The sequence below is a fragment of the Varanus komodoensis genome, unplaced genomic scaffold, assembly GCF_004798865.1.
Source record: "Varanus komodoensis strain SLA01 unplaced genomic scaffold, ASM479886v1 scaffold1, whole genome shotgun sequence".
In the NCBI taxonomy this organism is placed as follows: Eukaryota; Metazoa; Chordata; class Lepidosauria; order Squamata; family Varanidae; genus Varanus; species Varanus komodoensis.
The window spans coordinates 97076608-97220786 of NW_025335268.1; the positions used below are offsets into that span (position 1 = coordinate 97076608).

Below are 144179 nucleotides of genomic sequence, written 5' to 3' on the forward strand. Positions count from 1 at the left end.
AGGAGAGACTTCTCATCCAATGCCATCACATTATAGAGGAGGTACAAACAACAAGAGTATTCCAGTAGATAAAGGCCTGATATATCAGTTACAGGAGAGACAGCAAATCATATCCCTTTGTAACATAAAACACAGGCTTGCTGCTTCTGCCTGGTACTGCACCCCAACCCCCTGGCCCAGCCACATTCACTTTCACAAGCCCTTTGGGAAACAGTGAGCAAGCCACTATGTAAAGCATGAAGCAATTATCTGTTCTTTGGGCTGTTTTACTTTGCTGCTGCTCCTTCCTTGCACTCTCTCTCTTCCACAGCACCAAACACGTATTGCCTCATCATGAATCTTTTTAAGGGGGAAATGCTGATCTCACAAGTCACACAATTAGTCATTTATCATATCTTGCCTTTTTTCATGGGACTCGATCTGGCATGTGTTTTCAGCAAGCTTGCTGTGTCATGTGCCTTATTTATCATCCACTGAAATATCTATGAGAAAGAGCCAGTGTGGGGTGGTGGTCAGAATGTGGGACTGGGGGTCCAGGTCTGGGCCCCATGATGCTCACTGGGTGATTTTGGGCCAGTTGCTCACTTTCAGCCCAACCTACCTCACAGGTAGTTGTTGTGGGGATAGAATCGTGCTATGTAAGCCACCTTGGGTTCTTTACCAAAGGAGAAAAAGGTGGGAAATAGAGGCAATATAATAGTAACAATAATGGATAGAGGGGAAAATAAGTGCAATTTAACAGACTTCCTAGCTTGCATCACTACAAAGTTCCAGAGTACATGTACACCATTAACACATAACATACATATGAAAAGGAACTATATTTTCCATAGTTTCAAAGGAGCTTTAATATATTTTAAAATTTGCAAATGAAAGGCATAATCTTATAATAACTTTTTTATTTGCCCATTATTTTAAGGTTGATTAGGTTTTAATGTGGGTTTTATTTTTTTGGACTGATTGGATGCTATGCTTCATTTTATTGTAGACCATCTCAATGTAATTGGATGGTATATAAAAGCTTTAAATAAATAAATAATGTGGCCACCCACTGCAAAGAAGCCTGTTATCTTAGAGTCATCCAAGTATTCTTTGCCTTGCCCTGCCTCCATGGCAGCAGTCTAGCAACAGAGATGATTTTTCACTTTCCATCATCCTTTAAAAAAAATCACCATGTAATATGATCAAAGAAATCAGAAAACAATCTTGCTGGAGCATTTTGCAGCAGCCACAGTTCTTTTGCAAAAACTGCCCTACAAAGATTACAATAATTTGAAAGGGCATGATTGAGGCACAGATTTATGTGGGTAGATTCACCTTCTCCAAGAAGGGGCACAACTGGAATACCAAGGCTGGCAAAGGTGTTCTTCTTGTCTAGTGACCGACAGTACTTCTGTCTGGTTTGGACTGAGCATCAGTTTAACCCTCACCCAATTCACTGCACCAGACATTGGTTCAGGACTTCCACAGCCTCATTTGCAACAGTTGAAAAAGAGTGATTGAGCTGGCTTTACTTAACACAATTAGGAGACCCAGCCCCAACTTGTCACATGACCTCCCCCCAGGATTTCATACACATAGTATATGGGACACAGTATATGGGACAAAACAGAGCCCTAAATGTATGGAACATTTACTTCAAAACTATTCACATGAAAATGATCACATCTGGGCTGGGGCCTATTGGGAGGCAGGAATGGGAGGTGGAGGAGAAACTGAATTCAGATGGCATGTTCTTAAGGCTTTTTGCCCCCACCCCAATGAATTCTCATTTTTGGTTAGTTAAGGACTAGGACACTTGCGTTGTTCTCTGCTGCTCAAAATACTCTAGCAGATTGGGATTTGTAACTAGGACTCAGATCCTATGACAGTAGATATATTTAAGTATACCTGACTTTTTTCTTAAGTGACTGCATACCCACCAAGTGGAAATGCTCTCGGGAGAGCAGAAGCATCTATTGTTAGTCACACACTATTTTGCTGAAGTTTAATGACGTGCAGGCAGAATTGCCTGACTGTAGCAGAATGTGCAATTCATTCTGAAACCTTCTTTAACCACTCCAAGACTTGAAAGGGGTATTGTGTATTGCATGAGGGCATGGCCTGTTTGCTATCCTTTCCAGATCTACCTACGGGCTCATTATGTTTTTCAGCCTTCTCAAACCTGGTGTCCTCCATGTTTTAGACTTCAGCCCTCATCAGCCACAGTCAGCATAGTCAATGGTCAGGATTGCTGGGAACTGTAGTCCAAAATTCTGGAAGACACCGGGTTGGGGAAGACTGATTTAAATAAACACCCACAGGAAAGCTGCTTGAAGAGAACCTTCAAACCTCTAAACACAGGGCAGTGCATGCTGAGGGAGCACATGCAATATCGAACACTGGTTTCCAACAGCAGAAAAGCGCCTTGGACGATGGACACTTTGGTTTCCAGAAGGCAGTGCCCGCACAAGCCATCACTGCTATGCACCGCGCCTTCTTTCACCTTTCCGTAGCTAACCAATCCTATCGAATTAGGGTCGGGTCTAAAAGACCAAACAGCACAGACAAGGACCCAATAACAACATATGAACTCCAGAAAGGCGGGACAAATTAGGTCCCGAAAGGCGACTGGGCAACGCTAAATGAGTGGCAGCAGCAGGAGTTAATAAGAGAAGGAGGGTCTTCGACGGGTTAGCGTTGCCTCTCAATTAGATTCTGTTGTTCTTCGGACTGCGCAGTTCCGCGACTGAGTGGCAACGGAATTAGCCAATGAGAGCGCGCACTGGGTGATCGAGAGGAAGAAAAGAGAGCCGCTTCGCCTTGCAGGTGGCGGGGGAAGGAAGACTGAATGAGGCGGGAGGGGGCAGAGCTTTCTAGCTCCGCCGATGGGATTAGATTAGGCGCTACGAGCCACCGTGTTCACGGTAGCACTGCCCTTCCCCCACCTCCTCACACTGCCAGTTTTGAGGGGCCCAGTCAAGGCCGGACTCACGTTATCAATCACCACCGGCTGGTTCGCGATCACATCGTAGGACTCCATGGCGAGCGCCGGCTCGCCGCCGCCTCCTCCTCCTCCTCAGTCTCAGTCACAGCTAAACAAGCGACAGCTCAGGCAGCAGAGCGCATGCTCCCGACTCGAGCCGGGGCACGCCGGGAAAACGAGTCTCAGAGAAAACGCGAAAGGCCACCCCTCTGCTGGCCTTCCTTTTCTGCCCACACAGAGATAAAAATATAGAGGGATCCGTAGAATTGGGGTTGTAGTGATAATGTTAGCTCAGTGTGCAGCTGCTGTACAAAAGCAAACGCCACGTTGGGCGGAATTGGGAAGGGCACGGGAGTAAAGACTCTCTCTGTTATGCTGCCCTTATACAAATCTGAGGCGCGGCTGCACGGCCACACGTGCACAGATCGAATCACTGCAATTTCAAAAAGGTATTATAGAGTTGGGAAAAGTTTTGAGAACGAGAAAAGGGCTATTATGAATGTATATATTGTATTTGCATGCTGCCCCATAGCCAGACAGCTCTCTCGGCGGATACAGCATTTCCCCTATAAGGAATGGTGACAACAACTCAACCATGGAACTTACTGGGTGATTTTGGGCCAGTCACACTCTCAGCTCAAACTACCTCAGTGGGTTGTGAGGATAAGATGAGGGGGAGGAGAATTTTGGAAGTTGCCTTGAGTTCCTTGGAAGGAAAAAAGCAGGATATAAATTAAATAATAATCTGATATTATTTAGTTTAGGAAAAAAGGGGAATAAGGAGAGATGTGGCAGATGTAGCAAATTATACATGGTGTGAAGGAAGTGGAGAGGGAGAAAGATGATTCCCTCTCCCATAAACACTAGAACCTGGGGTCATCCCATGAAATGAGTGGGTAATCCAGACACATATAAGGAAGTACTTCACACAGTGCACAGTAAACTATGGAATACACTTCTGTGAGATACAGTTATGCCCACCAATGTGGATGGCTTTAAAAGTAGATTGGATAAATTAATGGAGGAGAAGGCTATCAATGGCTACTAATCCTGATGGCTATAGGCACCCTTCAGTATTATTGACAGTGTGCCTATAGAGACCGGTTTCTAGAGAACATGGTGGGTAGGTGCTGTTGAACTCTATTTGTGGATTTTCGACAGATAACTGTTTGGTCACTGTGTGAACAGAATATTGGACTGCTTTCTAAGCAATGTATGTTAACATTGCTAATTGGAGATGGGCTTAAATTTCCAGTTGAAAAAGTTTTAGATTTCCTGTCCAAACATCCCCAAAAACAATATTTAGGTTGCAATTCAGGTCTAATCTATTTAAATTGTCCGCTTAGCCTTAGACCTTTTCCAAAGCCACACCCAGGACTCAGTTGCATTCAGAAGTCTGCTCCATGAACTTGCATGTAGATGTGTTGCACTTTTAAATGCTCAAAACCCTTTCTGAAAGACGGACAGACCTAAACAGGTTTTATTTACGGGAAGCAAGACCCCCAAAAAAATAAAAATACAATTTTAGGCTTTGTGGGAAGGGGCTTGCTGACCAGTAATACAATAGCATCTTGAATCTCTCCATTGATTTTTCTATTCCAGTCTCACTTCTGCTGTAGCAAACAGAAAAAAATGTAAAAGGTCTATTCAAACTGGAAAGTCAAGGGATTGCTCTTCTATTTTTTTTTTAATATCTCTGTGGTGTGATGTTTCTTCCGCTCTTCTAAGTCTCTGCTGGAGGGATATTTTTACAGTTCATTGTGGGACTTGTAGTTCCATTGTGTGAAGGCTCTAAGAATGGGTTCTTTGTGCAAGCATGCTAAGGTTTTATGAAAAGGCAAGTTGAAATTCCATTTTAGAAATATACTGATAAACACTTTAATATATGGAATGTCAAGCCTGTCTGTATGCTATGCTGTATGCAGCCCTTTGTGTGCACACACTCTCTCTAGTGTGCATTCACATGCACTCTTTCACACCATCAGCAGCAGCTCCTTAATCCCAAATGGAGATGTAAATAGAGATCCCGAAATAAATAAATAAATAAGCAGGGGGGAGTCACAGTAAGTGCAAAAAGAGCTCAAGATCTTAGTGGGTGGGGGAACAGCCAAGTTGCTCCTGCATTGGAGTCCTCTGGAGTAATTGTGAGAGGTTTTAGCAGGATGGTGGGAACAAATAGCTTGCAGTGAGCCTGACTGTCAAGTCCATAATGGGTTGTTTGGGCAACAATCAACCCACAGCTTATTGCCAGGGTGGTTTAATGTGGTATACAAATACACCCTGGTTCTACAGTAGCCCCTTCACAAAGCAGACACTTCTATAACAATGCTTGATTAAAGAGCAGGAAGCAGAGATTAGGAATAGATTGGTAATTCTTACACTGGAAGGATCTAATAGGCAGAGTCTCCAATGATTCTTTTAACTTGTTCATAAATGATCTTCAGAGGTGAGCAATGAGATGGCCAAGTATTTTCATAATACCAAAGTAGAGAAGAGGGTAAAAAGAAAAAGGGATTATGAGGAACTCCAAAAGGATCTCTCCTAAGTGGATGAATGTGCAATAAAATGACAAGTGTGCTTTAGAGCTAATAAATGTAAAGTGATTCACATTAGGACAAAAAAATCCTAACTTCATTTATACGCTGATAAGATCTGAACTGGCAGTAAATGGCCAGGAAGGGGATCTTGAGGCTGTGATGAATAGTTCAATGAAAATGCCTGAATCCAGCTATAAACATTATACAATAAGCATGGAAAAAGGGAGAAAACAAAATAGAGCTCCACAGATAATGTCTAGAAGGTTACTGATCCATTTTTCATCATGGAGTTGATGCCCGAATAAATAGGATATAATTATAGGCTGTCTTGCAGGAAAAATACAGGATATAATTATAATAAATCAAATCAATAAGCAATGGAACTCTTGAAGGCATGCCTGTCAAAATGAGTTAAAAACAAACATGCAACTAATATGACATGCTTTAGGTACATTTTTTGCTTTTTCAGTGCCATGGCTAAGTTGGCCTTTGAAAAACTGCAGGTAGATTATATTAGAAGAGCAGTGTATGAGTAACACTACCAAAAGCCTGCTGTGACAAAGCACCCTGTGTGTCAGCCATGCTCCCATTTATCCTGCCTGTCCAGGCACATAGTCTAAATATCAGCTGCTTCAGAATAGAGGCTTTGCTCTTTCATGCACTCCCATAGAGTGAAGGTAAGCAACAGGCTCCCTTCAACCCTATGCCTTCCAGTTATGAGGCTTTGGGACAGCCACCTTCTCTCGTCTGGATACTTAAAAAAAATACAGCATTTTAAACTGCTCCATTTTTATGTAGCTTCCAGAACCATGAACCTTACCTGACTGAGGTGTTGTGAGGCCAAGATGGAGGGGGAGTGGGGAGAAAGGAATCACGTGGATGAGCCTCAGCTTCTAGGAGGAAATGTGGGATAATAAATAATTGACTCTGAGAAGTCAGTCTCATGGTCCCCCTTCTTATTTATTCTTATGCTTAGTCCCATATAGCAATTGAGAGACCAACAGGGCCCTCGGAGGGAGTGAATATATTTGTTCTGCTTGCTTATTTTTTGTTACATTTATATAGCAGTCTATAGCCAAAATTCTCTACGACAGAAGAGGCGCTTCAGACCAATAAAAGTATATCCTGCGATACATATTTGTTTTCTTATTCAGCCTGATACTGGCCGGGGGATAGTGACTCGCCCAAAGACACATAGTTGGCTTTCTGGCTGGGAATATGAATTCAAGTTTTCACAATTCGAGTCTGACACGCCAACCACTACACAGCATTCTGGTTCTCTCTGAAACAAAAGTATTTACATGATTTGATCGCTCAAAGAAGTGGAAAAAGAAATCTATCAGAAACTGAGCATGGCGAGGAGGAGAGCGAAATAGAGATGCCTTTTCCCCCGACTCCGCCCTCTCTGTCCGGGCTGGAAGGAGACTGCAATAGTAGGCACCCGTCGCTAGGTGTCAGACGTGAGCCTCCGCGAAAACAGGGCAAAGGCCGTGTGGAACCCAAGGCGGGCTCGTGTCAGTCCCGATCGTCGCCGTTTTGTGATTGGCGAAGACGTCTGCCTATCGCGAGGGTGGGAGGGGGCTGCTGGTACCGCTGCTCCTGCCTGGGCCGGGCCAGGCCGGGCTGGGGTCGTGAGAGGAGTTTCTGGAGCGACCGTGTGGGCTGTGGGTGCGGGGCTGGGGCGGCCTCTCCCCGCAACCCCTCACACTCTCTAGTGTACGCAGCCCAGTTCTCCCTTCTGCCCGGCCGGCCCCCTCTCCCTGCAGGCTTCCCTCATGGAGACCGCTGCCGCCCCGGCCGCCCCTGTTCCCTCTGGCCTGGCGACGGGCCCCTTTCCCCCGCTTTTCCCCCCAGGACTGCACGGTATCTATGGAGAGTGCCGGCGACTGTACCCGGAGCAGCCCAACCCCTTGCAGGTCACCGCCATCCTCAAATACTGGTAAGTGGAGCGCGGGGGAGAAGGAGATTGCGAGGAAATCGAAGCTTCTGACTGGGGGGGAGGGGGCCGGGAAGCGCCTTTGGCTTTCTGAAGCCGTTTAGGGCCTAGATCAGTTTCTGTATGGGGTGATTGGGGATACATTGGTTGTGTTTATGAGGGGCAGGACAAGGAGTTTGGCGAGAGAAGCTTGAGATTTCTAGAGCCTTGAATGGGGGGTATTTACGGTCAGTCAAGTCTTGGTAGGGTAGCTAAGGCTCTGCGTCTGCTGTGCAGAGAGTCTGCTGCAAGGCTGGGACTGGCACGTGGTGGAAGGGCTTGGGGTTCATGGGTGTTTGTGATATTTGAATTGGTTGCTTTTTGGTAGAGGGGGAGTGTCGATGGGTCCGAGGACTGTGGAAGATAGCGTGGTAATACTGGGAAGTGGGGGTGGCATCGTTTCAAACATAATGGTGTAGCACTTTGGCAGAGAACTGTTGATAACGTATGTGGATTTACCACTGGGTTGGAATCTAGGCTGGCTCTGAGCTTGTAGAGGTTGCTGAACTGATAACGTTTGTGCAGAAGTGAAGGCTAATCTGGTATGTGTGATGACTGGCAGGACAGGCAGTGGCACAGCTGTATGAGGACTAGTTGTTATGGTGAGGCTTGGCAGGTGAAGTGCATTGAAAATTTATTTACTTATTTTTATATTGCCCAATAGCCAAACCTCTCTGGGCTGTTTCTAGCAGTTATTTGTAAACTTCGACATAAGAAGTATCCCTGCGAATGTAAGAGACTATTGAAAGCCTGTATTGTGCAACTATTAAAAAAGCAGAGTGCTTTTTTCATTATTTATTACATTTATATCCTGCCTTCCCTTCAAGGAGCCCAAGGTGGTGTACATGATATTCCTTCTCCATTTTATCTCCCTAGCAACATGGTGAGGTAGGTTGTGCTGGAAGTCAGTGACCAGATTTGCATGATCAAAGGGGTTCGGGCAGGAAGAAGCTGTCTGGCTGAAAAAAACAAGCAACAACAGCTTTCCCCCACCAATGACTGTCCCAGTTAGTTAGTGAATTTTGTGTCTTAGTGGGAATTAGATCCCAGGTCTCCCAAGACCCCGTACGACACTCTGATACACTGTAATACTCATTGAGGATCTTTATTCTAAAAGCAGTCTCTACCTTTAGTAAGGCTAGACTAAATACAGGACTGTAAATGCTGATCCCTTGAAGATTGCAAGATTTTTGTAAGTGGCTTTGAGGTGGCATTCTACAGTGGGCTCAACTTATTGTCATGGCTTTGTGACATGCCTCTTAACATACTCTTGCAGAAGTTTTGTGTTCTTGTTCCTCTGTGTCCTTCTTCCCATGATGTTCCTGTACATACCTAGGATATACAAGTCAAAAATATAATGGTCAAGTATACTACAAACTTTCAGCACAAGAAAATTCCTCTATAAAACTTTTGTATATTTATAGACAATTTAAAATATGTAATGCATATAAAGCAAAACAAGCTAAACACAACTCCCTACTGTTACTTACTTATGCTAAGCAAAACCTCCTTGACCCTGTACGTTCACATGACATTAAGCCACCACATGTATATATAAGTTTGATTTTAACAACATAGATGCAGAGCTTTGTTCTAGGATTCATCCCAAAAAGCCAAAACACAGAATGCTTTTCTTAAGGACAATCACTAATCTTTTTATTTTAGAGCAAAGGGAAAAATCCAAATTTAATCATACTAGGAAAGAATTCTGGCTTGTAAAATCCCTGTCTTTAGGCATATTACAGAGCTTATTCCAAGATTGTTAATGCTGCTTGTGGCAAGTTCCTAATCTGATACAGAAAAGGAAAGTGGTCTGAACTACAGTGGTAAGTTATAGTTGGAGTAAGAACTTTCACTCAAGTACTACATTTTCTGGGTTGAAGTTTTGGGAGAGCTGTGAAGCCACAAGTTGTGATACTTTAGTTTTGTGTAGAATTTGAGACAAACTAAAGTGGGTAAATATGGAAAACTTTGTTTACTGAAAATAACCAACTGTGGGGGATGATGGAAGTCATACAGCAACATATCTGAAGGCCACAAATTGCCCACCCTTGCTGTAGGGCATGCAAATACTTTATAAGTATTTATTTTATTTCTCTTTATTTCTGGGTAGTTTACAACAAAATTTTCCATAAATTTTTCCAGTTTGAATTTTTTTGGAAATTTGACATCACTGAGAAGATTTTGAAGTGAAGCACGCTTTTTACTTTGTTTTGTGAAGACTTGTAAGTTCTGCTGTTGTTTTATGCTGTTCGCGAGGCATTTGGAACCTAGGCAAGTAGTAATTGCAAAGGCTTCTGTCCTGTAGTCTGGGATCTCCTTCTGTGACTATTTAACCAGGAAGAGGGAAGGAAGAAGCTCAGAGAGCTTTATATTAACCAGTGGTATTAGATTGACTTTATGGTTCTGCTGACTTCCCAGACCAGTGGGATTATGGCATGTAATGTGAATGTCCCAGCTGGAACTGCCTGTTCTTTTCTTTGACTAATACCCCAGTGACAAAGAGAGCCAGTGTCTTGATTCACAGAGCTCCCAATATGATCCTGGCACTTGCGCTATAGTGTGATTCTAAGTGCTGTTAATTTTAAAAGATGATCATGCGGGAATGTTGTGCAGTTGTGATTCCTTTATAACAAGTAGGACCTAGTGGTTTTCATACAGATGTGCAGGCTAGTCCTCAAGTCCATAAGGATAAGAAACCCAATTAGACAGTAGTTGTGTGTTTCACTAACTTTTCACTATGATTTTCTAGCAACTTTTGTTTAGAAGTATCAGAATAATGAGAATTTGGGCTGCTGTTTCTTTATCTACCTTCTTTACTACTGACTGATTCAAGAATTTCAACTTGAAATTGATACCATGCGGTCTGGAAAGTGGCATAGAAATGAACATATAAATAAATACATAAATAAATAAAATAAGGAAAGCATTATTTCAGCTTAGTTGTGGATTAATTTTAAGCTGTGACCTGGTTCACACTTAAGAGCAGTATTTGTCAGCAATCTATGCAATTCATGGGTTATTTACCTCAAGATTTGTGGAAGTGTGGGCTGTGCACCAGCTGCATCCATTTTGCAGCAATGACTTATAACGACTCCATTATCTTAACCTGAACACTTTAGGTTATTCATTGGTTAAACAATCCATGGTTAACCCATGGTATGTTCTTAGGATGTGTAATCCAAAGTATACAGGTCCAGATGTCACACTAATAACCTATGAATGGGGGCATTCTTGAGTTGTTGCCACTAAGTGGAAGCAGCTTGTACACATGTCCATATTTGATTTATTGTTGAATGCTTACATTTGGTGTGAACAGTTCCTGTCACTTTCATCCCTTTTTATGGTTCTTTCTGTATTTCAACATACATGAGAAATTGATAACCCAAAATTGTTGAGGAAGCCTAAATATTCACTAAAATATAGGTGATTTACTTAGTTTACATTATTCTGTAAGGAACACTTTATTTCTATACTTCTCACAAATTCTCTAGAAATTAAAATAGGCAGGACTGTGTTTTCCCTCTGGATGTCATGTGAGGGAAAAAAAAGAGTTCTTGGTTCTGCTGTTTACAATATGAATCTCTGGACATAGTTATGCTAGAAAGGGAAAGAATGGTTGCTATTTTTGTAACAGTCACATAAACAGTATAGGAGTTAAGGTAATATTTGTGTGTGTGTTTTAAGGACATTCTTTCTGTACTTCTATGCCTTCCACAGTTTTGATTCTTTCTTTGCTGGATAAAGCCAGAGTTAAGGACATGAGTTTGACCTCAGCCAATTTTGGGGAAATTGGTACAGATGTTGACCTTCCTACAAAATTAAATGTAAACTAGAGAACGCAATTACTTTTTCTCAGTGAAAGTCTGGAAAAGTCTGCCTGCAGTTGAGTCATGAATAGATCAAAAACATTCTGTTTCAGTGGAATGAAATAGTGTTGCCTTAGGTACTTCTGCACGGAGTGGTACTTTCCCCCTCTTTGGGTTTTGTAAGCAGCTTCTGCATTAATGAGAAACACCACTGGGGTAGATTGCAGCTACCACTTAGCTAGCCAGCAAGAGTTGTGAGACTGACATCTGGTGGTCCAAATATTATTGTTCAGAACATACTTGGAGGCATCAGCCTGCTAAGATGTATCTTTTTTGATATTTTCATAGAGTTCTTTTGGTTTGCCTCTGAGAAGTTCTTGGTGCTTTCTACAAAGTTGTTTCTTCTTCCTTATAACAACTGTTTTCTTTTTGCCCTAACCTCTTCTTGGAACATAACCTGTACTTGGCCTTGGTGTGGGAAACTGTAGGTTTTTGTAACTGTAAGTACTTGCCTTACAGTTGCTTTGTATGCTCCCTCTTATCTTATGCTTTAAAAAAGTTCAGGAAAGGAAAATTGCCAGATATATGCATCTTACTTGAGCCACTTTATATGCTAAAAGATTCTACACTTAAAGCAGATTTGCTATATGAAGGATTGCTGGGGAGCAATGATTAATTCTGTGTCACATCTTGTCCACAGTGAACAAAAAACCTGCATGTACAGTCTAGTACTATTTAGCTTGTGGGCAGTAAATCTGTGGCTTTCTGGGTTGACTTGCTGCATTCTAACCACTGGCCATATTGGCTGGAGTTTAATAGCTGGAGGATCAGATCACAGGTTCCCCAGCCCTGATCAAGCTGAAGATAGAAGTTACATCAAGCTGTGAAACTTGCATCAGAAATTAAAACTTGCATCAATCCAGTATGAAATATCAGTTAAAATTAGTTTGGAATAAATAAGGTTTCAAAGCCCATTGAAAAGACATCACTGTAAGACCTGTCCAGGGAGGTAATTCAGAATGGATGGGACTACTACTGAAAATGCCCTAGTTCCTAGTACTACTTTAATGCCCATGAGTGGGACACATCTAGGCGAGGGGTCAGCAACCTGCGGCTCCAGAGCCGCACATGGTTCTTGAATCCCTCTGCTGTGGCTCCATCACCCAAAATACGCGTCACTGCCGCCGATCTATGACCGAGACTCCGAGTTACAAAATACCAGTAGGTGATGATGAGGCATCCACTCAGAAACGCTGCCTTAGCAGGTCAAGTAAATTGGGACATTGCAGGGAACAAGCCAGGAACAAGCTTTGGCTCTCATGTTACACGAAAGGAAACTGAAAAGAAAAGATTCTCTTTGGCCAAATGTTATCTCCTTCCCCTGAATGATAAAAGCTGCAGTTGGGACCTGTCACAATTCACAGCACTTGACTGTTTATCTGCTAATCAGTCACTAAACACACCTATATCTGGGACCCCCCCCCCCCATAGGCCAACCATGGATAGATGGATAAAGAAAAGTTCTGAAGAAAACAAACTTTAATGATACGTAGGTAGATTCATTTGCTTTTACTGCTGACGAACTTATGGGGTTTGCTGTTTAATGCATGCAGCCCTTTAGCACTGACTTTGACTCTTATTTTATTATTTTATTTATTTATTTATTTATTTAAAACATTTCTATGCCGCCCCATTCGCCGAAGCCTTGGGGCGGCTCACAACATAAATTAAAATATAATACATTAAAATATAAAACAAATTAACAATATAAAATAAGTCACCCTGGCCAGATAAAATGAGCAAATAATATTAACAATTAAAATGACATTTAAATAAAAAGGTCTTCGCCTGGCGCCGAAAAACAAATAACGACGGTGCCAGGCGGACCTCTCTGGGGAGCACATTCCATAGATTGGGCGCCACCGCAGAGAAAGCCCTCTTCCGAGTACCTACCCTCCTAATTTCTTTCACGGAGGATTCCCGGAGAAGGGCCTCTCCCGCAGATCTCAAGAGGCGGGTGGGTGTATATGGATGTAAGCGCTCCTTCAGGTAACCAGGACCCAAGGCGTTTAGGGCTTTATAGGTCATCACCAACACCTTGAATTGGGCCCAGACTTCAATGGGAAGCCAGTGAAGCTGACGGAGGACTGGAGTCATGTGAACATAACTCCCAGTCCCCGTCAGCAGCCTGGCAGCTCTATTTTGAACCAATTGAAGTATCCGGACCGTCTTCAAGGGTAGCCCCACATAGAGCGCGTTACAGAAGTCAAGGCAGGAAGTCACCAGCGCGTGTGTCACTGTTGCCAGGCAGTCGTACTCCAGGTAGAGGCGCAGCTGCTTAATCAGCCGAAGCTGAAGGAAAGCGCTCATCGCCACTGCTGTCACCTGAGCTTCCAGTGAAAGCTCTGGGTCGAGGAGCACTCCCAGGCTGCGGACCTTGTCCCTAAGAGGGAGTGCAACCCCATTCAGGACTAAGTTCAATTCACCCTCCCCGAAGCCCGATCCGCCAACCAACAGGACCTCCGTCTTGTCTGGATTGAGCTTCAGTTTATTGGCCCTCATCTAGCCCATTAGCTCGGCCAGGCATCGGTTCAGTACAGCCACTGCCTCACCTGGATTGGTGGAAAATGAGAGGTAGAGCTGGGTATCATCTTCAGGAAGCTGTTCTCCTATTCAAAATATATGAAAGGAGTCCTACTAGTTTATAATGTAAGATTAAAAATAACAGTTTTTAGTGACTGAACAAGAGCTGCAGCTAAATCATAATAAAGATATACATAGTATTAAGGTAAAAATGATATATGCAGTGTTATCTTCATTTTAGATGTCAAAAGGGTAACTTCCATCATCCTTCACTATTGGCCAGACTGGGTATGACCAATGGGGAGCTGCAGTCCAATTGCATCTGGTGGGCCAGTGTCCCCCTTTCTTGCTATATACGAAGCTTTAATGGTAGTTACAAGTACTTTAAATTGGATCAAGAAAAAAAGTCCAACGTTTTGGTTTAAACAAATGATTGTAGGAAGTTGGGTGTGTGAGGAAAAAAAGCTTTAGTCAGGCTTTCTGATCTTTTAGTATTTGAAGGTGTTTGGCAGTCATATGTAAATATTCATTTCTATTGTGAACAGGAGGTCTTTGTCTTGTGAGCATCTTTGCAGGCTTGTCTTTTATTTCATGTTTAAACAATAAAACAAAGTATGTGAAATGTCCTGAAGGTCAAACAGTGCAGCACTGCAAGATCTATTGATAAACAACTGTTGTTATTTTGACGCAAGGCAAAGCTCTTACTTGCTTGCCCTAACTATTTAATAAAGGAATTAGATGTAATGATGTTGAATGCAGTGGTGGTAATGCATTGGCTTAAAACCATTTGTTTTCCAACACTGAGTGGCAACTTACTCTTGTTTCTTTTCAATTTTTTCTTATATAGGTTAGGTGGACCTGATCCTCTGGACTATGTCAGTATGTACAGGAACTTGGGAAGCCCAACCCAAAATGTTCCTGAGCACTGGCACTATGTAAGCTTTGGATTAAGCGACTTGTATGGTGATAACAGAGTGCATGAGTAAGTCTTTAATTTCTATTTATTGTGGATTGTAGCTTTCTGAAGCAGTTGGAAATGTAGTAGAAGTATGCATGCACACAAGTAAAAGTAGTTCTACGTGACAAAATTCAGGAAGGGTAGTTCTCTCTAAGGGTAAATTGCATTGCTGCTTACCTGAAAGTACTGCAATTACTAAAAAAAAACTATGCAGGGAGTCTTCAATAAAAAAAATTGGAGTAGAATTTAACAGCAAGCTTGGTTTTGTTTTGGATTCAGAAGACCTGGAAATCCTCTACCTCCTAGGTGTTAAACTAACACAACAAGCACAGAAAGAATGTATTTTCACCAATCAATGTTGTGAATTGTCATTGTTATCACCTTATTTATTTATCATACTTTTAACCCACCTAATAACCTAAGGTTTCTGAGTACCTTTCCATAGAAATGTCACGTAATGTATCCCTTCATCTTTATGGCCTTTGACGCTACTGCTTAAAAGTTTTGTCATAATGCTTCATATTAGTTCACAAAGTGGGCTTTAGTCAATGAAAGCTATAAAATCAGTTTGTTAAAGTGTTACAAAAGGCTGTTTCTCTGGCATTCATAACCTGTGTAAATGTTAAACATGGCAGAATAATTTAAGTATCTGGGATGGATGCTGCTACTCATCAGTTTTATTATTATGTTCTCCCCATTAGCAGAATGATCATAATATGTATTTCATTTTTGGGCTATCATAGGGTGATTCTGACCATGTAAAAGTATCTCAAGGCTTATATATTAAATCACAACGTGTGTTTCTGTTGTAGAAGACATTTAAACATAAACTTCAGCCATTTGCACTTTTAAGTTTATAATTTCTCAGAGTACACATAAATAGCATTTGTTTACAATCAGTGCCCTGTTCTTCACTGCTATGTTACTAGAGAATACCAGCCCTGAAGTCTTCATTCTGCATTCTCTCTAGTATAGATGATAACTCATTTCAGATCAGTTGAACTCCTGAACTGGTGTCTGGAGGCAGTTTTGGGATGGATGAGGGCAGGCAAGCTGAGACATAATCCAGACAAGGCAGAAGTACAGTGGATAGGGAAACTGATTAATCTGAGGAAAGGATTACATCTAGTCCTAGATGTGGTTAAGCTTTCCCTGAAGGGTCAGGTGCACTGTGTGGGTATTTTCAGTTTCTTTGCTCACTGGGGATGTTAGGTGGTGGCAGCAGGTAGGAGTACTTGTTACGAACTTAAGCTTGGATGGCGGTTATAACAGTATCTTAAAGAGAAATGCTGTTGCCTTGCCTATTCATGCTCTGTAAAAGGACTGCTGTAATATACTGTACTTTGGCATGCCTTTGAACATGGTTCAGAAACTCTAGCTGGTACAGAATGTGATACTGAGCCAGCTACACTGATTGCCAGTGCATGTCTGAGCTCAATTTAAAGTGCTGGTTTTAAATATTTTAAAGCTTTAAATTAGTTGTGCCTAAGTTACCTGATACATAACCTTATCCTATACCAACTACTCACATTTGACTCAGAGGCCCTTCTCACTTGCCTGCTTACTGGTGAATATAAGGGGGAGAGAGTTTCATCAGTGGGTTGGCCAGACCTCCTCTTTTCAAGTGTTCAGGAAAGTATTGGACCCACTTGTTTTTCTAATCTTTCTAGTTTTATGATAATTTATGTTTTCATATGTCATGTTTCATTTTGACCCTATAACTTAATAGGTAGTTGAGATGAATGAGTGCTCAGTTCAGCTCCATCTTTTTCTTCAACTCTAAATCCAAGATAGAATGTCCTCTGCATTGAAAGAAAAGTGCAACATAGGCTAGCCACAAAGTGATGATTTTGTCATAGCAACTAGTCATAGCACAAGTTCTTTGAACTGGACGCACCTCTACTTTGCAGTCTATCTAGAATTCAGGCCAGAACATATTTGTACTACTATACAGTGGTACCTCGGCTCACGAATGCCTCAGTTCACGATCAAATCGGGTCACGAACAGAAATTTCAGAAAAATTTTGTCTCAGGTTGCGAACTCTGCATTGGGTGATGGTCGCGATTGCACCCAACTTCTCTGCATGGTTGCGATCGTGGTCGCACTGGGGGGAGGAGATGGCCATGATCATGCTTGGGGGGGGGGAGGGGAGATGGCTACGATTGTGCTCTGGGGGTGGGGGAGATGGCACGATCGTGCGGGGGGGGGGATGTCCGTGATCTTCGTTGTTCTTTGTCACTTTGCTGCAAATGTTTGTGATTAAAAAAATATAGTTACAGAATGGTTTAACCTTATTTACCTTGAACCTTATGGGAAAATTTGACTTGGCTCATGACCAATTTGGGTCATGACCAGAGTCATGGAATGGATTAAGTTTGTGAGGCAAGGTACCACTGTATTGGTGCAGTCCTAGTGTAATAAGCATAAGCTCTCAAATTTAGGAGGTTAAGCTCATCCCATACTCTTTCTGCCTTCCTGTCCTGCATTTTCACTAGATGGGCTTTTTTACCAGTCCAGCAACAGCATTTCAGAGGAGGAGGGAAGAAGGCTGGGAAGGTCTCAAGATAACTTGTATCCTGGCCTCATCAGTCCCTTCCCTCCCCACCTACCAAAGCAACCCCCCCCCCCCGTTGCATTTCAAGCCTAGGAAAGGAAGCAAGTGCAGTTCTTTCAATGCCTAGTTGCCTAGAGCACCATTTCTGAGGTCAGAGTGCTGTCTAGGAGCCATAGAATTGCTTCCTAAAGGTTACAGATTTGTTCCCTAGAAATTTATGTCGCTAGTTGCATGCTGTCATCAGGTGCCATTCCTTGATGCCCACTAAGCAGTGCAACACTGCGCACAGTGTTTTGAAATGGGAATATCTGGCTTGAATTATGGACTCTGTATATATCAATAAAGGAATAGGAGATATATGTAGCATGTAGATATGAAGGTTAAGTAAATTTTCTTATTCTAATAAAACGCCGCCAAGAAAAATACCCTTTGTTTCGTTGCATGAAAATGTATTTCCACTTACCAGGGTGTGGCTTTCATATTCTGCTTAAATGTTGGTGATTGTCTGCTAACAAAATAGCTATTTAATAACGTGGAAGAATTCCTAGTAATGGAATTCCTAGGATCAAAAATAATGGCAAAGAGCACTTATGCTGTAGGTTCAAATTTCAAAATCCTCAGACAAGACAAGAAGGAATTTGCAAGTATGAAATTAATCTTGTTGAAAATAGATTATTTGGTTGAGTATATCTGGATTTTGTTACTGTGTTTTGAATCTTTGCACTGCTGCTAGGTTTTATTTGATTTTTATTTTATATTTTACTTTTAAGGATTTATGTTACCTTTTATCTGGATGTATTTTATGGTTTTAATTCTTTGGAACTGCCCAGAGCACTTTGTGTATTGGTTTGTATAGAAATGTAGTAGATAAATAATGTTTGCTCTTTTTGACAAATTAATCCTGAATGCTTCTTTTTTTGACAATTCAAAATATAGTATCCACAGAATTCTACTCAAACTATAAATATGTCATTTTCCCTCAAGATTAGAGAAAGTAGATATTATCTGATAATGTAGATAAAAATACGTGTAATTCTGTGCCTTTTAAATGTTTGGTCACTTATTTCTGATATACATATCTTGCCTTATACTTTGCGTCAGGACACTTCTCCAACTTCCTATTCTCTGTTGGTGGTAGACCTCCCTTGAAGCTGTGGCCACCTTGTGGATTTCTTTTCTTTTCTTTTTCCTTTTTTTCTGGTCTGGTGTGTGTTTGGCTTTAAAATGTCATTTGTTTAAGGTAGTTAATGTAAGAGATGGGCCACCTACAGAGAGGCTGCCTTGCACTGCTTAAACCTCACACACAATCACTGAAACTAAAGCACGTCCTTATTGTTAAAGATTTTGGAATTAAAGTCTTGCTTTTGAAGTATGGAAGGAGACTTGTTCTATGTTTACAGCACAGTAGTTGAACTTACAAGGAGGACTGTTTTTAATAAAAGGTAACAGAGTCTGACTCAACGTAAATCTAGTATGCAGTCTATCTGTTTATGCTTCCTTGGAGAATAAGCTGCTCTGCTTTCCAAAGTAAAATATTTTCCCAATGCACAGTAAGAGAAGTTGAAGTGGGGGAAGGGGCTGGCTTATAGGAATGGTAAATCTGGCAAATGTCTGATGGATTCTAATTTCTTTTCCTTGGATATTAGATGGAAGCATGTTAACACTTTTGCTGCTACATGATCTTCTTGCTTTTTAATTAGTCCTTCCTTGCTCTCTAGCAGAGCTAACAAATTCTAAACTAGAAATAGGAAATCTAGTTCCCCTTTGGTGAAGCTTTTCAAGGTCTTTGGAAGATTTGGCTACCTGCTAATGTCTGTTCCATCATACTTCTTAATTACTCTACTTCTGCATTATCGTTGCCATGTTCATTAGGTTGCCACAACGCATTGTGGTGCCCATGGGTGCCATCCAGAAATTTTAAGCTGCAATTGAGACTTGTCATGCTATACCAAGTAGAGTGGGTTCTGCGAGTGTTATTTATCTTTCTTTTGCTGTGTTCTGATTATACAATAAGTAGTGCTTGCAACTCGAATATTCAAAATGATTGCTTGCATGTACTGCAGGACATCATGACTTAAAACAAGGTATGAAGGTAAATGTGCTCCCTTATTTTTAATTTTTTTTGGCTCCAGCAGCTGTTATTCAGAGATAAGCTACTGAGAGATGGTAAAGGCAGTGTGCACATGTAGCTCAAAGCATTTCTGGCAGATTCTACTCATACCTGCAGATAAAAAAGATTCAGACCCTAAGCAGTGAGAAAATAGCATTTTGATACTATGGATCTGGTTGGATCTACATGTTCAAAAGCCTTCCCTTCTTAGTAAGGTGAGGGGTCACTCTTCCTTATCGAAGTAGAGACGGAGGAGCACCTTGAAAACAAATCTGGTAGGACCTGCATTTTCAGAAGGCATATGTGTGCTTTTTCTTTGCTGTTTTTTAATGGACTGCAAGCTTGACTGCGGGAGTTGCATTGGGAGAAAGAGAATGAACTCTAATATGTAGCTTCTGTTATTAAAATCTCCCAAGAGAGTCCGTATTTCCCCCCATGGCTAGGGAAATAATTACCATTCTATCTCTATAGTGCTGCTAAGCCAGTTTTACCCCCTTTCCTTAAAAAACCCAGCATGCCAGAAGAGTAGGCTCATATACTGCACTGCAGGGTTGTCATATATACTGTTCACTCCCCCTCAACAATATGGGAATAACAGCACTTAGCTATTTTGCTGATGCAATCAATGTTTTTTCAGCCACAGCCCCTGTCCCCTGGCAAAAGGGTATCATAACAATGAACTTTATTAATGTTGGAGGGTATTTTTTAAAATGTTTTTAAACAGACAGACTTCGGAGTTTTTCTTGAGTTAGAAAGATCATGAACTCATGTCTTTGATTCTACAATTTTCAATGGAGGGGTGGGAGGAAATACACTAACACCCAATTACAACTACAACAAAATCTTAGATTTCTCAAAGATTTTCTTTGGGCAACAATTTCTTTACCAAGGAAGACCAAAAAAAAAGTCATTCAAAATGAATCAGTCAGTGGGTATATTACTCTGTTTTTTGTCTATGCAGCTAGCACTGTTTCCAATTATTTTACTCATTGGCTAAATAACTGAATACCAGGAGCTGGGTCGTTTCTTGGAGAACAGTGGAAGAAAAATGTGAAAACACATTTAAATGCATTTCTAGTTCTACAAGGCCACTAAGGACTTGTTTTTCATAATGAAAGCTGGTAAACTGGACCAGGTAACTGCAAATGAATATTTGACAGCATTGTTAGAGTCAAATTAAAATCTGTCCAAACAAGCAATATGGTAACCCTGTGCTTAATTCTGTCTGTTCCCTTTCCACCTCAAAATTATCCTCTGCAAACTGTTTTTCTGTAAGGATAACTGTTTTTAAGGTAAGGATTGACAACCTCTGTCCCATGGACCAATTTGGCCCACCAGGCTAGTCCATCCAGTGTGCAGAATGTTGGGTGAAGCCCCTTCCCAAACCCTACCTGCTGGAAGCTTGGAAAGGAAATGGGGAGAGGGATCCCTGCTGTTATAACCAATCACATTTCAGAGATAATGTTAGGAGTTCCCCTTATATAGGGAGTCCATTGACATGGAGCAAGCAAAGCAGAGAAAGACAAGAGCAATTTCTCCTTAGGCGTTTTAAAGGAGGCTGAGCCAGAATGCAATCATGTTCTGGGCACTAAAAAAAATCCCACTCATGATCTGTGGGGAAGGGAGATACATAGAAAGCTGCCCTATACTGAATCAGACCATTGGTGCATCTAGCCCAGTATTTTGGACACTGACTGGCATCACCTCTCCAAAGTTTCAGGTAGGATTATTGTTTAGCCCTACCTAGATTGAACCTGGGGCCTTCTGAATGTGCTGTACCACCAAGGTACGGTTTAGCTGCCCCCCCCCACCCCCAACCATGCATTTTGTTGAAAGGGTGATTATAAGCTAAAAAGGGAGCAGAGAGGCCTTTTTCCCCTCAGGACAGTGTGAAGCATGCTACTTTGAATCAAAATAAACATAACAATGAGGAGGAAAGAATCCTCTAACACCATGTATGCTCTGCTTTGCACTTAAGGGACCAAAAATTGTACAAAGTCATTGATTTCATGCAATTTGGCATATGACGAGTATAGCTTCATTCTCAGGTCCCATATACCAGAAGCATATTGTTGCTAGTTGTCAATACTGTAGAAGGGAAGTGTTTTTGTTAGAAGTGTTTCTGAATATTCCTGAAATGTTCTTTGGATCTTTAAATATCGACACTTTCCTATTAGCATGTTAAAGCAATTATGACTCAGCCCTCCTTTCTATGGATTAATATGTAGACACCGCCTTCTCACAAACAGCCATCAAGTTGGATGATCCACATTTTTTAATTTTGGGGATGAAGATGATACTGCTCCAAACATGGAAAGTACCTTTGTATGTTATTGTTGGAAAAGGCCCTATAGCTTTTTTTGTTGTTGTATGCCATCAAGTCATCTCCAAGTTAGGGTGACTCTCCAAAATGACCTATTGCCGACAGCCCTGCTCAGCTTTTGTAAACTTAAGGCTTAATACAGCCTCTCCATCTCTTTTTTCCGACTATATATTCTGTTTGATTTCTACATTGGTCATTAGCGATACCCACATTTACAGTCATTAGATCAGTTGCCTGAAGTATGTATTAGCAATAAACAGATTGTTTGCTTCACAGATTTCTATGAGTTGTTCTCTTTGCCACTGATCCCTAGGCTAAATTCTCCCACATTAGATTCCTACTTTTGTGTTCTCATCATTCATGACTATCAGAATGTCTTGTTTTGGTGTGTTATCAATTCTTCATGAAAGCCTGCATAAAAGTTTTCAGTTTCTCCTTATGTGACTTCTGTTGCTGGAACATACAGTATATCACAGAAGTAAGTACACCCCTCACATTTTGTAAATATACTATATCTTTTCATGTGACAGCCCTGAAGAAATGACACTGCTACAATGTAAAGTAGTGAGTATACAGCCTGTTTAACAGTGTAAATTTGCTGTCCCCTCAAAATAACTCAGCACACAGCCATCAATGTCTAAACTGCTGGCAACAAAAGGTAGTACACCCTTAAGTGAAACTGTCCAAATTGGGCATTATTGGCCATTTCCTCTCCCCAGTGTCATGTGACTCATTAGTGTTCCAAGGTCTCAGGTGTGAATGGGGAGCAGGTGTGTTAAATTTGGTGTTATCACTCTCACTCTCTCATACTGGTCACTAAAAGTTCAACATGGCACCTCATGGCAAAGAACTCTGAGGATCTGAAAAAAAGAATTGTTGCTCTACATAAAGATGGCCTTGGCTATAAGAAGATTGCCAAGACCCTGAAACTGAGCTGTAGCACGGTGGCCAAGACCATACAGTGGTTTAACAGGACAGGTTCCACTCGGAACAGGCCTTGCCATGGTCTACCAAAGAAGTTGAGTGCACATGCTCAGCGTCATATCCAGAGGTTGGCTTTGGGAAATAGACGTATGAGTGCTGCCAGCATTGCTGCAGAGGTTGAAGGGGTGGTGGGTCAGCCTGTCAGTGCTCAGACCATACACCGCACACTGCATCAAATTGGTCTGCAGGGCTGTTGTCCCAGAAGGAAGCCTCTTCTAAAGATGATGCACAAGAAAGCCCACAAACAGTTTGCTGAAGACAAGCAGACTAAGGACATGGATTACTGGAACCATGTCCTGTGGTCTAATGAGACCAAGATAAACTTATTTGGTTCAGATGGTGTCAAGCATGTGTGGTGACAACCAGGTGAGGAGTACAAAGGCAAGTGTGTCTTGCCTTCAGTCAAGCATGGTGGTGGGAGTGTCATGGTCTGGGGCTGCATGATTGCTGCCGGCACTGGGGAGCTACAGTTCATTGAGGCCATGAATGCCAACATGTACTGTGACATACTGAAGCAGAGCATGATCCCCTCCCTTCGGAAACTGGGCCGCAGGGCAGTATTCTAACATGATAACGACCCCAAACACACCTCCAAGACGACCACTGCCTTGCTAAAGAAGCTGAGGGTAAAGGTGATGGACTGGCCAAGCATGTCTCCAGGCCTAAACCCTATTGACCATCTGTGATGCATCCTGGAACGGAAGGTGGAGGAGCACAAGGTCTCTAACATCCACCAGCTCTGTGATGTTGTCATGGAGGAGTGGAAGAGGACTCCAGTGGCAACCTGTGAAGCTCTGGTGAACTACATGCCCAAGAGGGTTAAGGCAGTGCTGGAAAATAATGGTGGCCACACAAAATATTGATACTTTGGGCCCAATTTGGACAGTTTCACTTAGGGGTGTACTCGCTTTTGTTGCCAGCGGTTTAGACATTAATGGCTGTGTGTTGAGTTATTTTGAGGGGACAGCAAATTTACACTGTTATACAAGCTGTATACTCACTACTTTACATTGTAGCAGTGTCATTTCTTCAGGGTTGTCTCATGAAAAGATATATTTACAAAATGTGAGGGGTGTACTCACTTCTGTGATATACTATAGGCTTAAATGAAGGTTATATTGATAGATTTTTCAAAAATTCTAATAAATATGATTTGGTTGGACTTTGTATTATAGTCCTTTACTGCCTGTGCTATGTCTTGCCTCAATATTAGAGCCAGTTCATATCTTCTGAGTTTGTTTCACTGAAATGCCCCATTTCAGTCCACTTTAGTTTAATCACGCTAAGTACTGCAGTGTTAAGCCATTCCATTTCTTGCTGTAAGGTTTCCAGTTTGCCTTGATTCGTACTTCTCAGGTTCCAGTTGAATATGTTATGCAGCATCAGACTTTTGTTTCATCTCTGTGCATGTCAGGTACCAGCCTTCCTTTGTGGTTCAATAAGCTGCATCATTAGTGACAGTGCTATTTTTATTTTTTGTTTGCTGTTTCTCAGTAGCAGATTGAGTGCCTTCATACCTGCAAGCCTCATCTTCTGGCACTGTCTCTTGTTTCATTTTGGTTTGCTTCAACTTAAGGTTTTCCAGATAATTCACAGATGGTTTACCATTGCCGCCTTTTGCTTTGTACTAACTGTTAGTCTGAGCTTCCCTGCCATTGTCCAATGTCATTGTTGCCTTCAGGTACTACTGCTGCCCAATAGGTGTCCTTCAGAAGTTTCTCCACCCCGTATTCATTTGTGATAGCCATTCTCTTTTGCCAGTGTGACCTTTACTTGTTCAGACAGTGGATCCATCTTAGTCTGGTGTCTTGGTTTTGACAATTCGGGCTTGGATGTTCCTGCTGGGCAGCCTGCCTAGTGGAGAGCCTGGCCTCTGGGTGGCATTGTTTTCAATTTCTCTTACACTCTCAAACCCCCTCACCACATTAAGGTGTACATCCAAGTGGGGGTTCAAAGCCATTAACAGTATGTATGTTGGCAGTGTATTAGTCTCTGAAAACAAAGTTCAGATTAACTGAGAACTGGCCTGAAATGCTCTTATTCACTGTAATGGCAATAGAGTTAACAGTCATAAACACTTTTTTCAGGTGATCATGTATAGAAAATATATTTACTTTTTAAGCAAGGAGTGCCATTGTGTGTATGTGCAGTACACCATTCTCCCAGTCCATTAAGGAATCATTTTGTCCTTTCTTTTAAACTTCCAGACGTCTTGCTCTGGAATGTGAAGGAAATTACCTACTAAAGTGAGAATGTATATGCTTTGCTTAAAGAGCTTTGATTCTGAACTGGAAAGCTCAGAAACCTACAGGTTTGCTATGAAAATGCTAGCTTGCGAATTCCATAACATTATTTGTATTGTGAGAGTCAAGTGAGGAGGAATACCCCAGTTGCTCCTGTAGGAATAGAATAGATTTTTTACACCTGAAATCTAGGGAGATTGGGTCCCCCCCCCCCTTAAGAAGCTAAAGAGCAACAGTTCTGTCTGTAAACAGGATTAGATAACTTCTGGGGCTTGGAAAACATCATTGCTTGCTCCCAAACCCAGCAGAGGGCTGCACTGCTCCCCTACTGCCAACAGAAGTGGCTGCATTGCGATGCATACTTACAACCAGAGTGCAAGAGAAAGTTATATGCTATATAACTAACAGAATGTAGTTTGACTTTGTGTATATGTATTTGGGGGAGAATATGTTGAATGTTTAAGAGTTAAAATAGTTAAAAAGCTAACATGTTTGCTATATTTGGGGAAAACAATTAAATCTGTACAATTAGTTTTGTATAGTGTTCCCGAGTGCATGTATCAGTATGCAAATATATGCAGAATTCTGGAACTTGACGAGATATGAATATTTTTCCCATGTTAAAATGTCATCTTTTTATAGTACATACTTCAGCAGTAATTTAGATTTATTGTTGCAGGAGATACATGGTATTCCATTTTAATACCTGCTTCCTACAACCTGCACTTAAATACAAAATGTGAATCTTTAATACTGTACTCAAAAGAGAATAAACATTAATATTTGCCACACATGGTTTATGGTTTCTACTGAATAGCTTATTTTCAGGTCTTTCAGCCGACTGAGATCCCTAGGCAGTTCATATTCAAATAAATAGATAAATACAGAATTGTACCCCTAAGCAGTAATAAAGGTCTTAAGTCATACTTTCCTATGAATATATTGTCTCTAAATTACCACCAGCATAATTGCATGCATAAATTGCTTGCTGTCAAATACAATTGCTTCCATTTTGATATCTTCATTATCTTTAAATCTAATGCATTTTCTAGCATCTTTGTATTCAGTCTTTATTAGGAAATATCAGAAACCAGTTTGAAATAAGAATCAGTGCAGCATTTTTTCCCAGGGCAGACCATATCCTATCTTTAAAAGAATGTAATTATGCACAAAACAAAAACAAATTGGAAAAAAATGTGTCTCCTATCCATGTTCTCATAGTGACAGTTGTACTGTTCTCTTGAATCTTTATTTTCAAACATGCATATCCTACTTTTCCTTCCAGATATCATCATGAGTGGTTAATAAAATCAGAATATCAATGAATGTAATATAAATTAGATAAAAAGTGGTTGTGTTCGCCAAAAGAAAATTTCCAAAATTACTTTGAGTGATAATAAATTCAGTATGTTCCTAGGGGGCCAGTAAATGAGGAACTAGGTGAACTGGGAGGGTGTACCAAGGACTCCATATTACAAGAAAGAAGGTAATGCCACTCAATTTCAATGAGTTTTCACACATGGTTGGCTAAAGTACAAGACAGAGGTTGGTTCACATGATTGCAAGGAAGGAAGGAAGGAAGGAAGGAAGGAAGGAAGGCACAATTTACTTTCCTCATCTCAGGTGCTAGATTGATCTACAAAACTACTTCTGCTGGAATTGCTTGCCATATCAACATTTTGTGAGTTGTGGGGTGGAAGCAGCCTTCAGATAATCCAGCAACAGCCCACGGATTCTTTAAGAATTGCTGCAACTTAAGTCCAGGTTTCAGCACTACAGCAAGCCATGCCAATGACAGTAATTAGGCTGGGGTCCTCAAACTTTTTCAATAGGGGGCCAGTTGAAAGGCGGCAGGGGGTGCAGGCTGGTGAGGTGGGGGTGCCCATGGGCGCAGGCCAGTGAGGCGGCAGTAAGTGTGTGTGCATGTTGAGGCGGCGGCTGGCTTGCTTGCTTGGAGACCGTTTTATCTGGGCGAGTCCAAAATGATCTCCAAGCAAGCAAATAAGCTGTTGCCTCACACACATGCGGTCAGGCAGGTGGTGACAGGAACACGCACAGGGAGTCCAAAACCTCCGATGTGAGCCGGATAAATGGGCATGGCGGGCTGTATGTGGCCCACGGGCCGTAGTTTGAGGACCCATGAATTAGGCAAATCTGACCAACAAGCAGTAAACGTACATGGCGGAGTTAACCTGCTGTGATTGTGCAAATCAGGTCAGAAAGAATTCCTGGTTTTGGCTTGGTTTGGAAGGGTTTCAAGGAACTGGACATGAATAATTATGAATGGCTTTGAAGTGCTAGGAAGCTTTTCAGGATATAGAAGCTTTAGTTTTAATCACACAGAGTTTGATAACCCTAATGGATTCCAAGTCAGAAGATGTGTTGCCTAAATGTTTGCTCAGACTGGAAAATACATAGGTAGTTTGTTGACAAGATTCTTCTAGTAATTATTGAAATGGAAAGACTTGGCATTTGCTTCAATGACAAGACTTCTAAGATGCAGCTTTCTGAGGTGGTCCCTTGATACCGTATGAAGATTGGAAAAATCGTGAAAGCAGTGGTACAGTCCGTAAAAGACACACAAATGATTGTACCATTTATTCTGGATTAATACCAAATTAGCTACTGAGTTGTAGTTTAGTTCTTATCACTAATACTAAAAATAAACAAATGAACCCTAGTTTTTTCCACTCCATTTACAGGCATGCACTAAAAATGGAATTTTATGTATGCTTACTTGAAAGTAAAGCCGTGTCCAATAAGGCTTACTGCCTAGAAAGCATGTGAATTGAATTGGGCTGTTGCAAGTGTTCTGAGCCCTGCCTCCTGCACTGCTTACAGTGAGGAAGTCATACCTTCCAACTGCTTTCCTTGCTATATCTGCATTTTTATGAATATCATGGTAGTTGCCAAAACCTAGAATGTAAAGCAGATCTGTTCTGTAAACATCAATGGGATAGGAGATCCTGGCCTCAGTCCATCTGTTTCCTGCACCTAAGTTGATTTTAGTTTTAGTAAGTAAATAGAATGCTTTTTCATAAGCTGGGGAAGGCAGGGTATGGTGGCTTTTTCCTTCAGACCATTCAGATTCAGACCAGAAATGTCATGGTGAGTGTAGTGAAACATCTCTATAGAGATTTTCCCAAGTCTGCTTCCTTGTACAGAAAAAACAGGCTGGGGTCCTATACACATTTACTTGGAAGTAAGGGCCATTGGTTTTAATGTGTTTTACTTTTGAGTAGACATGTAGAATGTTTAGAACAGCTGACACCATGGGGGCATTCTGGGGACTTTGCAGTAAAAAAAAAGATTCTTTGAGGAAAATTGAAGAAAATACAATACTTTTAAGTGGTGTTTATAGATTTAAAGTCACTTTACTATGTTAGGAACATAAAATTTATTATGTATAACTTGGTTTGCTCATAAATGTATCACTAAAATTAAAAGCAGGAACAGCTGGAGGCAGAGGGAGGGAAGCTGGCACACAGCATCTGTTGCTGTTTATGAGGAATAGTTTAGGATGGAGTTAGGGAACTATGGTCTGAAGGAAAAGCTGTTGGGCCAGTTGGCATGTAATGGTACCAGGCTGCTTCAATTTCTATAAACAACTTTAGATCAGCTCAGTCAGAGTTTGCAAGTGTGATGTGTGAACCCAGATTGATGGGTTCTTTACAGGCTAAAAAAAATCAGTGGTTAACCCACCAACAATTCCTGGGATAACTACTGAGTTATGTGGGGGCCCATCAGTCTCAGTTTGCATGTAAGCTTGTTACAGAAGCTGGAAGTAGCTTGCAAGTGGTGTGTGCCTGTGTGAATTATAGGTGAATTAATCCATGATTTGCTACTGTGGCATGCACAGTGGGTCAATGAGAGTCTATTTAGCTAGGAGTTTCTTATTTATTAGGAATGATGACCACACATATTTAATTTAGATAAAAATGAGGAGCAATGTTTGAGGAGCAATGTTTTATTCATGTTTTAAATTCCCTCAATGAACATCTTCCATTTTGGTTATTTTGATCATGCCAATCCCATACCTATATCATAGGAACTGGGCTGCTGATACGTTGTACCATCACATAATGGTAGGATAATCTACACAGCTTCTCTTGTGGTTTTAGGATTGCGTTAATTGAATGGGTTTGAATTATATGACATGACATGCTGCATCATGCATTATTGTGTTCAGTTTTGGGCCACTCATTACAGGAAGGATATAGCCAGGGTAGAGTCAGTGCAGCATAGAGCCACAAGGTTGGTGTCCTGTTTGCAGGGGATGCTGTATGGGGCAAGACTGAGGGAACTGGGTCTCTTTAGCCTGGAGAAGAGGAGACTCAGAGGGGATCTGTTGGTGACATACAGGTATGTGAGGGGATGTCACATGGAGGTGGGTAGAGACCTGTTCTCCCCTGCAGAGGAAAGCAGAACGTGGTCCAACGGAGCAAAGCTCAGGGAACCAAGGTTCAATTTAGATGCCAGGAAGTACCGTATTTTTCGGTCTATAAGACACACCTGACCATAAGACGCACCTAGTTTTTAGAGGAGGAAAACAAGAAAAAAATATTCTGTATCAAATGGTTTACTAAACTATTTAATAAACTATAACAGAATACAGTAATACCGTATTTCAACCTTGTAAAGTGAACAGCAGTCAACAGTGGCATTAAGAACCATCATCACTGTCATTAACAAAAGAGAGACTTTAAAGTTCGAGTACTCTTCTAGTTTTCGTTGAACCCATAGAACTCATCATCACTTGAGTCAGAATTTATGAAGATCTGTTGCTCACAATCACTGACATCACTTTCTCAGTCAGTAGTGGAATTATTGAAGGAATCTACAGTCTACACCAGTTATACAAGAGCTGCTGCAGACAATTCAATAACAAATCTAAAAAAGCCAGTAATGTCCACGCTGCCCTACTAGTAAATAATAGAAAAAAACTTCTGATAAAAAATGAGATATTGTACGGTAAATCAAACACACAGCGGACTAAGTAGCCTTTGAAGAATAAACTTCATACACGAAGGTAATGCTGTTCAAATATCCACTGATCCTAAAAAAAATGTGTCTGATCAACTAACAGATAACTGATCCATGGAAAGCTTCCTGATAATCACAGGCACATTCCCCATCACTTCCCCATGGGCTTCATTAAAAGACGGGTTGCCATTTGAAAACACACCCCGACCTGTGATTAACAGCTCTCACCTGTGCCAGAGGAGGGGGGCGGAGCAGGGTGCACCAAGCACGTGCTGGCCAGGTGGTGCCACGTGGGGCCGGCAGCGTGCCAGCAGTGGTCTTCTGAGCAGCGCGGCGATGGCGGTGAGCAGTCCCTGGGCGGTGGGGGTGAGCAGTCCGTCTCTCCGTGCGGCCGGTGGGTTAAAGCTCATGGCTCCTCCTCCTCCGCACCTCTCCCCCTGAGCGGCACAGCTCTCACCTGCGCCGGAGGGGGGGGCGGAGCAGGGCGCGCCGAGCATGTGCCGGCCAGGTGGTGCAGGCGGCTGGCAGTGTGCTGGCGATGGTCTTCTGGGCGGCACGGCAGCAGTGGCAGGTCTTCCCAGGCGGTGGGGGAAAGCAGTCCGTCTCTCCATGCTCTCCATGCGGCCGGCGGGTTAAAGGCCGCAGCTCCTCCTCCTCCGCACGCCTCCCCTGAATGGCACAGCTCTCACCTGCGCCGGGGGGGGCGGAGCAGGGTGCGCCGAGCGTGTGCTGGCCAGGTGGTGCCACGTGGTGCAGGCGGCTGGCAGCATCCCAGGCGTCGGGCACACACACATTCGCTCTATAAGACGCACAGACGTTTCCCCTTACTTTTGAGGGGGGGAAAGTGCGTCTTATAGAGGGAAAAATATGGTACTTCCTGACAGTTAGGACCCCAAGGGTATGGAATGGACTTCCACAGGAGGTGGTTGAGGCCCCATCAGTGAGGGTGTTCAAAGATAGCCTAGACATGCACATGGTGGGCATGTCGTGAGCGGAGCCAGCTGGAGCTGGGGGTCAGATTAGATGGCCCGGGAGACCCCTTCTGACTTGCTCTGTTTCTATGTGTATTTTATTAGATGTTGTGAGCCGCCCCGAGGCTTCGGCAAGGGGCGGCATAGAAATGTTTTAATATAAATAAATAAATAAATAAGTTTGTTTGTTTGTTTGTTTCTGTTATGGGTTATTTAACCCAAAAGAAACCATGGATGTGTGTACACAAGTGTCATATTGCAGATACCAGGGGTTCCCAGCCTTTTTGGATCCATGGGCACATTTTAGAAACTGCTGTGGGCAGCACTACAAATTGTCTAATCAGTGGGCTACTGCTTTGGTAACTGCTGTCACATCTCTTACTCTCAGACTGTATCTTATTCATCAAATAGGTTTGTTCTGTGCCTTTCAGATACTATGGTGTTTTGTTTTGTTTTTACTTTTTTGCTTTTTTAAATGAGAGGCTGCCTAATTTTATTAATTGCAAGGAGTGCAATACATCTAACACTTCTTTTAAACATGTTTTGACAATGTCTTGTAGTTGCTCTTTTTGAGAGGGAGGTTATTACACAGATACATATTGAATTAGAACTGATTTAATCCTCATTGTTGTTCACATTTCTAAATTATTTTCCACCTCTTAGAAATCAAGAAATAGCATAAATGGATTTTCCATGCCCTTTTGATAGCTGATCTCCTTATATAGCTGTCAATATTTATATTTCATACTCCAGGTAAGCACCTAAAACTGAAAGTTAGTAAATCACTGGGACCAGATGTTGTCCAACCTAGAGTTCTTAAAGAGACCAAATATGAACTTGCTAACCTTCTTACAAAAATATGTGACATGTCCCTAAGATGAACCCTCAACATATATAAAAGCCAAACATCAGTTTGGCTGTGTTGTCCAAACTGGTGAACATAGGTTATTTGAGGATTAAACAACCTAAAAAAGGCCTTGCATTATGCAAGTGGTGCTTAACCTTCACATAACCCATGCGCATGTGTTTGCACAACCCAACAACTGCATATTCAGAATAGCAGCTGGACATGCCCCACTGCCTTACCCTGGTTTAAATAGCCCATAGTGGGCTGTCAGATTATGCTGACAACCCCATTGAGTGCTATATCACTTAACCAGAACAAGCCCAGAAACATCAGATTCTATAGAACAAAAACTCAAAATGTTTAAGAGTTTTCTTCAAATATTATGCTATGACAATTCTTGTCATATGTTGGGACACTTAGCATGACAGGAAGCATCCTTAAATGCCTGTCAGTAATTAGATCAATAAGGAATGAAATAAATTTTAATAAAAAATTATAAATAAGGAATGAAAGAAATAACTACAAGAAAATTTAAAAAACAATTTTTTCTACAATGGCTTCAGCATTTTTAGATTTGTTGCATTTCTATTTTTATGTAAAAGTCTTTCTATCAGATTGTAGAAATAATAATAGATTGTAGAAATAAGTAAATCCAGGAAGCAAAATATGAATACCTTGTCATAAGCATTTATATCTATGAAATATTATATATGCATGTTTGTGTATGTATATATATCCATAATTCAAAATTATTTAATAATTCCAGCATTTCAGAAAAAGAAGAAGAAAAGGGTACTGAGGGAAGGAGATCCCCTAAATTCAGTTTTTTTCCAGGCCTTTGTATTTGAGAAGACCAGTATTTGGGTTTCCAATAAATGGCACAGTGGAATTTTAACTATATCTGTTTCTGATGCTTTATTGTAAAACTTTTGTGATTGACTTGTTTCAGGTTTACTGGACCAGCTGGGCCAAGTGGTTTTGGATTTGAGCTGACATTTAGACTTAAACGTGAAACAGGGGAATCGGCACCACCCACATGGCCAGCAGAGTTAATGCAGGGCTTAGCCCGATACGTCTTCCAATCAGGTAATATTTAATTGGTTTGCTTTGAATTAAAGGTTTGTGGTTTTCGTGTGTTTTATTTGTTTTTCCTACATGCCTTGCTTGAGATGTCCAGCTTTTATTTTCTATGTTTCTTATACAGTAGATAGTACTCTAGTAATTAATCTTTGAATGACCGATCAGGAAAAATAGTAAATATGGTGAGGCATCTTGAAACTGTTTTATGACTGTATTAAAAAACTAAATTTATGCATAGATTCCCATGCCAGATAATGATTCTTGTTTAGTGATTTCGGGCTGGTTAGTTGTTCAGTATAATTTGCAACTATGAGCCTTCTTGGTTATTTTGTTCCATACAAACCTCTGTGCTCTGCAGTCAATTATCTTCATCAATATTTTGTACAGGGTACAATCAAGGGACATCAAGATCAGCAAACAGATAACACTTCTTGGTTGAAGATTTTATTATTTCTCATATTCTCATATTGATTGCCAGCCCACTTTTTCATGTGTTTTAAGTGATGGCAGTGCCTTAAGAAAAACAAGCTTTCTGTCGGGTTTCAGAATGATGTGAATATCTCTGGATTGGATTGGTAAATAGAAAACTTGCAAGTTTTTTATTGTTAATATTAAAAACTCAAGAGAATGGAATATTCTCTTTTTAATTTTCACTTGAAAAGCATTGATCATAATGTGTAAGGTTTCCTTTTCTGGGCAAAGCCAGAAACTGCTACAACTACTCACCATCTTGACTCAACAGATTTGACATCCGAATTTCAAGCAAAAGCCACTTGTACTTTCTTAATGTGTTGAACTGGGTGCTATACAATGATGAAGTTAAAAAGAAAATACTCTACCTGCAGGTTTACAATTCCAAAACCAAATACATTTAGTAAAGAGGGAAGAGAAACTCAGGGAAGAGTAAATATGAGTAATCTCTCTCCAGTAAAACATGAAATATGCCGTGCAAGAACTCAGATCCTTCTTCTTACCTTCTGTATGGCCAAAGGACATGCATAGATCATTTCACACACTAAGGATATGCTGAATATGTGTCTCTCACAAAATACTGAATATGCATTCATACTCTGTGTGTGCTTGTTAAAATGGTTGTGAGAAATTATCCCTGTTCAGTTATTCTCACTGTATCTAAGCTCTGTACATGAGGAAAGGAAGCGGGGATTAGCTCACTTACTTCACCCCATCCTTTGCCAATCCCATTGCCTTCTAAATGTGGCCTGCAGAGGACAAACCTCTACATAAAATTCAACCATGTAGAATTTCTTCCCAAAAATTTTAGAATTCTGATTCTTGAAATAAAATTATAATTACCATTAAGCATTTATAATCTCATTTATCGTTTCAATTTTCAGTAAGGCAGATTCAGATACATTTTGGAAGTTAATAGGATTGCCAGTACTGAAATTCTACATTTCATTTTAAAAACCCATGGAAATTCAATTATTTAAAAAATCCTGCTGGATTAAGACATATTGATTCAAATTCCTTAAAATTGGGAAATTAAGATTGGCATGTTCCATCATCATTGGTGTACAATGTTACACCCTGCATTTGCTTACTTATCCTCAGTGTACCCACATTTTGCTTTGGTCCACAAACATGTCCCACCCTAACCCTGTATTGCCTTACTGCTTGCCTTACTGTATTGACCTCTCACTGTTTATCCATCCTGCACTGTTTAATCCATTCAGCAACTCATGTAAGCATCAAACTGGTATTGGTCAACGCATAGGAAGATTCCTTTTGTAGAACGGTAAGGCTGAGAAGGCAGTAAAAGTCCAGGACAACATGCAGCTTCTATGTGGGTGTACATATAATTTATAATTAGAAGAACAAATTTGTAATGTCGCACACCATCAACTCTGATCATAGAACATGTCAGTTAATTCATTGGCCTTATCATCTAGTTTCCTGACTTTGTAGACCATGAACCAACCTTACGTCTGGACTTAAAATGCCAGATTTTTTGATCATGGAGTATCTGTGCATCTGAATTACATGTGCAGAAAAGAACCCTATCATAGCTGGCTTTCCTAGGGGAGTATAAAGAAATATCCCCTATGAAGGAATACCTCTACATTTAGATGACTTTAAAAAAATGGATGTATATGCTGCTCAGCAGCCAAAGCTGCCTATTAGACACCCACCTTACTTCCTTTAGCAGTGACTTCATGAGAAGGACCACTGAGGATATGAGTGATAAGTATTTTATTGGATTGGAGACCTTTGCTATTTAACTTTTGGCTTGTGTTGGTATTCTTATGTGTGCAAGGAAGACCCATACCTTTCTTAATTTATTCCTATCAGCCATCTTTCCAATAGAGTTAACTCTTCATTCTCATGATGGTAGGTAAGCCTTGGCATTTTACACAGCTGGGATGATTTTTTTCTGTAAGTTGTCCAGACTGTTTACATTTTACACAGCTGGAAGGGAAGAACAAAGAATTGCCTATCTCAGCTCAGTGATTTAGCATCTTAGATTGTTCAGACTATCAAGCTGGTCTATGATTGGCCCAGGACTAGAACTCTTAGATCATTTAAGGGCCTATTATGCATGAGGAATAGCCAAAATCAGTTTGCTGTCTACTGTTATTCCTGTACCATATTCCTTTTGGTACCATATTATTCCTTTGGTTTTGAAGCTACACTTGATAGTCTCAGAGAAACTGAGGAAATAGATAGGAATCTGGTTGAGGACATGCATACTGGGATGGTGGGAAAGGTGTTTCTGCCTAAATTCCTCAGCTAAAGAAATGTACTGCATGTCATTCTGTGTAGGAACAGAGCCCATATATGGGAATGCACAGATGAGTACTCAGATAACTACAGTTGCAGATAAGCTAACCATCTTTCTAGTAGAAGCAGCCCCAAACCTGTTGGATAATGTGTGCAGAATCGTTTGGAGTTTATGTCATTGTGTAATTACATTGTTCAGTTGAATAATGTATAATGGTTTTTGTGTATTGTATTCAGAAATCAGCCAAAGAAGATGGAATTCACATTTTCACCATAGTTTCTTCATGCTTGCATTAATCCTGAAAGGTGACCTTGCTTTAATTCCACCACTTGCAATGCTTTGCATCTTTCTTCATATTGATTACTACCCAAAAGAATTGTAATGGCAACCTATGATTTTTATTATGAGAATATGCATGTGTGAGCCTCAGGTTCATGCAAGAATTCTTTCTCCTTTGCATTCAAGAGGAGGAAATGTTAAAATTTCTGGTATAGTTTGCAATGAACTGTAGGATTTTCAGTTCAACCAATTATGTGAAAGAAACCAGAGTTTTCACATTTGGATGAACAGGAAAACCTGGTTTGTTTCAGACTTTGGCTGGAAGTTTCAACAGTTCTCCACCATGCACATGAAGGTGGGAGGAAACTGAGCAGCAAATTGGCTTGCACTTATTCAGTCTTATAATGATTTGTCATTACAAGTCTGCAAGACTAAGGCTTCTGTACCTTCCTACAGCTTCCTTCCTCCTTTATGAGATGGGGAAATGTAAAACCTTCCAGTTGCTGTTTAGAATTAACTGCAGGTCTCTTGGTTTGTCTGAATAGGAAAGTATGGTTTATTTCACATATTTGGGCATAATACAAATCTTCCAGTTTTTAACAAACTGTTAATATTTCCTGCTCTCGGACAATTAGGAGAGAGAAGCAGACACTTGCAGCATGGGTAGTTACTTCATCTGAATTAGACCATGGAGGAAAGATGTATAATGCAGGAGGATGGAATGAAAGGAGAGACTTAAAAGGAAAGTACTTGTGCCAGTTACTGCTAGCCAAAATAACATTCAGTGTAGAATGGTACATCTGTCTATGGCCTTTTCAACTCAAACTGCACATTAGCAGGCAACTGAAATGGCAAGGTGAAAATATAAACTGCTATTTCTGCTGAATTCAACTCTTCTAACCCTGTTATTGTGTTGGTCAGTTTCAGTTTGCTGGTTTTCCTAGCGGGGAAAAAGTACCTTGCTAACATCAGTGTTCAACTTTTGTAAACAGGAGTACATGAAAAGTAAAGGAGCTACTACACTGAAGGAGATTGCCACATATTTTACTGTTAGGAGAGCTTTAACTGAAGCCTAGTTTTCACATGGGTATAACCTGTAATGGGCTAGTTTGCAAGATTACTACAGCCCACTGTGGACATGTTTGTCATTTGCCATGTTTACATAATAAATAAAACTCGCGAACAACCCTTAACTGCCCTGCCTCAGATGTCACAACAAATCATAACAACACTCTGAAGGGATTTTAATATTTTTAAAAGACTGCCAGTTCATGCTAGAATTCACTGTGGTTTAAGAATTGCACCTTACATGGTGCATTGCTGAAGAAATATTTGTATGGAGAGGAATTTAAATTATGTGAGTCCTCAGTTGCAATCAGCAATTATAGCCCACGTGCAGACTTAAAGCCTGAGTTACGTAATGGTATTCTGTGTGTGTATTTAAGACAGGATCCGAGATGTCTTGTCATGTGCTTTTAATACTAGTGTTAGATTAGCACCCCAACCCACTGATCCTTGATGCAGAATCAGGTTGCCTAGAATTCCACAGAAGGACCGCCCTTGAAGACTGTTCAGAAGCTGCAGCCAGGCTTGTAAATAGAGCCAGAAGGTCTGAGCATGTAAGACAAATTCTTGCTCACTTGTACCAGCAGTCTGCATGTTTCCAAGCACAATTCAAGGTACTAGTGCTAATGTATAAAGTTTACATGGCTTAGAACCACAGTACCAAACAGCTTGAATATTCCCAGTCACTAAAATCAACAGCTGAGGCATTCCTCTGTCACCTCCAAAAAAGGCTCACTGGGTGACAAAACTGAGCAGGGCCTTCTCAGTGGCATCCCCTTTCCAGTTATGGAATTATCTGCCCATTGAAGCCCACCCAGCACCAGCTCTGTTATATTTTTAATGCTGAGTTTTGACTGCCCTCTTCTCCAAGGCATTCAGTGACATTTAGTGACATATGCGGGCATTTAAGTTGGTCGAGTTTTATTGAAATTATTTTAGAAGCTGTTTTCAATTTTATATACTGGACTTTTATGCTATTTTTATTGTATTTGTGTTTTTATGAATTGTGTACCACTTAGGGAGCTTTATTATTGGGGAGCATAGAGATGATGATGATGATGATGACGACGACAATGATAATACATGTTTACCTGTGAAGTACAGTATTTGTGTGATTTCAGTGGAGCTACACTTCATAGTAAGTTTAGAAATTAGGCCCAATGAGAAACGTTTAGAACTTATACTTTAAGGGTATAATCCTAGGCAAACGTACAAGCTGGCTGGGACATCTTAGGAGTTGTAGGGGGTGTTTTTCAGTCTAAACGTGCTTATGATTGCATCTCAGGTTAATGAAGATGCTTGACTGTGCTTGAGCTGCTAGATATCTTTATTTAAGACCTTGCTTGAGATTTTAGATATATGTCTCAGTATCTCAGAATTTAAGTAGAATTATACTTTGGTATACTGGGTTGTATCAGTGGGTCTACTCTAGGTGAGATGAACATGGGCTAGAAATCCATTTCCTTATTGCATTTAACCCCACCCCTTTTCTTGAATAACTCAAGATTATTAACATCATTCTACCCCCACATCTCTATTTTACCTTCTGAAAACTGTGAGATAGGTTAGGCTGAGAAATGGTGTTCAAGGTCATAATGAGCTTTCTGGCAATTTTAGCACATGTCTTTCTAGTCCTGGGTGGATATGTTTTCATTTCTAGTGCATTTAACAGCATTATTTGTTAACATGTGTTAGTGCAAATCTTAGAATATTTTAGTGCCCTGTATGTTTTTTTCTTGGTGGTAGTAGTTGCTGCTACTGCGGTGATGGCAGCAATAAGAGTAAACTAGGAAAGAACTAAATCTCTCTCTCTCAGATCTTTAGAGATTGGTAGACATGAATGGTTAAACCTGATATATGACACAGGAACTTTTTCCTGACAACTAATTTAGCTTTCTCCTCCTGACCCTGTTCTATACCAAATGCTCTTAATTGGCTTGAACAGGATCTGGTAAGCTTTGTATAGACAAGAGTGCCTATTGTTTTCTGTCCCTTGTTTGCTCTACCCTTTCCACATTGCTGCTCATAAGTACAGGAGTTCGTTAGAATTTTGTCTAGAATTTTAGAGTTGCAGTACTAGTTAGAATTCATAAAAAAGGAGAGGAGCTACTAACTGTGGCTATTCCAATGTCTGCATAGATCCTGCCTTATAACATATGTGTTTGGTGTTTTGTCACTAAACTCAAGTTCTGGAGTAAAGAATCCTCCTGATTGTAACTCTGAGTATTGTTGGGCCCTCCATAGAATGACTGATCTTGTATGCCACTCTGTGGTGAGTCAAGGGCTGGATTTCAGGCCTAACTATTGATTTGCTGGCACTGAGGGATTTAAATAGGCCTTCATATCATTTTTCACATGGGTGGTTTTCTGAAGGTTAATTGAGCAGTCAGTGTGAATTTTGTGGTTTATGGGGGGGGGGGGGAATGGCATTTTTTTAGTAGTTCCCACCTGAATGGACAAAAATAGGTGGGTCTCCAGCAGAGACATTAGCATTTGAAAAGCTACTCCAAATGTCTGGGATTTCCCGAGAGAAGGAGTCTGGGCAGCAAAACAGGGATAGATCAGCATAGAATTGAGTTAGCATTTGACATGCAGAATATTGTGACAGAAAGACAGACCTCAAGAATGAGAGCCTTTGTGGCTTTGTTACATTTGGAGAACTGTGACTGTGAGGTATACATCATTTAGGACACAATAGTGTACATCTACAAAACATCCTACAACTCAACAGTAGTATGCTCTAGCCAGGGGGATGTTGGGAATTGTAGGCTTGCTTCTGTCTAAAGATGCATAGGATTGCATCAATAGTTAATCAGCAGAATGTAATAATGGTCTGTCTGACTGGAAAAAGCCAGGAGTTGAAATAATGAGAATTAAGTTGCATTTGAATGCTGTGGAACAACTGCATTTAGTTCTACTCTATGCAAAGCTTTAAATTTGCCCAGAGTCTGAGCATACCAGTTGTTAAGGACTAGTGACAAGGATTCCTTTTTGCATTTTGCAAGTAATAGAACTCGATAATTTTATTGAGCTCCAAGTAACATTTATTATTCTTTTCTGCTTGTTTAATTCAGTGACATTTCCTTTACATATATCAGCACTTGCTTCTTTTCACACAATTTTTTGGCCAAGGTGTTTCAGAGCTTGATGATCATAAAACTAAAACAAATGACCCTAAGAGAGAGTTTAGCAAAAAGGTGACACCTTCTCTTACCCCCCTCTTCTAAATATATATATATATTAAGTGGACTTGGAAACCAAATGTCATTATTTTATTCTCACTCCGTTAGACCATGGCAATGTGGACCCTTCTGTCTTCCCATCTGTCTGTCCTTCCTTTCTTACTCCCTCCTTCCTCCCTTTCTTTTTCTCCCTCCCTCCCTCCCTTCAGGTTGTAGAAATTTTAAGTTCTTTCAAGATTTATGTATTCTCTCTATATTTATGTACTCTCTATTTCTGCTGTTGTATGTTTTGGTGTCAGGATCTTGGACAAGAGTGATTATTACTGTGTAAGCTCAATTTTTGTTCTAATTTTACTTTTAAGTTTTGAACAGGTATTAACCTCTTGAGTTAGACTTAGTGTGATGGTGTTTCTGACTTCTTACTATGACAGAATTTCTGTCTTCCTAATATGATAGAACTTCTAGGTAGCTTTGAAAAAAGGGAAAAATCAAATACAGCTTTAAAAATAGAGTTATAGTTAAACAGTGAGGACATCTGGTGGATGATCAAAGTTACTACAGGACACAAATTAAATTGAGTAGCCTAACCTATTAACCAATCAGAGTTTAAGAACAAAAGAATAACTTTTGATCACACACTCACACTTGCTGAAATGGTAGATCTATATAAAATGTCCTCAGTTGTGTTGAAAATTGATGGTTTATCAAATCAATAAAATCAGCAAACTTCCTCTCCTCCATTTAGGATTTGATCAGAAATTAGCAACATTACTGGAAAACATTTTTAAAACCTTGCTTAAAATTAAATATTACCTCATAATTTTTCATTTATAAATTCTTTATTTTCCTCATAATCCTACCTATATATTTCTATTCTATATGTTGTGCCTCTTGGGAATTGTAGTGTAGAGGTACAAGATGCATTTCATAGGAACAAAGGAAGATCTTCAGTTGATTAGGCTGGTCTATTGACAAAGTGTGCATGATATAGCAATCCATTGTGCATTAGTAGCTATGGTGTACTGTCATCTGAAAAACCCCAGAACAAGCCATGGAGCATCAGGGTGGCTTGTTACTCCAGGACACAGTCTGGGTTTGACTGACAAAGACACCCACCATGGCTAGCTATCCACAGTGGTGCAGACCCCATCATAACCATATTCTGACCTGTTTCATGTAATCACCTTTGACATATTTAAGCCATGGTAAATTGTGGTACCTGTGAGTGTCAAATTAACAATTCTAGTCCCCCACAGCTTCTCATGCCATTTGAAAATCAGGTCATAGTTCTTAGTGATCTGTTAACCACCTCAATGAGCCACCTGTGCTGTAGTGACACTCACAGGGTAGTTAAAAGTTCACCATGATGGCTTAAGGCAATACAGGATGAGGGTGGGATCAAAGACAGCCTATAAATATTCTAAATAAATAAATAGAGGGTGGGGAGAGAAGTTACACAGTCACAAAAAATCATGTTGCTGCCATTGATTGTGATGATATCCTGTGCCGATATTCCTAGACCCAGTCAGGCAGGGCTGGATCATGATAAGCTCTGGGACCAGTCATCTTTATTGAGCCCTCCACTGTCCCCCCAATATTGTACTCACACATAAAAAATTTACATGTGTACCTACCTAACCAGCACACAGGCACAGGCACAGAAACACACGTTAAAGTACTCACTGCCTTAAACGGTCTCTCCCTCCCTCCCTCCCTCCTTCCCTCTTCCTCACAAAACAAAATAGTAGTAGCAGTAGGTAGCCAGAAGCCACCTAAGGATGAGCGTCAAGTTGCAGCAGCTTCATTGACTGAGACTGGTTTTGAACTGTTTCATGGATGCTGTTGCTCCTGCCCTGTAATTATTAATTCTTTGTTTTGCCAATCTATCCTAATATGCATTTTTGTAGTATTTTGTCTTCAGTTATTTGAAGGGAGGTTTTTTGTTTTTTTTTTAAATAGAGATACACAGTTAATCCCATTCTTACTGTTTTGAACATAAATGCACATTGGTAGTGACTAGTGCTTAACCCATATTTTCTTTTCTTGAATGAATTGTTATTTATTATTTTGGTGACATAACCTGCAAACTGAAGGGACAATTGGGAGAAACCTCCCAAAAGATTAAATTTAGACATTTCAAGTCAAGTTTAATTATGCATAAGCCTATTTGTCCTAATCACACAACTGACTTTAGAGAGATAGGAGTATATTTTCTCTGTAAAGACAAAAAACACAAACATATCCAAACATAATTTACAATTAAAACAAATAATTTGTCCCACTGCATCATGCTACCACAATGCCCACATCTGCACATAATAATGCTGTGATTTTTGGCTACTGTATCCATTCCCATCCCCAAGAGCACATACGTGCGTCATAGGTAGATAAAACTAACCAGGAAGGGTTAGTTTATGATGACATTTGAACTGAAGGTCCTGGTTTGCTGTTCCCTGCTGGTACTTGGTGAGGAAATATTTTCTGACTAGACCATTATCTATCAGGCCATCTAGACCATATATCTGACATGAATGAGACATTCACTTTATTTAAGAAAAAATGACCACTACACAGAAATTGATGCAATATGTATCAGCTTTTACCTGTCAGAATTCAGATACTGGATGGGCTTGAACAAACCCTTTTGCTTCTTATACATTACATCTTTGTTAGCATTACAGATGGCTAAAGTTAAAAGAAAACGTTTAAATAGTGGTTTTAGCTTTTTATGGCTTTATCATTTGCTGAATTCTTCCTGCTTTCCATCCTTCATCCTTTTGAAGAGTAGAAATACATAGTTCACAATTCTCTTCATTCTCTCCAACAGAAAATACATTTTGTAGTGGTGATCATGTATCATGGCATAGTCCATTGGACAACAGCGAGTCTAGGATCCAGCATATGCTGCTGACTGAAGATCCGCAAATGCAACCAGTTCAGACACCATTTGGAGTTGTTACCTTTCTTCAGGTATTATAACAGAATAACTTTTTCTGGTCATTGCTTGCAAGTAATAATGTAACATTTACGCAAATCAACATGTTGGACTACTATGACATTTTACACTGCTAGATATTTTATTTTTATTTATTTATTTTATTTATTTTTCGATTTATATCCTGCCTTTTTCCTACAAAGGGCTCAAGGCAGCTTACATCTCCTCAGCCATCTTATCCCCACAACAACAACCCTGTGAGGTAGGTTGGGCTGGGAGTCTGTGACTGGCCCAAAGTCACCCAGTGGTCTCCATGGCTGAGCGCGGACTCGAACCCAGGTCGCCTGAGTCCCAGTCCCATGCTCTTAACCACTACGCCACACTGGCTCTCTAAATATTTGAAAGTATTTAGAGTATGATACTTGGAATTTTCCTTGAAATTAAATGATAGGGAGTGCTAGAAGACATGTAAAAGTTTGCTATGGAAAAAGGCAAACTGAGAATGTTTATTATGCATTCTGGCAGCATTTTAGGTCAGTCTAGCTATCCCTGTCAAATTCTAATTGTATCTATACATACATCTAATGTTATCTCACATTGGAAACCAGATAAAAGCCTTCCAGACTGTCTGGAATTAAGTACTGTCTAGGTTTTGTATTTCCCTGTTTTTGTCAACTAAACTGCGTGCAGGTTTGCAGCATTCATGAAGTTGGATTTCATGGATTTTGCTTTCCAGGACCCCTTTTCTCCTACATGATGACCTGTGAGCCCTTGCCTTAAGTACTGTAATGAGATCCTTCAGGTGATATTAGACTGTTCAGGAAACCTCAGAGCTATACAGCATGATGCTCAAAGAACAATGCAAGGCAGCACTTTCTATATCATTCAAATATGTCCTGTAATTTTTTAAATAGACAATGAATAAGCCAGTCAGTAGAGAAGAAGACCTAATTCACATGAGGTCAACAGCCCATGGTTGACAAACAGTGGGTTGCTGAAAACGTAGCAGGATTAAGTGTTTCCCAAGAGCCCAGGGTTGCAGATTGAGATGTCCCTGGATTGTTGGTTGTGGTGGACATCTGTGCAAGAACATGGGCCTTCTTGTAGTTGAACCTGATGGCCTAATGGGCCTCTTCCAACTCTACTATCCTATGAACATAAGAAAAGCCATGTCAGATCAGACCAAAGGTCCATCTAGTCCAGCACTCTGTACATCTGATGGGAAACTAGCTTCCCACAGGACCCCTCAAGCAGAATGGGTGCAAGACCTCTGCCTGCCCAAGCTCCTCAACACCTGGTGTATGCAGGTATGCCAACTCTGTTAAAGGAGATAGCACATAACCAGCAAGGCTAGTAGCTACTGATATCCTCCTCCCTCATGAATCTGTCCAGTCTCTTTTTAAAAGCATCCAGATTGGTGGCCATCACAACTTCCTGTGGCAGTGAATTCCATAGTTTATCTGTCCTAAAACTCCCACCCATCAGCTTCATGGGATGTGACCCCCGGTTCAAGTTGTTATGAGAGAAGGAGAAAAATCTCTCCCTCTCTCTACTTTCTCTGCACCATACATTATTTTAAACACCTCTGTCATGTTTCCCTTTAGTTGCATCTTTTCTAAGCTGAACAGTGCCAGTTGCTGCTCCAACCCCCTAATCAATTTTGTTTGCCTTCTTCACAGCAGCTGAGCACTGGGCCAGCATTTTCATCAAGCATCAAGCCACTACTCCAAGATCCCTTTCTTGCTTAGTCACTGCTAGTTCAGATCCCATCAGTGGGATATCTTGCTCCAACATGCATTAGTCTACACTTGCTTAGATTGAACTGCATTTGCCATTTTGATGTCAATTCGCCTACTTGGAGAGAACCCTTTGGAGCTCCTCACAAGTCCTTTTGGTTTTAACCACCAGCAAACTTGGCCACCTCAGTTCTTACTCCTTACTCCTAATTCCAGAACATTTATGAACAGGTTGAAAAGCAGTGGTCTACAATTCTATGATTTGTTCCTGTTAATTTTCAACAACCAGCAACTTTTCCGAATTAATTTAGCCTCTTTTGTTTTCTTAAGGATTTGTTTCCTTAGAAGGCTGTCATTCAGCCCTCTCAAAGCAGCTTATAGTTTAAAATAGTCCACGATGCAGCTATTTAAAACCAAAAGTAAAGATTATTAAGCAGTAACAGTTAAAATTTTGTCAACTTCAAGTTAATCAGGTAAAAGCAGATCTCCAAGGCAGTATTTACTGATCTGACCTAATGTAGTATTTCTTTGTTCCATTGCATTGGCAAACTTTTGTTTACCCTCAGAATAGAAGTATGGTATCAATTGCACCATTGTATCACTCCTGTTATTCCAAACAAGATAAGCTACTCAGCAAATGGATGGGAGGGCTTGCAAGCACCTGATTGTTGCTACATTTATGTGATTTTGTTGAAAAGCTGAACTTTCAAAATAAACAGAAGGTTTTTTTGTAACTGTGCCCTTGAACCTATTCATTTTACTAGGTAGAAATGGAGTCTTTTATGAATTTAGACTACAGTGTAGAGTTTTATCTTGGTAAGTGGAAATGTATACTATCTCTATTTGTTTTTGGTCTGTTTAATCTAGATTGTTGGGGTATGTACAGAGGAGCTTCATGCTGCACAGCAGTGGAATGGACAGGGTATATTAGAATTGCTTCGGACTGTATCTTTGTAAGTATAGTCTCCAGCTGACTTATAAACTGTTGTAAGCATTTATGAAATAATATGTGATAAGGTAAACACAATCATACTTTTTAAGATGAGACATTCTGTAATTAGAATAAATTGTCACTAGGAATGTTTGTATATATTGGCTTGATTTATTCTGATGTTATAGTATTCCTTGCATTTTCAATCAAAGCATCCTTGAATTTGCTGTGTTGCTGTGAATCACAAAACAGCTGAGGACCATTCTCTTCTACTACCACCTGCATGTGTATTTGCTTGTCTAAGGTCAACAAATTTAGGTTTGATTAGTCTTGAAACACAAAAGGCCCTTTTTTGGTTTGGTTTCCAAATTGCAATATATTAGTAATGTCTCCTTCTTTACCAATTACCCATCATAGTGAAAATTCCCTGAGTTGTTTAACCTAAGAATTATAGGGAGGAGGAATGCATGTAAATTACACATTTGTCATTTCTGTTTTTAATTAACCTAGGAATGTGCCTTGGTTGTTTCACGACATGCAAACTCATAAACTCTTGAGTTACTTAGTGGTTGAACAACTCAGAGCTAACTTACCAACAAATCATGGGTTAATTCTTGGTTGTTCAATCCTTAAGCAGCCCAGAGTTTCCAGGCATGTACATTGCAAAACAATGCAGTAATGGGCATTTCTGGATTGTTAAAAATGGAAGCAGTGGGCTCATCCATCACAATTGCTGCTGTGAAAGCCACATTAGTTTAATAGTCCACTGTTTATTCAACAAGTATTTGATATGTATTTTCCTTATTTGTTTTATTACTCTGGGTCTCTTATTGTTTTATGTGTTGACTTTTGCTATTTTAATTGCCAGTTTTTGTTTATGTAAGTCATATTGAGTGATTGCATGTTGAAACTAGAAAGTGAGAAATCCTAAGAAAATGAGTGATATATTGAATTACAATGGCAAAATGTTAGGATAACTGGATGGTCTTTAGATACCCTTTGTATTAGAAATTCTTATGATGATATTTGGCCAATTGTAGTTTCTCCCTTTAAAATGCAGGTGCTATTTTTAGTCACGTGTTCTAGGAAACTATGTATTGTGAAGTGCTTAGGCTCTTGTTTAATTCAACATGCGACCCCCAAGTATTAATCACAGAACTTGCAGCTCTAGGGACTATAGCTTTCATTCGAAGCCACTCCATATGAGGATTATCTGAAGAAGACTGGTCATGTAACAGGCGCAATTTAATTCTAAACTATCCTGCTATTGTAGGGAGTTGAATTACATTGCTTTTGCGTTTTCCCCCAATGCTCTAATTGTATACTTGGACATGAAGAGGATTTGCTAATTGTACTCTGTTAAATATCAAAATGAGGAACAATTTATGCTTTGAAAATGCAATTCCAATCCATGAACACTAATATATTCTTATGTCTCTTCTTGACATTGCAAAGATTTTATATGCTTGCTGTATGCCTTAGTTTTTCCAAATATTTATTTTATTATTTGTTATTCATTTGGAGCATTTTTATCCCATCCTTTATACAAATCTCAGGATGCCAAGACAAACAGTAGTGGCAACATTTAATAGAAAATAAATTTAATAAAGCTAATATTAAATCACAATTAATTCTTAAAATACAGGGAAAATTAAAAGGCTTTGGCCTGGTGCCAGAATGCATAAGTGGTTGGCACCAGGTGCATCTCTCTGAGGAGCAGGTTCCAGAGCTGGGGCGCTACCACAGAAAAGACCTGGGTAGCCACTGTTCTGATCTGCAAAGAGGACTCCTGAAGAAGGACCTCAGACCTGGATCTTAGGGGACAGGCAGGTGTATAATATCTAGAACAGTCCTGACAGGGTCTGGTTTCTTTCTTCTATAGTACATGGGAAAATAGCACAAATTATTCTTCAGGTGTAAATAGACAGAGAGAGGCTTAACAGTAATTAAGTATTTTAAATTACATGGAGAAGTTTCAATTATTCATCCACAGCACCAAATTTCTTCTTATATATGCTAAAATAATAGAAAACCTAGAAATCTTGGGGTAGTGGGAATAATGCTAACTTTTCTTTTGTGTTTTATAGAGCAGGAGGCCCATGGTTAATAACAGACATGCGACGTGGGGAGACAATATTTGAAATCGATCCACACCTCCAAGTATGTGTTTAAATACTCAGTCCTTTGGTCCTCTGTGATAACTGAGATCACCACTGGAAGCTGCCAGGGCTTGTATTGGGAGCCTTTGGGACTCATTGCCTAGAGGCAATGCTTGTAGACAACCAATGGCCCAATTTAGAAATGTGGCTAGCTTCACTGAGTGCTTCTATTGAGTAACTGGGTCACAGAGAACCCTTTTCTATCACCAAGGCTTTCATACTGAACCTTTCAGGAGCAGAAAGAGAAGTTGTTTCCCCTGCTAATAGTTTCTCCAAATTTACAAAGTCTGTACGGGAAATGTGTTTCTATGTCTTTAGCAGATTTACAGAAGTGTAATGCAAGTCAGATTATGTGGTGGGATAATCATAGCCTGCTAAAATTGACCTGTATGACCATTGACAGTGCTGGAGCATTATATGTTAATATTTCTGTAGCATGCCAAGTGTCCAAGCGCATTTCTTGAGTATAACACAGAGAGACAGACAGAGTGAGTGAGTGAGTGTGTGTGTTCGCTTGTGTGTTTGCATATGAAAGGAAAACCTGAATGAGTGTTTTTTTTCTTCCCTGTGTGTGTGTTTTACATCTAAATGCTGCAGCTGTTCCTCCTTGTATTAACAAGCCCCCCCCCCACAGATTTGGCTTAACAGCATCATCTGGTGGTGAATGTTGGAATCCAACATAAATAATTTCCCTTAGTTGCTTTATCAAAATTAATACTTTGCTAACAAAAATTGAAATGTAAAATTCCTATGTTACATTCAGTGTGTAAAATGCAGCAGTTAATTCTTTGTTTTTCTTAGGTAACACTAAGCACTATGCACATGATTTCATGTGAAGCATATTAAGCAAATAAACCCTTAGAGATGTATTAAAACTTATTCTTGCAACACTGTTTGCAAAATTTAATTTGGAATTAAAAGCTGTGACTCCATTCATACATATTGATGTGGTTCACATAACAGCACAAGCCAACTACAGTGAGTTGTTGTGTCTTCCAAATCTGGCACACATAGCTTAGGGTTGCTTAATTTTCAGAACAGCCCATGGTTTGTTCTAAGTTATCATACCCACAATGGATTGCCATGTCATCTGAACCTGGTTGACTGATTTTTGTTGAAAAGTGCTACCAAGTCCTTGGGCAAAAGCTGTTCCTCTTCTCCTTGTGAGAGATCTTGTTATCCAAAGTACGCCTAGCAACATAATATACTGCAACAGCTTTTGTGTTCCTTCCTTCCTTGTCAGATTCCTGCCTCTCCTCCTGCAGTTTTTTTGCTAGATCACTTGCTAACGAAGGTGTTTTTTCTTGCCCATGTGTGCCAGGTTGAAAGAGCTTGTTGTTCAGTTACCTGCAGTGCAGAAAGTGCTTGCTGTTCTATCAGAATCAAATGTGTCTTCAAGTCATCCTTCCTTCACCCCCATAGCAATGTTTTCCAATGGATTCACCTAGGGAAAAAGCTTTTATTTAATTGAAAAAATTATAACATACAGATTTGAAATGTCATGTTGTATGATCCCTTAATACAACATCATGTGTAAAATTGCTTCATATTTGTGAAATGGATGTTATTGTTTTGTGTCCTCAAGTCATCTCTGGCTTATGGCAACCCTATGAATGAACGCCTTGCAAAATATCCTGTCCATGACAGTTCTATTGAGCTTTTCCAAGTTTGAGGCTGTGCCTTCCTTTATGGATTCAGTCCATCTCATATTTGGTCTTCCCATTTGTCTTCTGCCTTTGACTTTCCTTAGCGTGATTGTCCTCCCCAGTGACTCTCGTTTTTGCATGATGTGTCTGAAATATGACAGCCTCAGTTTTGTCATTTTTGCTTCAAGGAAAAGCTCTGGCTTGATTTGATCTAGGACCACTTGTTTGTCTTTCTGACAGTCCAGGGTATTTGCAAAGCTCTCCTCCAGCACCCTGTTTCAAGCACATCTATTTTCTTCCTGTCAGCTTTCTTCACTGTCAGCTTTCTTCCTGTCAGCTTTCACACCCAAGAGCAACCCTGAATGTGGAGTCAGAATCTTTTCAGAAAGGAAGGGAAAGAGGGGAAATTTCACTTTGGATTCAACTCTATAATCATTGTTTAGATATGATAATGTGGAAATTCACATCAGTTTTTTAAAGGTGGGGCAGACCTTATACAAACTTAAACAAACTCCCTCAGTTCTGCCCTTGGTGCGATATCTTCAGAGATATAGCACATATTTTTCATGAGCTCTTCTTCACTTAGGTCATAAAAGTGCAGGATAAAAGAAAGATCATGGGGTTTCCATGAACTAGAGTGTCACTGGCCCTGGATTCCTCACATGTGTGCATTTTAAGCTTCTCTTGAACAAAGAGAAGAGTAACTATACATGCTTCTATAGCGTGGTCCACAGGTTCTTGTGGACTCCAAAATAAGATTTATATAATGTTCATACACAGTTTACACTGAGAACCCAGGACACCGCTATCTTCTAGAACTCTCTTTTGGCAGACTATCTAGTCATAGGGAGAGTCTTCATTAATGCTGCTCCTTGCCTACCTCATTCTCATAAACCAGGGATTTGCTGTTCAACCATGGCTTATGGCACCACACCAGGATTCAGAGATAGCCAAACAGAAAAGCTTTGATTATTACACTCATGCTGTTGAGTACATTTTGGCCACTTAAAAGGCATGGTAACACTTCACTCCATCTACACAGTTCTGGATGTGGAGGAAAACCTAGTACCAGATAGGATTTTCACATGCTATATCTGGCATAGCATCTATAAACCAGAGGAAGGGATGTACTCCTAATGGAGAATCCCCAAGCCACCAGGACCAGGGACTGAAAAGAAAGTTGTTGCAATTGGTGGTAGGGTGACTAAGCTTTTGCCACTTCCCTTGAATGCAGAATCTGATTCAGTGACTTTGGAAGAAACTGGAAATATTTGTTCACCTTTATCTTACTGGATGTGACCCATCTGTGTTCCATCTCTAAGAAGGAGTCGCAGCTACAGAAATGCCTTCCCTATCAGGCTGAGTTATATCTGTTAGAAAAATGCAGTCTGCCCCCCCCCCCCGCCCACCATATAAGCATCCCTTCCATATAAGCACCTGTGAAGCACAGAATTACCCCATATATCCACAAGCCTCTCAGAAACTTGATTTCTGTAATCACACCCTACCCCACAAGCTCAGGGCCTTGCATTTCCCATTTAGAGCCACCCAGCCACCCATCAGCATCTGTACAAGCAATGTGTAATAGTGACTTCCAAAATAAAAGGTTTATAGCTGTTCATAGGGCAGGATCGGAAGCTGCCACAAGCTGTTGCTTCTCAGTAAGAATCTTCTCTAGTGTTACAATACAATGTGGTCTTCTTGGAGGAAAATTAGACTGGTACAGTTATAGGATGTTATAGCAGGAGAGGAGATAGGGAGGCTCCAGTAGAAAAACTGCTTGAGAAGTCAGGCCACAGAGTGGGGAAAAACTTGGAGAAGTGAACTCAAAGAGATTTCCATGTTTGAAGCAACAAAGGAAGGGAAAAAGGCTTTGCTAATAGGCCAGGCCAAGGGGAGAGGGGACAGCTGCAACACAAAACCCTACCCAGGGAGTTGGAGAGCAGGAGGGAGGAGAAGCTTCAGAGAAGGAAATTGGATAAAAGAAACAAGCAGAACAGGCAGGCAAAGGTAGCAGTGTGCTCATAAAAAGCACAATAGGATTTGAAAAGGTTTACAGCTCTTGTTAGAAATATAAGCAATTACCAGCAGGTACAGGGTGGAGGAGGGATGGGAAAACATTCTGATGGGAACCAGTAAATTCAAAACATGCCCTGAACATTTAGTGGATCAATAGTAAAAAGGCTGCTGATGTAGCAAGGGAACAAGATATCACAGGATGTGAATTCTGCTACAGAGATGCCTGGGATACGTGCCAGAGCTGGCTGGAAGACTGAGAGGGAAGGAGGGGCAGAACAAGCCATGGCAAGCCCAGTGTTCTGTTGGGCATAACATGGGTTGTTACACGAACAGCCCATACTGCATAGCTTATTCACAGCATAGTTTAGTGTTTACCTGCCCAGTAAATAATGACTGGTGGTCTAATCCAGTGCATGCCTATCTGAAAGACTGTGTTCAGTGGAACAGGCTTACAGCCTGATTCTCATATCTTATTTCTTCAGGTGCTGTAGAAGAAAATATTTCAGCCCTTTGTTTTTTGGGTGATGACTGCTTATACAATCTAGGAAAATAAACTGCAGGAGACTCCAGTTCCTGTGGTGGCAAAGTTGGGAACATAGTCTCAAAATATGTATCTGTTTTGGATCTTTTTAAGCAGGACAGAGTTGATAAAGGGATTGAGACAGATGGCTCAAACCTGAGTGGTGTCAGTGCTAAATGTGCCTGGGATGATCTTAGCCGGCCACCAGAGGATGATGAAGACAGTAGAAGCATCTGCATTGGCACACATCCACGACGTTTGTCTGGTAAAGGTAAGAAAACACCTGACTGAGTCACTAGAAGTTTGTCTTCTCAGCATCATAATCCAGTATATGCATTAGTAGAGCTAGTCTCAAAAAAAGTTAAGTTGTCAATATTTCAGATTTGGAGCTGATATCAGACTGCATTTTCACTACAACCCTTCTGTCATGTTTCCTTATAAAACTGATAGTAGAAGATAGGCCTTCATCACAAACACAATAAATATGTGCTTGTGCACATATTGGTTAATTTGTTTTATTCAAACCATTTATAACAGGGGTCTCAAACTCAACTTACCTGGGGGCCGCTGGAAGTAGAGTCTGGGTGAGGCTGGGCCACATCAAGTATTCCACCACCGCGGTGGTGGTGGGCCGCTCATCCCGCGGCCGGCCCGGGCGCAGCCGGCACTTTGAAGGCCGCAGGGCCCCTCCCCCGTGCCCCGTCCGTCCCGGCAGTTGGCCTGCGGGCTGCGAGTTTGAGACCCCTGATTTATAACCTGTCTTCTACTGCCAGGTCTTCAATGCAGCTATGTAGATACCATGTAATAGTACCAAACACTGTGAAACCTGTAAGCAAAACTTCATACAGACATAAATTCTACAAACTTCATGTAGAATTTCTTTTAGATAGAAGTACTAAAGTTCTGTTAAGATAATGAAGGTTAGGTAACTCAGACCAATAAAATGTCACATGTGTATATATTAAACATTTTCTTGAGGTTCAAGAGGATATTTTTATCCTTTTAATATTTTTCCACTTGAATTCTCAGGCTCCCATAATTTCAGATATGTACAGTTAGTTAAAAGTTGAAATTCAAGATGCTTCTGCCACCACCGCCACCACCACCACTATTTTCTTCTCGTCCCTAGTTATGATATTTTTTAAAGTTTAACAATTATGAGAAATGTGTTTTCAAAAATAAATTGAAACCTCTGTTGCTCATTAGCAGAGTGTTATGGTAGGTTGATGCTTTATGTGGTCTACATTAAGTTTCTTTTTGCTCTTTCATGAACAAGCTTACTTCATCTGGCACTTGAATGTTTTCCTGTATCAGCTTTACCAAAGTCAAAAAAATCCACAAATTTTAAATGTATATTACAATCTGTTAAAAGAATAATCTTGGAGCCATATTGCCTGTAGGTGAGTCTAGAGGAAGCAGAGGGGAAAACCTTGGCCATTTCCACCCTTTGGAATGGCACAGAAATAGGAAGAAGAGGATTTGACAAAGATCCTTGCTTTCCACAAGGGCCTCTGCTGAATATTGGCGCTTTCCAAGGGTGCAAGTGATATGGTGAGCTGGTATCGGGAGCAGTCTCGAAATTATCTCTGTTTTCTGCTTATTTTCTCTGCTTTTAGATTATTGCTAAAATTGGAGATGAATGGCAGATTCCCCTTTGCTCAATGGCTTTTTGAAGGTAGGGGTGAGACCTGTAGAGGAATGCTGAACCCACCACAGACTGCATTGGGTTCCAGCATGGATGAAATTAGATCAAGGTTACCCTCTCCCATTTTAAACCATTGCTTGGTGGATTATGAATGAGTTATAGAGTTGTGCTTTTCTTTATGCTCAAGTCAGCAAACTATGATTAGCACTTTTCCCCCAAGTCAGAATTGCATAGTTTCTGCAAACCATCCTTTCTGATTGTGATTTGGATTGAAGAGTAAACACCAACTATAGTTGGCTGGTTTACCACAATAAGCTGTGGTTCATGCTAAGCAAAAAACAGGGAAACCATATAAGAGAAAGGAAGGAGTATGCAGTCGCTTCCTTATCTTTCAGGATATAATTTGAAGGTTCATCTGAATTAAATTTAACTGTTTTAATTGCTGTCATTTCAGATACAGAGCAAATTCGAGAAACTCTGCGAAGGGGACTTGAGATTAACAGCAAACCTGTCCTGCCACCAATTAGTGCTCAGAGACAGAATGGGCTGAACAATGACAGAGCACCGTAAGTTTAGTTTTGCCTTTAGTTACTGAGAATACTGTTTCTAATATTGACTTGGGAATTAATTAGCGGTAAACTTAATTTAATATCACCACCATAATATTTATTTATTCAATAATTTTACATGTACATCTATATTAGAAAGATAAATGTACACTCCATACTTCAAATCTAAAAAAAAAACCAAAAAACAGAAAGGGGAAATACAAGGGTGTGTGCCTGCATACTGGTATGCTGTAGAGCTTGTTCAGAATTTCTGAGCGTCAATCAAGATTTATATGGTATGTAATGGATATTTAAGTAATCCAGCATATTGTCAGACTGACAAAGCAGGGGATAGTTACAGGAGCATTGTTTGAATCAGACTTCCAAGCTGGAACACTCCAGATGTTTTGGACTAGAACTCCTAGGATTCATGATCATTGCTAACGGAACCTGTGACTGATAGGAATTGTAGTCAAAAACATGTATGGGGCACTGGTCTGGGGAATGCTGGGTTAGATAAAAGAGGCAGTATTCAACATAGGAGGTCTGATCAAGGCCTCTTTGAACATATGCATGAAAATAAACATGGTAGAACATATACATGACTAATTACAGAAAAGGATAGAACATATACATAACTAATTATAGACCACTAGCAGTTCTGTGGAATAAAGGAAATAAATTTGGGTCCTTTCACTGTGCCATTTATATACATTGTTTGGTGCATTGTTTTTGTATGTTTTCTCCCTACTAGCCTAATTATGTGGGAGTATAGCATAGACTACAGTTTAGGTCCTTCTGGAAACACTGAAATATAGGAAGCAAATGCATGTCCTCTCCTTGTCTCAGGGGTTTTTGGGCTTCACACGTGTGGTGGGGACATCCTTTTGGTAAATAGGAGCCTTGTTCCCTGCACTGTTTTTGTAAAGGTATATATTACCTTTATATTATATATTTATATATTACATTACAGATTACATATAGCTGATCTTTGCTGATTTTCTTCACTTGTTGCTTTCTTCCTCATGATTTGAGGTGGAATTGAGTAGCAGAACGAGAGGTGGTTTTTTTAGCATCTACTATAGAACAACCAGATTCTGCTATTTGTAGAGCATTCATGAGGATTGTGGTGGTGGTGGTGGTGGTGACGTCGTCATGTCATCGTCATCCTTCTGAGGTCAGTTCTTATTTATTGATAGACACAGTCACTATTTAGTATACCTAGGAGATGGCTGGATCTTCTCAAGAAATATGAAAAAGTTCATCCCAAGTTCAGGTCTCTCATAGGAGAAGGTTTTAATAACTTGCTTCTTCCTGGTGTGGGAATCCATTTCTTGGAACACTGAGTCAATTCAGTGAGAAAGTTACTTTTATAGATTCCATTAGGCCTTCTTCAACATCCTTGCCAGTACCTTTGCAAGAGACATCGGGAAAACTTCTTCCTATGTGAGTTGGAAACATGTGTATGTTCAATAGTAAGAGAAACATTTCCTGTCGGTGAGTGGGAAAAGAAGCTGTTCTCACTATTTCATCTCTACAAAAAGGTGGCAGTTGTGCTCCAGTGTTATATCTTAGTATTAGACTTTTGCCATATACAGCTCCAGATATCTTGTTGCCAGAAACAAAAGAAGAGTAATGCCAAATCAGACCAGAGACCTATCTAGTGCAGCATCTTGTTTCATACAGTAGTCAGACAGATGCCTGTGGAAGTCTTTAAGGAGGACATGAAGGTAACAGAACATTCTTCTTTGTGGTCTGTGTGCATCACATACATGGGCTTTGCAACACAGCATGAGGCCTGAATCAGAGAGAACTTCCACAGCTCAGTGTCATGGAGTGGGCGGGAGCCCTGTCTGTGTATCACACACATGGGTTTTGTGCCTGCATGGAGCCTGTTAAGAAGATTCCACAGCTGAGGGAGTTTTGATTTATATGGTGTATATTAGGATATTTATGGTATTATTAGGTGTGTATTAGGTATTATGAGGTGTGTATGGTATTATTTATGGTGAATATTAGGATATTCATGATATTTATTGGGATATATATGGTGTGTATTAGGATATTCCCCCCCCCCCCCACTCTCAGCATCAGAATATAGGAAAGGTTCCTGCCCATTTCCACTGTTCTTCTTTGAGCACCATTGTGGTGCCTCAGAAGGTTTATCTTGTTTCAGTTCTTGTTCTAGCAACTTGTATTACGCTTATGCATTTTTCCTTGTGATTTCCCCCTTTCCCTACTACCTTTTCTATTTAAAAACAAAAAAAATCCTAGGGAAAGGGCAGAGTTCCCTTTCTGCTTCGTCATTCCTCACCATTTTTTATAAAACATCCTTCTTAAAATGGCACTCACCATTAGTAGAAAAAGCATCCACCTACTGATAGACACTTCTTGTATCTGCTCTGCCTGGGAGAAAGCCATGTTCTGGATTCCTGCCCTCATTGCCAGACCTTCATTAAGTAGGCCTGAAGATCTCGGGCAGACTTCCTAAGAGCTGAGTTATGGAGCAAGGGGCTGCAGGCAGTAGACTCTTCAAAACCTGCTGAATGCCCATTTACCTCAGAGATCCCAGCCTTGCTTCAGCCTGCCTTAGTAACAGCTGTGACCATGAGCCAGCTATGACCATGGGCCAGACTGTGCTGCTCTGCTCACTGAAAGTGCCCAAGGCCAAGAAGTTGGCAAAGAGAGCCAGAGCAGTAAAACTGGTGGAAACCCACTTTGAATTCCAAGTGCCAGAGCATTCTCATATTCTCACTATATCCCCTCGGACTGGAACAGGGACCCACCTCTCCCACCAGCATATTCACATGGCCAAGCACCAAGGCAATGATTGGAGTCGTGGCACTGAGGAGGTGCACATGACTATGCTTTTTCTGTCTGTTACAGGATGCCCACTCCCAGATCAAGGCTCTCCCATTCTGGTAGAATTATTTAAATATATGGTAACAGCAGCTAGAATTATAATAGCATCAAAATGGAAACAGAAGACTATCCAACTAAAGAGGATTGGAAAAATAAGCTAGCTGAATATGCAATAATGGCAAAACTGGCTGAAGAATTTAATGATAAATGGAAAGCTTATTATATACAATTTATTTAATAGAACTTGCAAAAATATTAGTTATAATTTTAGTACGATGTTTTGTTTTTTAAAATCAGTTTAAAAGGAATGGAAAATGTTAGTATTAAGAGTTATAGATTAGAATAATTGCTCTGTAAGTTTCAATTAACTACTAATTAACAGAATGTAGAAGAGATAATAATGACTTTCTGAATTTTAAAAATTTTATACCATATGTAATATTTGTATAAGTTCCCTTGATATCCTTTTTCTTTTTCTTTTATTTATTTTCGATTTATATCCTGCCTTTTTCCTACAAAGGGCTCAAGGCAGCTTACATCTCCTCCTCCATCTTATCCCCACAATAACAACCCTGTGAGGTAGGTTGGGCTGAGAGTCTGTGACTGGCCCAAAGTCTCCCAGTTGGCTCCATGGCCGAGCGGGGACTCGAACCCGGATCGTCTGGGTCCCAGTCCCATGCTCTTAACCACTACACCACACTGCTCTCACTGCATTCTACATTTTTATGACAATCATTAAAAGGGGGGGGGGCGAAGGCTGTACCATTCCATGAGGATGGGCTTTTCAATGCAAAGTTGGATGAGCAAATGGATTCAGTCCAGAAGGCAAGGATAGCCACCCAAAGTATGGTACTGAACCCGCATCTGCTTTTGAGGCCATAAAGACCATCCCATAATGGTACCATGTTAATCAGTCCTCTTATCTACCTTGGGCCCAAATGGACCACTCAGCTTGACAGCAGTAAGTCCTCTATCAGTGGCTCAGAGATGCCACCCAAAGATACTGCTAGGGTGCAGGTGTTCTGATACTGACAGATGCCACTTTTGACTGTCTTGGGGTGGCTCCTCCACCCATACCCTGGTCTTTGACTGGTGTCTCCTTTCCTTTTTTTTTATGGGAAGCAATAACACTAGTTTGTGCCTGTTGTGGAAAGGGGATACAGGATTGAATTTGAAGCCCTCCTATCTCTCTGTATCATAAGAAGTTTGGAACCATCTACAGCCTTGATTTTGGAGCTGGACTTACTGCTTTCCAAGGGTGATATAGAATGAATCTCTCATTTCCATTTCCAAGACACCTTCTACTCCATGCTTTATAGTAGCAAAGTAGGATGGAGCGCTTCAGCTGATCCTCAGCCTCAGAGGCATCAACTCCTTTATCTCATGGGAGAAGTTCTGGATGTTGATGTTGCAAAACATTCTGCCCTTGCTTCATGAAGGAGATTGGTGTGCCTCAATAGATATGAATGACACACACTTTCACATTTCTGTAGAGGACTCAGGCATTTCGTACATTTTCAGGTTGGAGGAAGGTTTTCCACTTTCCTATTTTTCATTTGGACTATCCACAGCCCTAAGAGTCTTCATGAGGTGCATGGCGGTAGTCTGTGCCCACATACACCTGTAAGAAATCCAGATCTACTCTTACCTGGATGGATGGCTGATTGTGGCAGCATCCAAACAAGAGTCACTCTATTCCATCAAAGCTACCTGCACTTAACTGGTAAGTTGGGGCTTTGTATAAACTTAGAAGAATCTTCTCTCTCTCAGTCAATTAGTCAGTCCTCTTCATTGGAGTTTGTCTTGACTGCAGTTCAGTAGAGACATATCTCCCAAAATTCTGGAGTGTCAGTCCTGATCAAAGTGGCCAACAGTTTGTATGGGCACCTGTTCTCACTGCATTCCAGATCCAACAGCTCCTCTGTTTGATGGCAGCAGCAGTCACAGTGATCCCATTGCCCAGGCTCTGGATGCATCCCCTTCAGTTGGGGTTGATCTATGCATTACACCCCACAGACAACCTTTGAAGTACTCAATTTTAGATTCCAAAAACCATCCAGATGAGCCGCAAGTGGTGGACACCTCAGTACAACCTCACCAAGGGGATTCCTTTTACTTTCTCCAAGTCAGCTTTTATGGTGACCCTGAATGCCTCCCTGTTCATGTGGGGAGCCCACTGTGGTTCTCTGAAGATTTGAGGGACATGGAACAAGTTCAAAGCCTGCAAGCCAATGAATGATCTGGATATGCTTGAAGTGAGGAAGCTCTTGTGGCTTTTCAAATGTCCCTTTCTCATTGCCATGCGCAGATCACTACAGGTAATACCACTGTGGTGTTCGTTCATTCTTTGCTTCTTTATTTAAAACTTCCATATGCAGTCCCTTTTGCATAGCATCTCAGGACAGCTTACAATCATTAAAACAAGCACAATAAAACAACAATCTTAACATAATAACAACCAAAAAATATAAGTTAAATAAAAGTGATTGTTAAACATTAAAATTTGTTTTTAAAATAACAAATAAAAAGGTTTTAACCTGGCACCGAAAGGATATAAACTCAGTGCCAGGCAAATCTCTCCGGGGAGCGCATTCCACAATCTATATCAACAGATAGGTGGGCATCTGGTCTGTTCTTCTGACAGTTTTGGCTGTCAGGATCTGGGATTGGTGCATCAACAGGGCCATCACATTTACAGCAGCAGTTGCTGTAAGTCATCTTTATATCCATGTTGCTGGCATCAACAATACCTTGACTGACAACAATACCTTGACTGAGTCCCACAAGTGGTAGCACAACATTAATGTGCCAGGGAATATCTTTACAAAGTGAGGAACAGCTGGGTTTGATCATTTCACTGCTCCAGACAAAGCTTTCCTCCTGAACTGGTTGGGGACATTGTTTTACCTTTTTCTCCCCATTCCTAGCAAAGGTTCACTGGGTGGCACAGACAGCTGTGTTTCACCCAACTGCTGTTAGTTGTCTGATGGAAGCTATCTCCAGTTCCCATCAAAACCAGACCTAATAACTTGAGATCAGAGCAAGGTATTGCACCCTGATATATGTACCCTGCATCTTGTGGCATGGAGGATCCTGCCTTAGATGCAGGGCTCACTGGTATTCTCAAAGGACTCTTCTCAGTACTCAATGTGGTGCAGAAACCTTCTACTAAAAATGGAAGAATTTTTCCTCCTTTGCATCTGTCAGAACCTAGGCAGTGCCAGGGCTCTATCTGCTGGCCTAGCACCAGAATAATAACCCTGGAAGTTTCAGAATTGGTCCCAGACTGCTGTAGTAGCCAGGGCCCTGAGGAGTACCACTGGGGATTCCTGGGGAAAGAGCTATATAAAAGAGCAAGTCTCTTCTTCTTCAACTTTGTTTCAATGTGGGCTGTAGACATGTATCAGCATCTACCTGGCAGCAATTTCAAACTTCCATGTGCTGATCCAAGGCTTGTTGGTTTACTCTCATTCCTTATCTTCCAGGGTCTCAAGAACATTGTTCCACCAACCTGTTCTTTAACTGCTAATTGGAGCTTCTCTGTATCCTACAAGCTCTCAGACCAACTGTTTGACCTCATGGTGACAATCCATACTAGCTGTTGCTGTGTTCCTTGTGGTGATCACTTCATCCCACTATTCCAGTAAGATATGCACTCTCAGGTTGGATCCTCTGTACATGGTCTTCCATAGAGACAATGTGTTGCTGTGTCCAGACCCTTCATTCCTCTGAAAAATTGTATCAAATTTCCATATCAATGAGGACATTGTTTTGCCAGATCTTTTTCCTTCTCTATCAAATCCAGTAGAATTGACTTCGTGTACATTTGTAGAGAGCTAGCCTTCTACCTATCCAGGAGTCATTTTGCTGTTCTCAGAACCTTTTTATTTGCTATGGTGATACAAAAAGAAAGGACTTCCTGTATTTTCCCCATGGTTAACAGCCTCAGTGGCACAGCTTACATGCTTGTTGGCCTACAGATTTCAGGAGCACTGAAGGCCCACTCTGCTCAGTCAATGGCAGCTTCCACTGTTCTTCATGCTGGAATTCCTCTGCCTGACCTTTGCAGAGCAGCCAGCTTTGTGAACCACTACAGGCCTAATGTTTGTGCCAGTGCAGATTCTGCCTTCAGGAGAACAGTCGTCTTTTCAATTTTCCAGTAATGACATCAAACCTCTAAGGAAAGATAAGCTTGCTGGTCACCAGTATGTGTGATGCACAAACACCACAAAGGAGAAAGGTAGATTGCCTACCTATAACTGTAATTCTTCAAGTAGTCATCTGGGCATTCACACAACACATCCACCATCCCCTCTCCAGTGTCATATACTGTCATTTTTATCTATTAAGTAAAGATTGTTTTCAACCAAGCTTGAGGTTGGTCTATCAGGTCCTCCTCCTATCCTGAAGCTGCAATGTCAGACTTGAGTGTATTGAAGGAGTGGGCAGGACCCCCTCCTATATACCGATGCTGAAGGTGGGGAAGGGTTCCCACAAAAACTCTTCTCAGCTGTGGACTCTTCCAAACAACATGCTTCATGCAGACACAGAGCCTGTGTGTGTGAATGCACAGATGATCACAGTTACAGGTAAGCAGCCTGCCTTTTCTTCTGTTGTTTCCAGCAACTCATCCTCAGAAGCACATTGCTTCTGATGGTGAAGGTAGTACAAGTATATAGCCATGACTAGTAAGGTTTATAGCCTTATACTCCATAAATTTGTCTAATCTACTTTAGAGAAAAATAGCTTCCTGTCTATTTTCTCCAAACCATGCATTATCTTTATGCATCTCTTGTATCTGCCCCTAGACAGCATTGTGGCTGTGGCTGTTTTGGAGGTCTATCTGAGTACTTTACAATTAATTATTCCTCTTAGAACAGAAACAAATGGCTTTAAGCTGGTTTGCTTATTGTCTAGGATCTCAGCATCTCACAGTGAGGTGAGTCTTAATCATTTGGCATAATCCTATATAGGTTCTTTACATGCTGGGTTTGTCAACCCTCTTTCTTACATTTAACTAGAACCAGGGTTTATCAGAAGAATTCCCAGTTGTTCCAGAGATTTTGTTCAACAGTAAAAGGGTCTGCTGGATTATTGCTACCCTCCTTTTAGGGTGGCAAGCATGAGGCCTGCAGGCCGCATGTAGCACTCCCCCCCCCCCCCGCCCCACGCACTCATTGTCTCTGAATTTGCTGCTACAGTGGAAAAAGCACTGGTTGCTTGAAAAGAAAATACAAAGGGAACCAGCCCAATAGAAGCACAACCATGTTCCTAGAAGCTAGACTAGTTTGTGTTTTGTTTTGTTGTATTTGCTCCTGTCATTGTATCTCCAAATTTTGGCATCAGATGTTCAGGCTGTGGTGTAGTCTGAGTTGACAATAGAACTCTCCAACCCCCAAAACTGTCCATTCCTGTTCTACATTATATAAATCAATGTTCCTCAACCTGGCACCCTCCAGATATTTTGGACTTCAACTTTATCTGCAGCTATCAGTGAACAGTGAAGAATGCAGTGAACAGGATTATAGGCAGTTTCAGTCAAAAACATGTAGATTACACCAGCTTAGGGAAGGCTGATGAGATTCTGTATGCCCTAAAGCGCTGTGATGGTCTGCTCTGACCTGTGTAACACACACAGTAAAAGCCAGGACATCCTTTTACCGCCTTCTTATGAGGATAATACCTAACTGACCCTTTAAAAAACAACATGATCTGTTTTCATCTTCTCCAAGATTATATAGGATGGGTAGCTGGACTTGCTCAATGGAAGAGCCACATGTGATAAATGTCAGATGAATGAGAGCTGCAAGTGGGCACCCATGGGCAGCGGCAGCAGGTGGTGAACAGTAAGTGGTGTCTGCAGGCTGCAAGCCACAAAATAAACTCAAAGAGCTGCATGTTTGGCCACCCCTGTTATGTAGCCTACATTATAATGTTCCAACAGGAAAGGAGGCAGCAATAGGAAGGGCAGTTCTTCAGCTGTGTAATTGGCAGAATCTTCCTTTTAAACTAGTTTAGTATCTTTCATATGTAAAATTGCACTTAGATTATGAAGAAATTGGGGTTGCTTACCTATTATTAAGGGATGCAGGTGGCGCAGTGGTTTAAACTGCTGTGCTGCTGGGCTGGTTGATAGACAGGTCGCCGCTTCAAAGCTGCACAACAGGGTGAGTTCCCGTTGCTCTGTCCCAGCTCCTGCTAACCTTACAGTTCGAAAGCATGCAAATACAAGTAGATAAAAAGGTACCACTTTTTAAAAGGTGGGAAGGTAACAGCATTCCGTGCACTTCGGTGTTTAGTCATGCCAACCACATGGCCACAGAGACTGTCTGCAGACAAATGCTGGCTCCCTTGGCTAGGAAATGGAGATGAGCACCGCCCCCTAGAGTCAGGCATGACTAGACTTAATGTCAAGGGGAAACCTTTACTCTTACCTATTATTATTTCCCTTCATTAGGAATATAACTGACTTAAGTAACAGTTTCTCAGTGAAATGAAGGAACCAGAAACCAGTTACCATTTTAGGCCTCTAGACAGGTGCAGAGGAGGCTGGGGTAGAGCTGTGCAGGCTCAGTCCTGTATGTATGACAGAGCAGAAGAGTGTGATTCAAATAACATAGTTAATAGGAAAGATGTGCCCTTAATTTCCTGAAATAATTTTAGATTGCCCTCTGCTGTATAATAAAAATACTGCAATGTATTCTGGTTTGGGATAGGGTTAGCACATGAGTTTGTGATGCTTCGATTTCAGATGTTTGAGAAAGCCATGCTCTGAACTGATATATGTCACTTACCATGAGGCAGATGCTTTTTCTGACTTCTCCATAAGTGCTCAAAATGTTTCATATATATTATCACAGTAACATTCACACAACAACTCTGTAAGAGTGGCCAGAAATACAAATATCATTATTAGATTGCATTTATGTCCTGCCTTTTTTCCTCTGGTGAGGAACTCAAGCTGGCCTGCATAACTCCATTTTATCCTCACAACAACAGTCCTATGAGGTAGTTTAGGCTGAGAGTAAGTGATTGGCTTCACGGCCAAGTGGGAACTAGTGTTAGGAGCAAGAGGGAAGCATTGGACAAGCATTCTCACAGATTAATGGCTGCGTCCCAGACACTAAATCAAAATCAGAAAATTAAGAATATTTCAGTGAGATTGGCATGGGTTAGCTCAGGGTCCTGAGATGAACTGGAAGAAGTGATTAACTCAAGGGCAGATGTTTCATTGGGCCAAGCATTTCCAAGAAGTAGAGCCAGTGGGAGGGGCTGCTGGGGATGAATTCTCCCCACCCCCCTGCTCTCAACCTCATGACAAGGTGTCAGGTGAGAGGCCTAGTTGCATGAGCAGCATGTAGAGAGGAGGTATGCTCTGAAGTTTGGGGCCCAGGCACGTTCATAAAGAGAATTACTGGAGGTAATCACTAGATTGTGTTCAGTAAACTGCTCTGTGCACGCTCAGAGATCCATTCTGGGTGATTTATACTTGGAAGTAATAAAGAACATTTGGCAAAGAAAATGGCCAACTGCTGGTGATTGAAGGAGGAACCTTGGCTCACAAAAGCTAGAGTCCCAGATCCCCAGTCCAGCACTCTTAACTGCCATACCACACTGGCTCTCAAGTAATCGAATAATAATGAATGCTGAGAAATTTTGAGTTACTTTAAGCCACCCAGGAAGTTCATGGCTGAACTGAGATTTACAGTGGACTCAGAACTAGTATTCCATACTAGTTTTTCTATAGTTTCAGTATGACTATTTAATTTTGTGTTTTCACTTTCTCCTCTGCCAAGCCCTATTACCTTGGAGAGAATGCAACAGCTGCCATTCCAGTTTGTTTTGCTGATATAGCAATATATTAGCATTGCATTAATATGAAAATAAAAATTGTAAGATATTAGAAAAGTGCATGTGGATTTTTAAAAACTGGATCTAAGTCTTGCCTCTAACATAAACTTAGTGTGTGCTTTTGGACAAATCATTATTTCTCGGTTTCAGGTATTGCTTTCTCATCTGTAGAATGTGAATAGCATGGTCTTATAACTAATAATATCAGGTAGCTGGGGAGAGTTCCTGCTTGGGAGAGCACATGAGTAGCAAATTCTGGGAAGGTGGAGTGGTTGGCAGTATACACACCACATAGGAGATAGAACCTAGACTGGCCAATGCTGTGTTAGGTTGTTCATCATTCCTTTTATATCCCTTTATGGAGAGTGCTAATAGGATTATAAAGGCCTTTGAGAAGCAAGATCAAAAAACGTAAGGTTTGCAGAAGTACAAAAGCAAAATAAAACAGTTTCCGAGGACTAGGCTGGAGCCATGAATTGAAACAACTCTTTTAGGAGGAATAATGAGACTTGTGTCTTTTAAAGAAGTAAATGGTGGCATGGTAACATGCTATGTTTCCAGATGCTTTTTGTCCAGTGGAAACTATGAGTTGCAGGGACAAGCAGGAACACTGCATTACACATAAATTATGCCAGTCATTTCTACTTTTGATCAGCTTGTAGTTTGTTGGGTGCAGTATATGAACCAGGCTGATGAGTTGTTTAGGAGCTAAATAGCCCAGCGGTTAACATTTTTTAACTGCTTGGTTGTATATATCAGTCCTGGTTTGCACATCACACTTAAGAACCTATGAATAAGATGAACAAACGTAATGTGCATGAATATACATAATATATTAAGCAAAAATGAAAGTGGTAAGCATGTGAGAAGTAGTGTTCTCACTGTCTGCTATTCATGCATGACAAGCTATGGCTTATTAAGCCATAGCTTGTTGTTATTTGCAAACAGTCAGAAAATTCATTTCTGTGGTCAGCTTGCTACTGAAAGCAAGCAGGTGGATTGACTGGTTTCTTCTGCCACATCCCTTGTCAAGTGGAGATGGGAAATGTTTTATAAGGGACATATGGCTACATATGGATAGCAGGGAATGGATGAGCGCAGGTTATATAGTTAATTTTAATTAATATTTCATTTTTTCTGAAAGGAAACTTCTACAAAAGAACTAGTTCAGAAACATTTTTCTTGCATCGTAAAAAGCATTAGTATAAAGGCTGCTAGAATCTTCTATTCTTCCTTTTTAAAGAAGTTTTCCCCTTTTCTTTTTTCCCTCTTGTTGATTTGAACCATCTGGCACTCAGCACAGATGTTACTGTAAAGAATTGGTCCCTGGTTTAGCCAAGCTCCCTAGTACATGGTATTAGGTATATAAACTTTGAACTGACCACAGGATCACCATTGGAGAAATAGATCTTCCACTGTGTGTGGTCTTAAACCCTTCAAAACATATTCAAGAGACTTATTGCTACTTCTGATGTAGCTTCTTCTCTTATTAGCCTAGCAATGGCCCATGGACAAGTTTCTTCAGATTATATATATATATATTTGTTCATAGTTTTTTCTTGCATGGTATTTTTCCGTAAGGAGGAATGGTGTGACTATCAAACATGTAGGAAGTAGGGTCAGGCTTAGAATCATACAATAGTAGAATTGGAAGGGGCCATTGGGTCTCTTCTTGAGGCTAAACATGCCCATTTCTTTCAGTATCTCCTCACAGGGCTTTGTTCCAGTCTCTGGATCATCCTTGTCGTCCTCCTCTGAACTCTTTCCAACTTGTCTGCATCTTTCTTGAACTGTCATGTCCCAAACTGGTCACAATACTCCAGATCAGGGGTTGGCAACCTGCGACTCTGGAGCCGCTCGTGGCTCCATCACTCAAAACACACGCCTGGCACAGCAGCTGATCTGCTCAAAGCTCCACTCAGGAACCCAGCACTAGCTAGTTAATTAAATCAGCTAGTTAAGTACATCTCTGCATTCCTCTGCTAAACAAGCTTCCTGCAGGCTCTCATGTTACACAAAACAAAAAGGATGCTGAAAGGATTCTCTTTGTCCCAATGTAATCTCCTTCATCTGAATGTTAAAAGCTGGACCTGTCACAATTCATAGCACTTGACTGTTTATCTGCTAATCAGTCACTAAACACACCTATATCTCAGGCACAGCCCAGATCTGCGGACCCGCCCCAATTTACTGAGCTCCCCCACCACCAGGTCAACCATGGATAAATCGAAGAAAAGTTTCTGAAGAAAACCAAACGTTTAATGATACATGGGTAGATTCATTTGCTTTTACTGCTGATGAATTTATGGGGTTTGCTGTTTAGTGCATGCAGCCCTTTAGCCCTGACTTTGACTCTTCAGGAAGCTGTTCTCCTATTCAAAAGATATGAAAGGAGTCCTACTAGTTTATAATGTAAGATTAAAAATAACAGTTTTTAGTGACTGAACAAGAGCTGCAGCTAAATCATAATGAAGATATACATAGCATTAAGGTAAAAAACGATGTATGCAGTGTTATCTTCATTTTAGATGTCAAAAGGGTTTTGCGGCTCCCTGTGTTTTCTTTTGTGTGGGAAATGGGCCCAAATGGCTCTTTGAGTGTTAAAGGTTGCCAACCCCTGCTCCAGATGAAGCATCACCAGTACTGAGTAAAGGGGAACTATTACTTCATGGAATTTGGAAGTGATACTTCTATTAATGCAGCCTAAATTAGCATTTGCCCTTTTTGCAGCTGTATCACATTGTTGTTCAGCTTGTGATCTTCGGTATACACACCACTGTAGATTTTCAATCTTTCCACAGCTGGGGACTGGCGAAAACAGGAAAACCACCTTGGGGTCTGCTTAGGCAGAAACAAAAAGCACCATACACATAATGCAATATTATGTGTATTCGTTTCCAAACACAATATATAAAAGAATGAAAATTCTCCAAAACAACCAGAAACCAAGCAACAGAAAATGCCAACAAAAGAATAAAATACCAAAATCAGCACAGTGTGGCTTCCAGCCTGCTCCCACCAAGCCATCTCTCATCTCCCTGGCCCCCTGGTGGCCCTGGGGTACTCCCTGTGAAACCAATGGCAACTGAGAAAGAGGTGGTGGAGGACACCAGCCCCTGTACTGGTCCATGGCAAGTGGGATGCACCTCCCCACACACAGACCAGCAGGAAATCTCCTGCAGACCAGTGTCTGAAAACCATTGATCTAAAGCAATTCCAAGATTTATTTATTTAAAACATTTCTAGGCCGTCCCATTCGCTGAAGCCTCGGGGCGGCTCACAACATAAATTAAAATATAATACATTCAAAATATAAAACAAATTAACAATATAAAATAAGTCGCCCTGGCCAGTGCTTCTCACTTGCAGTCTTGTTGAGGCAAAACTCCCCATCTTGTAACAATGTATTTGGTTTCTTTTTCCTAGGTGCAGAACTTTTCATTTGCCCTTACGAATTCATTCTGTTGTTTTCAGCCCAGTACTCCAACCTATCAAAATCACCTGGAATCATCTTTCTGTCTTCCAGGGTATTAGCTGTCCCATCCAATTTTGTGTCATCTGCAAGTCTGATAATTGTTCCCTGTTCTTCCTCATCCAAGTCATTAATAAACCTATTGAAGGGTACTGGGCCCAGGAGTGAACCCGGCAGTACCCTATTTATTACTTAGTTCCAGTTTGAAAAGGTGCTGTTGATGAGTATTCTTTGGGTCTGATCTGTAGCCAACTGTGCATCCACCTAATAGTTGTTCCATCTCACTCACTTTTAGCTAGTTTGCTAATCAGGATGCCCTGGGGATCTTTGTCAAAAGCTTTGCCAAATCCAAGATATACTATATTTGCAGCATTCCTACAGTCCATCAGAGAGCTTACCCACTCAATACAAATCATATTAGTCTGGCAGGATTTGTTCTTGACAAATCCATGTTGGTGTCTAGTAATCACTGCATTGTTTTCAAGGTGTTTGCAGACTGACTGCCTTATAATTGCTCCAGGATTTTCTCAGGGAATGATGTCAGACTGACTGCTTTATAATTCCCAGGTTCATGTTTTTTCCCCATTCTTGAAGATAAGGACATTAGCCCTTCTCCAGCACTTCTCCTGTCCTACATGATTTCTGAAAGATAATATACAGTGGTTCTGAGAGTTCTTCCACCAGCTCCTTCCTGACTCTTGCATAGAGTTCATTGGGTCCTGGAGATTTGAACTCATTAACCCAATTAGATTATCCTTAACCATTTGCCTGTCAATCTTGAGCTGCCATCCTGCTCCTTCAGCTTGTAGTTCCCCTTCATCAAGATGTTCATAGATTTTCTTTTGGGAGAAGACTGAGGCAGAGTAGGAATTGGGTGCATCTGCCTTTTCTTTGTCATCTGTTACCATTTTGACATTGACTAGCTGAACCCCCATTTCTTTCCTCTCTCTTTTACTATATATGTATCTGAAGAAGACTTTTTTGTTGCTTTTAACATCCCTCACTACCCTCAGTTCATTCTCTGCTCTAGGCTTCCTGACATCATCCTGCAATTCCATACTTCCTGCCTTCCATACATCCCTGCAATTCTATACTACCTGTTGTCTTCTACCCCTTTTCCTTGTTGGAGTTGTTCATAATTGTGTCTTTGGAATTTCCACCCATCTTGGATCCCTTTCTCATTAGAGTCACTTGCCATGGAACTTTGCTTATCACTGTCCAGAGTTCATTAAAATTGGCTTTTCTAAAATCCAGGATACATGTTTGATACACTTGGTTTATGCTTCTTTTAGAATCAAGAATTCAAGAATGGAATGGCCTTTTTTCCTCAGGGTTCCTGTAGTTGCTACCTTGTCCACTAGGTTTTCCCTGTTGGTTACTATCAAGTCAAGGATAGCTGTTCCTCTTGTTCCTCCCTCCACTTTCTTCCAGAGGAAGTTATTAGCAACACAAGTCAGGAATCTCTTGGAGGGGCCATGTTTGGCAGAATTTGTCTCCCAACTGATATCAGAGAAATTGAGGTTCCCCATAACAATGATGACATGCCTTCTTGAAACACTGGCAATTTCCTATTCAAAGTTTCATTTTTATCTTCTCCTTGATGGGGTGGTTGGTAACAGGCTCCTATCACTGTGTTCCTTTTATTCCCTGCTCCATTTATATTAATTCAGATGCTCTTGATGTGGCTAATAAGCTCATCCTCCTTTATTTATATATATCCTTCAGTTGTTAAATTCCTGTCATGGGAGTCATTCCAACTTTCTGTTATCCCTATCAGGTTGTTTCCCACATTCTGGGCATTAGTATATAGTTGAAGTTGAAGACTGCATGCTTAATGCTTTAGCTTCCTTCCTACATATTTTGTTTTGGTTAGACTATTACTGGACAGTGTTAGAGCTGCTCTCTCTGTTGTGATGCTTAAGTCTTTGCCTGTTGTTACACCCAGGTGTACTTCCCCCTCCCCTGTAGGATTCAGTTTAAAACCCTCCAAATAAACCTTTTCATGCTGCAGCAAACATTCTTTCAAGTCCTTGTAAGGTGCAGCCCATCCCTTGCCAGCAGTTCATTTTCCAGGAAGTGTAGCTCAAGGCTCCAGAATCTAAACCTCTCAGTTCAGCACCACCTTTGCTGTCATGCATTCACTTGGAGTATTTTTCTTTCCCTGTCTATTCCTCTTCTAAGTACTGGAAGAGAACTGGAATAGAGAAAACTATTTGGGCCCCAAAGTTCTAGACTTTCCTCCCTAAACCTTCACAGTCTGGTGTGATTTCTTCAAAGTTCTATTTGGCAGTGTCATTTGTTCCCACATGTGTTAGAACAGGGGTCTCAAACTCAACTTACTTGGGAGCCGCTGGAAGTAGAGTCTGGGTGAGGCTGGGCTGCATCAAGTATTCCACCACCGCGGAGGTGGTGGGCCGCTCATCCCGCGGCCGGCCCGGGCACCGCCAGCGCTTTGAAGGCCGCAGGGCCCTTCCCCCGTGCCCTGCCCGTCCCAGCAATTGGCCCACGGGCCACGAGTTTGAGACCCCTGTGTTAGAAGGATATGTGTCAATGAGCTGTATGAGCCTTGGCAGTCTTTCAGTTATATCTCTAATCTGCCGTCCAGGGAGACAGCATACCTTACAAGTCCACAGGTCATCCTGACATACATGTGTTTCCATCTCACGCAACAGGAAGTTTCCCACAAGGGTATTTATCACACAGTACTCTTGATCATATCTTAAAAAATAAGTTATTAAACTGTATTAAGTCAGGCTTCTCAAATAGCTTGATTCCAAGCTTATTTCACTAGCAAATAACTGCTTAGTTTAGAGCTGGAGTGTAAACTCTTCCAGAGAGTATGGCCTACAATTTCCATCTGCCCTAGGTAGCATATCCAGTGATGAGGAATGGTGGGAGTTATAGGCCAAAACATCTGGAGGGCCACAAGTTACACATTCCTGATATAGAACAAATGTACCAATATCAATGCATTAATGCCAAAGACATGGTGGTGGTGCAAAACTACCAATCTTTATGATCAGAATCTTAAGACGGAGAAAAGTACAAATTACCTAAATAAAGCTAGAATTCACAGCTTGATAAATTATGCAAGCTTTTCTTCTGAACCTAAGAGAAGGTGAATGGGAAAGAGGGACAGTTGAACTATAAAGCCTTCCAAATTCATTGAAGGTCACTGAGGGAGTACCTCAGAAAAACAAATAAGATGTGAAAAAAAGAGCTCTCTTAAATATCATAACTCATAATTTCTAAACTGTATGTGAAAGGTCAGTTCTCTGCCTCTTTGGCAAATCAGGCATCAGAAATAATGAAATGGGGAGAACTAGTGAGCAAAGAAAAACAGGAATTTTCAGAAGGCCATCTATCCTGAATATTTTTTTTTCTTGCTAATGCTTACTATATAATGAATGTCAAAAGAAAGTTAAGAACTCTGTGGAACTTGGCCTTAGACTGCAAGTTCCAAGAAGCCTAGAACTCATGCACAAAAGTTACTATAATTGGCAAAAAATCTTACACTGCAATCTTTGACAGATTTTACTTGGAAGTTAGCCTCACTGAACTCAATAGAACTTAGTTTTGAGGAGATAAGTATAGGTCAAGCATTGTTTTCAGACTAACAGTGCAGTATGGGATGTCTTGGCTTAGGGCAGTGTTTCTCTTTAATGTAACTTTTCTGTATGGTAGCTCATGTACCAAAAACTGTTAAAATTTTCAACCCACTAAAATCCAAGTATATCATAAAGAAAAGATAGGCAGAGGAGCCCAGGGCCATAGCAACTCAAAATGGGATTAGAAATCAAGACCTTATTGTGTGGCTGGCCAATTCCTTTCTTTAATGAGAATGGTTTTCAAGTCCTTTTGTACTCCTGTGATGTTATATTAAATTAGCAAGAGTGGATCTGTTCTTTATCCATTGCCCTAGCAATGCTAGTTAGTGCTCCAGCGCTAATGATGTGGCTCTAGAAGAAGTGGTGTGTATGCTAGTGCAACATCATTAGTGCTGAATCACAGTTGAGTATGACCTAGTTCTTTCTCTAAATTGATGTATAGATGGCAGATATATCTTTATCTCACAAGGCTGTATAAAAACCAGTCCTGAAACAGGACAAATGCTGTTGTGTTTCAGTGTTGTTATAGTACATGTATATTACACTGTTTTGTTGTTATTTTTCATTTCTCTTCTAACATTATATAAAATAGACCTTGTTAGAGGTGGCAGGGGCTAGGTTATAGAGCCAATTCAGATGTAACAGCAAATGGATTTGGCATTATATTAGCAAGTATTGAATTCCTATGCTAAGTTTCTCTCCCTGACTACTACTGCAGCAAACCTTAGTTTGCCATTGTATTGGAATGCAGACTAGTATTTATCACAGCTTACCATTCTGGTTTACAGGGAGACTTCAGCTTGCCTTAGATAAAACAGCAAAGAAAAAAGCAGCCTGGAATGGATAAAATAGAAAGCCAATGCTTGCTGCAAAAAAAGAAAATAAGGAAGGAGACAAAGGGCAGATTTGTGTGACATAAGAAATCATGGTGAAATCTTACAGTTGTGGGTCTCTTGTGTCATGCAAGACCCAGTTCTGGGGCTCTTACATGGTAGAATTAGTTTTGTTGAAACCACAGAGGGAATCAGTGGTCCAGTCTAAGGTTTCCATGCTTCACCATCTTCATTTTACCACTGTTGGTATGGAAAGGTCATAGAGTCACCTGGCAAGAACAGCCATAGAAGTGGCCATTCCTAGTCTTTGACCTCTACTGCCCTGAGCAATCAAGCAGTAGATGCATTATTGCTCACTTTATTTTCATTGGCCAAGCAATGTTTCTGTCTCCCTGTTTACCTTTGAAATGAAAATACATGGAGAAGGGCAGAATCCTAACAAAATTGTTTATTTTCATTTAATAAAAACCTCTGTGGGAGCTGGGGTGTTTGGGAAGCATTGCAGACAAGAAGGAACAGGAGGGAGAAGGGGGAGCCCACCACAAGAAGAGGAGGATGCAGTCCATAGGCTATAAGAAGAAAGGATGGAAGTTTTGCTCATGGGGGCTGTTGTGATGCCATGGTTAGGCCAGGAAGAGTGAGGAACAGAGAAACTGCTGCCTGGACAATGATACTGTTTTCTGACCAGTAAAAATTGGGGGAAAATCTATGCATCATGGAAACAGCACAGATTGTCTACTGAGTCATGTGGACTGAGCCGGAGAAGGGAGAATGCTAGTCTGGGATGTCTATGTCATTCCATGTTTGGAATTGTATACAGATGGCTCCTTTATAGCAGACATGCAGGATGGACAAAATTAGTCAGGAAAATAGAAATCTAGTGGGGTGAAAGGTTTTACAGCTGGTGGCAACAGTTCAAAGCTCTGCCTGACCTATTTGTTGCACCTTTTAATATAAATTGCAAATCTCAAACTACATTCCTGAAGGTTATAAAAGCTTTGCAAGGAGTTCTTTGTAAGTTGTAATTATTGTGAATATAGTTTGCTATATTTTTAAAAACCAAAAATAGAATGCTTAGTTTTGTGTACAAAGCAGCTGTTGGAATCTCTCAAGAAGCTACAAAAATCTATACTGATACTGAATCAGATGATTCAGATTACAATTACCCATTTCTAATGTGGTAAGAGGGCCAAAGGTAGTTAGTTGCAAGTTTGAGCATGTGGTTATGGCATGCTTTCTTTGACTTGTCACTTCCTCAGACTCTTTACATATAGTAATGTTAGGGAAATGGTGTAGTTTGTGGGTTTGAAGCAAGTGATCAGTTTGGCCAACTGTGCTGACAAGCTCAGCTTTTAAAATCTAATATGGCTGCAGTTAACAGCACTGCGGCTAACAGCACAGTTGTTCATCTCAATTCACAAGATTTAGAAACCAATTCAGGATGCTGGTAAGAACAGAAGACGAGGGAAGAAATACTTGAAAGTCAGCAAAAGTCACCTTGGTAACTGCTGCATTACACTCGCTCAGAATGAAGAGACTTCAAACATGACTACAAACAGCTTTAAAGAAACAAAAAGAATTTAATCATCTAAAGAATTAATCTGACAACTGCCCACACTTACGCCTCCCACAATCCTTCAATCACTTGGGAATGAGCTTTAATCTTAGATTCCCCTCCAGTTCCATAAAATGCTAGATATGCAGTCTTCAAACTGGGGCATTTCCGGCACACTGCTCTCATTCAAACACCCTCCTTCTCTTCACACAGCAGCCCTGGCTTTTGTCAGTGTTCTTCCCCCCCACCCTCTCTCTCTCTGTTTGTTTCTAGATGCAAACTGAGAAGCATGAATTATTTGTGTTGGTTGGATGAAGCATTTAGTCTGATAGAGATACTTGTGATATTTTTATTTCAAGTTAGTACAACCTTAAACATAAAAAATAAACAACTGAACCATCTTTATTAACTGCATCTGGTTAAGTGCAGGAGTGAAGGGGAGAAACCAAGATGAAGTATGGTCTTAAAAATGAAACTTAAATTAAAGCTACAATTTGAAGACAAAAGAAGGTGCAGTAATGAGTTCTTGATTCTCTCCCTCCCCGTTTTTTTCTGAAAGGCTAGGAATTCCATCACTCCCTCATCTGGGTTGTCCTCTTTCCCAAGGGCCAGGCATGGATTTTCATTCATGCTAAAAGAATGTGAAAATCTCCTGCACACTTGGTTCTTTATTCAGCTTAGCGTAGGTTATTGAAAATCTAATATGTGGGTGGCCCTGCCAGTACCCTCCCATTCTTAAGAGCTGGCAAGGCAAAAAAGAAGGGCCTTCATTTTAGAGACAGAATAGATGGAAGACTCTAAGCTTCCACAGTTACACAGTAAAGAAAATCTCTTGGTGTCAAGAGCCAGAGCCAACAGGTCTCAGTCAAAGATGGCTTTAAGGCAGCTCATTTCAGAGCTTCTACACAAATCGGTGTGGAGAAGAAGCTCAACAGGATGTTGCCAAGCCAGGAAATGAGGCAGGATGAATTTCAAGGCCAAGAAGTAAACTCCTGGAATATTAGGGCAGGCAGAAATTGGGGCAACAGCAACAACCAAAAAAAAAAAAAAAAGCTTAAGTAAACTTTATATACGTTTAAAGTTGGAACTATATGGCTTATTAGTCTTACACATCATAAAGTGAAAATACGTGTTTATATTGTCAGTTTTCATCAAGTACATCACATAACTTACAGTGAGCAGGTTCGCAGCAACCCACACATTGTTGGGGATGAGCAGGAGTGAGGCAGTGCACCACCCTCAAGCATTTTCATTGCTCCCACTTTCAACTAACAGCCTGCAATCTACTGCAGGTTATAATGATACCCACGTACTTATGTAATTTAAGCAAGAAGCTGTGGATTAACTCTGGGTTGTGTAATTTGGTCTGGATGTCACAGTAACAATCTGTGAAGGGGGCAGTTGTAAGTTGTTAATTGAAATTGAAAGTGACAAGCATATCAGAGACTGCATACTTGCTCAGTCCCACTAGATTTTAGGAATTGCCATTATATACAAAACAGGTTACATATACCAAGGTAGCTTCTCATTGCCAGAAATGGGTACTGATTTCCAAAACCATAAACCACCTTTATAGAGCATTGTGTATGCCATTCATTTATTAGATTACATAGACCCAGATACAGGAATTCAGGGTCCATAGCACTACTTCTTGACAGCATGTCTTTTATTTTTATCTGCAGTTCATTGCTCTGGCAAAAGTTGTGTAGCAACACCTTTCTCGGCAAGTTGACTAAGATCCTGTGATAAGGGCTAGGTGAAGAAAAAGCTAATACTGTAGTAGAATTCATATTTAGCACAATTCATTCTTTGTATTTGGATAACAACAGTAAGCTCAGCTAAGTCTGACTATAAATTGATGGTTATTTCCATTGGAAATCTCTTAGCAGTAAGTTTTATGTGAAAATAAATGGTACTCTCTTTTCTGAGTAAATGAAACCTAATCCTAAGAGTATGCAACTTTCCAGTAAAGCAATCTGAACAGGTATTTTGGGTGCCCAGTGCAGGCCCCCAGTTCTCCAAAGGTTTCCATCAGTATCCTCTAGGTTTAAACTCTGCTGTATTATTTGTTAGCACTAGCTAAGGTATACTCCTATGCAAGTTAGGGAAAAATGTACGACTCCCAGCATGACCTAGGCGGCATAGTGGACTGGAACATGTGAGAGTTATAGTTCTTTTTTTCCTTTCAAAATTTTCATAGGATCAAACCCTTAGTCTTGTTTATAATGATACAGAGTAAACCCAAGTTGGCTCCAGTGTCCATAAATTTTGTCATTCTACTTCCTAACTTGCAACTTTGGGGTATATGGTTTCAACATATCAACATAGTGATATGTTGCTTTCAAATATCAACATATTTGATATTTGGTACTTTGCAGTAGTTTAATTTTGCTTAATGTGCATGAAAGATAAAAAAGGTTTAGCTGAAACCCAACTGGATGTCATAATAAAATTTAACTGCAAAGCACATTCTTCAAAGTCTGCTCCATGTCGTTGTGGTGTTTTTTTTTAAGTCCTTCCTATTCAGTTACACCACACTGCTTTGTATTCTATTTTCATTTTTTAAAATGGAGAGAAATAAAGCATGCAGCTGAAACCTTAACTTTTTGTGGAAGCTGTATCTATATGAATTGTGCTGTGACCCATATAACAGTGGTTCTAAAATGGTGGGATTATATCAATTAACCAGGGAGTCACAAGACTTTGAAGTGTGGATCATTTCCTCTATTCTTCTGGCCAGGTTTTCCTTAAATGAAATAACTTTCCATTTTGCTAACAATTTACCTCACAATTTGCAGGAGATGTTGTCCTTTCTAAAGAGGAAGTCTTTGATTTCAAGAGGGAAGTGCTTGAAGCAAAGTCTGTTGTAGAATCTTTCAGACTTTGGTCTGTTGTAGAATCTTTCAACCTGATATGCTAGTCCTTTGGGTCACCCCTCTTATCAAGAAAAAGAAGCCTGAAATTAATACAATTTCTCCTGGCTGAGGTCTTCTGATCATTTTGCCTGGTGTTGATGTTACACAATGCATGCTAGTTGTGAAGTGTCTTGTTTCCATTATTACATGTGCCAGGCATGGGCTGCTTTCTTGTTCAGAGCTGACAAGCATGAGTAACAGCACCCCAGTACCCTAGAACAAATCATAGGTTGTTGGGTAGTTTGGAAGCCAGGTTGAAAAAACATGGCAACCCTCACTTAGTGTCCATTATAATGAAGATGTGGTAGCTCCTGACTGGCTTGCACAGGATGGGGAAAAGAAGCTACTATGGCTTCATTTTCTTTCCCAATGGTGTGTTCTCAGTCAAAAGGTTCATAAGACATAAGGCAGGAAATGAGACAGAAGTAATTTAAGGGTAAAGAAACAGACTCATGGAATCTTAGAGTGGACAAAAATTGTGGAGAACAGGAAAGGCTTTTTGAAAGTTTCATATATCTATCCAGTTGTGCAAACCTGGCTTTTTATCTCACTGGGGAAACTAGCCAGGAGTTTGGTGGAAAAATTTTCCAATTTAGGCTTCTGCAAACAATCATGAACAAATTTAGCAAGTTTGGATAACCTGAAAGAAGCAGCTCTGGACTGTACATCTCTTGCATTGGGCAATCTGCTGATTGAGTAGCAGTCTGTATATGTAATTTAAAAAGAGCTGTTCTTCATAACAGAGGAAGTATTTTGGTCTTTTCAGAATTTAGTATAACAATGTTTGATATTTTGCTAAAGCAGTCAGACTTACAGACTTACTTATACCTGCTTAGTAAGGTATACCTATCTTCAAGTGCCACTACATGTACTTATATCTCTGGAAAACTCTTGGCAGTATAGGAAAAGTGTTTCCTTCCAACAGCAGGCTTGCAAGTCACTCCCCTCCTTGGAAATTGTCAGTGGTGTGACTTAATGCCTTCTCCCCAGGGGCCTCTGCCACAGACAGAAGGGATTTCATTGTCATCCTAACATATATTACCCTGAACTTCTGTCCTTTTTTCTAGTTCCTCTGTATCCTCTAAGCAAGTATAGTAGTTGTATTATATTATATAAAATGGTGTTTTAGTATATTCTTAAGAATTGTGTCTATTGTATGACAGAATATAAACTCAAATTGTGGGTACAAAATGTGCTGTACATGTAACACACAATTCAAACCACACAATGCTTTATTAAAAGTACTTAAAAACACACGAAGGACAAAATCATGAAAGTTTTCTGTAGAAAGAGTATGAATTTCACAGTCTGGTTATTCTTGTCATGTACTTCAAATTTAAGGCCGTATAATAATGTTGCTTAGTCTTTGGCAGTGATTCCCTTTTTTCAGTCTGAAGTAAATTGTATTTTTGTAGAACTAACTGTAGTAGTAAAAAACAGAGAATAAGCTCCTTAAGAGTCAGTATCACTGGGTCAGAGTAAAGTGTAATAAGTTGGAATATAACATTGTAATGTAGAAAATAGCGTGCCCTTGGATGAGCTGCCTACATACAGCCGTGTATCTTTGCATCTCTGAGAACTTGTGTTGGCTTCTTCTGGGATACAGCTTTGTCATGCTAATCTACTACTTTCATCTTTCTACTTAACTGATATAAACAAGATAACTGTTCTTAGGCACTAAACACCTATGTTTTTTCTTTTCCCTAGGAGTCGCAAGGACAGTCTGGAAAGTGAGAGCTCAGCAGCAATTATTCCTCATGAATTGATTCGCACTAGACAGCTTGAGAGTGTACACCTAAAATTCAACCAGGAATCAGGAGCATTAATCCCACTTTGTTTAAGGTAAGTGGAACTTTACTTTTCCTGTAAAAAACATGCTAGTATAGCTGTGGCTAAGCTATCTCCAGCCTCAAAGGCTAGAGTGAATACAAGACATTTGTCTGTGACACATGCACTTGTAAATATACCCACTAATAATGTAGTATGTACATGCAAATATGGTACAAGGCTTAAATTGATCCACCTTCAGAAGACGCTGATGAGACTTTTAAAAAATGCTCTTTGCAAAAGTTGCCTTGTGACCCCTTACACAGTAGACAATAAACTGCAGTTGCAAACATCTTCCTGATTTCAGAGCTGCCTGAGTAAATCCAAAGCCTTTGATTAACTTTTGTATCAGCTTTCTTTTCCTGCCTAAACTTCAGTTATCACCAGTTCCTGGTTATCATAATTCTAGGCAATTATATGACCCAATATCAGCCTTGAAGCCATGTTTATTTGAAGCTTTTGTTTATCTGAATGTTTCACATATCTTTTATTAGTGAAATTTTACTGTTTTTTTCTTTGAGTTTACAGCTTAAAATCATACAGTTGAAAGTAACCATTTGCCTTGAAGCCTTTAAAAATGTTATAGCCCACACATACCATCTTAATTTACTATTCAAATGAATCTGATTTTGTTTATTGAGGATAAATTTATTAAATTTCTCATTACAGTTCATGAGCAACAGTAAAATGTGATTAGAACAAAGAAGTGTAGGTCAGGTGTAGATTTCCATTTAGCCTTCCAACCTAACAGTCATTCCCTGTGGCATGAGAGTCATTTCTTCTACAAGTTGATTAGGCTACTGTATGCTTGTGTATATTGGAAATTACATGCAGTACAAATTGCATGGGACTTCTTTTTTACCCAAGGCCACAGTCTACAAAGGCCTTATTTACTTAAGACCTTGGCCAAGTTATATTCACCATACCCATACTATTCTTTTTAAATCTGGGAACATACAGTGATGTGCATAAATGTCATGGGATTTGAAGAGTTTAGTTTTTGAGTGCCACATGGGGAAGGTAGTGAGGATTTCTAAATCACATTTACATGTGTTAATATTTATTCTTCCAGGGGCAGATTATTACATGGACGGCACTTTACGTACAAAAGTATTACAGGGGATACAGCAATCACTTTTGTATCTACAGGAGTTGAAGGAGCCTTTGCTACAGAGGAACATCCATATGCAGCACATGGACCCTGGTTACAGGTAAGAGTTCCTCCCATTCCTCTTTTCCTCTTTGTTGCAGTCACTCTTCCCTTTTTGGGTCTTCCCAAAAGAATGATCTTAGCTTATTTTCACTGTATTATATTTAGGCCAAGAGAGTCTTTGCATTCTTCTCCTGTTTCTTTTGAAGTATATACGGAAGGGAATTTTAAGCCAAAAAGTAATGGCAGTTTCTAATACCCTCTTCTATGTAAACAGCAATTTTCTCTCCCAGAATCCCAGAACATTTTACAAACTCTGCATCCTCTAATTCCTTCTCTCACCACTGCAATGCAGCTACCTTTGTAGTCACTGTTGTTTTTGAACAGCATACTACAGCCTTGGAGGCGAGGTTACAATATTTGAACCCACGAAGAACTCAAAAGGAAAATCAGAACTACAGAACTAGGATCCTTGCAAAATAATTTTAGCCTAAGGCAACTGTGGTGAAAAGGCCTGGCTTTTGAGAAAAGAGCTGTGGAATTCTTCCTTCTCCCTAAGAATAAACACTAACAACATAATTCCTGATTTTAACAATCTGCTAGGGCACCACTTCAAGAAACAATTTGACCAAAGCTTACTGCCAAGATGAACTGCTAGCTTAGTTTTGAGTCTTTTCCTTTAAAACGTCCAGTTTATGGATTCCTACATCTACTACCCTGCCCCCTGCACACTGAGTATGTTGTTTCACTCTTTCTAAAATCCTGCCATCATGACTGTGTGCTGTTTCTAGGATGAACTAAAGAGGCAGGAAATAAAATTGAAATACAGAATAGCTCTTCTAGGGGAAGTGGCCGAGCCAGCCAGCAATCTGTGGAAAAATTATTTGAAGCAGCTGAGTTAAATTTCTTGCCTTCCAGTGATGGAACACTCTGTGGCTTATCTGTCTCGCAATGGCCCATTGTTAGGTATGGATGCTTTCTCTGCTAAAAAGCTTGACTGAAGTGATGGAGAGCTAGGGTAGGCTTGATCTGTAGAGATTCCACTTCTCTGGTCAGATACCACATCCGCCAGTTTTGATTGCCTCTATCTAATGCAAGACACCTAAGAGAGGACTGGAGTTTTGTTGGTGTACTGGCCATCCTAACAATCTCCCTGTCTGAGCTAACTGAGCTGGTCTTGAGTGTAGTATTAGAGACCTCAAGTCTCTGAGGACCTTAACACTTATGCCAAGGTTTCCTTGTTATCAGGATTAGTTCAGGATTTTATGACTTTCATGTCAACTATGGGCCTGTTTCACATATTATCTAGCCCAACTGATGTGCAGGTCATACCTTGGCCTTTGTTTTCTGTGCTGGATTGGCAGAAAAAGATGTATAGGTGAGAGAGCTAGTAGTGACTCCATGGACTCATTCAGTGTTGTACTGGGTACCTAGACTTCTGGGGTGGTCAGTGCCTCCCTGAAAGACAGCAAGGTTTCCACAGCTTTAACAGAAGCAGTAGTCAGGCTGTTGAAGAAACCAAATCCTGTGGTTTTGGATAACTACCATCCTGTGTCAAATTTTCCATTGTTGGGAAAGGTGCTGAAGCATGTGGTAGCCTCACAACTCCAAGCAGTATTGGATGATTACTCAGATCCATTCCAGTCAGTTTCAAACCTGCTTATGGGCCAGAAACAGCCTTGGCTGCCCTGGTTGATGACTTATGCTGGGGAATGGATGGGAGGAGGACAGCCATTTCAGTTCTTTTGGACCTCTCAGCAGCTATTGATTTTATCAGCCATGGTATTCTTCTGCCTTGTTTTTATCAGCATTGGGCTTAAGAGGCATAGTATTAAAGTGGTTCTAGACCTTCCTGTAGCAGTCTAAGAAAGTAGTGGAATGGGGAATTTTGTTCAACCCTATGCCATTAGACTCTGGGGTGCTGGAAGGTTCCATCCTATCCCCTGTGCTTTTTATTTGTAGAGGAACTTCCTGGAGGAAATCATCAGGAGGTTTGGGATGAAGTGTTACTAGTATGCAAAAAGTACTCAGCAATACCTCTCCTTTCATCTTCATGTCCCAGGGAGGCTGTTGAACTCTTGAACTGAAGGCTACTTGGGAGATAAATGTAACAAGCAAAATCTTAAATCCAGATAAGATAGAGATACTGTGGGCTGGGAAAACAACTCCTCTGGACAAAGGCTTACAACTGGTCTTAGATGGGCTGCATTCTCTAAAAGACCACAATATGTATTCTGTGGGTGTTCATTGACTCTATCCTAGCAAGGGATGTCCAGGAGGCTGTGGTATCCAGAAGCATATTGTACCAGCTTAGGCTGGTACATCAACTGTATCTGAAAAGAACACACCATGCCTCAATTATCCATACCACTAGTAATGTCCAATCTGGACCACTGTAATACACTGTACATGAGCCTGCCTTTGAAGTGGAGGGCTGCCAACACCTATATTAGTCACCTATACTTTAAGATCAGAAAAAGAGGCTCTTCTAATTTGCCCACCTTTGAGGGCATCTAGGTGGGCAAATAGACAAGAAAGTGTTATTTCCACAGTGATTACACACCGCTGGAATGAGTTGCCACAGAGGGTCCACCTGGCTGCATCATTGCAGGCTTATAGGAAAGCCCTGAAATCTTATTACTTAACTTTGACTTTCCCCTGATTGTTTTATCAAATTCGGTTGTAGCTGTGTATTGTAGGTTTTATCTTATGCTTGTTTTCAGAATGCTTGCTGTTTTTATAACCATTTCAGTTTGGGGAGGGTTTCTTTCCAGAAAGGTGACCAAGAAATATTTTAAATAAAATACCTTAAAATATTGCAGAGCTTTGCACAGAATCTATAACTTGTAGCATGCATAAGAACAGAAAGGCTTATTGTATGGAATTTTTGACCTGGCACATTTGAACATGTATGTTTCTTTCCTATGAGCCCTCCTGTTCTTTGCTCCTCTAGGTGTCACAGTTGGGCTGGGTATAAACATGTTTATCATTTTATATTGTTAACATTTTCTTCAAATGAATGAACCTTTCAAGAGCTAAATTGTAACAAGTCTTTGCTGGCTTGTTTTCTGAGGAAACATTGAGTTTCCCAGCACACAATCATGATTTAGAAAAGATGCTCAAAGGATTAAATTCATGTTCTGATTCTTGGACTGTCGTCTTTGAACTTCTGCACATAGGCTTTAGGCACAGATATTTAGAATTTACAACTGTGTATAAATATATTGTAGAACACTGAATAGTTTTTATACAGAATAATACTTGGCTACATTTTAGAGTTGGATGTTCATACAAAAAAGTAGAAAATTTTTTCAGAGAAGACAAGAGTGGTCTACCTTTGTATGTTACGGATATGGCACTTTTGGAAATAATCTTACCCAGTCTTAGACTCCTGGCCATCCTTCTTGCTGCTACTTGCCCTGTAATTTACTACAACTGACAGAATAGGGAAGCAGATTGAGGAATTAGCACCTAAAAGGAAATAGTTTAGGAACTAGACCTATGATTTTAGAATGAAAGCAAAATAATTACTCTTAGGAAGAAAAACAGAATGAAAGCAAAATAATTACTCTTAGGAAGGAAAACAGTAGTTTGCCAATTAAGCACAGCTCAAGTTTTAAAAGGAGAGAGGAAAATGAAAAAACAAAATGATAAAAGCAAATCAACCCACAGTTGCTGTTATATGTAATCTGATGTAGACTGCCCCAACCACATTTACCCTTTATTTGATAATCTCATAAATCTCGGTTCAGTTTAGCAACTTCCTGTCATCACATAATGGTTTTACCTCACCAGCTTCAGCTTGATCTATTGTATTCTGTCTAGCAAGGATACAGAAATATTGTAAAGTGGTAAAAATACAATCTCTAAAGTGCTTTACCTTAGTCCAGGAGGGGACAACTTAAACAAAAGTATGTTGGTAGTTTTGGCCCTGTTCGTTTTCCCTTTATGCTGCCTACCATTGGAATGTGGGCCCCAAAACCTTAGGCTGAAAGAGTTTTTCTTCCCCTGGTATTAGGAGAGAGAAACACATCCTGATCCATATCACTTGAAGGACTAAGATTCCTTAATCTTAATTTTCCTTGCTCACAACAGTATGGATCCATGTTACTAAGAAAAATTAAAGCATTTCCCCATCCCAGTGCTCCTAATGACCCCTGGGGGTCTGTGCCCTGCTCCCAGTGAAGCCTTTGGGAAATTACATACCCATGTCTTTTTGTGCACCTTCTTTCTCAGAACTTACTTCTGCAAGGAAACTGGGCTCATGAGAAAAGTCAGCCCTGCACTACACCTCTTCTTTTCTAGAAGGATTGGTTGTGCTGGGAAACAAGATGCATAAAAAGAGCCATCACTGTGACCCGTGTTTACCAGCAGAATCAAGCTCCTGCTAATCTACCAAGTAGCCTGCCAGATTTTGCAGAAATGCCTTTGAATATTGACGTTATACCTTAAACAACTTGCTAAAACTGTCAGAGTAGACAAAAGCCTGCTTTGTAATGTGAACAGCCAACTCTAAAATTTAGCCCAAGTTCAACTTGAGTTTGTTGGACATACATGGAAGAAAAGAGATGGGCTGGTCTCTCTTGCCCCATACATCCATCCACATATTTATAGGTCGCCTGTAATTGCCGAGGCCTTCCTTTAAGCTCATATTCACATTAGCCAGATTAGTAGTTGAGCTGGAGCTAATTGATTCTTGGGTAAGAGACACTTGTTCTTGTAGCATAGGCATAACTCTAAGTGTTTTTGGCAGACTTGTGTTTTTCAGGGTGGTAATAGAAAGCTAAGTTGAAAAAGGATGTTTGGGAATATTAATGCCTTATTCCAAAAGAAGTCGTATGAAGAATTGTTCTGGTTTCTATGTCAAGGCTTACCGAGCACAACTTGACAATACAAGGCCTGCTGACTATTAATTTAAAGAACCAATGGTATTTCTGTTCTAAAGGTGCCATGTGTATTTAATATATAGTTTTGCACCTTCACTTCAGTGTGTTCAGAGTCAAGAACAACCCACTAAACAACTTATCTGAACCCTTATTTAATTCAGTCATACCTTGTTTCTCCCCTTAGTCAAATGACTCTTGTGTTACCCACATTTTTCACACACATAAAAGCCAACTGAACAGAACATATTTTAGCCTAAGCTTTCATTTTGGGGATTGTGGGAAGCCTGCACTTGTAAATAATAAATATATGCATATGCCAACCGTGCTTTGCTATAATCAAGGAGCAAACTTCGGATTACCAACACCATTTTTGTAGAAGTCAGTGCTCACTATTATGACTCTTCCATAAAGGAAAAGGCAAGAAAAGCCAGGTGAGAACATAAATTGAAGTGCAGTATCCTATCTACAGTGATAGATTTAGCAAGTTGAGTATAACATTCACACAATCTTTAAGGATATTCCTGCTGAAGAATTACCTTTGAGCAGAAGATTCCTTGCCTTCTCACCCTCAACTGAACACATAACTCATTCATGAGATGTGAGTGAATCTCAACCCTATCATTTTCTGAATGCTACCAAAAACTGAAAATCAAGTCATATTGATTATGGGTTGGAATGCTGAAAGGCTACCTACTTATGTTCTCCATAACAAAGCATAATATACCATGAGAGTGGTATTGGCTTGTAAAATTTGGGTTTTCTTTAGAAAACTTGTTGAATACATAATAATGAAGTAAATGTTGGAAACTTGACACAGATGGTGATACCAAGCCTAGCAAAATGGCTTGGTGCTACTAAATTATAGAAAGCATCCTTATACCAGATCATACTATTTATCCATCTAACCAAGGGTGGACAACATATATTACCACTTGTGCCTATCCCTAAATTGGCTGCAAAAGCATATAACTTAATTTGTTAATGGCAGCCATTTTCTAAAGGAACAAGCCTGCCGCTATGGCAGCCATTTTGTGAGCACTCCTCATATGCTCAACATTTCCATGTTCCCATGCCAAAAAAAGATTAGGGAACCCTGATCTGTAGCAAGGGCATTATTGACAGTTCTTCTGCTCCCAACTCATTCTGTCTAGAACCAAATAGAGTTGGTGTTTTGCCACTTGTAGGGTTTAGGACATTCTTGGATAGTTCCATGATAGCTGTAAAATCTTGAATTGCTCCAGAGAGATTTTTTTAAAACCACAACTGCCTGCCTAAGAGGGTTCTTAGTAACAAATGCAAGACTACTGCTGTGAGTTCAGGTAGAAAAACTATTGAACAGTGGATTTCTATTCCATATCATGTACTGATAACAAATTGCTGATACTTGAAATAAAGCACTCTACCAAAGAGGAAACCTAGTTAGAGAGGAGGTGGCATTTTAACAGACCATCACCCCAGCCATCATCTGAATAGATGGTGCAGTAAGAAAATGACTAGGAATAGGTGGGAGAAGTTGATGCCTCCCTCTTCAGCCAGTCAGAAGAGGAAAGATAAGCCAGATGAGCATCCCATTCAGGATCTTATCCTGTGTGACATTTTTAATTCATTTTTACCAACACAAAAAGGTTTACACAAATAAAGTCTGGTATTGCATTTTGATGTGAGCAAAGTTTAGCAGAAAAATAAAGGGCAAAAAAAAAAAAAAGATGAGAATTGATCTTTATCTTCTCTCCCACTGCTATGGGAGTATCATGCAAATCTGCTGGACAGTAATGAGTTCTAAGAGTTTACTTCATTTGTGAAAGTTGTCTCAAAAATTAGGAGTTTAAAAAAGTGAACAGTTGTCAAAATGTTAAAAGAATGGGGCATGCTATTTAACACAGGATTGTGTAGCTTCTTTACAAATCTGAAGCTTCCAGCTTCTTGCAAAGTATACTTCTGACTCTCATAGTTATGAATATTTTCCTTGCCTTCTCCCCTCCTCCAAAATTTTACTGTTGGTATTTGGCATGCAGCCCATACATACTTCTTATGGGATATCCATTGGTCACAAGATGAGCCTTCTGCTCTTGAACACCTCTCAGTTCTCCTTGCAAATACCTCTTTCTCCACTTGCTTTCTTGTGTTCAGATCTTGTCCAAGACCCTAACTTTGAACACACAATTCCATCCCCCAAAGCAGAATGAAGAAAGCAAATTAGTATTATATTATTTGCATAATACATTTACAATAGCAAAGTTAAGGTTTTTTGGTCACAGAATTTGAATTCTTTTAGGATTCAGTTTTAGGGTCCTGAAATCACTCTTTTCTACAAGCGCTTAGAATTGTGCTTATATCTACTGATCAGTTGCACAAAGTTAAAACCTCTTGATTTCTTGTGTTAGCCTAGCTTAATTCCTGAACACTTTCCACTGTTTCCAATATTGTTCAATAAAAACTCTCTTTGAGCCACAAAGGTGCAAACATAAGCAAGAATCCTTATTTGTTAGCAGTAAGCTCCTATTTGTATGTTAGTTACTTTGGCAGTGTCTCTGATGTGTAACACTTGTGCTAATGCTGAACATGATCAAAGGCTTCCAGCAACGTTTTCACCTCCTCTAAAATAATGGCTGCCAAAAGCATCAGCAACTCTTTCTGAAGATATTATTAAGACAAACCTCTTCCTGAAGGCAAAGTAAATGCTGCAGGTGAACAGTTAGGCTGGGTAAAGTAAATGGACTGTCTCTTTTTGTCTCATATACATGCGTACATACACAAAGAGACAACTTGACCATACCTAGATGTGATAAAGATTTTTAAATAGCTAGGAAATATTAAATGAAATACAATAGTGATTTACCAGTATCTGTCAGTGCGTGGTGTTAGAAATATCCAAAGTGTGAAGAAGCTAAGTGACTTTGGATTCAGCTTTTCCCATCACTGAAATAATTGAATGGCTGATTCATATGCTATGTAGCATAGCAGCAGACATATATTTCATAATGCATTTAACAGTAAGGAAATGCACCTATCTTGGCTGTTTAGTGCAACTATTTGCAGATGCACAATAGTTACATACCTTTGTTGATTTTTTAAAATGTGTGTATCTAACAGTGCAATATTTAATGTGACTCTTGGGGTACAAAAAAGGGCATGCATTATCTTGGAACCAGGGTTTTTTTTATGATGAGTACATAGGTGGGAGAAGGTGCTTTGCTCTCCCTCACGTTATCTCCATGTCGAGGAAGAAAACTCAGTGCTGGAGCAGTCCTTATCATTCTTTATTCCAGCAATATGTCTAGCCCTTTCTGTAATATGGTTTTGCTTTTGACATTACTATGCTACAAAGGTTCTATAGCCCAGGGTCAAACTAGATGTCACAGTATTTTTAAACATGCTGGTATTTTTAAACATTTCATCAACAGTGTGTGTGCCTTTCTTCATGCAACACGCATATGATTAGGTCCATAGCTGCAGGATGGAAGGGTTATTCTGATGGCTTTAGCATATATGGGGAGAGTTTTAGAGTAGCTGGCCACAATTATTCTGAAGTCAGAATTCAGAATTACATCTGTGATTTTAATACGTGAGAAGGGAAAACCAAGAATAAGCATGCTACTAGCTCTACCCTTTTACTGCCCATCACATTGTCCTTCATGTTTTGAGGGCAAATGTCTACAGCTTTTAATCATGCTTCTAAATCATGTGAGGACTTCAGTGAATAGAATAGTCATTCCTGATAATCACCTTCAATATGTGGAAAGCAAAGAGAACAGCGACAGAGAGAAAGACAGAACTATGACACTTTTCTTTCCTTCCTCTTGTGTAAATATAAGCTTCATTTGGAATGCCTGCATAGGGCTTAATTATAGCTGCATATCTGACTGCAAGGAAAGAAATCCCTTTATGGTTGTACAAGATATAGTAAGCCATGGATCAGGGCTTCCTAATTTTTATAGCAACAGCTTTTCACAGTGCATTGGAAATTGCTTTTGAAACACCCTAGAGTTTGGCTTGTAAAGCAGTATGAAAGGCTGCACTTGTGATAATAAAAGGGTAATCCCTTATAGTCCATTACTTGTGCTTGTAGCATTTGAAGAAGGGAATGTGGTATACCTTTTTGAAAAGAATGTGACATGCATTAGGTCTAGGGCCCAAGTCTGAAGATATCCAGGCTTATCCCCCATTAATACGGGGGGAGACAGGAGGCAAAGCTAAATGTGCTAGAGGAAATGTATTTCCCTGTATCACTGGTCCAGATCTTGTGAGATTTCTGGAGCCAATCAGTATTAGAACAGCAAAAGAAACATTCTTCTTCATGTTTTGTGTGCACCTGCATGAGACCTGTTTTCAGGAAGATTTTCCAGGCAAGACTTGTTCTGGTGGGAACCCCTCGCCTCCCTTCCCCTGCTATATCTAAGAGGAGCTCCTCACGTTTTTCACCAGTTCTTTTCCAACTGCCATTGTGGGTGCCTTGGGGCTTTCCTCTATGGTATTCTTCATGTTTTTCCCTTCATTTCCTTGGTCTATCACCACATTCTCAGCTTGTTTTGCACTTGTGCTCTCCCACTTTACTTTTTTGAAAACCCTACTTTATTCCTATTTTTCTCAAACAAACAAAAAAATAACCTCTCCACCTCCTGTTGACTCTTTTTCAGACTATTCCTTTGTCTTGCTCACTTTTTTCTTTTCTGATGGCACTCAAAGCACCATTTTGGAAGTGTGTCCGCTGCCAGGCTTTCACTTGGCAGACCTGGAAAAACTGAGCAGGGAAGTTCTGGCCCAAACTGGAGCTGTGTCCTTCTGGCCATCAACTCAGCTGCACCACCAGCACCTAGAGTCTACCTCTCAGGCCAGTCCATCTTCCTGCAATCCATTGGCAACTGCAGAGGTTCCATCAACTGTTCTGTCCATGCTCTTCACAACTTTTCATACATGAAAAGACCTGCCAGGTGGGAAAGCTGGTCAAAAAGGCCAAAAAGATGCCAGAGGCACAGAAGACCAAACACAGGAATTGACCTAGGTTCCATTCTCCACCAGTGCTATCAGTTCTTGTGCCAGCACCAATCCTGACTCCACCTCAACCCATCCCAGCGATGGAACCGGCTAGGACACAGTCATTCTCTGAAGGGGAGATTTAGGATTCACCTCCCTACACTCTGGCTCGCACTCCAGCTTGCCCACCATCAGCGGTCTCCCCTTCAAGAGTTCTGTTCTCCCCGCACTGAGAATAGGAAGAAGCCTTTCATCCACATTAGGTCTCCATCCATCAGAACACTTTTGCTGCCATCTCCAGGAAGAAGCCTTTCATCCACATTAGGTCTCCATCCATCAGAACCTTGGTGTCCTCTGTAAACTGCTTTCCAGAGGTTTAGGGGCTTCCCTAAAATCTATCCTTCTCAAAATGTTTAACAATAAAAGCAGGTTTTCTGGTATTCAGTTTTCAAGACCACCTCTGAAGTGTTTGTTTTAAAGAAAAAGTTATGAATACTATGTGTATGGTAACACCAAAAGGTGCTAAGGTTTTATAGAATTCAATGTGTTGGGCCTTTTGTATAATTTCACTTCTTATGGGAGAAGTGTGGTGATGGTGACAAAATACATTGTGTCCCTACCATTACTAGCGCACATCACATACTCTTTTAGCCATTATTTAAATAAACTTATAAGTTAACATGTTGTACAAAAGCTCTGTTCCAGTAAATATATCCAGAAGTGATCATTTAGTAATTTATGGCTTTCCAAGGATCTGAGAGTGCATATATGTAACACTGTGCATAATATTAATCAATGCTTTTTCAAGCAAAATAAAGCAGAGCCTTATCCTTTGCTAGATGTTACAAGACTCTTAAATTAGGTTGATCCTCACCAGAAACAGGTGCAGGTTTGAACTTACAATGTTTCTCATCCAGTCTGAACTTGAATAACTGTGCCTGCTCCAGCCTACTTTGTAGCAGTGGGTTCTCCCAAGTTTGTCTCTACTGTCTCTAGCTTCGTTTGCTACTCTTTCCACAAGCATTTCCACTATTCATGAAGAATTTCATCCTGCTGCCTCGCAAAAAATAGTGTTTCAGTCACTATGACTATCTGGATATCTTGTTTCTCTGTGTTATTAATTTCCTCTTCAGTGCCTTCATAAAGTTTTTCTTCTTCAGCATCTCTTGCTGGGGTGTAGACTTGAATGATGGTAGGTTGCTAGGTTTTCCACAAATTCTGATTATAACAGGACCCCATATCCATGGGGAGTAGGCTTCAAGCCCTCCAGCAGATGCCTGAAAATGCATGTTGAAGACAAAAAAGTCCATCTTGTTAATTGTGTGACTGTGAAAGACAGGCAACACCAGCAAGTAATTTTGTATTAAAATACTCTTTATTGTAGGTGCACATTAGCAATAGAGAGTGAGTCCAGCTCCAGTTGAGTCCAGCTCCTACAGTGCTCATACACAGTGAATTTATGCATATAGCATTTTGCAATGATTAGTAACAGAAAAACCTCAGAACAGAACAATGGTGTGTTGTTGTTGTTGTTGTTAGTCACAAAGTCGTGTCCAACCCATCGCAACCCCATGGACAACATTCCTCCAGGCCTTCCTGTCCTGCACCATCCCCCAGAGTCCACTTAAGCTCACGCCGACTGCTTCAGTGACTCCATCTAGCCACCTCATCCTCTGCCATCCCCTTCTTTTGCCATCTATTGTTCCCAGCATTAGGCTAGTAACAGAAAAACATAGCAGGAGACATTCAGTAACTTTTGTACATAATTACCATGAGCATGATTATCATTGTGTATGATTATCATGGCCAACTGTCTTCTGAAGACATCTGATGTCAAAATATTTATCTATACAAACTCTGACTTCTTGACAGAGATTTATTTTATATTTTCAACTCTCTTGTGTCTCTCTTAGAGAACCCTAAATAACTGACCCTTTGTTGTTTGGTCATCATGAAAAACTTAACATTCTTCAGGCAGATAGTAACAAAAACTACATTCAAAGGGTTAGGGGTACAGGACTTCTGCAAAAATGGAAAAACCAAGAACATCTTTAGGGTAAACTAAACATATTCTGGAGAAAAACCGTGAATACCTCTACAGTATTTGCACCCACTGAGAGACAAAACTCATGAGTGAGGCTGGCTAGTACTGAGACAGAGAGCATGGTGTCCCCAAACAGAGTGCGTAGTTCTCTAGAGATATTCAGTTTTTCCATGTTTGTGAGAATTCTGTGCCCCAAACCCCCACTAACGTTGAGGGCTGATGACCAACCTTGGTTAAGTGAAACTGCGATAACTGAGACAGTGGATAAAGGGGTCCTGCAGTAATATGATTCAGTCAATCTTTTTATTATAGCCCCTTACTGCCTGTGCTACATCTTGCCTCAGTATTAGATCCACTCCATGTCTTCTAAGTTTGTCATTTCCAAAGTAAAATACTGTGTGTCTGGCTGAAAATGCCCCATTCCAGTCCTCTTGAGTTCTCTCACACCTACTACTATTTAACCAACCCATTTCTTGCTTTACAATTTCCAGTTTGCCTTGATTCATACTTCTCAATGTTCCAATTGTATGTGCTGTGCAGCATCAGACTTTCCTTTAACTTCTCTGTATGTGAACCACTAGACTTCCTTTTTGCTTTGATCTAGTTGCATTATTAGCAACAGGTGCTATTTGTACTTGTCCTTTGTTTTTCCCCAGTAGTTAGTTGAGTGCTTTCCAACTTGTAAGTCTTATCTTCTGACACTATCTCTTGTTTCATTTTGGATAGTTTCATCGTAGGGTTTTTAAGGTAAGGGAATTCAGAGGTGGTTTTCTATTGCCTTTTGTGCAGAATTAACCAGAGTTAGATTGAATGTCACTGTCATTGTCTATGAAAGATCCTGTGCCATCCTGCCTTCACCTAATATTTATTTATTTAAAACATTTCTATGCCGCCCCATTCACCGAAGCCTCAGGGCGGCTCACAACATAAAATTAAAATATAATACATCCAAATATACAACAAATTAAATTATCTGGTCGCCCTGGCCAGATAAAATAAGCAAATAATATTAACAATTAAAATGACGTTTGAATAAAAAGGTCTTCGCCTGGCGCCAAAAAACACTTTCGCCCAAAAATACTTCTGCCCAGGTGTAGCTGCCCTTCAGGAGTTTCTCCACACACTTTTCCATTAGAGATATCTCTGTTGTTGTACTGACTATTATTCCTGAATAGGATGAACGCATTTAGTTTGGTGTCCCCTGACCATTCTGCTTTGGGTGACCATGCTAGGAGACCAGCCTAGTGAAAGAGTGAAGATTCCAGCTTCTTCGATACTCTCAGGCTGCTTATCATGTTAAGATGTGCATTCAAGAGGGAGGAAAAGAACTGTACTGGCTACCTAATTGTTCTTATGCAAAGCCTAACAAGTTGGGGGCAGGATATCTAGCAGATTGCATTGCCTTATATATACTTAGTCATAGAGGAGGTTTTGCTAGTCACTAAGAAAGTAATAGAATGTCCTCACATAATACCTCAACAGTGGGCGTTTGGAAAGACCCTCCTCTGTGAAGTTCAGGTGGCAAAAAAAATGTGCCTCAAATGACTTCCTAAAGCAGACTTGTTCCCCCAGATTTTCCCTGATTTATAATTAAATTAATCATGCTGCTCCATGTTACTGTGCATAAGAACATAAGAAAAGTCATTCTGGATTAGAGCAATGGAATCAATTCACATGGTGGCAAACCAGCTGCCTACATGATCCCACAACCAGAATGGGTACAAGAGTTCCACTTGCCCAAAGGCCTTAGCAGCTGGTGTAGACTGGCATGACTCTGATAATGGAGATAGCACATAGCTAACTAGGTTAATAGCCATTGATAGCCTCCTCTTCCATGAATCTGCCCAATCTCCTTTTAAAATGATACAAATTGGTGGCCATCACTACTTTTTATGGCAATGAATCCCATAGTTTTACTATGTGCTGTGTGAAGAAGCACGTCTTCTTATCTGTAGTGAATCTCTCACCGATCAGCTCAGGTCTCCCCTTATTTGCCACCTTTCTAAACTAAATAATCCCAGTTGTTGTAACCATTCCACATCAGGGAGCTGTCCAACCCTTTCATCACTTTAGTTGCCCTTCTCTGCACTTTTTCCAACTCAATAATGTCCTTTTTCAGGTGTAGCAACCATGCAATATTTAAGTGTGGTTGTTCTGTTGATTTGTATAAAAGGAGTACAAACTTGCAGTTTTTGTTTCAGTTCCTTTCCTAATTATGCTTCAATGTTTGGATTCTTCACAGCAACTATGCAGTGGGTTGACATTTTCATCAAGCTGTCCAGTACTACCCCAAGATCCCTTTCTTGATCAGTCCAATCCCATCAGTCTATACTTGATGTTGAGATTTTTTGCCCCAACATTTATACTTTTATATATTGAACTGCATTTGCCATTTGGATGTCCATTCTCTCACTTAGAGAGATCCCTTTGGAACTATTAGTTTTAACCACCATAAATATTTGGTGTTATCAGCAAACTTGGCCACTTTACTGCTTATTCCTAATACTTAATAACTCCTAAGAAACATTGGTCAATACAGAACCCTGTGGGACCCCACTGTTCACATCCCTCCATTGAGAGAAATTACCACTTATTCCCACTCTCTGCCCTTTCTCTTCTTTAACCAATTACCAGTCCATTAGAGGACCCTCCCCCTGCTTTTATTCCATGACTGTTAAATTTGTTCAGGGGTCTTTAGTAAAAGGATTTGTCAAAAGCCAAGTAAACAATGTCTACTGGATTACCCTGTCCATGTTCATACTGACTCTCTCAAAGAACTCCAATAGGTTAATGAAACATGACTTCCTTTAATGGAAGCCATTCTATTCTTTTTCATCAGGGCTTGTCCTCTGTGTACTTACTGATTCTATTTTTAATCATATTTTCAGTCAATTTACCCAGATCATACATTAAAGTAACTGGCCTCCAATTCCCCAGTTCTCTCCAGATCCCTTTTTAAAATTTGATGTTACATTGTCCATTCTCCAGTCCTCTGGTTCAGAAGCTAATCTTAGGGACATAGTAATTATTTTTGTAAGAAGTTCAGCAATTTCATATTTGAGTTCTTTAAGAATTTTAAGATGGATACCATCTGGCCTGCTGATTTATTAACATTTAGTTTGTCAATAAGGTCAGGAATTTCACCTTTCGTCACTACTATCTGTCTTAATTCCTCAGACTTCCTTCCTGAATACTTAGGTTCAAGAATGGGTATCTGTTCTGTACCCTCTGCTGTGAAGACAAATGGGGGGGGGGAATCATTCAGCTTTTCTGTAATTTCCTTGTACCCCTTTAGTGTTCCTTTATTCTGTTTTCATCCTGTGGTCCAACTACTGCTCTAGCTGCTTTTATTCTTCTGGTATTAAGAATTGTTAATGGTTGGCCTTGATGGTGTTAGCAATATGCTATGCAAAGTTATTCTTTGTCTCTCATTGTCTGCTTACATTTCCTTTGAACAAGTTTGTGCTCCTTTTTATTTTCTTGATTTGAGCAAGATTTCGGTTTCTTGAAGGAAAACTTCTCTGTAATAGCTTCCTTGATTCTACTTGTTAACCATGCTGGTGATCTCTTGGACTTCATGCTAACTTTTCTAACTTGTGGTATGCATACTATCTGTGTCTATTATTGTGGTTCTGAAAAATCTTCAAGCATTTTGAAGGGATTTTAACCCTTTTGACTACCTTCTTCAACTTCTTTTTTTTACCAGTTCTCTCATATTTGAGAATATTTCCTCTTTAGAAATCAAACACAACTGTGCTTGGACCTCTTTACCAATCTTTCATCTAACTGTATATTAAACATGATACCACCACAGTCACTGTTTCCAGTTGATTCAGCAACATTTATATTCCATATTATGTTGTGGGTAACCCCACCTACAATTGAATCTAGAATTGCCTCCCCTCTGGTTGATTCCATAACTAACTGTTCTATCTTGTCTGTCAGAACTGGCATTTATCCAGTCAATGTATGGATGTTTGAAGTCACCCATTACTATAGCATTGCCTTTGTTTGAGGCTACCTTGATTTCATTCTCCATCTCATGATCAAGTTTTGGGGTCAGGTATTGTCACCTATGGTGCTTCTGTTGAGGAGTCTGCATATTTAGAATATGTGCTGCAGCTGAAACAAACCTTGGTGAACATGTGTATCGGGTCACTGTGCATTGACCTGTTCTCATTGCTCTGTGTGAAGCAGCACTATAGAGTTGGAAAAATGTTTGAAAGGGGAATGGAAATGATCAAGGGACTGGAGAATATTCCCTACAAGGAAAAGTTAAAGCACTGGGCTTTTTTGGTTTAGGAAGAAGAGACCCAAAGTGAACATTAAATGGAACAAGTAACTAGTGAAATTAGGACATCAAATGACACTTAGGGACAGAAGGCAAGATACTATTTCACATAGCGCAATCTTCATTTGTGAAATTCATTATTACAAGATGTCATTGCAACAGGCTTAGATAGTTTTAAAATGTATTTGAGAAAATAATGGATGACATCTCTATCACTGATTACTAAATAGAACCTCCAGGTTCAGAGTCTGCATTTCTCTGATTACTACTTGTTTGTGAGGAATGGACAAATAGCAGGTGGTTTTCATTACTTGCTGTGGGCTTCCTTGAAACCCATGTCTGGCTACTATTAATGCCTTTTCCATATCTGGATACTGTGTTGTGGCCAAATTTCCAGGAACTTTACTTACATGTTCTTCTCTTACCTATTTTGCTAGCAACATAATCCTTGTTTGACATCGTACCTGAACAGGGAATTGTAGTATGTGTCTTAGAGACAAGCATGCTGTCTTTGTCCCTGCTGCACTGTCTAAGTTGAGTGGAAAGGTTTGGAAGGACTCTCTTATATGCATTTGGCTTGCTCATACGCAGAAGACTATAACTGAGCAGGAACCTTGAGACTTAAATTATCACATGTAGAAACACAGGAAATGAGAATTCAGGGAAGTGATAATGGTGGAATGAATATGGTCTTTTCTCTTCCACATTTTACAGCATTATGCCTGAACAGGGCAATATATAACATTCTGTCTGGAAAGTGAAGTAGTGTAATCCAAGTAACTAGAATTTGTGAACATTCACACTGTTGGGAGTATACACCATGAAAATCCTAACATGGGCATTTCTTTCATTAGTTGCTAAAGGTGGAGCACAGGAGGTATGTTTTGCAAACAGTTTCCATACAAACTCAGAACCGTATCTCAACATGAGAAACCAGTTACAACAGGCTGGTGGGACGGGACATATTTGCACAATGCTTCCAGAAGTATTGGAAATGTTGCAGTTTTTTTCAAATCCCCATAGAAATTGCTACCTGATACTCTTGGGCCTGTTTGTTGTCTCGGTTACAGCCAAAGGTTTTCCTGGGAGAAATGGTCCTCTTGGGGTTTTGAATGAGCATGAAATGATTTAACTTGGTCTCTGTATATTACAGTTTTTCCCATTGCTGCTTTAGATCATTTCTTTCTTAGGGGAATAAATTGTCTATTCTTGTTCCACAGTGTCCTGTCGATAGGAGCTCTTATATATTCTCAAAAGATGGTGCTTGGTTCAAGCTGAAATGTTTCAAAGAACAAGAGCCTATTTGTTCAATTTCAACTTCTAAGCTTCTAAATCCCAGAAGAAATTAAATGAGGCGCCTAGAGCTATGACAGCCTGTGATGTTGATTTGCTGCAGATGTCACCTTTAATATCATGCACATCAAATGGATGTGATTTCTAGTGTAGTATGGTGCAGTCACTGCAGGAGCAATGCTGAGTTTAAGTACAGTGTAAAAGGTATAGTTGTTAATCGCTGACATATTCAGCCTTATTAAAAACCATGCCATAGGAACTCCTGTGTGAGAAGATATGGGCAGGCAGCATGGAGCTTGTATTACTGTATCTAAATGTCCTGGTATATTTGGTTAATCTGACTCTTGAAAAAGGAACCTGTTCTGAGCTTGGAACAGATATGGGTACATCCTTTGTTTCTGAACTCCCATAAATGGTGGAGTATGGCCTGCCACTGTGGGCATGGTTTAACAAAGAAGTTCTGTGAAAGTTAGATTGTTCATTCTAGGAAAGTATTTCAAAGCTAGTATTAGCTGCTGCTCTTCCTCCCATCTGTTCATTGAAGCCTAAAGCTAGCTTTTTGGTGTGTCAGAGGGAAAAAGGCCCATCATATTTCTTACTGCCTTCCTTTTCAGATAATATGATCTCTTTTCACAATTCTTAGCTTTTCTTCATCTCTAAATCAAAGCCTTTAGTTTTGACACAGGAAGATCATTGATGATACAACTAGATTCCCTAATAATTGCACCATTTTGTAGGTATTACAGGAAGAAGCAAACAGACCTCCAAGGCCTTTGTGAATTGCTGAAAAAACAACACAGTAGTGTTCCTTCTCTGTGGACTAGTAAGGAATCTGTTGCTTGGCAATTAGGTGAAACTTGGAGCGTAAAAGAATAAACGTACTGTCTCTTTCTTTTGCAGATCTTGCTGACTGAAGAGTTTGTGGAAAGAATGCTGGAAGACCTAGAAGATCTGAATTCTCCAGAGGAAGTAAGTCTGTGCAACTCTAATACCCAAGGGTTTTTTTCTATATTCAGTTTCTTGATTTACTGAGGTTCTTGGTTTTGCCTGATTTCATGGCACAAGTTTTCTTTGCTCATACAGCCCAATACAGCAGCAACCTGAGGATTGTACACCCAGAGTATCCATGGTTGGCAGAAATTGGATGGTCTCCTTCAGTACATCTATCCTAGCTTCTCATGTGGCAGCCAATTATGTTTTATTGATGTTCTAATGGGACTGCTGCCCTAATATTCTACTGAATATAGATATAAATGTTGGCCTGCTTTGATGGAGTTTTCTGTAGCTTTTCACTAACAGAAAGCTGCTAGCTCTATAAAGAATTGCATTGTGGTAACAGGCTCTGTCAGCTGTATGACCCCTTTGCAGGACTGCTAATGGTTTCTCGTGTGTAGGCCATAAGAGTGTCCTCTCTGATGTTTACCCATGTCATGCAAAATTATTAATGTCCTTTGTAGGACTCCTGTTGACTCCAATTTTACGTTGTCTGCTAGTAAAATAGCATTCCCCACTTCTGTTGCCAAAACAGTCTTGATTACTTTAACTGTTTAATGCGGAATACAGCTAAAATTGCTGTATTCAATTGGAAAGTTAGGCTATTGTGCAAGTTATACTAGTCATTCTCACATGTTAATAACTCTGGGTGGCATTTGTCTGAATCTTTTAAAGTTCACTAGCTAGTGGTCATCACCATATATTGTGGCAGTTAATTCCACAGATTTATTCTTAGATGAAAAGTGTTGTATTTTTCATATCCTGATTCTACTGCCATTCAATTTCATTAAGTGACCGTGAGTTTTAGCGTTATATGAGGCGGAGGAAGATTTTTCGTTCTACTCTTCCCCTACAATTCAGTTTTTATAAACAAGGTGCAATCCTATGATCACTTTAATAATTTCAGGAGTGGGGACATAGGATTATTTAGAATTCCCATTCTAAGGTCCTGCGACCTTGGGGTTGGGATTCCACATACTGCAGTCCTGCCTTGTCCTGCTTCCCCTCCTACAGTTGTTACGGAAGAACTGTCAGAAATTAGCCTCCTCGAGAGGGGGTATGGCTTTCATTAAATTATTATTTCTGTTAAGTGGGAACATTTTATTAGTTTATTATTTTATTGTTTTAATGTTTCATTGTATTGCATGGTTGCATTGTTGTAGCCTATCCAGGGAGCCATGCAGCTAATGGGATGGGTTAGAAATCTAATAAATAAATAAATAAGTATAGGAGCAGGCTGGGTGCAGAGAAGATAGCAGGCTGGGGCCAGTGCCTTGCATTGTATTTAAATATTGCTCCAGCCTCTTTCCCTCCTTTTGCAGTGCTTCCTTTAGACTGCAGAAAATGGTTAACTAGATTAAATACAGAGCACAGAATGGCACAAGTTGCTTCTACCACACCTTATACCCTATACTGAATGCATGTAAGTCTCTATGTTTTAAGGCTTATGTGCATCAAGGGCATTTGATTGTACCCTAATTCTTTCTTTATTTTATAAATAGTCCCCACTTAAGCATATTTTGCTAAATTAAAATGTTCCTAGAATGTTACCTTTTATTATAGGAAAGGTGCTCCAACCTGTTGACAGTTTTGATTGCCCAGATGCTAAGTTAATGGGCCTGGAACTTTCTTGTTTCCTTTTGAATTTCCTTTTAAAAAATACTGGCTCATTTGCTGACTTCTTGTAATGCAATTTGTTTTAGTGGCAAGCTGATGTTTTATTTTTATTTATTTAAATATTTTATACTACCCATCTATATATCTTATACTACCCATTTACAATACCAGGGAAGATACACAATGTAAAATGTAACACAATAATAACAATACAATAACAAGGCAAGAAGAAGCAAGAAATGCATAAAATAGACACTAACTTGCATAAAATAAAATCATTTAAAAATGTCTGGTCATTATATTATCATAATCTGATCAGGAGGTTATCAGAGTGTGAACCACTATGGCCATGCAATCCCTCTCCAGGAATGGTTTAGCTGGTAAACTAAGCAGAGCTGGTAAAGGAGATCAACCATTTCACTCCTGAGTTTTGTAAAATCTGAGTTATGCCTTCCATATTCAATGATTTCTTCATTTCTTTATTTTAATATTATTTAAATTAATTTGAATACATTAATTTTACATAAATAATATAATTCCAAAACTTATTTAATCTAGCTCAATAAAGATCCCATTCAGAATGATTGCACACTTCGGCAAAGTACCTTTGCTATCCTTCTGTGTGTTTAGCTTATGTGAGTGTAGATAGGGCCAGGATGGGATTTGTTCTAGTCATGCGGGCTAGGAGCAAAGATTATAGAGAGTATATTAAACAACTCTGCCTACATTTTAGTTCACTGGGATCAGAGAGCTTCCCTTGCTTTTGATCACAGAAGCTAAAGGATTACATAGCTCCTTTGCTCTTACAAGCTGTGAGTTTCCTGAGCTGTGACCAGTGGGCAAGCTCAGTTCCTGGGAACCTTAAAACCAGTCAGGAAGGAGAGGGCATGTCTGCACAAGTCTTTTCCGACTCAAGGATTTGCATGAAAAACATAACATTTTGAGGGGCAGTCAAAAGTCAACAAAACTGGAGATGCTTTAACTCTTAATGGGATGGAAGTTGAAATTGCTTTCTCCTTTGGCTGCCCCTGTGCTCTCCCCTCGCATCCTATGAGCACTCTTGGAGTTTTTAGCAGAGAAGTGAAAATACTGTTCTTTTCACCCACAATAATTCTGTAGAGTATGTTTTCCTTTAGGTTTTTAATTTGTTGAATATTTTCCTCTTAGATAAACACAGCACCTGGTATAAATATTTCTACATATTTTTCTACCCAGTGATGATGATTTCTCATTAGCCTTCCCTGTTGCAATAGATAGCTGATATGCTCAGGATAGCTAAGTTCTCCTTTTATAGCAAGCACTTCAGCTATCCCATCTTGGTTTGGAGACACACTGCATCTCTCTTCAAATGGCCTTTTGTTATTGCACCTTGACTCTGTGATCTTAGCTACCATTTTTCTCTGAATACTGATTGCCAAGTTGTACTCTATCCTTTATTTCACCTAAGAAAAATTTGCACCATCATCTCTAAGGGATAATTCATATCATATTTAACACTACTCGACTCCTGTTGGCTTTTCCTGAGAAGCTGAATTTTAAAAGCTGTTCTGTGCCTTTTTATGTTAAGCACCAGTGGTCTGGTATGAGTTTAAGTGCCAGTTTAGCTTGTTGCAAAACATTTCTCAGTATCTAGCAAATAGCTATCAGAAGAGGCCTTTGCTTGATAGTGTAACAGAAATTCCCTACATAAATAATTCTTCCTCCTGACACAACTGTTGTATCCATGGATTGAAACTCTAAAATTCTGCTGATACAGCTCTCCCTGAATGTGGGAGAGAAAACATGTCTCCAACATTCACTGATTCTTCTGCTGCACTATCTAGCATGCAATTCCACAAAAAGGCTGACAATACATCCTTCTCTTTCTCTCCCATCAACTATCAAATCTCTCACCATCAAACCCTCACTTGATCCCCATAAGTTAACAACCACCCAAGAAGTGGGTCTCTTCTAAGGCATTGTTTCCACATCCCTCAGTATGGTGACTTCTTGTTTCAAGACCTTCATTTTCCATAACAGAGGATGATCAGCTGTTAGCATGGGAGAGAGGGATGGATGGGACCCATATGTATATCCCTGAAGATACTACTTACATGCTTACCTCTCTGACTTTGCCTGCCTGCCTACAATACTTTCCTTTATGACTGATGAGCTGCTCACAAACTACCAGCAGTCCTGAAAGTTGCAACCAACTGACCTAAAACATAATCCTCAGAAAATCAATGACATGGCGGAACAGGATCAACTGCAAAGGTGCATTTAAATGCTGGCCAGAGGCAGAGGGAAAGAGGAAGAAAAGAGGAGGTGGGGGAAGGGGACAGAATGATAAGGAACTAACTTAGTCTGGGTTCAGCCCATTGTCTTGGACTCTACGTGCTATGGAATCCTGAATTGTTGTACACATATATGAAAAGGCTAGAAAACCTCTAGATTAATTCCCTTGTGCCTTTTTAAGCAAACAAAAAGAATTTGAGAGGGCTTGGTGAACCAGAAGAAAACAAAGTAGGACAACAAATGATGTGCAGGCAAGGGGTGATGATAGGAACAATACTTGACTATGCAATCAATTGTCCCAGATAAACTCATTGGAAAAGTTTTCTTTATTTGCTTGAAACCTTGGCTCTTACTGTCTTTAATGCTATTATTTTGTATGCTTTGCATGTTCCAGATCGTGGTAAAGTATTTTAACTAATAACTAATTTCTTTACTTTTTAGTTCAAACTTCCAAAGGAGTATAGTTGGCCTGAAAAGAAATTGAAAGTCTCCATCTTGCCTGATGCTGTATTTGACAACCCGCTCCATTAAAGCCAACAGAAACCCACAAGCAACAAGTTATTGTGTGCTGCCCAGTGACTCATGGGATAATTTAGTGCAGTAAAAGTTCTTCCTGCAAATACAAGATATTGCTGCTCAACCACTGCAAACAGAGGAGGGGTTATCCGATAGCAGTCCAGAAAGAACTGAACTCTTCCAGTATACCTGGCTTTCTCCTTTTTTGTGGCTGAACTCTGAATATCCTGTACAAGTGTGTGAGTGAGAGTGAGACAAAGAGAAAGAAGTATTTAACTATGAATAGTCACTGTAATAATAATTTTCTTATTTTAGCTGGCTCCAGAACTCCCTGCTGCCTTAGTTCAGGATATGTATGCCTCATCTGCCTTTGTTTCATCACACATTTTTCTGGTGTAACCCCAAAATTCATTGATCATCCAGGCTTTTCCTGACCAGAATTCATCCTTCAATATGAGTTCTGTTACTCTTGAAAGGGCATAGTGCCTTCCCCCAGCCCCCTTAGGGTTTAGAATCTAAATATGAGACGTAAAAGCACTGTATTTGAAAGTAAATTCCTCACTTGATTTATCATAAGAACAAGAAAGCTCAACTGTATCTAGTGAGATTTGCTACCAGTTGAGTGTGTGTAGGATTGTAGGTTTAAACATCTCTCTGTGTGCGCGCATTGGGGCAATAGGCCAGAACAGGCCCAGGTTTCTTCAGTTGCTCCTGTTGAGCACAAATAAAAGAGGAAAGTAAGTGGGCAATTAGACGTAAAGGCTTTTTACCTTGGACTTGTAGAACTACACAGTGAATTGATGGTTGCGCTTATTTTCTGTCTTAATACAACCAGTCCTTCTTTTAACATTCCCGATAAAACACCTCTCCTGAAGTTTGTTGTAGATTTCTGCAAGGCTTCCCTGTCTCAGACTGCAAAGAAACAGGAAATAGTTCATGTGTAAAGAGAAGTCTGAAAGGCTGTTGTATTTAAATCAGCTTAGAAAACAATGATTTCTATTGGCTATTGAGTCAGGCCATTCTGGAATGCTTTGGAAATGCCATCCATGTAGTCCTGCAAACACAGATATTAATCTTCAGTATTGATGGCTTGGTTTTATGACAGCAAAACTGTATTTCTAAAGTACTTCCTTGCAAACTTTGACATTGTTCCTACCAGAAGCTAAACTGACTTCTTAAGCGAGACTTAAGTAGTACTAGCTCTCTAGCTCATTTCACTACCACCATATATTAAATTGCTCACTGCAGAAGCAGAAATCTATATTCTGGAATTAGCTCCACTTCATCAGCACCAATATGGAATAAAGCAAACTTCAGCTAGGCTGTCGTTCCAACTGCCATGTTTAGTCTGCAGTCCTATACTTGTTTAGATAGAAAAAGGTCTGGTTATAGAATGCTGGGAGTTGTAGGACTTTTCTTCCATCTAACCATGGATAGGATTACACCCTTACCTTGCTTTTATAGATTTTTTTTTAATGGGCAGGGGATCCATTAAAAAAACCATTTTCTTTGTACTTGGCTACCCAGCACAAAAGATGTGAGCCAAGATAGCAGCTCTGCTTTAAAATATGAGAACCCATTCCAAACTCCAGATGTTCAGCTGTTCTGATCTGTAGCTTAACGTCTGGGACAGAACCATGTTGTCCAGAATAAAATTCCAGTATTTTTCTGATGCTTAAAAAGACTCTTCCCCATTGCAGGTAGCTTAGAAATGACAGACATGCTCTAAAGAGGACCAGCCATGTGATGATGCCTTGGCTAGAGCAAATATGAGCAACATATGAGCTGTGGACATGCTGTAGCTCATAAGAAACTATTTTGTATTGCCCATCTTTCATATTAAGACTTCAGACAGCACAATGCATTGGTCTGATATTTAGGGATTACAAGACAAAAGTGCTTTGGAAGTCACTGAAGGCACAGTCCTATGCATGTTGAGATGACAAAAAGTTCAATTCCCAGCATGCCCCAACCAGTATAGCTAGTCTGGGCATGCTGGAAGTCAGGACTTTTCTTTGTCTCAGCATATATTCACACCTTTAATTGATAGTGTTTGGGGAGTTGTTGTGTTGCAGTTGTGCATATGATCCAAATTTATGTTCTAATGCAAGCAGAACTAACCAACAACCTGTAACTAAAGGTTTAAGCACAATGTAAAAACAAGACTAAAAAACTGAAGTGGGCTAAACAATAGGGTGTTCTTGTGGAAATGCAAAAGGGAGTCACTGTGAACTATACTAACAATCAGTTGAATGTTACTGAATTGTTTATTTCCCCCACCAAAAGCATTTTTGTTAGGCCTAGTTCTCACAAACAGCAACTGAAATAGTAAACTTTTCTCTTGACTGCTCTGCTTCAGACTGTAAAGGGGTCTATAATGGGTTTCCTTGTTTCTCTGTGAAAAAGGCGTTCCGCACATAACTGCTGGTATGCCAGGAAGAAAACTAGGCTTGAATCCTTTTCCTTGACACCTAATTTCCTGTTTATAGAAGTGTGTGTGAGTATTACATAAAACTAAAGGCCTTTCTAATCCAGCACTCTGTTCCTACAATGGCCAGCCAGTTGCTGATAGGATGCCCACAAGCAAGTCATGAATGCAGTAGCACCTTCCTGCCCATGTGACCCAGCAACTAGAATTTAGGGGCATACTGATTCTAATACAAGAGGAAATACACAGTCCTCAAGTCTAGTCGCCATTGTTATCCTTTTCAATGATTTATAGCCATCATAACGCTCTTATATATAATCAAAAGAGCCCTTAGCATTTTTTCAAAGAATAAATTATCAAGATCATCTAAAGTTAATCTTGAAATCTTTTTATTCCATTGTATTAATTAGTGCCACAATGCTTTGCAAAGCTACACTGTCAGATTCAGTCCTCTCTATGGGCCAGTCATCAGTCACTTCCCCCTTTTGATAGAGGAAAATGCTGAGTGGTTTCCTGTCTGACGAATGAAAGAAATTGTGGAATAATTCACAGAATACTGTACTGTGAAATGCTAACCAGGATTTTTTAAAAAGACAGGATTTATGTGGATTTTTCAGGATCTGTGAGGTAGAGATTAGGCTACTATCTACTAAGGCTCATGATGGTCTGTTGCAAAATTCACACGGATGTTTCATTCTGACAGAAACTTTTCAGCATTTTGTCCACCAAGAAAAATTGGTTCAAGTTTTTCATATTTCATATTTGCCTAAAACTATCCACAAATTACTTCTTTGCTAAATCATAGGTAAGGTACTTTGATATATATTGTTTAATCAGTAACAATTTATGGCAGTTACTGTTGGGTGCTCTTCTTGTCAGCTCTACAGAGAACTTAATGGAATGGTGCCTGGTCTCGCCAACTTACTGTATCTAAGTAACATTCCACAGGCAAGCATTTCTGCTGTGTTCAGTTAAGATGACCACGTGTTCTTTTTTTGAGACAAGGCTGGAAGGTTTGCTCTGTGCTCTTGGTCTCCCCTTGCTAGTTACTGAAGTGGTTTACAGGAAATTGGAGCTTTGGCTGCTCTTCAGTTGGTTTGCACCTGCTCCTTAATCCCTTCAGCACCTGGAGTTGTAAACACCCTTCCTGGGTTGCTGCAACAATTATTAACTTTCAGTGCAGCTGTTGCATCAGTCATGTGCTTGGACAGTACTAACCTAGCCACCAGACCAAATAGTAGCAAAAGAGCCATTCCTGAGGGTTTACTATCTAACTATGAAGATATTGTAAATTAGCATCTGATCAAGAGGCTATAGAAGTTTGAGCAAAAGACTGGTCAGGTGGAAGGCAAGATATAATAGACTCCATCCAGCTGCAGGTGTCTGGCCACATGCACTGTTGTACTCAGGAGCCAAGCCCCATAAAAGCAATAAGAATTCTCACAAAGACCTCCACCCTTAGTCTTCCTTCATGTCCCTTTCTCTTTTTTTCTGCCTCCCTACCGTAACATTAAAATTTATGGACATTAAATATAAAAACAGCAGCCACTCCTCTTGAAGGAATATTCACAACTGTTGTCAACTGCAGTCTTGTAAGGATTGAGCTCAGGGGAGAGGAACAAGTTTTGTTAATCTAAAGCCATGGAGGTTGTACAGAGTATTGGTTGAATGAATGCTTGTGATATCATGAAAACCCTTGGTCTGGAACAGTTTTCAGCTTCAAAACATACAGTTGGGACATTTAAAAATAAATCAAACCGTATATGATAGTTGAAATGAATAATCCTGCAACAAGCAGGATCTTAAGCATCAAAAGTGCAAAAAGGGTAGCTCACCAGGAGAGTGAGGGATAGTGCCAAACTGATCAGAAAAATCTAGTGTTCACTGCAAAGACAGGTATGTGTGTCACTAAAAGAGCAAACAAAATTGTGGTGTCTCCTGTTTTTATGCACCTCTGTACACACCCCCAGTTTACATCTTACGCATTTTTTTCTGATGGGTAGCTCTGTATTTGGTCTCCCCAGCAAGACAGATGACACTAGAGCAGAAATGTTCTATGCATAATGTAGTCTTCTGCAGCATATTTAACACTGCACTCCACACAGTCACTTCACTTTGCAGACCTGGATGTGTTAGGCCCTAGTATGACAGATGAAAGCCTGGATTTCACATCTGTGGTTCTACAGAGATTGCTCCATCATCCCATTGTACTCGTTTTTTCAGCAGCCATAGAAAAAAAATACTTCATCGGAAAAATCCTTTGTGCATGATCCAGATACATAAAGAAAAGTAAGGGTCATGGTACAAAAGAATTGCAGAATTGTTTTTATTGGCTTGAGGCAAAAATGTGTTAATATTTAATTTTGCTCCCCAATACTACCACTGTCATAATGTATAAGAAAGAAAGAATACCTTCATATTCTTCAGAGTTCTAACTTACTGTGGTGTTTCTTTCCCATCATCATTTACTCTTTCAAAACTTCCTTTGCCGGGCATTCAAAATGTCAGACAGAAAATGAGCCTGTAGCTGAAGAGAATTTTAAAAGGAACCCATAGTCTGACCTGCCTCTCAGGCAATTAACCTATGAGCTTGATGCACTTTGATTCCCCTTCATTTCATATACAGTTCTCTTTTTCTCAAATTGCTTAAAGACCATAAAATCTTAATAAGTAGTACATTAGCTTTGTACTATCATTCCTAGGCTGTCATAAAGGTGTGCCTTTGCTACTTTCAACCAGCCAGCAAATAAGGGAGTTGTGTACGTATTTTGAAAAATGCTCTCCATCTCTCTGCTTTGGGATTCACTGCTGAAAAGCAAAGTCTCTGATAGCAGAATAGCTTAGTGGATGCCAGTGTGTGTGAGTGTGTGTGTGGGGGGGCGTTTAAAGTGCTTCATCATGTGCAATTTAATTTCAGAAAATAATTTCAATTAAAAGCGCAAACAAGAATTTGGTTGCCAGCTAACTCTCCTGGCTTTGTAAACATGTCAGTTTCCCCACATGTTGTCTCTCAAATGTTTCCTTTGCTTGTTTCCTAGTGAGGGTGGAAGAATGTGGGCAACTGCATTTTCTTTCTTGAGGCCCTGATGGCAAAGGTCTGTGTTCATCACTGTCCTTCTATGTAAAGGAGAAAAGGGAGGGTGATAGCATGAGCCTTGCAGATAGTGTAAGCTAGATTTGTGAAGGCCTGCAGTAAGGGAGGGTGGCCACTGGCAGCCCAGTTGACACCCTGGGGAGATAGTTGAGTGTGCAGTTGCCTTACAGGGCTTGTTGGCTCAGGTTTAAGTATTCTTTTTACTAGCTTCCTTTTCAACACTGCTCAGAAACTCAATTCTGTGTAAAGACTTGGCAAAACCTATTAAAGTGATAAAACAGTGAGTTAATTCGAAAGATCCTGTGCTCTGATTGCTGATAAATGACACGGTCCAAGGCCTGTCTTTTCTGGTATCACAGTGTACAATTTAACAGTACAAAATGCCTTTGTGAGAGAAAAGCACCTCATAGTCATGTGCTTTCTGGCCCATCCCCATTTTGTTTGACTTGGTGGACCTGGGTGAAAGACTGAAGTGTAACTGGTGTTCAGTCTGAGCCGTTCTGAATGTCACTTGCAGGTAAAAACAGCAAATGATAATGTTTAAAGGAATAAATTGCAGCAGTATCACACTTGAAGTGGAAGAAAGTGCACATTCCCTTATTGAAACTGTTTTATCACCATAGGAATCAGAGATTACTATTAAAGTCAGGAAGGTTGCTAACTTTTTTTAAGGGATAGAGCTCTTGTTGGTTGTTACTATAGTTCTATATAATGGGTGGCTGTAGTGCTAGCAAACTTTGAACAGAATGAGTTATTTTACTTTTGGAGGAACTAATCCTTAGACTTCCTCCACTTTTAATTCTGACTGCTGAGGCAGCTTTGACGAGCTTCAGCTGAGGTGAACCTTTCTGTAGTTCATCTGTGTGTGTGTGTGTGTGCGCGCGTGCTTGTGTGTGGTTTGTTTGCCTCTACAAAACTGTTATGGACACAGCAGATGCTGTCTGAAAATGGTTTGCCGTTCCTGCAGTGAGATTTTCAGTACTTTGTAGTATGCCTTTTTTCTACCAAAAAACCCAATGGAAACCTAAACTAGCAGAGGTTTTTAAAATTTTATATTAGTTTCTAATGTGTATATTCTTACATTATCACAGTGCCGGTGTGCTCACCTGCGCAAAACTACTTTTTGTAATATTTTTGTGAATCACAAAGCTTTGTTTCTTTCCTGTGTATTCAAAATACATTAAACTTGTTTGCATAGTTGTGTCTTAAGCACATTTATTGAATGATTGCAGAACTGATAAATAGTGTTTGTTCTTGCTTTCACTCATGTTTAACTTTCTTGTTCCAGCAATTATTTACAAGCTGCAGCCAGGTTAGGGGGCTTTTCGTGTGCACATATAATGTAAGAACATGGGACCCAGCATTCACTTATTGAGCAGCCTCTGATGTGGTTTGTTTCCCTTTGCATAGTATGATTTGCCTCAGGAAAAAGCTTGCATTTTGTATTAATAATTTCCATAGGACTTTGTTTTTAGAAATGCTAGGTGCTTTAACAAACTTTATTGCTTTCATTTTCACAACCACATTCTGAGGTGATTTTCTGCTATTCTTTTTTAGTGTATTTATTATATTTGAATAGGTATGAACACACCATAATCTGACTCCTACATAATCACACTTTTATGAGCCTCAGTATCCCAACTGTAGAATAAGGGTGATCCTCAGATCTCCATGCCCCACTTAATCTGATTTAATTGTATCTGAATTGTTGATGGAAAATGATAGTGAATTATTCAAGGAGAACCAATTTTTGTATGAGATTAGATTCTAATAATACTGGCTTGTCAATTACAATTCTAAGTCAGCTTCTGCTTCTCTCTCATGGTCTCTGCTAGAAAGAACTAAGAAATAAAGGTGATTGATATGACATTTATAGGACAGGTTTCCTTGTAAAGTAGCTTGCTAAGTACTTGGGTTTTATTTACTTTTATTAAAGTGACACTGGCCTTTGTTACACTGCAAAAATTATCCTCACAGCAGCAGCAGCAGCAACAACAACCCTTTGACTTAGGTTGGGCTAAGAGTCTGACTGGCCTGAAGTGAGCACCACGGCCGAGTGCGAAGAACCCAGGTTTCCTGCGCTCTTAACCACTGGGTTAGCTCTCAGTAGAATATATTTCAGTTTCAGAATTTAGAATCTCTTTTGGTGCTGAAATAGATGAAGGCAGTTTTCATATGTGATGAGAGGTTAGACTTCGCCTGACATACAAGATAATGGGCGCATACAGATTAGAATTTGGGAGACACAAAATAAGAGCAAGAATGGGGCAATGATTTACTCAGCCATTTAAAAAGATAGTTCTGTGCTGGGTACCCTCAGGCAATATGCATCTGGCCTGTGGCACACAGTTAATATTTCAACTGCTTTGAGGTTGGGCTGAATATGAAATATCCACTGAGGAGGAGGAGGCCTGAGGCAGTTTCTTGGGACTGGCAGCATACAGGCAACCATGGGCTTGCTCTTACTCTTATTTCTTTAGGCAGCAGCCAACCAATTTGGGGCTGAGATTTTTTTTCTCTGCCACTTTTGAATCTTTTTGATTAGAATTTTAGCCCTTGGCTTGTTTCATGTAAATAGGTGTACAGCATTTTTATTGCCACTGGTGTTTCTTAAACTGTTCCTAGGTTTGTATAAACTTTGCCAAAGTTGAGCTGTTGGATCTACTTATTCCTGCTAGGCAGTCAACCCTAAAGCAAATCAACTGAGAAATGGAGGAATGTTGATGTGCTTCAGCACCAAACCATAAAGCATCTCAATAACAGTATTTCTTACTGCTGGAGTAAAAGTTGTCATCTAGGTAGTGGCTGTGTCACTGAGGGTGTGTCAGCCTTTTCCAAAAAGAATAAATCAGATGAAATAAGCAAACTTGTGAAAAACAGGTAATAGATAAAACAGTAACTATATCTCACAAGTTAGAACCAAGTAGTCCTACAATAGAAGAAAGTACAAATGGATTGTGCAATAATGCCTTTTAATACCAGAGTGAATCAAAACCAAGTATCTTTTAACCTATAGTCTTCATTAGTGTGAATGTATACAATAAGAAATAAAGTACAAGGGCATGTACACACGTTTTTCAAGTTTCTTAGATCTATTGACCATTATAAAACACTGCAGTGTCTCCAATAATAGAGGCCCCAAATCCTCATGCTTTGCCTGACCAAAATTTAAATGCCAAAGCAGGTGTATATTAAAATGCTGTAGAACTGGAAAGGGCCCTTTGGTTCCACTGTGAATATATGGTATTGGAAAAAGCAAGGAGCTGTTGTGAACATGTGCCAAAAGGCAAGCTTTGTAAAACGAAGGCCCTCAGGAAGCTTCCCTTTCAGGAACTGAGAGGGTGGGCTGTTTGTTGTTTCCTAAGTGACTTCCGTGCACCTTCCTAAGAGCCTGCATCCTCAGCAGTGACCATTCTTTCACCTTCTAAAACTGAAAGGACATTTTCCTCTTTTCCTACATAGATCATTCCATCTTTTCTAAGTATAACTGAGGTTAAGCTCTACAATTTAGTGAGTCTGATTTCAGCCTGTGTGTTGCTGGGCTCTACACATTTATTTAATTGTATTTTTATACTGCCCATTAGCCGAAAACTATAACAGGGTAAAACATAAAATCTCTAAAAACTTATCTAAAAACACATTAGTGCAATGAAGAGGCACTTGACAATGAAAACAAAGAGGGTGCCTACTGAAGAGCAAACATCTAGGGAAAATAAAAATGTCTTCCATATGGTGTCAAGAAGACTACAAGTAGGCATCTTCTGAAGAGGTCATGTCACACCCAAGGTGCTGTCACTGACTTGGTCCTCTCCTTAGTAGTCATTCTCATTTGTTGGGGCAACCAGAAAGGCCACTAAAGAGGACACTAGGAACTGGATATATTGATAATAACAATGCTTCAGGTAACTCGGCCCCACACTTTAGGGCTTTGTAGGTTAAAACTATCCCACACAAAGCCTGAATCTGACAAGAACAGTTTCAAACTTTTAAAATGGGAATCCTAATCTGATAGGAAACTTGGCTGTCAGTCTTAATTCCTCAAGTACACCTGGTTTATATATGCTAATGTATGTCTCTCCTGAGCCCCCTGCACCTTTTGTCCCTATCCATTAAACCCTTCATTTTCATTATCACGTGCCTCTCACAAACTGCTTACATGACTAATATAAAAGCATTTTGTACAGAATCCTCCTTCGTCCCTTTTGGACTACCTACATGCTGCATTTATTTCCTGCAAGTCTGAATATACTGTAAATGATCTTTTGATTGTACGCCCCCAGTGCATTTGTGTTCACAGTCTCTCGACAAGATCAGCACTTTGAATCTGGCCGCAAAACTGACTGGCAACCAGTGCAGATCACAAAGCACTGTCCTAAAATGACCATGTTGGCCAGACTCTGTTAATAATCTTTCTGCTCTCTTCTAAACCTGCTGAAGTTTCCAGATTGCAAAGGTGGAACTAGACCACGAAGTTTTAACTGCCACAACTTGTAAGATACAGGGTACAGCTCCTAAACTAACTACCATTCCCAGTAATCTTGAAATACAGTATTAGCAATAATAACAATTGTCCCTACAGTTCATCTACCATTCTCAATCTTCCTGGACTTGCTTTCATTTTTAAATACAAATTTAAATACATGTTTAGATAGAAAAATATGAAAAATATATATCTAATTTGTACAGTTCGGATCTCATTCAGTTTGTGTGTTAGTACACACAAATTTCATAACCTTCTCAGACTATCATCTATTGTGAGAATACTCTGTGATAACTATACATGAATGGACCGAAAATGTGTAAAGCCTTACAAGAAAATTCATCAGATTTGATGGTGATAGTCTTTTCTGACCTTCACATCCATTCCTATAGTTCATTATACACAAGCCATGTCTGATAAAGGATGTAGCAATGAGCAAAGAAAGCTCACCTTGTTGCTTCTCAGCTGAGCAAGATGTAATTTTTGCTCTCCAAGTCCACCACCCACAGCCACCCCCTCAGGCCTTACAATCTATCAGCACCGATTCCGCCCTCACCCCCTGCTGTCCCGCCTCCCCACCAACATGCCTCCAGCCAAAACAGATCATGCATTTAGAAATACTATGTAAATTTAAGGATGTTTGGACTTTTGAGGTCTAACTTCCCCCTTTCTTTCATGAAGCTGTGCAAGTGCCCTTTCTCAGAGCAGGAATTTGCTCAGGATTTCAGACATTCCAGTCCATTCACATCCTAACACCATTTCCCTGGGAGGGGCATTTATGAGCTGTCCCCTATAAGTCGCGGGGAGAGGCTGCATAGCATTCTTTCGGTGTCTTGGGTCCCGGTATGATCAGGATCAGCTGTTCATCTGCATTTGCAAGATCCTCAGTCATTTCATTCTCTAGCCAGACTCTGCTTTTTTCAGCTCTGCCCTATCCAAGTTGTGTTTGTGAGGGCTTAGCCAGATTACTAAGTAACACTTCCTGGAACTTGCTATAAGCATTTGCTTGGCCCCCACACAATCGTTGGTTTCCTGCTTAGGCTAGTCTGAAACCCATTAGGAGCATTTACATGCAGATTCTTCTGTTTAATGAAAAACAAAGCAGTTCTTCTCTTTCTCCACCCCCAGCCTGCCCCCAGTCAGGTCATTGGTCCTAGTAGAGCAAGCAGGAGATTGTAGATCTTTCTTTTTTCTGGCTGTAAAATTTCGTTATACAGGCTGGGTATTTGCCATGCAATTTTCTGTAGAACAGCCTTCCCCAACCTGGTGCCCTACAAAAATGTCTTGGACTGCAACTCCCATTTAATTCCCAGCCAGAATGGCCAGAGGAAGGTACTGGAGACAGCTCCTGATTGGATGAAAATTTGTTCACATGACTGCTCATTATTATTATTATTATTATTATTATTATTATTATTACATTTTTATACTGCCCATCATGAGTGCAGCAAGGAAAGCATTTGGAAAATCCTGCACATATCAGCTTCCCAAAACACCGTGTGTGTCAGTGCTATGTGCAATATTCAGTGACTCCAAAAACAACTTCACTTACAGAACATTTCCTTTAGCACGACAGAAGCTGGGTTCTATGCATAGCAGCCCAAGCACAGAGACTGGTGATGGTGGAGTATTGGAATATGGACATTTTTCCAGTTACTTTCACGAGCCCAGTGTAGCTCTTTGAGATGTATAGTGCTCTTTGAAGTAAGCAGGAGCTGCATGGTGTGCATATACACCTGCCCATACACATAGCCAAGCAGCTTTCTACCTGGTCCAGTTATTTACTCACTGAGCCCAATGTTATCTGCCCATTCCTTCTAGCTGGAGGTGTCAGCAACTGGACATTGGCCCCTCCGTATGCCAAAACATGGGTTCTGTCACTGGCCTAGAGTTCCTCCACGCTACAGGAGCTGATGAAGCCCAATGGGGATCTTTTGTTGAGATGAGAAATGAGCCTGGGTGTCTGGAACTTGCTGCTTGATAGACTATTATTATTAATTACTATTACTACTACTACTATATTATGATTTACATTTCTATACCGCCCATAGCTAAAGCTCTCTGGGTGGTTCACAACATTAAGTCACCCATCCAGATTTCAACCAGGCCCAATCTTGCTAGCTTCCAAGATTAGGCAGGATCAGGCACTTCAGGCTAACATAGTTACCTTTCTCCCTGTGCATGAATGATCACAAAAACCTGTAAGTTGGTCTTCTTGTTGCTTTTCTCATAACTTTACTTTTCTATTTTTCCCCTACTCCCCCCCCCCCGCACCCTCCCGCCACATTTTGTTTCCCCTTGGATTTCATAATGAGAATTCTTAGTCCTTTTTCATCTTCAATGAGCTTAGCAAGCATTCCCTAATTAACCCAGAGGTTAAGCCTAAACTTGAGTTAATTCAGGTTTGGAAAGCAGGTTGTAATTTTGTGTATGCACATGCAAGGGGGGCGGGGGGTGGAGAGAACATAGGTGGCTACACATTATCTGGAACAATCTGCTCGACAAACTGCATACTGCTGTGCATCTGCTTCTCTTTGCTAATGGCAAACTGTGGTTGGGCTTGTTGTGTGCATGTAAAGTTTTTTTTCCTTCTGTCAGATGCCAGGCAGAGGGCAGCCAGAGATTGCAGAGGCAGGACAATAGGTGGGCCATGGTTAGATTGGCAGAAAACCTGGAGGTGCAGGGGGTGCACTTGGGTGCTCCTGTGCACACCCTCTGCCCCAGCAATGTGACCTATTGCTCAGGCTGAGGAAAGTCAACAGGTCTGTGGACTGTTGTACTAAATAAATAAATAAATACTTCACAGCATGAGATTGCTGCTTCAGTACCACTTGATTGCCCACTGCCAGAGGACCCTGGGCTGCTGTGGCAAAGTCCTGACTGGAATGACCTGTAGTTCCTTCCTGTGACTAGCAATCACCATGCAGCAGGGCCAATCCACAAGGTTTCTTGTTCAAGGCTGGTGGCACCTGAGATGCCTCTTCATATGCACATGATTCTGAACACAGTAATGACAAAACAAAGTTCAAGAGAAGATCTGGGGTGACTTACTATTTACTAAATCTTTATTCTAGTGAAATCCCTATTCACTAATGTAAAATAGAGGTGGTTCCATTGGCCAATGGACTAGGTCAGGGATGGGGAGATTTTGCCCATCCACATTCCTGGTCTACAACCCTTATCATCCTTCACCACTGGTTATGCTGATGGGAGATGTAAGCCAAAACATCTGAAGAGTCACAAACAGCCCCCTTCTGGTCTTAGTGGACAAACCTCCCTGTTGTGCAGTCCCCTGGCCCCTGATTCACATGCACATAGGGACAGTCAAGGGGTGACTTGTAAAGAAAAAGCTCCTAGAAGAATCTGAAGAATTGCACTGAGTCGTGCAGAGATTTCATTTTATTTTTTATTTTTTTTAAGTGGCGGTCCAAAAAGTATGAAAGGGGATGCATGTATCCTTCTATTAGGATTGACTTGAAACTACTGCTTTAACAAATGAACTACAAAGCCTCCAATCAAGCAGTACTATGAAGTGGAAAGTGTTCTGGTTTGGATATAGGCAACCTAGGGCCAAAACTATTCTTGGCTTTGAAGCTCAGTGGGAGGCTTTGAGTGAGCTGTGCTCCCCCGCTCAGCCTAACCTACCTTTCAGGCTTGCTGTGAGGATAAATGAGGTAAGAACCGCAGAGCATTTCACACTCTGAAAAGTGCTAAAGAAACCAGTCACATGAGTTTCATTTCCTTCTGGACTGGAAGGTTGAGCATTGCACATGCTTTGCATGCATAAAGGTCCCTGGTTCATCCTTTTAAAAAAAGATTCTGGGATGCAGAGTTGGGAAAGATATTGGCCTGAGACACAGAAGCATGAGCTTCTGAGTAGAATAGGGCAGGCTTGATCCTGACATCTCTCTGTAGCCTTGTGCACTTTCATGCATGCCTCACAGTGAGTGAAGCACCCCAAGGACAAGAGGCCATTCTGTAAGCAGCACACTTCTTCCACACAGTAATTATGGCAGATAGTTATACAGGAGTGGATGTAAGCAAGCAGTGGAGAACATGCCTAGTGTGTGGGAGACCCCAGGTTTGATCCTCGACATCTCCATGTAGAGCTAGGAAAGCTGCCTGAAAGCCAGGAGAGTGGGCCAGGCACTGCAAGTGGAGGTTCAGTTCGAGAATTCACTGGAGCAACCCTCAGGGAATTTGTGCAGAAACTGGTTGTGTTGCTTTGCTGGGAAGCCAGTGTCAGGTAAAGGGATCAAGCCTTTTTCTGAGGCAACATTAATGTGTTGCTAATGATCTGGGATTTTTAATGGGTGGCCTAGATGAAAGAGCTAATCCTACAGTGCTTGACCCTTCCCAGACAGCGACCCCATGCCACCAAAAGAAAGATTTGGGGATAGTTCTTCGCTCCTTCCATCTCTGTTTAGAAAGGGTCACAACCTCCCCATACTCATTTGTGATCCCCCCCAAAGGTCATGACCCTGAGAACGAATGTGTCGGCCAAGGGAATGAAAATGCCGGATGTTGGCAGGGAGGAGAGGAGATTTTATTCTTTCCCATCTTAATTAAGTCTTTCTTGATTGACTAAAATTCTGGGCATCGGAAAGAGCCTTAGTTTTGTAAGAGCCCTCAAGAAGAAATAAGTTCTTATTGGGGACATGCAGTTCTGCAGCCCCCAGCTCTGAGTGCTTTAGTTATAGCGAGGACTAAGCCATTGTCTAAGATCCATTGAGCAGAAGGGAATATATGAGTCACGTCATTCTCCAGCCACTGGGAAAGCTCTGTGGAGATTGGGAATGGATGGTCTTGTGTAAAAGAATACTGGATGTGACCCCAAGCAGGGGTCGTTTGTGTATCTGAAAGATTTAGCCCCGGATGTCGCTGTCTAATTGCTTTTTCATGAATGGTGGCACTAAATGAATGGTAGGGCATTATGGTCATGTCAGGGTGCTGCATAAGATCTTGAAGCCCTTTCCTGCCAGTGCTTCTTGTGAGGAAATCTACCATAGCTATCCTGTTTCACATTAAGGGTGCGATCCTGTGCAAGTCCAGGCCAAAACTATTATATCTCCCAGCATGCTCCAGACAGCTCAGCTGAACTAGCATGGGATTGTGCCTTTACGATCCAAAACAAGATTTCCTTCACTGGGCAAATAGCAGTATAATTGCCTGCAATCTTCTATGCTCCACAGAATTCTAATTTCAGGCTCTGGAACGGCCCCTGCTCACATTCTGTGTAAAGCAGAAGTGGCAGAGCAATGGCAGGACTAATGCTCATGTCAGCCTTGACCACTGGCCATTTCAGCTGGGGCTGATGGGAGCTACAGCCCAACTGTACTATACTTACAAGGCCTCAAGTTTCCCCGATTCTGACCCAGAGCAAAGTTAGCAGCAAAGGGTACATTAAAAACAACTCAGTAGTGGCCTACTCCTATAATGGTCAGAGTAGCTGTCTCTAAGCAGGCATCATCCTCATGTGCTGAGTGGCAACTCCTATCATTCCTAACCAGCATGGCTAATGATGGGGATTGTAGTCCAATACATCTAGATGGCACCAGATTGTGGGAAGCTGAGTTAGGCTGTCAGGCTAGGACCTGGGAGACCCAGGTTTGATGTCTAATGAGACAGTACTTTCTCAGCATAACTTACCTCATAGAGTTGTTGTGCAAATAAAATGGGGTGAACTACGCACTATAAGAATTTGAGCTCCTTTGCGGAAAAATGCAATATGAATGCAACTGTAATTATAACATAACACATGAAACAGAGGACAGATTTTTTTTTTCCTAAGGCTGGGTTCAAAGTGTTTGAACTGACTGGCATGGGCATTTTAATACATGAGCTTGTGCTCCTCTGTAGGAGGAGCAAAAACATTATCACACTGCAAGAATGTTTTTCCTGTAGGTGTGGAAGTGATATCATACCCTTCTCATCAATCCATTCCTGCTCATCAGTTTAACATCATGACTGTTAGATAAGGCTTTCTTTTGTTACTTGTACAGGAATTATGTTTGGTCCCTTTAGCAGATCAGATTCCATTATTCAGCCTACCCCACTAAAAAGAATGCAACTTCTACTAAAGTAAACATTCTTGAGAGTAGCTGGTTAGTTTTCGTGAATCATAGAATTCTTCTCTGGTATAGAAGTACAAATTCCACCTTAGAACACTCTTTATACTTTTCATTAGAAGCTGTATGCTCTAGAATGGTGTACAGGGATATGTACTGTTACTACTGCTAAACAATGATAGTACTAATAACATATTATGCTAATATTATATTATAACAGCATATTATATTATTCATTATAATATAACAATAATTTCACATTCATATAGGACTTTTTAATGCATTCAGAGTGCATTGCATCATCCTCACAAATCTTTACAATGGTTCTGTAAGGCGGAATAGTCATATAATCCCTGCGTAGATACAGAGCTGTGGAACAGACTGAAACTGGGAATATTTGCCAAAGGTCACGAAGGATGCAGCTCCACACACATAGAGACAGAAACAATGTTCTATAACTCCCAGCATGCTCCAGCCAGCCAAGTATTTCTGTTTAAACCATGCATAGGATTATGCGCTATGTGAGTTCTTAATGGACAGAAATAGTACTGGGTTGCCACAGCCCAGCCACTTAACAAGGCAGCTTTCTCCCATACATACAAAGTATAGGTGCAGTTTTAGGAATGCTTTGAAGGTTTCTGTCAGGGAAATCTTCCCTCATAGAAGCATTCTGAGTATATGTGAGGCTCTCAGGCTGTTCATCCTATCCATCCCATCCAGGCATTGCCTCACTCAGATGCCTCCTCCCTGTCCTCTCTCTTTAAACAGCCTCAGCTTCTATATCTTTAAATCTATCACCATGAGGACTAAAAGTTCCTGTATATTGTAAAAACATAATTTTAAAAATCTGCATGGAAATACAAAACCAGTTCCAACATATATTTGTCCTGTTGTGTCCAATAGAGGTAAAGGAGCTTCCTGCCTTCTTATTCAGCATATAGACTAAGGCAGGGAGATACTGAATACATAAGGAATCTTCAGAGGTGGCAATGTCAAGAAATGGCCCCTTTCCATCCTTGTTCTGTTCAGTTCAGATCAGTCTGGACTGCTTCCTGTGGCTACCAGATTCTTAGCGACTTACCCAGACCCCTAGCCTGTACCTCACGGACAAATATTCTCCACTGTAGGACAAATAACTACCTATGAACTGTGGGGAAACAGCACACAGCAGCTTTGGAGGGCTCTTCTCCTTCCCTTCCTCTAAAATCTCATCTGAAAAAGCAACTGGTTTCTTATTTATAATAGAATAGTTCAGAACAGGTATGCCCCTGGGTGTCCTAGGTGTCTATGCAAGGAGTACCCTGTTGAATTTGTATTTTACTGCCAGTAGCTAAGCCTAAGAAAAGCATTGCAATTTTTTTCTAATGGGGGAAAAATACACAAAAGCCAGGAGACCACCAAACATTCAGTGATCATGGGGAGGGGACACCCAAGAGGGATGGATTTGGACCCCAGGCTTGAGGTTCAACACCCTGGCTTAAAACTGCAGAACGTACAATCATAACCAACAATACCCATTCTTAACTGGTTGTTTTTATCAGGTGCTGCATACATTTTCTTTAATTGCAGCATTCATGTGACCCATCATGTCATCCTACAGTTCGTTCATTTGTTTCTTCCTTGCTAAGCAAAAGACCTGTGTAGCTGCTGTAAGCTTGTTTTACTGCTAGTTCTTGATAAGGGTATTAATGGCTACTAGTCTGGAGAGCTATATGCTGCCTCCAGTGTCAGAAGCAGTATATCTAGGTGTCCCAGGTGCTGGAGAACATGGATGGGCAGGTGCTGCTGCACTCATTTCCTGCTGGTGGGTTTTGTTTGGGCAGGAAGTTGGGAACACAGTGCTGTGTCAGAGAGACCCTTGGACTGATCCACCGTCAAAGTGGTGGCTTCAGAATCCCACCTCCACACTATTTTCACTCTAACATCTTGATTTATGGCTACATTTTTGCCTAGGAATGACGTTGACAATATTTCCTTGTTTTCCTCTCTCTGCCTTCATTTAAATAATGCCAACATATGCTTTTGTTCATTATAGCCAACATATGCCTTCCTTGAATAAGCTAAAAGACATTTTCCAATGTAAATTCTAATTGCAGCATACTGTTGGAACATTGTCCCTTGTTCTGGTGTAGTTGGTCCATTGGGGCCTGGCCTGCAAGCCCCATCCATGTGAAACCTTCCCACTGCCCCCTTGTCTTTCTTCTCTACAGGGAGCATGCAGTTTCTTCCAGCTCTTTGTCCTTGCTCACCCTCATGCACAACTTTTAGTGCCAAGGTGAGCATGAATCCTTTCCCTTTGTCCTCCACCACCGCAAGGCTGTTGGCGTGCAGGATTCTTCAAGCATCTAGGCAGGTCATCAGATTCTGTCTCTATGGGCATAGGCCACACCCAGACTGACTTTAGCTGGAGGGATTGAGGCAAGAAACGGGCAAGAAAGGAACTGCCCACAGCCAATCCCTGTGCTGGATTTATTTTCAAAATATTGGCTGCGTGTGCACAGCAATAAAATGCATAAGCGAGCAAGCAGATAAGGAACTAGCTATTTTCAGGGAGCGATGCACACAGGAGTAGTAGTGTGGAGGTCAAGAACGACTGGAGCCAAGTCTCTGTCTCTAGGATCGTGTGCTCTCCGAGGTTTAGAGTAGAGGTTTTCCCCCAACCTCGTGACCTCAAAGCCTTTTAACTGGAAATACCAGGAAATAGGAACCCAAGTCTCTTTGCATGCAAATAATGTGGCCTGCTGTGGAACGAGTGGTCCTTTCCTTTGTAACCACTTCTGCTTTCCCTTTCCAAATGTATTTTATCCTGCTTAAAATTTAAGGGATTATCATTTTCCCCGTTGCTCCTTTCAATTTCTGTCTAATGACATAACTCTTATCAGTAGATAACCTGCAAATAACAATTTGAATGTCAACATTAGTTTTAAATAGTCTCCATAATATGACTGGGAAGTCCAAAGGGAGCTTATAAACTAGTGAGTTTTAATATAAAGTCCCCAAGTATATTAGATTTCCCACACTCACGCATTCTCTCTCGCTCTCTCGCTAGCTATATTTGCATAATCACTTCATATGAGTATGAATAGACATCTGCCCTCACTGTCACTGCTGGTGCCCCCTATCTCCCTTTTGCCAGTGGATAGAGCTACTACAGCATTTAAAACAATACTGATAAACAGAGGTGGGGTGGCCACATGCCCTACTGACAAAGGACAGTCCTTTATTCAAAGGACTATCCAATTGTAATCTGGTTTCAAGGCAAACACCCAGGAGAAGGATAAGAAAAGGGACTGAACTTGCTCAGCAACTGTACCAGATCACAATCATCCCAATAGGGTGAGATATGATGTTGTTCTATTAAAATAATAGTAATTATTTTAAAATGTGCAGCTGTGCATACAAATTACCATGCAGGAGTCCTATGCAAAGATGTGGCCTCCTTTTTGATGGTGCACAAGGATCATCCTCTCCTAATATTTTGAACTACAGCTCCCAGCATTCCTGAACATAGTCCATACCAGCTGGAGCTGATGGAAGTTGCAGTTTAAAACTTCTGCAAGGCACCAGGTAGGGAAAGGGGAAGACTGCAATAAATAGTGATTTCATATAGCCAGAACTTTGGAAAATGTCCGTACCTGCTAATGCTCATTTTCTGCGCTCTGTTCCCATGCTCCTCCATGTAGAGCTTATTTCCATTTAAGAGAAAAAAAGTGGGGTGAGTGGCTGAAAGGTAATTAAAGTACATATGGGTATGTGGATTATACACATCATATGAACATTTCCTTAGAATCAGATAGCTTTAAGACAAGTTGGCAACAGTTACATTGGTTTTTTTCCACCCGACTTTCTGTTGCAAAAAGAGTTTTGTTTTTCAGGTCATAATTTTGTTGGGATTTATGAATGTGCTATTTGCCTAAGTATCAAGCATATTTTTAGAATTTTCCCTTACATTATCCAGCTGATGCTACCTTTCCCCCAGGCTGCAGTTGTCTGTATTTAGAGTGACTACTAAAACTGTCTTTGGATATTCTCGACCCTATTGCCATCATTTGCAAAATCTAAACATTCCAATATATCAGATTTGGAGAAATGCATGCCAAGTGTGTTAACCAATGCAATGTAAGTAATGTTGGACAAACCAATCCATCAGGGAGTATTGGTTTTGATATCCTGTTTTTAGTAAAGGAGTAGCAATGACAGTTGAAGGGGTTGTGGGAAACAATTTTATTGATTTTTATCTGGGTGGGACAGAGCATAAACAGTCCCAGTCATAAGTATTTTATTTCCCATGATTTGCTTCCACCTCTGAGCAGTGTCAAAATTAGGGTTTCTTAATGTTTTTCCAGCAGCCAGGAGGCACCATTACATTGTCTTATACATTACGTTACTTTGCTTGCAGTCATTTATCTTCTTGTCCCATGAATTCGTATACATACTGGGGTCCAGAAAATGCATGTGAAACAAAGAAATGCATCTATGAACATATGAATTCAGGCAGTAGCTACAACAGACTCCATCCTCTCATCAACAGGATCCACTGGAAAGGCTAGAGAGGTAGTCCCTCCCCCAGTGCCAATGTTGCAGCTTACATGCAATTATGCCACAGAAGGGCTTGCACTTCTGGCCTACTCAATACCTTTAGAACTGGTTGTTAAATCAGTCAATAGGCCTATTTATTGGCATGCATGTCAAAAGCATAGAATTTGTGATATGCAAACAGTGTTGCCTTTTGCAAAACATAAAAAGATAGGTCTCTTGCATCTTTAAAAAGTGTGTAGAGACGGGAATGTCAGCAAGTGTCACTTGCCTTTTGCATCTGCACGCTAGCTGCAAAAAAGGCCTGATGGGGCCAGATGTAGCCACCTTGCTGAAGCTAAACACTCTAGTCCACACTCAGTCATGAAGCTCACTGGGTAACGTTGCACCGGTCACTCACTCTCAGCCTAACCTACCTCATGCAGCTGCTGTGATCCACAGCTCTTCTGGCCCACATCCCAATAGCGGGCCATACCCAAGGCAAAAGGGGTGGGGCAAAAACATACCAGCATATTTTAGGGCAAATTTCTGAGAGCCAGTAACTGTGCTTTAGGAGAGGCATTTCATTCTTTAGCAATGAGGAAAACCTGTCCAAAAGCATGGAAATATTTGGAGGAATGGGTATAGAGCCATCTGGAGAACTTCAGAGAGCTGTATTTGGTCCCTAGGCCTAGTCAGAAGCATGGCTTCCAGATCAAGAGAGGTGTTAATGCTGCTCTGTAAGATTCTGGTGTGCCAGCAACTGGAGTATTGTGCCCAATTCTGGGCTCCACAGTATAACAGAGACATAGTTAGGTTACAGTCAGTTCAGTGCAGGGTCACAAGGATGGTAGCCAGATTTGGGTGGAGTGGGGTGAATGAGATATGAGATGAGTTTGAGGGAGCTGGGTCTTTTCAGCCTGGAGAAGAGACTCTGAGGGGATCTTGTAGTGACATGCAGGTATGTGAAGGCCTGCCACATGGTAGATGGTTGTGACCTCTTTTCCCCTGCAGTGGAGGAAAGGATGGCAGTCCAACGGGACAAAGCTCAAGCAACCGGGTTTCAGCTTGGATGTCAGGAAGTACTTCCTGATGGTTGGGACCCCTAAGATATGGAATGGGCTTCAACAGGAGGTGGTGGGAGCCCCATTAGTGAAGGTGTTCAAGGAAACCTTGAACAACCACATGTTGGGTATTATATGAGCAGAGCCAGCAGGAGTCAGGGGTCAGACTAGATGGCCCCAAACACCCCTCTGACTTGCTATGTTTCTATGTTTCTTTATCTCTTTTGGGGAAATCCTTAAAAGAAGGGGTCCAACAGTACAGGAAAAAGCATCCCCTTTCCCAGATCCATAAGTATATCCAAGAGCACACTTTGAAACTTGCTGAAAATGTTGTCCCCTTTGAAATGCCTTCCCCTGCCCTGCATAAGGCCCAGCCTGCACATTCCACTGACATCTTTGCTAAAGCTCCAGGCCAGAAGTAATATTTAATACAGTGTGGTCCTCCAGAAAAACTATTGCATTCTAATGCTGGGATGTAGAATTGCAGTTGTTATGCATATTCAGATGCACATCTGTGTTTTTAACTTAATTTTCTTTTTTTGTCCAAATTCTCACCCCCACCCCTATCCTGATTTCAAGTTATCCTACCTCACTGCTTGCTTTGAACATTTAGATCATAATCAGTGCCTGAGTGACCTGCAGCACAGCTGGAGCCCCTCCGAAAGCATCCGCTTTGCATGTGAAATGCAGCCACAGTCCCTCTCTTTTCTCTCTGCTCTGCTTCTGAGGCTGTCTAACATTTCAGTGAGACTGATATGCCCAAAAGCTACACTGCAATTTCAGATTCTCTGCATATCTTTCCTAGCAACTGTTCTGTGTCCAGCAAGCTTTGTATTGGAGGGGAAACCAGCCCAACACCTCATAACTCTCCCACTCCAGTACACACGGAGGCAAAGAGGCTTTTTAGGAACCCAGAAAAGAACAGGATTGCTTTTCTGTTGTTAAAGGGATGACTTGATACAAATACCAGGAAAATGCAAAACAATCAAACCAAAAAAACCTACATCAGAGGTGACACACGAACCCTAACCCTCTCAGTACATCCTGCTGCAATTGGAAGCAATTTGAGGGTCCCATCAACACTGTCACCTGGGCTTGGATGGCACAACAAACCATGACAACAATTCACTAGGGCTTGAATATTCCGTCTGGTTGTTGGCATGTGCTGCAATCCACTGTAACTTAAATAAAGTATTTTTAATACAAATAAAATAAAATTCAATAATAATTAAATAAACCATGGTATGCCGGAGTGATCCTGGCCTGTTATTTATTTATTTATATATTTAAAACTTTTAAGTATTGTTCTATAGTAAAAACTCTCAGAATGCTATACAATCAGTCCAGACATTTAAAATAAGCATAACATACTAATAATGTGTAATATTAATAACACTTCCACAATTATTATAAAAGTTAGAATATAATCAACAACAATTAAACAGGTAAATAATGGTTATAATATATAACACAATATAACAACTAATCCACAGCACCAATCATCAAATGAATAAAAACAGTATAAAAAGCAGAACATCCCATTCAACAATTAAAATAATGGAAGAATAAAAAGGTTTTAATCTGGTGTCAAAATGTATAAAAGGTTAGGGCCAGGCACACCTCTCTGTAGACCTAGTTCCATTGCCACAGCTGATAAGGTCTTTATTTATTTATTTAAAACATTTCTATGCTGCCCCCATCGCAACAAAGCCTCGGGGCGGCTCACAACAAAAACAAAAACAAACAAAATCAGACAAAAATTATACACTAAAAATATTAAAACCCGGTGCATCTTGGCTTAAATTTCTTTTAAAATCCTACATAATAAATTAACACTTAAAGTAAGTTTTAAATAAAAAGGTCTTAGCCTGGCGCCGAAAAACAAATAAAGACGGCGCCAGGTGGACCTCTCTGGGGAGCGCATTCCATAGGTGGGGCGCCACCGGAGAGAAAGTCCTCCTCTGGGTACTTACCCTCCTAATATCATTCACAGAGGGTTCCCAGAGAAGGGCATCTGTTGCTGATCTCAAGGGGCGGGAGGGCATATATGGACGCAAGCGTTCCTTTAGATACCCAGGACCCAAGCCGTTGAGGGCTTTATAGATCATAAACAACACCTTGAATTGGGCCCGGACTTCAGTCGGGAGCCAGTGGAGCTGACGGAGAACTGGGGTTATATGAGAACAATGCCCAGTCCCTGTCAGCAGCCTGGCAGCTTTATTCTGCACCAATTGAAGTATCTGGACCGTCTTCAAGGGTAGCCCCATGTAGAGCGCGTTGCAGACATCTAATCGAGAAGTTACCAACGTGTGTGTCACTGTCACCAGGCAATCGTTCTCCAGGAAGGGACGCAGCTGATGGATCAGCCAAAGCTGAAGGAAAGCGCTCCTCACCACCGCCGTCATCTGGGCTTCTAAAGACAGCTCAGAGTCAAGGAGCACTCCTAAGCTACGAACCCTGTCCCTCAGAGGGAGTGCAACCCCATTTAGGACAAGGCCCAAGTCCCCCATCCCGAGTCCCGAACCACCCACCAACAGGACCTCCGTCTCATCTGGATTGAGCTTCAGTTTATTGGCCCTCATCCAGCCCATTACCTCGGCCAGGCACCGGTTCAGCACAGCCACTGCCTCACCTGGATTGGTGGAAAACAAGAGGTAGAGCTGGGTATCATCAGTGTACTGATGATTCCGCAGCCCACACCTCCTGATTACCTCTCCCAGCGGTTTCATGTAGATGTTGAATAGCAAGGGGAACAAAATGGACCCCTGCGGAACTCCATGGCATAACTGCCATGGCGCAGAGCCATAGTCCCCCAGCACCACCTTCTGAAATCAGCCATTGAGATAGGAGCAGAATCACCGCCACGCGGTGCCTCCAACTCCCAATCCTGCCAGCCTATTCAGAAGGATACCATGGTTGATGGTATCGAAAGCCACTGAGAGGTCCAGGAGAACTAACAGGGATGCACTCCCCCTGTCCTTCTCCCTGCACAGGTCATCGTACAGGGTGACCAAGGCAGATTCAGTGCTGTACCCGGGTCTGAAGCCGGACTGAAATGGGTCCTGATAATCAGTTTCATTCAAGAATGCTTGGAGTTGTCCCACCACCACCCGCTCTAGCACCTTGCCCAGGAACGGGATGTTGGCCACTGGTCTATAATTGGCGGCCACCTCTGGATCCAGGGATGCCTTCTTTAGAACTGGTCGGACTACCGCCTCTTTTAAAGAGGACGGTACCCGACCGTCTCTTAAAGAGGCGTTGACCACCTCCAGGATCCAGGTGCCAATCCCGTCCTTGGCTTTCTTAAGTAGCCAGGATGAGCATGGATCTAGTAAGCAGGTGGTAGGGCATGCTTGTCCAAGCACCTTGTCCACATCATCAGGCCGCAACAACTGAAATTAATCCATTAATTGTGGACAAGACGGTGTCGTTGGCATCTCCTCAATAGAATCTGGTTCAATAGTAGAGTCAAGCTCGTGACGAATCTGAGCGATTTTCTCCCTGAAATGCCTGGCAAAGTCGTCACAGTGGGCCTTTGAGGGTGGTAGGAGATCTTTCTTTGGGCCTGGATGTATCAGCCCTTGCACCACCTGAAAGAGCTCCACTGGACGGCATTGTGAGGAGGCAATGGAAGCGGAGAAGAATTTCTTCTTTGCCGTCCTCACCGCCACAGCATAGGCCCAATAATGGGCTCTTAAGTGTGTTCGGTCAGATTCACCCCGTGATCTCCTCCACCTACACTCTAGATGTCTCCCAACCTGCTTCATCACCCGTAATTCAGGTGTATACCAAGGAGATGAACGGGCTCTGTCAGGTGGGAGAGGACGCTTGGGAGCGATCGTGTCAATAGCCCTGGTCATCTCCCCATTCCACAGTTCAACCAGGGCATCGACAGGATCACCAGCCTTGTCAACCGGAAAATCCCCCAGAGCTTTCAGGAATCCATCAGGATCCATCCAGCTCCGGGGGCGGACCAATACAATCTGGTCCGCACCCTTACAGAGGAAAAGGCCGTTCTTGAGCTCAAACCTTATGAGGAAGTGATCTGACCATGACAAGGGCGTCAAACTTAAATTCCTCACCCTCAGATCACCCTCTTCCTGCCCCGTCGAGAAAACCAGGTCCAGAGTGTGTCCACGTTCATGGGTTGGGCTACCATGGCCGCCATGGAGGCCATGAAGTCCTGAGCCGCCCCGGTTAGAACCATCTCGGCATGGAGATTGAAGTCCCCCAGGACCAACATCCTGGGAGTCCTCAACACCAGGTCCGAGGTGATCTCTGTCAGCTCAGGCAGGGAGTCTGTTGGGCAGAAGGGTGCGCGGTACACCAACAGAATCCCCAATCTGTCTCGGTCACCCAACACCAAGTGGAGGCACTCCAGCCCCGGCCCCGGTCTTTCCCCTTATAGCCACCTTCCTTCTTCTTTTAAAGGTGGCTCATGGAGATGGACCTCCATAGATTGTAGGGTCCAGGTAGGTGTACGGGAAGGGACATTCCTTTAGACGTCCAGGCCCTAAGCCATTCAGGGCTTTATATGTCAGTGTGAGCACCTTAAAGTGGGCCTGGACTTCCATTGCAGGTGATAAAAACAGGGCTTTTTATGTTCGTATCTGCCCATCCCTGTCAACAGATGGGCTGCCCTGTTCTGTACCAACTGAAGTTTCTGGACCATTTTCAAGGGCAGCCCCATGTAAAGTGCATTACAGGAGTCCAAGTGTGAGGTTACCAGAGCATGGATTACTATTGCTGGGTTCTGCCCATCCAGAGAGGGATGCCACTGATATATCAGCCACAGATGATAAAAGGTACTCCTGGCCACAGCCACCAAGTGTGCTGCAGGGACCACTCTTGATCCAGGAGTGCTCCCAAGCTCTGCATTCTGTCCTTTAGGGGAAGTGCTACCCCGTCCAGGAGAGTGAATAACTTCCTCCTGGACTAAGGCTCCACATACCAATAGTACCTCCATCTTGTCTGGATTAAGCTTCAATTTATTAGCCCTCATCCAGTCCATCCACCAGTTCAGAGTCGACACTGTCTCAGCTTGAACAGAAGTGAGCGAGAGGTAGAGCTGAATGTCATCAGCAAACTGATGACATTTCCGCCCAAGCCTCCAGAAGACCTCTCCCAGCAGTTTCATGTAGATGTTAAACATCATGGGGGATACGATGGAACCCTGTGGCACTCCATAACATTTTTGTGAGCCCATGGTGGTATTCCCCAGTGTCACCATCTGGAAATAGGCAGCCATGTAGGAGCAGAACCTACCACGGAACTTAGGAAGAGCAGTGCCTCCAACTTCCAATCCAACCAGCCTATCCACAAGGATACCATGGGTGATAGTACTGAAAGCTGCTGAGAGGTCCAGGAGATTCAACAGGGATGCATTTATCCTGCCTTTTTCCTGGCAAAGGTCATCCCATAGGGCAGCCAAAGCAGTTTCCACTTTAAAACCAGGCCTGAGGCCAAACTGAAATGGATCCAGGTGGTCTGTTTCCTCCAGGACCTTGCCCAAAAAAGGAATGTTGGCCACAGACCTGTAGTTGTTAACATCTTCTGGGTCCAGGCTTCCCTTCTTCAGGAGGGGTCTGATTACTACATCCTTTAACGGCTGAGAATTCTTATAGTGAGAATCCTGAGAACCCAGTCAATATCTTCCCATCTTTTTCTTCCTTGTGGGATCTCTTACGTCCTGGTTCATTTTCCCTTTATGATGTGGGTCATGGGGGGAGCAACCCAGTGATTCTTGGCTGTTAAAATTTCTTTCAATGGGCTTTCTAACATTTTGCATGGCCTGAGGTGAGAGTCCCAGGCTTGCAAACACTTTCTTTGTGTTCTGGAGATCAGCTTATTGGCTCTCCATGTGACTATTGGAATGACAAGGAAGTAGCCATGGAATGTTCTGGAAGAAGATATATCTTCCTCCCTTCTCCCAGCTGTGGAAAGTACTAATGCAGAGGTCTGGGGAAATGCTGTTATTTGGAGTTGGGAGAAATCCAAACTAGATCTTGCTGGGAGAACTTAATTGAACCTCTGAAAGCAACTTTAGAGTGAAAGAACATCCCCCACCAAAACTGGGGGAGCAAAAATCCTGCAGGTGTCCAACTATGCTCAATTTGTGTATATGTGTGAATAAACCATAGATCACCCCCACCACCAAAAGCATAACCCTGCATTGTTTTGTTCCAAGCAAACTGAAAACCTGGGTAAATGCTTGCATCCTTGGAGATTTGAGGATGCCATTCTTTAAGGAATGGGTGGGAGGATTTGCCCCGCCTATCCAGAGAAATAGTGGGAGGTTTATGTGCATGTGCAGTGATAGAAAATTTCTATGTACAGTGTCTGTTCCAGTCAACATCAACTTGAGAATCATCCTGCAAAGAAAAGAAAAGAAAAGAAAAGAAAAGAAAAGAAAAGAAAAGAAAAGAGAAAATTGCAAGCTTCAGCCAGGACAGTGACTGGAGGGTTTTCAGGAAACTGTTGGCGATGGCATGCCAGCTTGTGAATTCAGAAAGAGAGTGGGGGATTTCCCGTCCATGCTGTTTGCTTAGTGATCACTGTCTGTGCTGCAAGCAGGGGTGGTGCTAGAAGGAAGCAAATAGCACCTCCATGCCATATCACTCTGTGGGTATGGAGGCATCTTTGGTATGTATATGCTGAACTGCCACTCCACTGATGTCTCCTTAGGAGATGCCAAATCTTGAACAGTTCTGCTGGAAGGGTAGGCTACATGATCTTACTGGGGCATCAACACTTGAAAGGAAAAGACAGGCATGGCATTTGAAGAGCTGTAGAGGCAACCTGATAGTGCTTTCAGGACTGAGCCAGCATTCAGTTTGTTGACATGTATGTGTTTAATGTAAGGTGCAGAGCTGAGCTCACATCAGGGGCAAAGAACCAGTTGTTGCTGCTCTTATATCCTTCTGTAGCCTACATGACCATGCTAGCAATGGATGATGGCAGTTGTAGTCAACCCATCTGGGGAGTTGCCAGGTTGCAGAAGGCTGGCATAGAATATGATAGCAATCTTTCTGAACTGCCAGCTTCCGAACCTTTGCTTTTCTTCCATGACTTATGTTCAAAACTGTCATTTGGGAAATATGCTTTGATCTTGCAGCACTAGAGCAGAAACATCAATGTTAAATTAGCACCTCCATTCCAAGGGAAAGGCAAAGTGCCACAGTTGTACTGAGGGAGGTATTTCCCATATTTCATACCCCTTCCCTGTGCGACTGTGCAGCAGGCCAGCTGATACAAGCTAATGTTAAAAGCTTCAGATTTCTTTGGCTGGACTAGGCATAGGGAAGCAAATGGGTCATGGGAATATTTATATCAAAGCAAAAAGGCTGATTGCCCCCCCTCCCCCAAAAAAAAACCTTGGAAGGGTCTCTATGCTGCACAGGCTAAAGGCTTGAGTAGATGGTTGTGTATAAAACTGTATCTCTGGATCTAGGCTTCTTAAATGTTAAGGTGTCGGTTATGTGGTATTATGTAGGATACATCTGCATGATCTCCTAATGCAAAGAATCCATGCAGTTAAGACTGGGATACCTTCATAACTGTAGGGGAATATTCCAGGCTCACTGAGAGCAGAATATATGACTATTCAGAAGTAAGTTTCATTGAGCTCCATGGAACCTATTCCCAGGTAGGTGAGAATGGAAGATTGCTGTCTGAGTCATCCTAGAAATCAAAATTGGCCCTAGCGCCAACTCCTCAGGGTAGAGGAGGAAGGGATTTGTGTAATAGTGTCATCATACGAAATGCACTCTGAGCAGGCGCACATTTGGAAGGCAATGCTGTCAAGGAGATGAAAGAGCAGGAGGCTGTATGTCGACTGGCACTATGCTGTGAGGGAAACTGAGATCTCATTTCTATAAATTTCTGTACATCTTGTAGACTGTACAAGAACCCTCCCCACTGGGCCTACTTCCAGGGCTCATGGATTGCCTGTCATAAGGCTGCATCCCCCAGGGTTGTACTTGAGAAATGCATGCTTAATAGTATCACTGCATCCTGGGCAGCCCTGACAGAAGAGCAGGCTTGGCTCTTTGGAAACCAAGAAATAGCCTTGTGCCACTTTGCAACTTTGCGTCTCAATTCTGTCTGGGAACCAGTAGATGACAAAGAGAGAGTAACTGTGGAACCCAAGTACAGAAAAGCTCAACCACTGTACTTAGATCAAACATTGGCGGCATAATGTTCATTTTTGCCTAGTCTTCTGACAAGCAGAGAGGATTTCACCCAGTTGCATGTGCCACAAAGTTCATGACATCTGCAGGTAGGCTGTAGCTCTACTGTGGTTGTGCCTGGCTCAGAACTTTCTGCTCTCACCTCCAGCCAGTTGACTGGGAATCTATTAAAGAACCACCGGAAGCATTCTCAGAGAGGGATCCTAAAGGTATCACTAGCTGACCATTGAGCTGGATATTAGCTGGGCTGCCCTTTCCCCAGCACCATGGGTATTGCTGCAAACAGTTTTGAGCATTCGGTAAAGTAATGGTACATTTTTGTGGCATTTCTGCTCATGTAATTCAGTGGAGCTTGTGCTCAGATAATTGCGTAGGAATATGGATGTGATTATCTTGTATCTGATCACCTTCCCACTACTGAATGTGTGTGTGTGCATGTGCATGCATCAAAATGGTGAGCAGCTGGGAATAAAGCAATGTGACGAACAATCATAATGGTGCTCTTGTTGTACTGAGAAAGGGGAAAGCTGCTTGCTTGTCTGCCTGCTGGTTTCTCCATAAGGAATCAAGCCCAAGGAGACATAGAGTAGGTTCACACATCAGGGCAAGCATGGTTTCCATGGCATGCGCATTTCTGCCCAAACTTACCCTTCAGATGACTGGTAATGTGGTTTCTGTGCTGCCCACTCCATCCTCCTATTCTTGTCATGCATCCTGGCAGCCTGGGAGTGAGCCCTCCCTCCTCCTACTATGGCTCCCTGTGGCCCTCAGCAGCCTCATCTTGATTGGCCCACTGAGGTTCTGAGGCAGGTTCTCCCCTTTCCCCTTCCCAAGCGTTCCTGCCTCTCTGCAACACTGCCAGCCGCTCCTGCCCCCAAAGAATGTTTATTAAATCATAATAAACGCTTTTGCTGTGAGTCACTTCTACTCCCTCCATGCATTTATCCCTTTTCTCCCTGTTTCTGAAAGTGTACAGGGAGACAGTCACATTACTTGGGCGAAAGGAATCAAGCAGGTGATGAAATATGTTTTGCTAGGCAGCTGAGGGTGGCAGAGAATAGATGGCTGAGTAGTGTTGGGAAAATTTGGATAAATCCTGTATGAAAAACATTACTTCTGTGTCCTTTTGCATTGTGGGATCAAATCCTGTCTTGCTTCTCAAAGCCAAGCTGTCACTGTTTAAAATGGCATTCCCCCACTCCTTACCTTTAGCTGTAAGCTACAGTACACAGGTCATTTAGTCCGAATTTACATTGTATTCCTTCACAATGATTAAATAATCATTGTTGGAATTCAAGGAAGTATCTTCCTAGCCCAGAGACTCCATGTGCCCTGGCCAATTCAGAATGTCTAGAGTCTAGATAAGAGTCTTGAGCTCATGCATAGTTTCTCAGTAGCTTGAATTTACATGTCTAAGCAGACCTGGAGATGGGTTCAAGCTACTGAGCTAAAGTGTCAATACAGGCAATTAGAAATATTGTAATCTCATTGTTACTGTGTGATTGACTGACATTTCTTTATCTGTTCTGCATGTGATGACCTCAGAATCTTATTGTAATCTCTGCATTCTGTCATCAATTGCCCTGTGCCTGTGTACCTATAAATGCCCTGTAATGGTATTGAAGCTTTGCAGCAGAGTTCACCTCTTCCTGTATGGTAATGCATTCATTATCCTGAGTACCGCAGGAACCTTGGGTAAATACAATAAAGCCTCAGATGGTCTGGACACTTGATCTTTCCAACGAACCAAATTTTATTTTATTTATTTATTTATAATATTTCTATGCCACACCCATCGCCAAAGCCTCGGGGCGGCTCACAAGGAAAATGTGGGTTTATTTCCCTCTTCTCAAATTGAAATTCCGGGATCCTGACAGTAGCCACTGCCATGGCCACTCTTTCCACAGGTTTCTATGGTGTTTCCATACCAGCAATGGTAAAATTGAGATCCTGGGTCTGGACTACAAGAGAAGTCACAGTGAAGTATGGAAACCTTAGAACAGACCATTGATTCTCTCTGTGGTTTCAGGAAAGTAAAGGTATCACACAGAAATGCTACAACTGCATTCAGATGACACAGCAAATTAACCAGGGTAAGAAGTCACCATGGTTTCTTGTGACATACAAACCCAGCCACTACACCTTCTATAACGCCTGTTTAAGGATACTACCTTGATTTTGTCTACTGGAGTTGTATCTCCCCATTCCGTTCCTCATACTGGATCCCCATTCTGTTCTCCATATTGCACACTGGAGAAAGCAGCTGAAGAAACTGGACAGATATTATGTACCACACATTCAGATTGGAAGTCATGGCATCCATAAAACAAACAAGAAGAAGGAATTGCATAAAGAGTAAATTTAGCCAGTTTCAAATGAAGCTCTGTAATTGGGAAGAATTTATTGTAGATTGCTTGAATCTCCCCTGAAAAACAGCACTGCTTCTCTTTTGTGTCTATGCTGTCAATGTACCAGTTCCTGGAAAGCGTTTTGTTTTGCTTGCTTGCATGCAACATGTTCTAAGTGTATAGAGAGACAAGTGTTTGTGTGGAGCAACAGGAATGTTTTCCCTTCCTGCTGTCATGACCCTAGTTCCAATCCTGTGGCAGTAACTTAATCTACTGCATAGTCAAAGGAAATATCATATCCCCAGTAGTCAATTTCACCAAAAAGTAAAAAGTCCAGTTTCTATATGTGTGCACAATGATGGGTTCCCATTTTTTCACATAGGTACTTTTTAAAACATTGTTTTAAAAAATCCACAGGTGATACAGGTATGGGAGCTAGAAAGAACTGATAAACTGGGCAGTAGCCACTGGGCCAACCTTCCCCAACTGGGTGCCCTCCAGATATGCTGGCCAACAACTTCTATCAAGCCCAGCCAGCAAAGGGGAAGGTTGTATAGGACACTTACCCTAAAATGAACACATGCTTCTTGTTACAGTGTTAGCCACGGTTCTAGGGACATGCTAATGAAATTTGCACCCACAAAATTAACATGTATAACAGTGGCAATGGTGTGTCTACAACAGTGCTAGCAAATATCTTCTGCAATGTGTGTGTGTGTGGGGGGGGGGGAGCTGCTGATACAGCCCCCAGTGGATTTTCTCACAGTTCTGTGATGGATTTCTTTGATCACCGTTCTGCTTTCTGGACTCTGTTTTTAAATGACAACAGGAGAATGGCTATAGCCAAACATGCCTGATCTGTGGGCATTAGCTTGGAGTTTAAATTTAGACAGCAAGTTGCTTTTTTCCTCCTTTACTTTGCTGTTTTATTTTTAGACTTAGAAATGAGCACATCTACTCAGCTTTGCCTTGGTGAGATTGGGCCTGCAGTGAGCCTCCCAAAATGGAGGTGTTACCTGGACAGGGAAGAGGAATGAGGGGTGTTTTTCTCTGAAAAGGAATTGTACTTAAAAAAAATGGCTCTAGAGTTTGGTGTTGGTGTATGTGTGTATGTGTCTTTGTAGATGCAGCTCTGACGCAGTTTCCTGAAAGTCCTGCCTGGTCCTGCCAGGGACTGAACAAATGAAGATCCCAGCTACCCAAAGGGGAGTGGAGTGGAGTGGAAAGGAGCGGAGAGGGGGAGAAGAAAGACTTTGCCAAACTGGCTTGACCAGAATGTGACACAAGAGCAGGAAATGAGTCACTCCTGCTAAGGCAGCTGCTCTTATACATTTGCATAAAGAGAAGCATCACCAGACAAGGGGAAAATGACACTGGCCTCCTGGCCCTGGCGTGAATAAAATCTCAGTGCGTTCAGCTAGTGATCCATCTTCTGTCCTGGTATGTTTTCACCACCGCCATTCCCCACCCCTAACCTTCAAACATTTGTCTGCTGTGTCTCACCCTACAGAACCCCAAATGTTCCAGGTCTTGATCCTTTAAATGCACTGCCTCTAAAGCGCCTGCACACAGCATGCCCCAACTGCCCAGCATCCCTGGCACACTAGAGCAGGTCGGGGCAAGGCCATGTGGGGGCCCCTGGGTGATTTCCCAGGAGAAGCCCTGCTAAGCTGGCTGCACAAGGACAAAGCTCTGGCCAGGGGGATGATACAGACGTAAACTGCTCTAGCATTGCCTCCATTGTCTCAATCGATTCCTGGCTGCAAAGGGATTAATTTTCCTCTTATGCTGAACTAACCCAACTAGGTCGGTGGGGTTCAGGACAGACTGGGTGGGAGGCCCTTTTGTGCGTTGGGATTTTGACAGAGAGTGGATTGTTTTGGCTGCCTCTAAGTCCCCTTTTATTAATCATTAAGGATGGGAGCCTGTCCTTTGCAATGGTAACACTTGCTCTTAAAAGGGCAAATTCATGAGCAGGGCCAGCAGCAGGTAGGAAAAGGAAATTGCCAATAGAAGGGTGTGAGACTTTGGTGTGATCATCTGGGGGGTCTGGTACCCTGTTTTTTCCTACTATATGGGTCAGCACTTTGGGGAACATGAATATATACCACAGACCAACAGGGCTGTGCTTTTGCTTTTTAATGACTATATGCTCCAGTGTTAGACATTACACTTTTTTGTTCCATTATACTTAAAATAGTTTTAAATGAAAGGGCAACGTTCAAAAAATGAAGTAGTTTCATTTTAGTTTATCAGGACTTTGCTGGTCAGTTAGGGGCAACTTGGAAGCCAGTCACTAGCCTGCCTCCAAGTGCATGCAAAGAACAGTGTTCCTCATCCAGAGAACCACAGTAGTCATAATGCCCACAGGAGACTTTCCTTTGGAACACCAGCAGCCAGACAAGCACCAACAAACCACTGGGCACACCTAAAAGAGTCTCTGTGTGTGTCTGATGTTTTGGCCTGGTGGGGTCTCCTTCTGCAGTCGCCTTCCTGCAACAGGGAGGAGTGGCCAAGGAATCCTGCGCAGTGGAACTCCTGGTCTGCCTGCACAGAGGGCGGTCCACCTGCAGAGAGGGAGGTCTGTCCACAGAGCCCTTCCTGGCTGCCAGTGGGAAACTGCAGCACTGCTGCTGCTCAGCCTGTTGTGGAGGGTAAAAAGGATGTGTTGGAGCAGCTTGCGCGGGAGGGGGGGAGTCCTTGGAGCCACTGGGTCCAAAGGCCCTTTGCTCTCCTGACATGCCTTCCGAAGACGAAAAAGATATGCTGGCCCTGCAGCTGGTTTCCTCTCCAGTTCTAACCTGTGGATGGAAAAATTAAAGTGGGGAGAATGGTGGGACAAAAGAGGCAAGGACACACCCTACCTTCTGCCTTGGCAAGTGAGAATGTAAAAAAAGAAGAAAACCCTCACTACTTTGGGGTGCGAATGTCAAAAAACCCCATGGATCCACAATCCACCTTGAAGCATCTGCTCAGTTGGCACCTTGCTGGGCAACCTGAAAAGCTTTATCACACTTCATTGCCTTCCAAAATGTGAACAAAACCTTAATCCCTTGGGTAGGTCAACTGGTTCCAACTGCCTCTGAACTTACACTCATTAGGAAGGTGGGTCCAGTCCCTAGGTAATGTTCTGATTTGTTGCCTAGAGCACTGACATCAGAAATTGTGCTAATGGTCAGTTCAGTCATTGGTTTCTGCAAAAGGGCTTGTTCTTACTGAGCAAAAATCCCCATTAAAAATACCCCCAGTCCTTCAGGAACTTTGCTATATATCATCTAACTGGAGGTCATTTGCTCTTTGTCTCTCAGACCTTCCTCTTTGCAATATAGTCAGCATAAACTAGACTAGAATCAAGTAGGTAATGTGACTAGATAAGCTAGACTGATATTTGGGTTTTACTTGGTATTCTATATTAGTGTGTGATTATAGCTACTCTGCCCCGCACCCCCATTTCCCCTTTTTTTCTGAAATGAATGTCTTGTTTTATTTGGCTATTTGGATGGTCTGCTTTAAATGGGATTTTATTCATTCATTTATTTATTTGTATTTTTACTGATCTTCACATGGAAGAACTCATGGTTACAAAGCTCTCACTTGTATTTTAAGATTTTTTTAAGAAGGGATTTTAGTAAGCTTTCTGCTTCTAGGCTTTGAGAAGGAAAGTCCAAAGCTCCTTTTCTTTTCTCCTGAATTTGAGCTGAAGTGAGGGGTCCTCCATATTAGGGCTCATAAACTTTCTAAGCAGCTGAACAAAGTAGGGTACGCCAGGAGATTTGTCCAGACTGGTTGTTCCAAGAGGAAATTCACCCATGGCAGCATCTCAACAACATGAAAACTGGTTTTAGAAACATAAAACGGAGTGAGTCAGAAGAGGTCTCTCAGGCCATCTAGTCTGACCCCTGGCTCTATCCGACTCCACTCATGACATGCTTACCATGTGCATGTTTTGTATGTATGACTTTAAAATATCTCTTATTTCTGAGGAGACAGCAACCAAAACATTTGTTTTTTCACGCATATGTGTTATTAGGTCAGCTACTTTCATGTTTATTATTTGAGTTGGGGGGATTATTTTTTTTACTCCATTTGGACCCCTCTTCAAGATGCAACTTTTCTTTTTCCACTCTGAACCATATCTGGGAGTTTTCAGTAGAGGAAATTTCATGAAGCTGCCCATTAGGCCTAACCACAGTTATTTGGACCTGGACTGCAAGTAGCCGTAGTGTCTCCAGCAACATTGCAATCTATAACATTGCAATCTATAAATCTTAAAACTCACTCTTAAAACTTCAGCTAAAGCACATCATCATGGGAGAAGGCTGGAGGTTTTCCCTCCAACTAAGTGTTCCCTGGCCAAAACCCTTCCATCTTTTAATAGCTCTGAAAAGAATTTGGCCAGCATCAAAATCTGAGAAATACTAAAAATGGTAAAAAAGTCCCCGGCCCAATTCTCAAAAGAAAGTTTATAGGTGAATGGGGGAAAGGTATTCTTTGGTTAGTGACTTAATTTTTGGGGTGAGGAGGGAAGTTATTGTCAGCTAAAAGGTTGTGCTATGACTTTAAAAAACTCCTAGCTGCTAAACCTGTGTAAGCAGCAGAGGAGAGGAATCTGTGCTCCTAGTTTGGGTGCATCCTTGAAATGCCTTTTAGCATGGATGCAGTCACTTTCGGAATGCCTGCCCATCCATCAGGTACAGCCCACTTCCTTCACCATTCAGGCACCAGCATTTTCTGATGCAAATTGAGTGACACAGTTGCCTTAGAAGTGTACTCCCTGGGTATGAGACAGTTTTTCCAACAGGATACACAAGCATTTGCAACATGTAATGGCACATCTCTGGGACAGAAATGACTCACAGAGATTACGAAGAGGCCAAAGGGTTTTCTGTATCTACAGTGCCAGTTTATGTCCAGGGCTGGTGGCTGAGAGTTGCTACCAGATATTACATGGCCTGCGTGACTATGCAGAAGGAGCTGGGCTGCAGCTGCTGCATCCTTGCGCAAAGCGCTTGCTATGCACTTACTGACAGAGAAATCAGAAACTGAATGGGCAATGCAGATTCAGCCCAGCTCTTCCTTTGGTTTTTCTGAGATATGTATTGGAGAGAAACAAATCTCAGGGAAATCCCCCACACTGGACACCGCATGCGTGCACGCACATGCGCGCACACACACAGAGCAGGATGCAAGAAGAAGGGGTATCTATAGTGCTATGTAACCCTTCTATATGGTGGAACTGGGAATGTGTCCTTTCAAAATAGAAGGCATTGCAAGCTCAGAGCATTTAGGATTATAGGTGACAGTACAGCTCAGCAGTCAGGGTGTAGAGGCAGTAGCAACAGCAGCAGAACAGGCGGCAGGCTGAAGGCAGAATGTGTGGGCAAAATACCAAAAATATATGCAGGTTTCACGTAAAGCTCTGACTGCCAGGAACTAAGCTTTAGGAGAGGCATCTTGTCTGTTTGGAATGCAGGAAAAAAAATAACCTGGGACACCACCCAATGACTGGTGGTAAAGTGGGGTGGAGGGTAGTGGAAGGGATTGTGGTCTTCTGGGGATGTTGGAAGGTTATATTTGGCCCCAGAGCTGAGTCTAAAATCTCTTCATAATCATGAGGTTAAAAGATCCTTAGGTGGAATCCTAAACACACTTACCTGGGAGTAAGCAGGATGACGCTTACTTTCCAGTAAACCTGTAAGGACCATGCAGTGTCTATTGCATATTCCTGCCAGAAATTAAGAACTTGTTCATATGGAAGCCAAGGTCAAGTCTAATCTATTTGAGATGCCAGCTCTTTTCCCACATAGATATCCTGACAAGAAAAAGCACCTTTTTCTCACCTGCATTCTGTGGTAGTAGTCATGGGGGAATTGTACTGCATGCTTTTTTAAATGTTTGAGTCATGCTTCAGTGATATATTTGAATGTGATGTTTTATCTAAATCGTTTTTATCTTTCCAAGCTATTTCCCCCTCTCCTAGCTGGTCATTGTATTTAGCTTGCATTCTTCCTTCTCCCTCCTCATTCCCTTTCCTTGTGGATCAGATCTTTCCAATTGTAAGCTTGAGGGGAGGGTCTGCCATAATACTGATCTTTGTAAGCTGATCTGTGAGCCCTTGTTGGCTCATGAGTGGGGTAAAACTGCTTGGAATAAATAAGCTTTGAATATATAGGATGGTGTTAGCTGGACACATCTGTGATTCCATCCCCTTATATAAATTATATAAAAAGAATTATAAAGAGACTACTTTTATTAGGCAAATAGGCTTTGGGAAGAGGCAATCTACACAGGTAATGCAGGAGACAGGAGGTGCTTTAACTCCTCCATCTCATTGCAACTTTTTCCTCAGGCTGTCCCCCTGCCCTGGATATTGGAGAATTTATTTATTTATGTATTTATTTTTCAATTTATATCCTGCCTTTTTCCTATAAAGGGCTCAAGGCAGCTTACATCATTCTCCTCCTCCATCTTATTCCCCACAACAACAACCCTGTGAGGTAGGTTGGGCTGAAGAGTCTGTGACTGGCCCAAAGTCACCCAGTTGGCTCCATGGCTGAGCGGGGACTCGAACCCGGATCCTCTGAGTCCCAGTCCCATGCTCTTAACCACATTGGCTCTCAATGGTATGTGTAGAAGATAAACTTGTCTAGAACCCTTCTGGGAGTAAAGCAGTTTTTGTTGCAGGGGAAAAGCAGTCAGAGGTTAAAAACCTGCCCCCATTTAGGATGGCCACTTTCATGCTCAAAAAAAAAAAAAAAAGAAAAGAAAAAGAAAAGGAAATGTATCACCAAGGATAAAAGAGGATACAGATCTACATATTGTGTTTTATATGTATTGGTGCAGGTCTATGAATAAATACAATTTATGTAGCAATGTAATTCATCTCACCATAGTGGACAGTGCTGGCTCTCGGTTTTGGAGGGCCCTTGGGCCAGGAGTGGTCAGTGGGTCCCTTCCATTGGTGAGCTTCCTTTTTTACCAGCACTGTTACTGGAGGCTATTACTCCACGTGCTCTTTTGTGTCGTTGCTATGATTTGCTTTCTTGGTGGAGAGCCAGTGAGCAAGTGGGCAAGGCATCTGCTGCTTTCAGAGTAAACACTGTCCTGTGATAGCCCTTCAGACTGTCCTCTGTAAAGTAGGACAACTAGCTTCCCTGCCTCCATCCCATTCCTCTGACCAAATTGCCTCACCTGGAAGGAAGAGAATACAGTCCTGGGCAGTTCAAAGCTCTGACAAAAAGGATCTATCCCTCCTTAGCCTGTTGGGCAAGAGAAAGAAAACAGGGGTGTAGAAAAAGAGGAAGCAGCAGATGTGGGTGCGGGGAGAGAGCAAGTGTGACCCCACATACTGATTGTACCTGAAGGAAACCCTTGGCAGAAGAAAGATTTTCCACCAATGCATTAGCTGCTTGAAAGAATGAAAGTGGTATTTGTTATAAATTATTGTGTGACTCCAAGTCAATGGCCAAACTGCCAATAAATTTAATTGTTATTGACAGATGTCCTTGGTATGACTAGTCCAGAAGCCTGAGCTCTGGGCTGCAGCCTCTAAAAGCTCTTCCGGCTGTCTCTTTGCATGCTTCTGTCTTCAGACCCCATTGCAGCTGTTTGCAGTGGCTGGACATTTGTTACTCCACCTGGCTGGGGCATGTACAGTTGGTGGGAAGAATCCGGATGTCGAAAGTACAGAGAGCTCTATTACAGCACTGATTCCCAGCCACAAAAACTGTTTAGCCGCTGTGTCTTACAGAAATTACAGCTTGGCCTATTATACACTGTAGCAAGGGCCATGTACTCAAGGGTTTAGAAATTCTGCATTCTGAATCTCCAAACAGAGTTGCAAGGTCACATTCACATTAACAGTTTACTGATGATTATGTCCTAATTCCTACTTGTAGCACCCTTATTTTTTAGGGCTTAGCTAGAATTAGTCTTAAATTTGGTATCGCGATAATGTCAGGATGTTCCAATTACTATCTAGGACCATCATGAAAAAGATAATGAGGAAACTACTACTGGACTCCATGAGTGACTCTATCCATTGGCACCTATACTATACTCCCTTTTTTATGGTAGCAGTTCTTATGTGAAAAGTAGGAAGGGAGAAAACAGTTCCAGAGGATAATTGCAGCATGTGATATAAAAGCAGCAGCAACAACAAACTTTCTGCAGGAGTAGACTTGGATATAATAGCTTCTTGGGGGGTTGGGAGAGGTTAGTTCAAATGCAGCGGAAGATTGTATTATGCAAGGTTAGGTTGTTATGCCAAAGAGCATAATTGATGGAACTCGGGCCAAAGAAGATTAATTCCTTGGTTGTGAAATACGGAATTTCCAAAAGGCAATCATGTTATAGGGGAAAGCAGAAGAATATGGAGAGAAAAATCAGGTAACTACCTTGTTGGATCCTAGATCTTGATTAATGTTGGGCAGAAACCATAATCTAATTTCCAAAATTGGTGAAAATGTATTTGACTGTGGGTTTGTCATATAGTAATTCAGTCCTGCTTTTCCAACAAGGCTTTTTCAAACCTTCTGAAACTGTGGACTCAGTGACTTAAGTTTGAATGACACAACAACCCATGGTTTGTTTACCCATGGGTTATTAGGCTCAAGCTTACATGTTGCATCTAACCTGATCATCTGCTCCTGTTATATTAAACAATGTAGGGGCCCTCCATCCCTGGTTTATTTAGCAAACCTAG

At 41.1% G+C, this 144179-nt stretch overlaps 3 protein-coding genes across 8 annotated transcripts in view; 2 read left to right on the forward strand and 1 right to left on the reverse strand.

Moving 5' to 3' along the window:
• The window catches only part of MFSD13A (major facilitator superfamily domain containing 13A), a 34974-nt gene extending 34410 nt beyond the window's left edge, over positions 1-564 (forward strand). The window contains exon 8 of the mRNA XM_044437533.1: positions 1-564. This exon is cut by the window's left edge and continues 1880 nt beyond it. The gene's annotated coding sequence lies outside the window, so the exon portion shown is untranslated.
• The window catches only part of ACTR1A (actin related protein 1A), a 20852-nt gene extending 17779 nt beyond the window's left edge, over positions 1-3073 (reverse strand). The window contains exon 1 of one of the 4 annotated variants that reach the window (XM_044437567.1): positions 2975-3073. In XM_044437567.1, the coding sequence (XP_044293502.1) occupies positions 2975-3022 (48 nt within the window). In that variant the 5' untranslated portion in view covers positions 3023-3073. Of the gene's footprint in view, positions 1-1317; positions 2092-2133; positions 2417-2974 lie in introns of those variants that run through there. The other 3 variants (XM_044437594.1, XM_044437577.1, XM_044437585.1) reach the window with 3 other exon arrangements.
• Positions 3074-7100: 4027 nt separating this feature from the next.
• On the forward strand, positions 7101-110008 carry SUFU (SUFU negative regulator of hedgehog signaling). Of its 3 annotated transcripts, none has more exons than XM_044437620.1 (12): positions 7104-7441; positions 14717-14851; positions 32793-32929; positions 43017-43159; positions 45728-45813; positions 47879-47951; positions 52250-52406; positions 54235-54346; positions 79132-79266; positions 80324-80462; positions 98790-98858; positions 103215-110008. In XM_044437620.1, exons 1-12 carry the CDS (start codon positions 7278-7280, stop codon positions 103302-103304), a joined length of 1440 nt encoding a protein of 479 aa, XP_044293555.1. In that variant the 5' UTR covers positions 7104-7277; the 3' UTR covers positions 103305-110008. The 3 variants fall into 3 exon arrangements, with proteins under 3 accessions (XP_044293573.1, XP_044293555.1, XP_044293564.1); XM_044437629.1 differs by having other exon boundaries at positions 7105-7441; positions 52253-52406; XM_044437638.1 differs by lacking the exons at positions 79132-79266; positions 80324-80462; positions 98790-98858; positions 103215-110008 and adding an exon at positions 58762-59594 and having other exon boundaries at positions 7101-7441.
• Positions 110009-144179: the final 34171 nt, after the last annotated feature.

Bases quoted from the DNA above. Each gene is read 5' to 3' on its own strand.
- SUFU (XM_044437620.1), top strand. From the start codon at position 7,278: ATGGAGACCGCTGCCGCCCCGGCCGCCCCTGTTCCCTCTGGCCTGGCG. The intron at 47,952-52,249 runs GTATGTGTTTAA...GATCTTTTTAAG, and splicing joins AAATCGATCCACACCTCCAA to CAGGACAGAGTTGATAAAGG. The intron at 54,347-79,131 runs GTAAGTTTAGTT...TCTTTTCCCTAG, and splicing joins CTGAACAATGACAGAGCACC to GAGTCGCAAGGACAGTCTGG.